The following is a 130814-nucleotide window of genomic DNA, read 5'->3' as shown; positions in this document are numbered from 1 at the left end:
TAAAAAAAAAATTGTATCATTCCATTTGGGCTGTGGGGGGTGCTTAATGTCTGAAGGAGTCAACTGAAGGCTTCTTGTCTTCTGCAAAAGCATGCAATTGGTCCACTGATGGATACATCTTGATATTTGTCTAGTCTAGTGTGTTCATTAGATGGGTGAAATCCTCTTTCAGTGCCTCTGTGCCTGTTTTCGTAGGCAGTTAGCTTCTGGTATGCTCGCCATTAGCGTTAGCCTTCTATGCCTCTTTTCTTTTGGAAAGAATGATACAAAATAAATAAATAAAAATTTTATACTTTTTTTTTTTATATTCGACTAAGAGGTTGGGTAGTCGACTACGGCTCCTTTCGCTCCGCGGAGAGGGTGATCGGCTGTCCCCTGCCCTCCCTCAGGTCCCTGCACGACTCCAGGGCGCTGAAGAGGGCGAGGAAGATCATGGCCGACACCTCCCACCCCGGTCACAGCCTCTTCACCCTGCTCCCCTCTGGGAGAAGGCTGAGGATCCCAAAGGCTGTGAAAGCTCGTCACAGACTGAGCTTCTTCCCCTCAGCCGCCAGGCTGATCAATTCCCCCCCCCCCCCCCCCTCTGCCCCCAAGTGACACTGGCACAATGACACTGACTGCACTAGTCCTTACTGGAACTCTGCACTATATATATATATATATATATATATATATATATATTTAATTGATTAATCCTCCACTGCACTGTTTTTTGTCCTGTGTCTGTGTTGGTGTTTGTCGTTTACTGTGAAAAAAGAAAGGAAAAAAATTAGGGATATTGGCTTTTTTACCGATACCGATATTCCGATATTGTCCAACTCTTAATTTCCGATACCGATATCAACCGATACCGATATATGCAGGGTTTCCCCCCCCAAAAAACTGAATAATTTCAGGTAACTAATAATTTCACTGGATATATATATATAACAAATAGTTATTGTTTTTCTTTTTTTTTTAAACCGATAACCGATATTTTCCGATATCACATTTTACTGCCGATATCGGCCGATAATATCGGTCGGCCGATAATATCGGACATCCCTAAAAAAAATGCATACACTGTATTGCTGCAACAATTACCAATGTGTTTTTACACAAATGGCTTAATAAAGGAATCTGAATCTGACCGATTAGTCGACTAATAGGGGTCAGCCCTAATATATATATATATATATATATATATATATATATATATATATATATATATATCACTCTCTCACACACAAACACACTACAGGTCACTTTAAACACAAAAGAAACGGTCACTTTAAAGAATAGTTACTTGTGTACAGTATAGTTAGTATAGCTAGTAGTAGTAGTTTATTGTCATGAATAAAGTACAGTACAGGTATAGTATAGGATAGTTATATAGTATAACTGTATATAGTAGTGTATATAGGACTCATTACCTTTCATTCATAAGCTTAGCATTGTATTTTTTATCTTAGTATCTTTTATCATGTCTATTTTATTATCTATTCTATGCCATTATTATTTGTATTCTTGCACAATCAAGGCGGCATGGCCACCTTCATTTCACTGTGTCTCGTGTATGTATGTGACAAATAAATCTCTTGAATCTTGAATATATCATGCCCGTTAGGGTACCTTATGTATACTACACCTGTGTATTACTGTATACTTTACTTACTCATAGTATATATTCAGTGTTTATTGACCATATTTCATATAATGTACAATATACTACAATACTGATAGGGCATACAGACTAGGGATGCACCGATCCGATATTGGTATCGGTATCGGCCGCCGATATCAGTAAAATAGCTGGATCGGGTATCGGTAAAAAAAAACTGATTATTATATATTTTTTTATATAATAAATAAAATAAGAAATAACCATTCAGTACATTTATATGTCACTAAGTTAGGAAAGTAATGTTTTAAGTCAAGCCTGATGTTGCCTTGCACAAAAGAATGATCCCAGTCTCTTCCACACAGTGACAGTGAGGCATAGTTTATTAATTGAATTGTTTACAACAAATCAAAAACACATTTGTGATCCTTTACAATTCTTAAAAAATATATATTTTAATATAAAAAAAAAATGGATTCATTATTATTTTTTTGGATAGAGAAAAAAATTTACAATGGGTATCGAATCGGTATTGGCCGATACCCAAACCCAGGTATCGGTATCGGGACTGAAAAAGTCGGATCGGTGCATCCCTAATACAGACCCTCATCTGCACCTTTGATTAACTTTGCTCATATCCTTATATTCAGAGTTAATTGTATTGTTTTACACTGCTTATTTGTATCTGTAATAAAATTGTATTGCCTATATTTATGTCTTCTATTATTACCATGTCGATACCTGTACCTCCCCTCCCCCATGCTGCCATGATGCCTAAATTTCCCCAAGGGGATCAATGAAGGAATATCTTATCTTAAAAGAGGGTGTAACCAGATACTAGGAATTAGGGATGCACCGATCTGACTTTTTCAGTCCTGATACCGATACCTGGAATTTGGGTATCGGCCGATACCAAGTACTGACCCATTGTTCAATTAATAAACTGTATGCCTCACTGTGTGGAGACTGGGATCATTCTTTTGTGCAAAGCAACATCAGGCTTGACATAAAACATTACTTTCCTAACTTAGTGAAACAAAATGTAACAAATTAACACATGTATATAAATGTACTGAATTGTTAATTATTTAATTTATTATTATAATAAATTATAAAAATCGATATATATATATTTTTTTACCGATACCCGATCCAGCTAGTTTAGTCATATCGGGGATTCGGGTCCGATATCCGATATCAATATCGGAGCATCCCTACTAGGAATATGTTACGTGGTGTAAATAGGTAGGCATCCCGCATCTCTGATGCATTTAAAATCAGAAAGGACTCAGTAAACTCCCCCCCCCAAATAATTTTTCATCCAATGCCACTTTCACTGCACATATTTAATTTCAACAAGGCTACTAAGTTGGTATTGGTAAATAAACCCTTTTACTGTCCAAGGGGCGTGCCGTGTTGAAATAAAACATTGACAGGAATCCACCATCAACTGAAATAACAATAACAAAAAAACACTGGCTACCGTCGACCATCTGAACATCTCACAAAGGTTGTTCTGTATCTCTGATACTTGGTCAGGTTTTAGGAACTGTGGACTACAGATTAGGGCTGCAGGATTTGATGAAAGAGTGCGATTGCAATTATTGTGGACAATATTGCGATTACGATATAATAAATAAATAAATGGTGTCATGAGTCTACTTGTTTGGTTATCAAGGAAAATGCAGAGATTGCTGATGTTTATTTCTCAACTCAAACATACAAATCTTACCCACATGCAATTTCTATATTTAAAAACGAAGGCTGCCTGCCTGTCAATAATAACACATTAATTTAAAAAGAAAAAAATCTTAACAATTAATCACGTTACCCTTTTTGACCCCAGCAGCCTCCCAGTTACTTTTTTTTCTTCCCAGGTGGCTGGTGACGTGTTTGTTTACATTCCTGAATCACATGCGCCACAGGGGGAATGTGAATGACAAGACATCCCCGAATGTCTTATTTCATAATACAAAGTTTCCAAATGGACTATTAAACCAAGTTGTAGGCACTAGGCAGTGATGAAGGGTCTTTCCCAACGGAACACCACACACAAGTCGCACTATGCACACACTATGCTTGCTAACTGAGATAGCAGTGTTGATAAGAAGCAACCATCTGCCAACAAAGATGTTTCAACAAACCACAAGTAAGTAGGTACTATGTACGTCTAACTCTTCCTAACCATTTTGTGACGTGATTTAATGTGAGAAGTCGCAGGCTTTCGCTTGCATGCATTCTGCACACACATTTATTTAACTCAATTGCAAATCGCAGCCTTCTTTACAGTTATATAATTGCACAGGCTGACGTTGCGATTAGATAAAACGTGCAGCACTACGATTGTGCATTTCAATATTTACAAGTTTATTAGGGATGCCCCGATCGATCGGCCACCGATCGTTATCGGCCGATACTCAGTATAAATATGCGATTGGTGATCGGTGATAATGCTTTATTTTCGCCGATCGTCAAACCCGATTTCACTCGCTGTCGCTGAGTTCTGTCTCAACACCGGGTGGTGCGGTGTCTGCTCATCCCTCCAGCACGCATGTAAACACGGGTCTAGTAGTGGTCTACTCTAGTGGGACGGGACACGGGAGGACAGCGTCTCCATGAGCTAACGTTAGCTTAGCTACCGTTACAAAATGACCCAGTCAACTATTCACTTTTAGTTTAATACATGATGAGGCATTGTCTAACCGAACGGTATCTAGCCGGCCAGCTACCGATAGCTCCTGACATAAACAAACACTCCACAAAGTCTAGTAGAGTGTATGATACCTGTTAGCTGTTAGCTCACGTTAGCGCAAGCTAGTTCACTGTTCAAAACGAAATGTCCCATTGAACTAAATAATTTACTGAGGCGTTGTATTAACATTATAAATCCGGCTAGCAGTAGCTACAGATAGCTCTTGATATCAATGTCTTATAACACTGATTCGATGCGTATTCGAGCTGAGGGCTTGTGAATGTGATTTAACGTTATACCAATACTAGGGTCCAGCTGCAGCGCCGGAGAATCCTTGTCGTAGCTCGAGGCTACTCGAGTATAGGGTCCAGGTGCAGCTCCGGAGAATCCTGGCCGTAGCTGGAGGCTACTAGAGTACACACAGACAGTGGAGCTTGTTGCGTGGTGGCGATGTCTTGCAGATAATACAAGTACAAGTCTAATTATATAATATATATATTTTATAAAAAAAAAAATTATATAAAATAAATTTTAATTTCTTTTAATCAAAAACGATCGGATCGGTATCGGCCGATATGGCTCATGACGATCGGTGATCGGTATCGGTGGCAAAAAACGTGATCAGGGCATCCCTAAAGTTTATAGTAGATTGTAGGAGTGTAACAGATTATTGATCTGCGATCCGTACGTGTCACTCCCCGCAGTTCAGCACACATGTGAACCACGGACTGATTGCAAAATGTAACCATCATAGTGAGCTATATCACATGACATTCTCTACATCGCTTGAGTGTGCCGTTTGGGCGCAATACAGATTTAGTTTAGTCTATAACAGCGATGGATTAAACAGCAACTGTATGCGAGAATTGTGCACCGCGGGGCGTATACAAGTGTCAATACATTTAACGTTATGTCTGGATAACGGTCCTTTACCCCAAAGTATTTACACAAAACAACCTCTGCATTTAGACACCGACAGGGCAAAATCAAAATCAAAGCCTTAATGTTGTTATTTATAGCAAATGATAAGCAGCTCTTTCCTCAACTCTTTCATTACACCGGAGTGAGGAAAAGAGTTCTTCAGACACGCCCCCTTATGAGAGCCACCTAGAATTTAAAAGTTCTTCAGACACACCCCCTTATTATGAGAGCCACTTAGAATTAAAAAAGAACATGCCAACATAATGGGAAATGTGCTTACCGTCTTCACCAGAGTCAGATAAGAAGATAGTTACCAATTTCCTCTCTGTGCGTTCGGTAGAAAGCTATCCGGCTGCAAGCTAGCCTAGCTTAACACCAGAATCAAGAGGTTTATTTGTCACATACATAGCAGGGCACACAGTGAAATGCACGAAAAACACGATTGAATGGAAGCGGATATGGACCACTAATCCAGCGTAAAACCTCAGGAGAGGTGTTTTTGGCCCACAGCCACAGGTTAGTGGTCCGTATCCGCTTCCATCCATTTGTGCTAAGCTAGGCTAGCTTGCAGCCGGATAGCTTTTGTACTGAACGCACAGAGAGGAATTGGTATCCATCTTCTTGTCTGACTCTGGAGAAGGTGGTAAGTGCATTTCATATAATGTCGGTGTGTTACTTCAAACTTCGGAATTTGAAAATAGATTATTAGTCTCACAGTTGAATCGTCAACTGACACCGAATAACCAGATAACTGCCTGTGTATTTGCAGTTGTAAAGTAAATCCGAATCACTTGGAGAGTGTGAATGTGATAATAGCCTATGGCAAGAAAGTACTCAACCTCTAACGTCTCTATGAACACAACACAACATTAGACAAAATAGAACGTTTGAAAACGTTGTTCCTCTGAAGACCTAAAAACGGCGTTAGCCTAGTATGCGGGTCTTCGTGTGAGGTACTCCATTGGTCTGTTGGATGCCTCTCAAAAAAGATTTAGATCTGTAGGTTGGTTGGTTTTGGAGCAGCCAGAGTCTACAGGGTACACACAGGCCCAGGGTCGGGGCCACAGCTGCCAGGCATGGTGACAGATTTTTAGGTCTCTGGACGTCTCCGCACTTCAGCCGGCACAGGATCAGATGATTCATCTAAAGTAGTTTACAGCTTCCATGAGACAGGGGGTATTAATAGCGCTGGCACAGCGGGGTTAAAGATGTGAGAAACAACATGGCAAAGCATCAAGAGGTCGTAAATTTATAAAAGACACCGGCCAAGGTCAATGAAGAGACCACCGGTCGCTCCCACTAAAGCTGGGCTAACCTAGATTATAACTTATTTATACAATTAGTCATCCATCTGCGTTATTGTAGCCTAAAGTGAGATTTCTTTGATTTTGTGGGTTGTGATAATGTTGTCTAAAATAATAAGAGTTCAGGCACCTCCATCTTATCAAAAGTAACAGGTAAGCTAGCTGAGACAGTGTAAAGCCCTTGTAATGATAAAGAATAACAGATTGACCTAAGGCTGGAAGAAGGTATACCGTTACCGAATATGAAAGTATACCGTCATGGATCCATGCAATGGCATGGATTTTTACTAGGGGTGTAACGGTACACAAAAACCACGGTATGGTACGACGTACCTCGGTTTTGAAGTCAAGGTTCGGTACGGGTTTTCGGTACAGTGGGGGAAAGTTTGGCTTTCCATGTTCCACTCAGGGGTGATGTAGTGTGCAGTTACTAATTGTACTTGTAGGGCTGTCAACAAATATTATATATTGAAATTAATAATCGACTTGTAATTTATTTTTTAAATAATAATAATTATATTAGATTGTGAAAAAAAAACAGCCCCCGGTGGGCGGTCGTTAGTGGTTAACATACCGTTGTATTTGTTCGGTACACTACACAGCCGTTCGGTAGGTTACACACTGAAACGGTTCGGTACGGATACGTGTACCTTTACACCCCTAATTTTTACTATACCGCCGTCCACGATACATACATATCGTAAAATAAATATATTTATATATAATGTATATTTTTAGGTTGCAGCAGTATTAACACTTTGAGTGCCACGGACGAGAATTTGCGTTATTTCATGCCGACCGTTGAGTGCCACGGAGCGAGAAATCTCGTTTTTAGTAGTTTTTTTTATTCGCGATTTCCATTCATATTTCATCAATCTAGCCTCCTGTTACCACTGGAACTCTCTCTGAGCTCCATTGGGGAAATACCGCCCCCTATCGTCTCTCCCTGTGGTACTGCACCCCATTGGATAAGACTGAATGAAAAGCATGGGGGGGGGGATCCCGCTTCCTCATTTTACTTCTCAGACAAGTCACCCGAGACGATCGGATTCATTCTGGACCATCAGAACAGCGTGGAATCTGTGTTTCGACCACCCAGCGTTGGATCAATAAACGCGATCGATATTTGGAATGGCGATCAGGAATTGGAATAATCTTTTTGGAGATCATCTGATCTGAGGTAAGGAATCTATTTTACCAGTCTTAGGATAATCAGAGCTTTTTTCACAGAGATATCAACGTGGGCCCTATGTGTGTGTGTGTGTGTGTGTGCGATCAGGAAATAAGAGATTCGATTTTCAGCCCGTTTCTATAGCGTGCATAAGTACACATATACTATCGATAATCTAGCGTTTATTTGGAAACGATTCATAAATAGGCCAAAAAATTACGTGTTTTGTGTATTACAGTAAAGGGCGTTTATCACAGAATCTTTTGAAATCTTCTGGAAGTTTCAAGAAACAAGCGTTTTTCAAAATGGTATAAAACGGAAATGAACCGATTAAAAAACAATCCGTTTCGACAATGTTGACTGCAAACAAGTCATTGATAAGCGACAGCCAGATTAGACACATAGCCATAATTTAAGATGTAGTTTATGCGTTTGCAAATATGAGAGCGCTATCATTGAAGTAGGTGGTGGCACGCAACAAGGTTTTGAGACGGGGAGGCGTGGCATCCAAAGTGTTAAAAGGTGAAATTAAATAGACGATTTTGAATAAAATAGGACCATGACACTTTATTTATTACAAGATAAATACATCATAGCACAGTGTCATTTGTACTGGAAAACTATACCGTCAAAGACTGTTATATTGTCAATAACGATACCTGGGATTTTGATAGGCTGTATCTTTATCTTTTTCGATACAATAGTATTGAAGCACTTCAAATTGATATCATAAAAGTATAGAATTGTATACCATTACCTAGGGGGCTGGGCGATACGGCCTCTAAATGATATCACGATATTTTTTTGCTCTATCACGATACACGATATATATTGCAATATTTTGACATTTCCTCTAAAGCACTTAAAAATGCTTGATTTAACCCTTTGATGGATACAGTCACGCCAATATGATGATTATATAAACCTCTGTTGTCAAGCCTCGTCAATATACCCGGCTTAGAAACTGACGTGAGGTTTTGTGCAAAACATCACAATGTCCACGATATGTTTAAAAAGTGTATCGTTAATGAACTGTACCCGATATTTATTTAATATAGTCATATTGCCCACCCCTACCATTACCTAGCTGTAGTAAACTCAAAACTAAATATTGATGATATTTTGGGCATAGCGCCCAACCATAGGGCAATATGGATAAGATGATAAGATCAATGTCTTCCACAGAGGCTCCCTGAGGAAAGTCTGCTGCTTCTTCTGGTCCAACAAAATATCAAATAAGGAGCTGTACCACAAAACTGGCTGCAATCGTGGTGAAATAAGATGCTGGCGGCTCAGATGGCTGTAGCTGTAGGCCACACACTCAGAATGGACCAGGACAGGATACCAAATAATGGGAGCATTAAGATGGACAAACTAGGTTTGGATACCGAACTCAGTACTTTTAAGGGTACCGACTGAATTACATCGATACGGAGTACTGATTCACACTAGATCAATCGGTAGCAAATTTCGGTACCTATACATGTTCAGTATAATAAGAGTGTAATATACTAGACAAGGGGGAGCCTTTTCCACAAATATTTTTCATTTAATTTCAACCTTTATTTAAAATCGTAAGCTTCTGAGGTTTCCCTCATTTACAGAAACGACAATTGTACAAAATGTAAACGGTACATAATACTCACAGAAAATTAAACACCAGAGTAAAAATAAAAAACTTTTAAAATTATTTAAAAAGATCAGCTAAAACAGTTACAGGTGTTACACAGTGGTCTGAAATCATACGTTTAAACATACCAAGGGAAGGGAGAAGTGGAGAACCTCCTATTTCAGAGAGAGTTGAAGGACATATTACTGTCCCATTTCTTGGGTCTTTGGAAAGACCAGACGAGGTCAGAGGAGTTTGATCATATTTACTGAGGATGGCAAGATGATATTTAAACATTTAAAAACATAATACATGATCATGCGATTTATTTTGTGTGGTGTGAAACAATAACAAAATCTAACAAACAAAACAAACTAAAACAAAACAATGAAATTGAGAAGTTTGGACTTATTTCTCCTTATTTTTTCGTTATTACAGAGAGTTAACCCGTTAACATACGGGCCGTCACGCACGCACACGTCACGGCACTTTGCCCTCGTCGGCTGGCTCCGGGCTGCGTTTTTGCCGATCAACCAATATACATCGTTGGAAAGTTGAATTTGTCGCCTTTCAATCGTCACCACACTCTACCTATTGCACGCTTCCAGTCTCGAGTTACAAGACAAAACATCTGACAAGCGTCATTTGACAAGCCATTCGGACAGTGACCACATCCGGTTTGTAACGATGGCAAAAATTATTGACCACCTTTGTAGCCAATGAAATTCTGGAGCCAATGGTATATTACATGAGGGCCGATTCCTACGGTAAACGGAGAAGAAGACGAAGAAGATGTTTGTTTGGACAAAAACATCTGTAAATCACTAATTTTCCGTGGGATTGTTATAAACTTTTGACCTGTACTGTAGACAGGGAGCGAAATAAACTTTGACTCACCGGCCAGTGGCGGGTAGATGGGAAGAATCTACCCGCCAAGCATATTTCTTACTGGCCAACCTTTTTTTGATTAAAAAAATTATTATTATTTTATATAAAGATTTTTTTTTATAAAATATATATATTATATAATCATACTTGTAGTTGTATTATCTGCGAGACATCGCCACCTCACTGTCTGCAAACAGCTCCACTGTCTGTGTGTATACTCGAGTGGCCTCCAGCTCCAGCAAGGATTCTCCGGCGCTGCAGCTGGGCCCTAAACTCTACATTCAGCATGAAAGGATTCTCCTGCGCTGCAGCTGGACCCTATTCAGCAGCCCTCATGCGATAAAGCCAGGGGCTCGAATACGCATGTTGTAGGACATTGATGTCAGGAGCTATCTGTAGCTACTGCTGGATGGCGTTGGGACAACGCCTCTGAACTATTTAGTTTACTGGGACATTTCGTAGTGACTAGTGAGCTAACGTGGGCTAACATGAGCTACCTAGCCAACGGAGGTATTATGCACTGGACACTTGCTGGAGCAGTTGTTGATGTCGGGAGCTATCAGTAGCTAGCCGGCTGGATAACGTTACACAATGCCTCATGTATTAAACTAAAAGTGAATAGTTGACTGGGTCATTTTGTAACAGTAGCTAACATTAGCTCACGGAGGTCCCTCTGACTAGACTAACGTCACGGTGACTGTCCGAGGCAATAGCCTCTGTTTACATGGAGCATACAGAAACAGGTGCGGGAGGGGTAGGAGTCTGTGCTGAGACAGCGAGTGAGAACTCCGCTCAAAATTGGATCATGATTTTCGGTTTTCACATGACTATTTGATTGCCCGCCACACGGCGGGCAGACCTCTCAGTGGGAGTTGCCAAACGTAAAAACTGACCGCCAATGGCGCTTGGCGGGCTCTAGTTTCACCCCCTGACTGTAGATCAGACTTCAGGCTATGGAACCGTTATGTTTCCCAGCTCCTACCTCTCAGCTGGAACTCAAACACAGGCATCTGGCAACAAGTAAACAAAACGGGAGTGACTTATTTTTATTCCAGTGTGTTCAAACATCTAACTCTTGTTACATTAGCACTCAGAGTGATTATTCTCCTGTTGTGGAAGAAAGTTCAGAATGTTTCCTTTCAAAAGAGACCAGACCCATGCATGTGCTATAAGTGGTTCAAGTAATAAATCGCAAATTACTTTGGGTATGCAATTGTCAGGTGTTTTATGCTAAATGTGCCCTCAGCATACAGGGTTAAGTACAGAAAAAGCTACTGTTGGGTACAGATCAGCGTTTCCGTTAGCCTGTAATTACCGGTATTTGACCGGCAAAATATGTTGAAGTCCGAATATTTAAATCTCTCCGGTCTTAATGTCCGGTGAAAATAATTCCTCTAAGCACAATTTTATTATTTGAATTGTATTAAAATCGGCTAAAATTAAATAGCCTATGCGATGAACGAAACAATAATTCCATTTTCAGTTTAATTGTTGCTTCACTCTGATAGGATGGCGCCGCTCAGATGTGAAACTTATTTTTCTTTTTTTTGAGCCTGCACGCTCTGGCCACCATAACGACAAACAGGTATACGAGGAAGAGAGAGATGGCGAAACAAGCTAAGCTTAGTAAATATTTCATGAAACCAAGCACAAGCAGGTCTAATAATGACAACGAAGATGAGTCTTCTGAACTTGAACTCACAGAGACCGCTGACGCTGATGCCGTGGTGGCTCCCGCGGAAAAGAAAAAAAATGTCGAGCGTACTTTTACTATTAATTTATTGATTGAACCACAAAGAGCATCCCCAGTCTGCTGCTACCGTTGCGAGCCTCGCCTGTTCCAATGGGGATCCATTAAAGTCGAACCAGCAACTAAAGTCGCTGTTCTCGCAGCCGTCGCAGGTACAAAACGGATAGGCACAACGAGAGACGGGGTGAGTGAGTGTTGACATTTTTAATCATATGCAACTGTTGGTTGACTGCCGTGTCACATAGTAATGCATATTATTGATTATAACTAAATGTAGGCTATAACCTATAATGAAATTAACAAATGCGTTACACGCATGTGGCTCGTCCTCTCTGCATGTGGCGACGAGCTAGCAAACGAGGCAATGTGATGATCAACTACAGTTTGCCGTGTGTGAAGTTGAACATTATGTGTGACGTGTCTGATACAACGAGGTGAAGCGATGTCTACTCGAGATTCATTTGGGGGTGCGTGTGACAGAGCTGCTGCAGCGCAAGCCTGCGGGGCGGGAGCTTGATGCTGGTAGCGTATCGCACTAACTTGAGAGGCGAGAGATAGTAATTTGATTCTGCAAATCAATTTCTCATTCTTCGCTTGATGTAATTAATACACATGTCCAATTATAACGGAATTCGTTAGCTCATAAAAATGTGATTATAATAGACTGCTGTTTAAAACTCTGACCGGAATATCTCGAATATGTCCGGTGATAGAAATCTTGCAGGACACCCAGACCGGCACGAATATGTTCTAACGGAAACGCTGGTACAGATTCCAGGAACCGGTACTGGTTTGGTACCCAACCCCTAATGGACACCACCTGGAAAGAGAAAGCCTGGATGGCCAAAGAACACCTGGCGGCTGGTGTAGAAGTGGCGATCAAAGTGGTTGCGAATGTTGCGGCGAACCTGCCGAGCCCCCGCAAGCCTACTGTGACGCCTACATGCAGCTGGCCAAAAATGTAACTGTGCGTCAAATCGACGCAAGTTGATGTGGACAGCGCAGAGCTGTGGCCACTGCCGTACGCATTCCTCTGATGTACTTCCTTAACACATTGAGTGCCAGCCACGAGAAATCTCGTGATTTCATGCCATGCGTTGAGTGCCAGGGACGAGAAATCTCGTTATTGCTTTTATTAGCAATATCCAATAATTTTTCATCAATCTAGCCTCACGTTATCATTGGGACTGTCTATGAGCTTGAACAGGGGAAATACCGCCCCCTATCGTCTCCTGGATGGTAATGCACCCATTGGATTGGACTCAATGGAAATGCATGGGGGGAAAAAAACGGAATCCACATTTTACTTCTCAGGCATGTAACCGGAGACGATTGGATTCATTGTGGACACTCAGAGAAGCTTGGATTATGCGTTTCGAGTACCTAACGTTGGATCAATAAACGCGATCGATATTTGGAATGGCGATCAGGAATTGGAATAATCTTTTTGCAGAACATCTGATGTGAGGTAAGGAATCTAATCTATGTTACCAGTCTTGGGGTAATCAGATGTATTTTTCACATATATCTCAACGTGTCTGTGTGTGTGTGCGCGTGTATGACGTTAGCGCTGCCGCTGACCAGGTCATAGATAATCGATTTTTCAGCCCGCTTCTCTAGCGCAGGGGTTCCCAAACTTTTCAGGCCGGGGCCCAGAAAATAAGGCGTCAGAGAGCCGCGGCCCAATGCACATCGTCTGGCTTTTTTTTTTTTTTTTTTTTTGCCAGGTGACCGATTTTTTAAGCCAAATATCACTTCAATCCTATTAAGTTAGTTCAAGTTAGTTATTCATTTATATGTGCTATTTATGAGAGGGCTAACTTGTTGCAAAATAATAATGATAATTATAATAGCCTCATTAAAATACTATTGTTGCTTCGGTTGTTTTCAGCGTTTTATGTGCATAATCTGTTATTTAGTTTGAAATGTTCGTTGAAATAAGTCGATTTTTCGTTTTTGTTTATTTATTAAGTTAATATAAAACCATATAGTCACATTTTAGAATACAATAGAAAATAATTTTAGAATACAACTAGAAACACTGTCCTGGCCTGCTTCTAAGTTCAGTGGCCTGACAAAATAAAAATAAAAATAAAAAATAAAAAAATAAAAAATAAAAAAAATGTTTTTTTTTTTTTTTTTTTTAATCATCTCGCGGCCCACCCGTGGCTGCTCGCGGCCCACCTTTGGGTCGCGACCCCGACTTTGGGAACCACTGCTCTAGCGTGCATAAGTACACATACTATCGATAATCTAGCGTTTATTTGAAAACTATTCATAAATCAGCCGGAAAATGACAACGGGTTGTGTGTATTCCAGTAACGAGCTATTATCACAAGATTTTTTTTATTTATTTTTTGTAATTTCCAAAAACTTACATTTTTCAAAGCGGTATAAAACGGAAATGTACTGATGAAAAAACAATCTGTTTCGTACATGTTGACTGCAAGCAAGTCATTGATAAGCGACGGGCGTATTAGACACATAGCCATAATATAGAAACATAGAAATAGCTCTGCGAAAATCATGAAATATCTGAAAATCAGTCCAAAAAGGCTGGCATTCAAGCGATAAATCGTGCGCCCCCTGTTGGCACTCAAAGTGTTAAGTTCCTTATTTACCATTTATCATCTCGGGAGCATTCCATTATCGATTGTGATGAACTACATTACAAACAGGGACCAAATCGAAAAAAGATGTCTAAAAATATATTTGTAGAACACAACCCAGCACAGCCACCTAGTGGTCCGGCGGAATTAGCAATACAGTCTTCTGCAGAGAGAGACAAGAAGATAGCAGTTTCCTCTCTGTGCATTCAGTAGAAAGCTATCTGGCTGCATGTTAGCCTAGCTTAGCACAATGAATGGTAGTGGACATGGCCGGTTAGCCTTCGGGAGAGGTGTTAGTTGGACAATGCCTAGGCTAACCGGCCATGTCCTCTTGACCTCTTCCATTCATTGTGCTAAGCTAGGCTAACGTGCAGCCAGATAGCTTTCTACTGAATGCACAGAGAGGAAACTGGTATCCATCTATCCATCTTCTTGTCTCTCTCTGGAGAAGACGATAAGCAAATTTCCCCAAATGTTGGCGTGTTCCTTAAGTAAGTAATCCCAGCCTTAGACTGACCATATTGTGGTTCATTTCTAAAATCATATCCTCCGGTTGCACAAATCTAGGGGTAAATGTTATAGACCCAAGACAAGAGTTTCTTTCAACATATCCACCATGTCACCCAGGGCTCGAGACTAACGATGTCCCGTCGTCCCGGGGACGATCAAATATTGATTTGGGATGAACAGAAATCTTTGCTGGGACGCAACCGGGACGGAGAGGATTTTTTTTTCACAGGAAATGTCAATTGGCCGACTGTCAGTGCTCGCATATATTGCTGTCAAATGGTGAATGTCTCGTGCTGACTAAGTTCACTGAAGTCTAAACGTAGCGTGATTTGCCAAATCCAATGACTATCTCCGCCTCCCAACGCAGCGATACGCTAATCCAGCATGAAGCTCCTACCCACCTCTCATCAGCCAGTCGCGCTGCAGAAGCGTCACACCCCAAATGAATCTTGCATCGAAAAAGAAAAACGTGTTAACAGGTGAGGGAAATCTCTCTTACCTAGGCTTTCTCCACTGGTATTTAACCCTGGTTGACAGTGAATGACAGCTGGTAATTGACAGTCGCACGGCACGAGACCACTGTACAAGAACCGCGGAAAGATCAGAATGTTATATAAAAAAATTTAAAAAACGTGCGCTATACTGTGGCATCCTCTCAGTGCTGCGCTATTTGAAGAGGATAAACACAGACCCAAAATGACCAACAGGGAACTGCATCCAGCCATGAAGTGCTTTGAGAAGCTAGTGAAGGGCTACATCTGTTCCTCCCTCCCCATCAACCTGGACCCCCTGCAATTTGCATATCGCCCCAACAGGTCCACGGAGGACGCCATAGCCCATGTGCTGCACACAGCAGCATCACACCTGGACAAGAGGCAGGGGAACTATGTGAGAATGCTGTTCATCGACTACAGCTCGTACACCTTACTGTAAATTGTACCTAAAATTGTACCTCATCCCATTTCTGCTTTGCACTAGATAGTACTGTACATTAGTACACTGCATAGTATTGTATATTATATGGTAACTCAGAACATTGTACATATGTCTATACCGAACACTGTGACCTAATTTTTCTTCTTCTAAATTACATGCTTATTATGTTATTTGATACTATCTTGTCTAGCACAGTCTCTGGAGCGTAACAGTAAGAAGCATTTTGTATGAAAGTATTCTGTACTTCTGTATGACAACTATTAAAGAACTTGAACTTGAACTTGAGCTCCGCATTCAATACCATAGTCCCCTCCAAACTCATAGCCAGGCTCAGGGACCTGGGCTTGAACTATGACCTCTGCCAGTGGGTCCTGGACTTCCTGACGGGCAGACCCCAGGTGGTAAGAGCAGGCAACTGCACCTCCTCATCCATCACGCTCAACATAGGGGCCCCCCAGGGCTGTGTTCTGAGCCCCCTCCTCTACTCCCTGTACACACATGACTGCGTGGCACAGCGGAACAACAACACAATCATCAAATTTGCTGATGACACAGTAGTGGTGGGCCTGATCTCTGCCAACGACGAGAGGGCCTACCTGGAAGAGGTAGAGAATCTGTCACAGTGGTGTCAGGAGAACTACCTCTCCCTGAACGTCAGCAAAACAAAAGAGATGATTGTGGACTTCAGGGGGTCGGGGGTCAAGGACTACAGCCCCCTCAGCATCGACGGGGCACCGGTTGAGAGAGTGAACAGTTTCAAGTACCTCGGAGCCCACATATCCGAGGACTTGACATGGACCACACACATTGACAGTGTTGTGAAGAAGGCACGACAACGCCTCTACTTCCTCAGGCGCCTAAGGAAGTTCCAAGTCAGTCAGAAGATCCTTAGGAACTTCTACTCATGTACAATAGAGAGCATCCTGACTGGCAACATCACCTCCTGGTTTGGGAATAGCACTGCACAAGACCGTAGCAGACTACAAAGAGTGACACGTTCAGCCGAACGCACAATTGGAGGGGGGCTTCCCACCCTCCAGAACATTTACAACAAGCGGTGCAGGGGGAAGGCTAAGAGAATTATTAAGGACTCAAGCCACCCGAACAACTGCCTCTTTGAACTGCTGCGGTCAGGCAAGCGATACCGGAGTCTTAAGGCGAGCACAGAAAGACTCAGAAGAAGCTTCTATCCCCAGGCCATCAGGCTGCTAAACGAACAATAAACACTATGCAACAACCATCAAATGCACACAGCACACACACCCAGACGCACACTCACTTAAACCACACAAACACACTTTATATTTATTGATAAAGGATTTGCACTACAACTCGTACACCCACTGTAAATTGTACCTAAATTGCACCTCATCCCATTTCTGCCTTGCACTATATAGTATTGTATTAGTACACTGCACAGTATTGTATATTATATGGTAACTCAGTTACGTCTATTCTGCATCGAACATTGTACATATGTCTATACTGAACACTGACCTCATTTTTTTTTACTTCTAATTTACATGCTATACTATGTTATTTTATTTCATACTTATCTTGTCTTGCACAGTCTCTGGAGCGTAACAGTAAGAAGCATTTTGTATAAAAGTATTCTGTACTTCTGTATGACAACTATTAAAGAAACTTGAAACTTGAGCAATACTACCCCTGAGTCTAAGGTGAGGACACATTTAAATCACAGAAGTGTAATGTTAGTCTATTGGAACTGTATACAGTTATCGACACGTTCTAGTTATAGTAGAGCCATATGGAATCCGCGATCACGGAATCGCGGACGGAATCGCGGAATTGAGCAATAAAAATGGAATCTACTATAAAAAAATAAAATAAAAAAATTTATAATTTTTTTTTTTTTAATGTTGTGGGACTTGTACAGCACTTTGTTCAACTTTTAAAATCTTAGACAAACAAAACACTTTGCTTTCATGAAATATTGTAAGCCGTCATTTGAGGCTTTATAAAAGCAGCACAATGAACACAAATCTGTCAGTGCCGAGTCCGACCTCATCTTAAATAACAAACGGCATTGCTTGTTGTAGTTAACAAAGAGAGGCAGAGTTGATTTTGCAAAAATATATATAATTTTTTTTTTTTTAATAATCAAATTTTTTTTTCATATTCGAATCCCATGCCCATCGAACGAAGCTTCAAAGTATTTAAGACAGCCCTATTAAATGGACTGTTATATCTTATTAAATTGTGGACATTTATTCATTCCCACTTATTAGACACTATTTCTGATGGTAAAATGAGCGTACAAAGCAAAATACAGAATTCTGAAATATTAAAACGGAAAAAACGGAATTTGGAAAAAAATTTAATGGAATTTGGAAAAAAATAAAACGGATTTCATATGGCTCTAGTTATAGCTGCTTATTGCTAGCTAACGTTACTGACCAACGTATCAGACTGCCACTGATTAATCCATAGTTCACACTATTTTATTCTCATTTTTAACATTATTATATTGTTATTCCTATTTTAGTCCTATTGACCTAAATGTTTATTGTTGTTCAATGTGAGCGATACATAGTCTGCTCTGTAGTGCCGAATTTCCCTCTGGATTATTAAAGGATTTCTATTCGACTCTATACTAACACGTAATGTTACTACCATTGTGAGTTAATTGGCATAACGTTACATTTATCTAAACGAACGCGGAGAAATAGACGACAGGCTATAGGCAAACTTCACTTCAGCTACACAATGAATCCATATTCAGTGAGGAGGGCCCGCTGGAATTTAGCAGCAATTATCAATATCGACCAGGAGGACAGCGCGATCTAAGGGACATGTTTCATTACTAGTCAAGTGTCATTACTTTAGTTATCAAAGGTGGAATCTCTGGACGCAATGACATTATATAGTTTAAAGCTAAACTACGTTTTTCTTTCTTGTTAGAAGAAGGATAACTTATTCAGTTAGATTTGATTTGATCTTTATTTATCTCTAACATTTTCAACCATAAACACACATTTGTAATAACAAAAAAAACTAAAACAAAATAAAATACATTTAAATATATTTTCCTATGGAAGGAATAATCAACATGGCTCCAATTGGTTGACTATAACAGCACCGTGACCAAATATCCCTATACTAGCACCTTGTTAAACACTTTTTTTATATTTATTTTTAATCATAATTATTCTTGTGAAATCTTTCCACCATGGGAGCCTTTTGACTAAATCAATTTATTCTCCCCTTCTCTGAATGGTGTTTCTTATGGCAATAACAACTATAGACGACAAAACCAAAGTAAAGAAACTACATTTGATTTTTGGGACGGTTAAAATTGTATTTCGGGACGGTTCTGGGACGGTGGTGAAAAAAGTTAGTCTGGAGCCCTGATGTCACCATGCTTCCGAAACACTGGTGTGATGCCTCAGAAGACAGTACCACCCACATCATGTTTGCCTCACTTATTTCATTGATCCTTGCTTCAAAGCTCAGACCATGTGTGCCAGTCCTCATTGGGTATGAAATGTTCCCCTTTCAGAAACATGGCTTCCTCTTGTGCGCAAATTAAATTATTTTATTCAACTCATGGATCATCTTAACTAAGGTTATCAAACATGGGAGTTTCCATACCGAAGCAGATAGTGACATTTTTATTTTAAAAAGTCCATATGAACATTGTGATAACGTTCCCCCCACCCCCCCATTAACCTGGCCCAAGTCTAACCACAACCAGTTAGGTCACTATGCTAATTCCACTGAGAAAGGCAGGCAAGTGAAGAGAGACCTCTCTTGAATCACCAGCCGCTGGTACCAAACACATCATACACATCCAGTCAGGCCATATCCCTTTAGACCAATGCCAGGACAGACCAGATCACGGGTCTCTCTATCCAAAACTCCAGTTTCAAACTAATTCCCCTGTTGCTTAAGCAGGGCCCACGTTTTGGCCACACAAGGAAATTACACATTCCTGTGTTATTGTTGAGGATGCTCCAGGTCTACTCTCCGACACAGGCGCCCGTATGTAACATGAATGTGGTCGGGTGTGTGTGTGTGTAATGCTTTCCAGAGTGTGGCTAACATGCTCTTCCTCCATCACAGATCCATAGAGGATCTGTGGTCAGAGCTTCCCCTGCTGTGGTGGGGCTCATTGGACGGCACTCTAGAACAGGGCCTTCCCAGATCCAACCGCCGCTGACACAGCCGTGGCGTCACCATGGAGACGAGGCGGACCCTGGTGAGTTGGCTTGGAAAAGAGCAGAGCCTAGCGGAACATTTTGCCTGATATCCAAGGGGGGAGGGGGGGGAGGGACGTCCGCCCCCAAAATCCAGCAGCCTGAGAGACGTCTGGCACTGGGGAAATGTGAGCTACTGCTAGGCCTATATTGTCAGATCTGGATTCACTCTCAATTATTCTACATAAATCCAGGTACTCCCCCCACCCACCCCCAAAGAACATCTACATTTTGCTATGAAAAGGTTATTTCGCCCAATCTAATGTAGCTCTATTGCTGGTAACAAATGTAATGATCTTTCTGAACTGAGGAAACTGAGTGATTTGTCCTCATCCCCACCGTATCTGCCACAGTTGGGATGTCAATTTGAAGACCCTACAGGCACACACACAGCTTGCAACACACACTCCACTGGTTTCAATTTAGCTCCCAGCAGCCAAAAGGTCATGTGTTTAGTGCAGGGGGACCCAGCAGGAGTTGGGGCAGCACAGAGCTAAATAAAGCCATGAGCTCAGCAAACACAGGCGGACAGACACACATTAGCGGCTGCTCTCTGTTCCAAAAGGTAAAATCACAGATATTTTACTGTGATGAAGCAGGCTCAGCTTTCATCTGAGGAGCATTTGCAGATTATCCCCTGACCCAATAAATTGGCATAGGCTGCATGTCGTAGACTTGTATCTATACAAGGAGATGGGCCAGCAGGGCTTGGGCACTTTGAAAAGTAAGATGGTATGATGACACACCATTGGGGATGAACACAGAAGAGCTATTCCTCTCCTCTGGCCTTTGTTGAACCTGTAAAACCAGTCCGAGATCTTGTCAAGAATGTTTCACAATCACAACAATTGAGTTAAGACCTGGTAGCCACACAGTATGACGTGTGACAGATTGAGATCAAGATATAAAAAAAAAGCAAGTAGAAAGTAACCTCGCCTTACTGTAAGTTGGTTTAACTCCACCAAAATCTCCCTTTGATCCCTGGGAAAAGTCTCCCACGTAGGCCTAGCAGCTGTTGGAAGCCGTTAAACCTGCACAATGGTCATTATATATATACCCTGTGTGCACATATTTGACATTTTATAGCGAGAAAGGATCATATCTACACTAGAAACGCACATCGGAGAAGACAAGTCAACCCGTTTAAAAAACGCTCGATTTGACTTAGCTTAGGCTAGCTCGGCAAGCTAGTAATAATACCTCTTACAAAGTCCAAAGTTAGCCCGACAGAACTCGTATTAAAAACTCACCGCCATTACAACAGCACGGGGTAGTGGAGTTAAGTTATTATGGAAGAGGTTCTTCCACCTAAACGTGAAGTTTCTGAATCAGCAAAGCGGCAGGAAAAAAATGCTAAATATGACAAATATCCAAAAACTTCAGGCGCGCCGCGCGCAGCAGCTGCATGAAAGTTGTTGCTCACAACAAAGAACTCTTCTTGGTGGAAAAGCGACGCTCACCTTACAATCTGCTGCTTCTCCTCCGCTGCCGCAGACACGAAATTCTCCCAGCTGGGTGCCAACTTCGTGATTATTTCCCCCAGAATAATTGTCTTGTTTGACAGAAAAGAGCGGAATGCGAAATATGAGTTTGGTATGAAATCAACGCACGGAGAGAAAAATACAGAGGCGTGGCTTTGAAACACGCGCACGACACAACAAAAGTTTGTGGGGCCAACAGGCAAACTCCTCCCATGACATCAGCCCTTTTTGCTTTTGGGGGGTTTGGAGCGATGAGCTTTCCATGGGCTTGAAGGTAGTAGTAGTTGTGTGTGTGTGTGTGTGTGTTGATTGAAAACTTTATTAACAGATTGCAGAATGGGTACAGTACAGCTCAATACATACAATTGTTAAGGGGATGCAGACCAGAGAAAGACTTTCGTCTTGTTTACATCAGGGTCCCCCATTTTCAATTCATTCACACATTCAATTGTGTGTGTGTGTGTGCGTGTGTGTGTGTGTGTGTGTGTGTGTGTGTGTAGGAGGGAGGGGGGGGCGAGGTTAGTAGTTAATCGAAGAAAGCAACGATATAGATTATGAAGACAATGACAATTCAATAGATAGAAAATTATTTTGTCTCAATTCTTTCTTTTTTTCTTACACATTGAACAAACTGAGTTGGTGGTACACACACACACATAAAACACATACTGTTTACAAAGTAGAACTAGACTACTATGTTATCCATCATTCAGATTCAGAGTTTTATCATATCGAGGTTTATTGCAAACATGATCCAAAACAACAATATTTGACTCTAGTAAAAATATATGTTTACAAAGTGTAACGAACCGAGTTGGTGGTACACACACACACATACACACATACACACACACACACACACACACACACACACACACACATATGCTGTTTACAAAGTAGAACTAGACTACTATCCATCATTCACATTTCAGATTCAGAGTTTTATCATATCGAGGTTTATTGCAAACATGATCCAAAACAACAATATCTGACTATAGTAAAAATATATGTTTACAAAGTGTATTTACAACATATAATGCTGATCTTGTTATCGGTGATGTGAACCCGATGAACCTTGTAACATACATTACAGTCACCTCCACAGAGTCTCCTGTCCCCTGGAGAGTGTGGAGCACAGTTGATTCACTATGCTCGAACGAGGAGCTAGGGCATGGAACGCCACGTGGTGTTTTGTTGATACATTAAGCATATAAATACAAGCATGGCCACGATAAAGGCTCCGGATGAGTTGTCAGAGCTGAAAGAATACAATGGAGCCGGCTGACACTGGTCCTACGGCAGACCCTGTATGAGTGGGTGAAATCTGGACAAAATCATCCTGTGTGTGAGCAAGCACTTCCAGGTCAGAGAAGTGGAGCAAGCACTTCCAGGTTAGAGAAGTGGAGCATCTCAGCCTGAACACTCACGCTGTCTTACTACTAAATGGGTAATTTTGAGTACACTATCTCAGAGAGCAGGTTAAAGTTTAATGCTGGCAAAAATTAGAGAAGAATGAGTCTACTGCAAAACACACCACACTTGACTGACTATAGATGTTGACGGTGCAAAATGAGTTGATTTAGGGAGGTGATACACTGGCCACCATTTTGGGCAACATTGTTCAGCAACAGTGGAGAAGTGGATGTCTCAAGAGTCAAGACCCGTACCTGTACCTCCCCTCCCCCATGCTGCTATGATGCCTGAATTTCCCCAAGGGGATCAATAAAGCAATATCTTATCTCTTATCTTAGTTTGTACTTATTGCATGGCAACCTCTTGTTGCCCAGATACATCCGATTGTATATTTCCCCCCTCTCACTTGCCTCACTTAAAGGTGCTGTAAGTGGTCTTTTTTTGTGAGAATAAGTGTTAAATAGCTCTACATTCCGACAGCCATCACTGATACAGAGTGTCTGGTCAGTAACACGGGTCTCCCAGTCCCTCCACTCTGCAGTAAACAGACATATGTTCTGTTCTGGTACCCCTTCCTACTTTATCCAATCAGGACTACCCTAGATATCTTTACTTATTTCAAGAAATCTTGCTAAGGCACAAATTCTTACTGCACTGGCAGATGACCTTACTTGTTAACTAGTTTTGATTTTTGTCAGACCACTTTTGCAATGTGAGAGTTCTCTCTCCTGATTGGATAAAGTGGGGACGTGATACCAGAACATTTATTTTCTGTTTACTGCAGAGCGGGAGGGACTGGGAGCCCCATGTTACTGACCAGACACTCGATATATCAGTGATGGCTGTAGGAGTGTAGAGCTATTATCTTAACACGTAGACCACTTATTTGAACAAACAAAGAAAATACCACTTACAGCACCTTTAATTTCCTGCCGGCGAGCACATTGCCCTATCATGTTGCCCAAAGGCCATTCACCACCTTGATGTGTTAACCCTTTCACTACCACACTACCAAAGGGTTAACCCTTTCACTGCGACAATACAGAAGGTTAACCCTTTCACAACCACACTACAGAAGGTTAACCCTTTCACTACAACACTACAGACGGTGTGGTAGTGAAAGGGTTAACCTTTCGGAACCGTCTGTAGTGTGGTAGTGAAAGGGTTAACCTTCTGTAGTGTGGTTGTGAAAGGGTTAAGAACCTTCTGCATATTTCTGCATGAGCAATAGCGGATAGCGGTGGCGGTGGATGCAGTGTGAGCTTTTAGACCCAGCACTGATGTTATTCACAAGCCAATTTGCCATCGAAGCTGGACAAGGCCAGAGCGAAGGCTTGGACGGCACACATGGGGTACTTGAAGTCCAGTGTGAACACGTCATCTGCCACCCGTCCAAACTGCATCACTATGTAATCGTCTGTGGAAACAGGGAGGCAAATGGAGACGGTTGAAATGATACATTTACATTTAGTAATTTTGCTGGCGCTTTTATCCAAAAAGTTCTGTACAATAGGTCAGCAGGAAGGGTACAACTCTGGCAGGTAAGGGTAAGTAACATTGTTCGTCAAACAGTGTCGAATTTGAGTGCTACAGACTTGAGTGCATATTAGAATAGTAGGTAATAATATAGGCACGGTAGATTCCTTAGTAGCAGAGTAGTGAAAGAGAGTAAAAAATAATAATAATTTCAGATATTGATTGAAGAAGTGTGTTTTTAGTCAACAAATGGAAAATTGGGCGGGTTTTGGCTGTCCTGACTGTTGTGGGAAATTCGTTCCACCATTGTGGAGTGAGGACCGAGAATAGCCTGCTTGTCTTTGATGATCCCCCCGGAGCTCGGATAGAGTTAGAGTTAAATTATCCGCATCAACCTCTCAGCATATTCATAACCAGGAGGGACCACATAAAACGCCAACGATACTAATACTTAATTAAAGGCCCCATGAAATCAAAATAGACGTTTAGGCCTATGTTCTTTTATCACATCTGTCTTGCACTGATTGTCACTCATACGCCAGTATCTGTCCCAACAATGCCAAAAAAGTTGTTTTGTAGGTGTCCTGGTATTTTAGTGTTTGTAATTTCCTAGAAAACCATTAAAAAAAGGTTGATGAGTCATCCTGCACATGGGGGCGTGTACTAATTTAGCATCCAATTAAATGGTTTCTAGAATGACATTTATAGCACATTGTTAATAAGCTAGCACTCGGCCTCTCACAAATGTTCAATGTTAGCTTGTTAGCTAACATGACTAATGTTGCATAACGTTGCTAACATTAGCTTACTAGCTAATGGGTGGACCGTAATGCAAATTCAGAGCCATTGGCTACTGTAAACAGCAATCAATATCCATGACCCTCCCTAGCTTCCTGTTTTTACAGGAAACGCATGTGGAATCAAATAGCATTCTGCTAGCCATTGCACGGGGTCTTTAAATGCATATATAATGAAAACATTGGTATGATTGAAGTACTGTTAAGGTTTTGACTAACATTAGGGTTGGGTTATAGGCTCAGTGGGCGGGGCTTACTGTAGCCTACTGTAACCCACCATCAACCAAGGTTGGGATCAATTCACATTCAATTCAATCAATTAAAATGTGATTTACATGTTGATGACAGAACATTTATTATAATTTCCTTGTCAATAGGCTGGGTAATACAACCTTCCCATGCCAAAGGTCTTCCAGTATTTGAATTTGAGAGAAAATGCACATCCTGGATTCATTGAATTGAAAGAGAATTGATCCCTGTAATCAACATAATTTGAATGGAACACAAAGACGCTCAACACTGCCAACTAATGGAACGCTGCCCACACAGCAAGCACAGGGCTACACTTGAAGATCCTTTACTACATGATATTAACACTTTGAATGCCCAGCAGGGGGCGCACATTTAGTGCTTGAATGCCCACCATCCGCTTCAATGTTAACGTTAATATCGCCTAATCTATGTTTTAAATTATGGTATGTGTCTAATCTGCCCGTCGCATTATCAATGACCCATTTCCAGTCAACATTGTCGAAGCGGATTGTTTTTTTATCGGTTCATTTCCGTTTTATAGCATTTTGAAAAGCCCTCGTTTTCACGGAAAAAATAAGAGATTCCATGATAATCGCCCTTTACTGGAATATTCTAGAATGTTGTCATTGTTCGGCCTATTTATGAATCGTTTTCAAATAAACGCTAGATTATCGATAGTATATGTGTACGTATGCACACTGGTGCCGCAAGCTGTAAATCGATTCTCTTATTTCCTGATCACTCGCACAGTCAAAACAGCCATATCACATATAGGGGGAAAGCTTATATCTCTGTGAAAAAAGGTCTGATTATCCTAATACTGGTAAAATAGATTCCTTACCTGAGATCAGATGGTATCCAAATGGATTATTCCAATTCCTGATCGACCATTCCAAAAATCGATCCTTTTATTGATCCACCGCGTATACTGTAAAACACATAATCCCCGCTGCTCTGAGGGTCCAGAATGAAGCTGATCGGCCCCGGTTACATGCGTGAGAAGTAAAATGTGGAGTCCGGGTTTTTTTCCCCCATGCATTTTCATTGAGTCCAATCCAAAAGGGTGAATTACCATCTGGGAGACGATAGAGGGCGCTTTTTTCACATCTGAGCGCCTGAGGTGGCTGATTTACCAACGGTAGACTCGGTTGATGAAATATGAATTCAGATCGCTAATAAAAAAATAAAAACGAGAAAAAACGAATATTCTCGTTATGGGCATTCAACCCGCGGGGGGTAAACCCGAGAAAACTCGGGTTGGGCATTCAAAGTGTTAAAGGAACACGCCAACATTTTGGGAAATTAGCTTACCGTCTTCTCCAGAGAGACAAGAAGATAGATACCAGTTTCCTCTCTGTGCGTTCAGTAGAAAGCTATCTGACTGCACGTTAGCCTAGCTTAGCACAATGAATGGAAGCGGACAGTGCCGATTGTCCAACTAACACCTCTCCTGAAGGCTAACCGGCACTGTCCGCTTCCATTCATTGTGCTAAGCTAGGCTAACATGCAGCCAGATAGCTTTCTACTGAACGCACCGAGAGGAAACTGGTATCTGTCTTCTTGTCTCTCTCTGGAGAAGACAATAAGCTAATTTCCCAAAATGTTGGCGTGTTCCTTTAAGCCTGGATCTGCACACTCTCTGTCTCTTACTGTCTTTGCTGTGGACAATCTGGAAGTTCTTGACGGAGGCCTGTGTGACGCGGCCGTTGAAGTTGAGCAGATATGAGGCTGACTCCTCGTTCCACACCGGCGTCTTGTTGTGCAGCTCGATGAGGCTCTCCATCTGTCTGTTCTGGTAGCGCGTCAGCAGACCATCAGTGTCCTAGAGACAGACACGTTTCATTTCATTTCATTTCAAACCTTTGTTTAAACTCTAAAGGCAACTGAGGTTTCCCTTGTTTACAGTCACGTCAAGTGTACATAGAAATGAGCAAGAAATAAATCACACGGCATATAAAATAATAACAATAAGACAACAAGGCGAGACAAAAGTAAGGATAACAAATCAATTAAAACATGTACAACCTGGTTGACAAAGGTTGGAGATCAAGGCTTTAAATTCTGCAACAGAGTGGAGAATCTCAAGCTTTAAAGACAGTTCATTTCATGAGCTAGAGGGGCATCATAGCAAAATGCAGATTTACCCTGTTCAGAACTAACTGAGAGGACCTTAAGGACCAGCCAGTCACTAGAACGGTTCCATACCAAAATTCCATTCCAATAATGATGTAGTATAAGGAGGTAGCTTACCAGTAATGATGTAGTATAAGAAGTTAGCTTACCAATAATGATGTAGTATAAGAAGTTAGCTTACCAATAATGATGTGTATAAGAAGTTAGCTTACCAATAAGGGCCTTAAAAATGAACAAATACCAGTGTTTGTTGCACCTCTCCATCAAAGAGGACCACATGACACACACACACACAAACACACAACAAATAATCTATAGGCAAACTCTCTTACTAAATATATATTTAATTTTTTTTATCCACTTTTTCTCCTTATTTTCTATTTTTCTCCCATCCCAATTTTGTGTATCCAATTCGCGTCTATACTTCCCACAAGCAAGTTGTCCTTCCGCGTTCCTGTTTTGCGCTCTGATTGGCCACGCACGTTCTGGTCATGTGACATGTGCGCCCAATCGCATGACGAGCAGTGTCTTAGCCCATTTCCGCGTCGAACAGCCTGCAAACGACCTAACGCCTAGTTTATCACTGGTTAAGCTCTTTCGCAGTTGGTTAAGGTTAGAGTTTGGAATCAGGGCTGGCGTTCTATTGCCATGCTCTAAGACAAACTCTAACCTTAACCAACTTCGAAAGAGCGCCTAAGCTTAACCGTCCAAAGAACTTGCCGTCACACGATTGGGCGCACATGTCACATGACCAGAAACGTCAGTGGCCAATCGCGCAAAAGGACAACTTGCTTGCGTAAAGTATTCACGCATCCAATTCTCCCCTCCCCTGTCTTGAACGTTGCTCGACTATGCCCCCCACTGGTCGGTTGTAGAGAGGATAGTAGCCTTGCATCACGTGTTCCCTCCGGCACACGAGGAGGCAGCCTGTCACATCTTTTCGCCTGCCAGTGCGGACTCTCATTGGCGAGGTGTAACGCATGGGAAGCTCACACTACCCTCGCCACTTCCTGTCTCTGCTGTGCAGGCGTCTCCCAACCGACCTGTAGGGGTCGCGGTCCACAACGTTCAATCCCCACCCATCGACTTCCACCCGCTGACTCTGCCAAATGAGCCAGTACGACGGCCGGCCCAAGCCGAAGGCAATGCTGAGACTGGGATTCGATACCAGAGTCTCTTGCATTGGTGACGAGTGCAATCTCCTCTACGCCACCCAGCCACCCTCTTACTAAATATATCTAAGCCATGCCAAATATATCTAAGCTAATGCTGGAGTTAAACTAATGATCTTTCCCACCTACTACTACCACCCGGTTGTGATATCCAAGATGATGATGGCGGTTATCAAAAGGAGGCTGGCACATGGTACAGTATATCATGCAACAATCATTCAACAATGATTCCACTATATACAGGAAATGTAATGATCCCAGAGCACAAAGTCACAAGACAGACAAAGAGACTTAAACCCTCTTAAGCTCTATATGCCTCTTGACCACAGACAATAAGCCCCTGTTTTAATTATGGTGCATCTCTTCTATGACCACACGGGGGCACTGATAGCTCACTAATTGAACCTTTGAGTCTTTTTTGGACAGCGCATGTATTTGCAATTATTAAATTAATGTTTGTGATTCACCTACAGCTACATTGTCTGAAAATACTCAACCTCTACTCTCTGTATCTATGAATGTACACAAGACTCCAACTTACCATCTTTAGATAATTAGGTTTGAAAACATTGTTAATTTGAAAACATAAAAGATAAAACAGACTTATACTTCTTCATATCGTACTTGTCTAATTGACTCAATCTCAAGCCCCGCCCTCTTCCATTGGTCCTCCAATCGCGACTGTCGATTCCCGTCGGACAAACAATGGTTGTGATTGGAGGATTGAGAAAAGAGGGCGGAGCTTGAGATAGGTATGTTCCCAGGTGTTAGGTGTTACCTACATTGCGAGCCCGGATGGGGACTCTCTCATCCTCCTCATCCATCCCAGGAATAACCACGGTCATCTTCCGAGGGCCTTTGAATCCCAGGACGTTGGTATCCTGGAATAATAGACTCGGAACATTTAGTTTTCTGTGATACAGCCCTATCCTATATATATATAATTTGTATTTGTATTATTATTATAATTTTTTTTTACTCCTACTTGCTTTGTAAGTGTTGATAGTGTTGTTAATGTTGATACACCAAATGACCAAAACAAATTCCTTGTATGTGCAAGCTTACTTGGCAATAAAGACTTTTCTGATTCTGATTCTGATTCTGATTCTGATTTGCATTTTTGACGCAAGACAAACAAGAGAACAATAAGTAGATGAAACAAGCAGAATGTGGAAGTGGTAGAACAAGTCAATCCAGAAGATGCTCATGGAGGCGTGCAGCCTATGACTCACGTATATGATGGCTGCCAGCTCCTGCCGGGCGTTGGACAGGTCTCTGAGCGCTCTGTCTGGGTTGAGACCGCTGTCAAACACGGTGAACTTGGTGCCCACCATGTTAGACCTGGGAAAGACATACGCACATGTAAGCGACATTTATACACACACACACACACACACACACACACACACACACACACACACACACACACACACACACACACACACACACACACACACACACACACGTATGCACGCATGCACGCACACACACACACACACAACCACAAACACACACACACACACACGCACGCAAGCACGCACGCACGCACGCACACACACACACACACACACACACACACACACACACACACACACACACACACACACACACACACACACCGTACCTACACATTCAGATTTCAGAAACGTGAGATGCTTATTTTTCCTGGCTCCTCAACCGTAGTAGACTTGTAAACACAATACACAATGTATATTCCATCTATACAAACTATAACTATAACTATAAATATCAACTATAACAATACAAATTTAATAAGCTATAAATAAACTATAGACTGTAAACTAAAACTATAAACTAAACAGAATACACAACGTATATTCTATCTATACAAACTATACTATACTAACTGTATGAATAAACTATAAACTAAATAAGCTATAAATAAACTAACTGTAAACTAAAACTATAAACTAAACTATAAACTAAACATAATACACAACATATATTCTATCTATACCCGAATTTCCCCAAGGGGATCAATAAAGGATTATCTTATCTTATCTTATACAAACTATACAATACAAGGTATATGTTAGCAGCAGTGTGTGCGTGTAATAAGTACAAACAGATATATCAGGGATACTATTTTTATTATTATCAATTTATTATTATATATTTTATCATTTATTATAAACCTGCGATGGGATATGAAAGCCTGAACAAGCCTGTACATGTCTTTACCTCAGCTTGCCTACAAAGTTCTCCCCTCCCCTGGAGAGGTCTGTGGCGTCGATGGAGATCAGATAGTTAGAAGTTGCGCTTTTCTTCCTTTTCCTCCCAGCCAATAGAAACGTCTGAGAGAAGCAGGTGACAAGAGAGGATTGCATTTATCTGCTTTAGATTGTAAACATTATTTTGTTTCCAAATCCCATTAGAAATGTTCATAACCACTGTAGCTTTAGTTTACGGCATTTTTATAATTTAGTTTATCTATTGAATCTATATTTTGGAAGGATTTAAAATGCATTATTCATGCATGGGGATTTATGGAGAATGGTGAAGTATTTGCACATTTGTATAGTGTGCAAATAGTTTTATAGTGTGTTCAGTGCCCCTTGGGTAATCTCTAACCCGCACTCTTTTCTTGATCCTCTAATCACAACTGTTGCTTTCCTTTGTCAGAGGAAAGCAAAAGGTGTGATTGGAGGATCAAGAAAAGAGGATGGAGCTTGAGAGAGGTCAATTTTGACAGAGTTCCGCCAGGACATTTGATGTTGAACTTTTAATTTGTGTGTGTGTGTGTGTGTGTGTGTGTGTGTGTGCACTCCGTCGATCTCCGTTATATATTCATACTGGCCAATCGCGTCTCGCTCTGCCATTATGAGATATCATCTCCAGCACCTACTGTGCGCGTGAAAAATTGCACATGCACCTCACTTGCATGTGACCACGCCTACTCCCGTGCGTGCCTCTACAAGACACAGGAAGTGGTCACGTCCACGCCCTTCCTTATTTCTTTTCCATCCGTGGATCTGCTATATGCACTTCAACCAGGTGGAACGTTGTTATGAAGCAAAGGGAGAGATTACGCAATGTTGGACTTTCGCCAGAGGTTCGCCAGCCCCCGGACCCTTCTCGGCACGTCCGGACGGAATGTCGGCCCTATACTGAACTTTCCTCGTCTCTTGGCAGTGGACCGATGGACTATGCGCAGTGTTTGGCAGTCGAGCGACGCCGCGCTCAGGTAGGACAGACAACGCCAGGCATTGGTACTAGCATAATTATTCAATACTACTCGTTGTCTTGTGAGACGACCGGGCGATGTTTTGGCGTGGGGGGCTGGGTATTTGGATGAATGTGGTCAACATGACTCGTTGTTGAATGTTTTTCCAATTATCCTGGCGCGCGCAGCTACTGCTAATGCTAATGTTTTTGGGGCGCCGTTCCCATGTGTCCCGCCGGGACTGTCTCCAGTTTTCCCTCCGCTTAACCATTTCATTGCTGACGGTCAATCGGTGTCTAATGATGGGGGTTTGGCTGAGGCTTATTTACCCTTTACACGGGTGGATGGTCTGACGACAGGGCCCAGGACAGGTGTGCCGTGCTTAGAGAAGCGGGTGGCATCGGTTCTTTGCCCTGGCATGGTAGAACGGTATCCCGCCCGGAAGCCGACGCCAGAGGGCGAGTCGGCCCGGCAGGTGGCTGAGTGGGCTGATGAAGCTTATACCGCCGCAGTACAGAATTTAGCAGCAACTAATAACATTGCTCAATTGGCTGCTTTTCTGTCAAAAATGGTGTCGGGTGGTGGGGCCTTCAAAACCATCGCACAAGGTTTTGATGTTATTCAGTTTTTGACCCAGCCGCAAGCTATAACCGCAGGGAGGGCTAGGATGCTGTCGACGCTTGTTCACAGGCATCTTTGGTTGGAGCAATCTCCCCTTGAGGAGGAGAGGAGAGGTCTCCTCCTCAGGGCTCCCCTCTCCGTGGATGGACTTTTTGGTCTGTCCACGGAGGCGTGGGCGGTATTTGACCGTGGCCCCATGCCGCCCCACACCACGCAGCCAGAGGTGAGAGCATGGCCTCGCCAGCGGCTGCGCGCGAGGCCCCCGACCGGTGCCCCTTGTGGTTCTCGGTCGGTCGGAAGGACAACCCCTCTCTGGGAGTGGATGCCTTCTCGATGTATCCGTGGCCGCCCGGGATTCTGTACACGTTCCCCCCCATACACCCGATAGCTCAGCTGTTGGAGCGGGTACGTCGGGAGCGCAGGACTTTGATCCTGGTCGCGCCGGACCGGGGCACAGCTGTGTGGTTCCCGGCCCTGATTCAGCTCTTGGTGGCCCCGCCGTGGCCTGTTCCGTGGTCACCGCGGGCCCTCTCACAGGAACGCGGAACGCTGTTTCTGCCTCCTGTTCTGGCGCAGCCTTTAATGGTTTGGCTGCTGAAAGGGTGAATCTGAAGGGAATGCGTCTTAACCCTACTGTGGTTAACACCATCCAGAACGCGCGCCCTCCGTCCACTACCGCGGTTTACGCAGGGAAGTGGCGTACGTTTCAAGAGTGGTGTGAGGTTGGGGGCCTGGACCCGGCGTCATGCCCCCTGGACTCGGTTCTTTCCCTCCTCCAGTCTATCCTGAATAGCCTGTCGGCCTCGACAGTGAAGGTGTATGCCGCAGCTATATCTTCTTGTCATGTGGGCTTTGAGGGCAGAACACTGTTCAGCCACCCTCTCGTGAGACGGTTCCTGCTTGGCGCACGGCGTCTCAAGCTTGTGGTACGTTCTCTGTCTCTGAGTTGGGACCTCCAACTGGTCCTGGGACGGTTGTTGAAGGCCCCGTTTGAGCCTCTTGAGCAGGCGCCATTGGATCGACTGTTCTTTAAGACCGCGTTCCTTTTGGCCATCACCTCCGCTAAGCGCGTGGGTGAGCTGTGTGCTCTCTCGATGAGGTCAGAGTGCCTGTCTATTCGGGCCGATAGCAGTGCGACTCTGAGGCCTAATCCGGTCTTCGTGCCAAAGAATATCCGGAGCTCTTATCGCTCCAGGGATATTGTGCTTCAGGCGTTTCACCCTCCTCCTCACGTTAGTGAGTTGGAGGCGAGCCTTCACCTGTCGTGTCCTGTCCGTGCGCTGAAGGTTTACCTTAGTCGCACGCGGGATCTCAGGGCTACCGATCAACTGTTTGTTTGTTACGGTGGCTCTCGTGCGGGTAAGGCGCTGTCCAAGCAACGCCTGTCACATTGGTTGTGCGAGGGCATTGCCCTTTGCTACACTTTGGCTGGACAGGTTCCCCCCGCGGGTGTCAGGGCACACTCCACTCGTGGACTGGCGGCCTCCGCTGCCCTGTTGGGGGCGGCCTCGGTGGAGGACATCTGCGCTGCGGCCTCCTGGTCCTCCCCGGGTCCTTTCGTTAGGTTTTACCTCATGGACATGACTGGGGGTTCTGTCTCCCAGGCAGTCCTGAGGTCCGGGACCTCTCCTGCATCCCGCCATCAGGTGGGCTAGCAGATGTGTGTGGGTGTGGACCGCGGAGTGCTGTGTCACACGTGGTCCCGCTTGCACTGTGCGTTCTGGGGTGCCTGGTTCCCTTTTTCGCACATTGGTTGTAGTTGACTGCAGTGCCTCCCCCCCTTCGTTAGGACGGGCGGGTGGACGGGACTCCCCTCCATACTGTCTTTACACTACACTACACTACACTACACTACACTACACTACACTACACATTCAATTTTCTTATTTACCATTTACACTCAGTACAGTAGTACTAATTTGTATATTTTTTACCCAGTTTAGTCAACTGTACATTGTATGTTGATTGCTGTTGCACTTTACTGTTACATTTGCACTCTGCAAACCTCTTTTTGTTGTACTGTACTTGTGCTGTATAATGACAATACATTTGAATCAAATCAAATCAAATCAAATCAAATAAAAATCAAATCAAATCAAATCAAATCAAATCAAATCTAATCTAATCTAATCTAATCAAATCTAATCTAATATACTATAATATAATAAGAGACGATCCGAGGGGTTCCTGGTATTCTGTCCCCTTCACCTTGTCCTCATTGTCCAGGTGCAGGAAGTACGTAGGGTACATGCCTCGGTCCATCCCTCGCTTGTCTCTCGTTACTTTACACCTCACTGTCACTCCTTCAGGAACCGGCAGGAGGACAAACGTCTCCAGGTCGTCAAACTCCACCTCTGGGGACGGAGGCCTCTCCTCCTGGAGGGAAGAACAGATTGAACTGTGACACACTGCCCCCTCTCGAAGATCTAAGCCATGACAACTGAGAAGAGCAGGGTGACTCATAGGATTATGACACGTGACCTTCTTGACCTTCTTGACCTTTTTTCCTTTTACTTTCTTCTTCTTCGTCACCTCCATGTTCTCCTCATCACTCTCCTCCTGTCCTGCTGTGACGCACAGGTAGAGGTGGAGAGAGAGAGAGGGGGAGAGAGAGAGGGGGAGAGAGAGAGAGAGAGAGAGAGAGAGAGAGAGAGAGAGAGAGAGAGAGAGGAGAGAGAGAGAGAGAGAGAGAGAGAGAGAGAGAGAGAGAGAGAGAGAGAGAGAGAGAGAGAGAGAGAGAGAGAGAGAGAGAGGGGGCAGGGAGGTGTGAAACATGGTGAGTAGATAATGCGATAGAGAGCCTTTTAAGCATTAGGTGAATATCACATCATACAGCGGTGTACGGAGTGAGGCTAGTTACTCTCTATTACCGTCGTCAGAGACAGAGTACCGTGCCAATCCATTGCCTTTACCAAATTATATAGAATTACACCGTATGGTTTGAGGTCACTGGACGAAAATAATTGAGATATCAACCCGTTTTCAGCCATTAGAGAGACCCAGCAGCCTCTCTAACAGCCTTCCACGTCAGAGATCCTGCATTCTCCTTGAGTGCATGTCAGACTATATGCATAGTATATCTGACACTTATACCCTATCTTAGCCTGGTATTGGTCCGATATCTGAATATATCAGTATATTAGCAGTCCTAGTTACTCGTCATATGGAATCAATGGCTTTCTAATAGTCCTTTATGGTTATAGTCTAATCGTCTTTTATAGTTAATGTCAGAAATCTATCATAATCAATAAGATTGAAACTGCACGATTGCCAATACAAGTGGGGCCTCACTCAGATCCTGGAGGTGGGTGGCACTTGTGCAGGAAACCCTCTTGGGGTTGGACATTTTAACACAGAAATCTATAAAAAATGGTTTTAATATCAATTATCTTCTCATTTTATGCTTCTATAATTATGCCAATTTTATGCAAATCTTATGCCTATGTCTACATGTCTACTATATTTTGTGTTTACATCACTGCTGCGAAGCACTTTGGGTTGAAATTCTTGAAAGTAATAAAGTGTATTATTATTATTATTATTATTATTATTATTATTATTATTATTATTATTATTATTATTATTATTATTATTATTATTATTATTATTATTATTATTATTATTATTATTATTATTATTATTATTATTATTATTATTATTATTATTATTATTATTATTATTATTATTATTATTAATAATAATAAACTGCTGCAAACTCGGTTGTCTATACACTATGTATACCTACCTACTGCTTTTCACTGTCTACAACTGCCCTACACTGTAATCATAGTAATCATAATAATCTTAACTACCAACCTCATACCCATACAGTATACTCTGTATGATAGCATGTACAACAATGCTGTATATACCGTTTATTTATACATTATTTATACATTTATTTTCTTATATTTACTGCATATATATATACATATTTGTCTGAATATACCTGCATATAACCCCTCTATATACTTACTTATACACCTTATACACCATAAATATATATTATTTATTCTCACCACATATCCCACACCTGTCTGTATTTACCTGCACATAGTCCTTTTACATATCTGTAGATACTATATCTATATCTGTACATATCCTACTCTTACTAGTTATGCTGCTGGCCAGTATGACTACTACCATACTGTCTTTACACCTGTATCACTGTACATATTATGCTACAACTCTTTACATACATCTGATTAGCACTACACTCAGTAGTACTCATTTATATATTTTGTACCCAGTTTAATCACCTGTAGGCCTACATTGTATATTGCTGTTGCACTTTACTGTTACATTTGCACTCTGGTTGGATGCCAAACTTTTCATTGTACTGTACTTGTACTGTATAATGACAATCAATTAGAATAGAATAGAATCCAATCCAATCCAATCTAATCTAATCAAATACGAATGTACCTTTTTTCTTCCCCTTCTTGCCTTTGCTCTTAGCCTTTTCTTCATCCCCGCTCTGGAACATGGAGGCAGGGCTAGAGCTGGAGCGTGCCTTCTTCTTGCCTTTACCAGCTTTAGACTCAGACTCACCCTCGCTGTCACTCTCAGATTTAGCCGCTATACAGGGGGAACAAAAATGTATCACGACAAAGTCATTGGGTGTCATTCCCGAACGGATTTACGACCAAAAATGTCCTCTTAGGCAGATTTCTGCCAATTTAAGACATATTAGGACTGGTAGCGCAATTCCCCAAATTTTCCTGAGATCAGATTTGAGCGTGGCTGAGAGGAGATTTAAGAGTGCTGAGAAGCACACTTATGATTGATTGACTAATTGAACATTTTATTAACTTGACAGACTGTGTTTCCATATGATTCCTTCATGTCAACGCTACAGGCCTCCTTGGAATTAATTACTTAATCATAATTAAAATAAATATGACAATATTTGTACGATAAGAAATTACGCATTTGATGTCGGAAAAATAAATAATATGTGAGGATTGGTTCTTTCCCCACCACAGGCTTCCTAAAGTACTGTGATGATTGGTCCGCTCCTCACCCACACGCTCCGTTCCTTTAAGGTACTTTGTTGATTAATTGCATTCCCCGCCACGCTCTGTTCCTTTAAGGTACTGTGAGGATTCTGTGATGATTGGTCCGTGGCCGAACGCACACTTCTAAGTCAAGTATCAATTACCATCACGCACCTGATGTGTGTTCTAATCAGCGCCCCAAGAGGCTTTATATACTCTGATTCCCCTAATATCGATGTTGGATCGTTTTGAGGATTCCCTGCATTTGCTTGTTCTTTCCCGTTCCTGTTGCTTCCCAGGACTTTCTTGAAGTATCCCTGTGGAGAAACCTGATTCCCCGTACTAAGCTACGCCTCGTTTATCTGCCCGCTTTACGCGTTGCGCTCTGGCTGGGGGGATCTGCAGAGCGGCTCAGACGTCACAAGCAAATTCCTCACCATCACCTTCTGGGAGAATCTGCAGAGCCGCAAACATTCTTCACATGCCAGATTCCCCGTTTGTTCTGTTGCTCAACCTAATTCTATCTTGTGACTCTAAGAATAAATACGCCCTTGCTTTGGCTAACTCTGAAACAACTCTCTCTGTGCCGTTGCGCTTGGGGTCGGTTACAAACCCTAACATTACGATCCAACCATGACGACCCCAGCCGACACAGAGAGAGTCAGAACAGCATTGGCAGTCCAGATTGAGTCAACCAAGGAACACAGCCTACAGCTAGATGCGGCTGCGGCTGCTGTACAGGAACTCCGAGAGCAGGTCCTGCTTATTCAGGGGTCCCTGGGGGCTCTGGCTAGCCAGCAGTCTAGTATTCTCCTCCACTTACAAGCGCTGAGTGAAACCGTTAACACCTTGCTTGTAACCCCACTTCCTTCAGGAGCCTCGGCCGGAGCATCACCCGCAGCCCTGGCAGGTCCCGCGCCTCCCGATCCCGCACCTCGGGAGCCCCGTCTCTCCGAACCACGGTTGTTCGACGGTAACTTCGAGGATTGTGCCACATTCATCATGCAATGTGAGTTGGTTTTTCGTCATCAACCCAGTCGTTTCACTTCAAGGGGAGCCCGAGTGGCTTACATGACTAACTTGCTCTCAGGCCGGGCAGCCCAGTGGGTCACTGCCTCCTGGGCAATGGGGGCAGACTTCTGTTTCTCCTACCCAGACTTCGTGGCTGAGCTCCGCAGGGTTTTTCACCACCCAGCCCGTGGCCAGGACCCAGGAGCTCGGTTGGGCACCTTCCGGCAGGACAGTGGCAGTGTCAGAGACTACGCGCTGGAGTTCAGACTGGCCGCAACGGAGAGCGGTTGGAACGATCAAACGCTTCGTCTCACCTTCCTGAGGGGGCTCAACGACGCAGTAAGGGACCAGCTCGCGACCCAAGAGGAGCCCGATTCTCTCGAGGGCCTGATCAGCCTCGCTATCCGCATCGACGGACGCCTCCGGGAGAGAAGGCGTGAGCGAGCACGACGGGGACCCCCAGACGTACCCCCCGAGTACCACGACCTCGAGGAGGTCTTCAGTACCCCAGACGTACCCCCCGAGGACCACGACCTCGAGGAGGTTTTCAGTACCCCAGATGTACCCCCAGAGTACCACGACCTCGAGGAGGTTTTCAGTGAGTCCAGGGCTCAGGTCTTTCCGCCTCACCGGCCTTACGACTGTGCCATCGACCTCCGCTCAGGGGCTCCCTTTCCCGGCGGCCGCCTCTACAGTGCTGACCGTCCTGCCCCCTCCGTGACTGGTGGGTTTGTTCCCTCCCGAGCTGTGACCGAGGAGGAACCCATGCAGCTGGGACGCAACCGCCTTAGCCCGGCCGAACGGGAGTCCAGGCTCAGGTCCGGCCGTTGCCTCTACTGTGGCCGGGATGGACACCGTGTCTCCAATTGCCCTACCCGGCCAAGAAGACCAGGCTCGCCGGGACCCCGGGAGATCCTGGTGAGCCGTTTTTCCTGTTCCCCCACCCGTGCACCACCTAACCGTCTGGCGGACGTCACCCTAGCCTGGGCGGACCAGCGGGCGACGGTGGGTGCACTCATGGACTCTGGTGCTGATGGGAGTTTCATGGATGTTGGGTTTGCCACCCGGGCCAACATTCCACTTGAGGACCTCGAGAGGCCCTTGGAGGTCTTCGCGTGGATCATCGCCGCCTGGCTGACGTCACTCAACGCACCTGTCCAGTCCTTCTCACCGTTGCTGGTAACCACGTTGAGAGACTCCAGTTTTTCGTCACCAGCTCTCCTCTTGTCCCTGTGGTCCTGGGCAGGCCCTGCTCGCGCTGCACGAGCCCCACATCGCCTGGTCCTCCGGTACCATCAAGGGGTGGAGCTCCTCCTGTCGTGCCCAGTGTCTTCAGGTGCCGTCCAGCCCCCTCACCGGGTCCCAGTCCCCGTCTCCGGCCTCCCTCGCCGGTCCTCTGTCCCCGTGCCCGGCCTCCGCTGTCGGGCCCCAGTCCCCGTCTCCGGCCTCCCTCGCCGGTCCTCTGTCCCCGTGCCCGGCCTCCGCTGTCGGGCCCCTGTCCCCGTCTCCGGCCTCCCTCGCCGGTCCTCTGTCCCCGTCTCCGGTCCCCCTCTCCGGGCCTCTGTCTTTGTCCCCCTCTCCAGTGCCCCTGATCGCCGGCTTCCTTCGGTCCCGTCCGGGCAGGCCGGGGCCGAGTGGGTCGCCGGGTGGCTCCCGTGGAGGGGGGGGTACTGTGAGGATTGGTTCTTTCCCCACCACAGGCTTCCTAAAGTACTGTGATGATTGGTCCGCTCCTCACCCACACGCTCCGTTCCTTTAAGGTACTTTGTTGATTAATTGCATTCCCCGCCACGCTCCGTTCCTTTAAGGTACTGTGAGGATTCTGTGATGATTGGTCCGTGGCCGAACGCACACTTCTAAGTCAAGTATCAATTACCATCACGCACCTGATGTGTGTTCTAATCAGCGCCCCAAGAGGCTTTATATACTCTGATTCCCCTAATATCGATGTTGGATCGTTTTGAGTATTCCCTGCATTTGCTTGTTCTTTCCCGTCGCTGTTCCCTGTCTGTTGCTTCCCAGGACTTTCGTGAAGTATCCCTGTGGAGAAACCTGATTCCCCGTACTAAGCTACGCCTCGTTTATCTGCCCGCTTTACGCGTTGCGCTCTGGCTGGGGGGATCTGCAGAGCGGCTCAGACGTCACAAGCAAATTCCTCACCATCACCTTCTGGGAGAATCTGCAGAGCCGCAAACATTCTTCACATGCCAGATTCCCCGTTTGTTCTGTTGCTCAACCTAATTCTATCTTGTGACTCTAAGAATAAATACGCCCTTGCTTTGGCTAACTCTGAAACAACTCTCTCTGTGCCGTTGCGCTTGGGGTCGGTTACAAACCCTAACATAATATGGATTCATCTGATCACAGGGCAGCTGGATTAACCATATCTGAACCAGCTATTTTGGACAAATGTATAATTACTTTAATTACTCAGATATTCAAACACAATTATGCAATTATTGTGAAATGATTGAAAATAATGATTATTTCTGTGGAATTTGTATTTCTTATTTGTTACATATCTGTTTTAATGGTATACAATGGGACAGGCCGTTGTTTGATATAAACCTGCATTCCTTCGAATATATCATTAATCAATTAAACTTATATTGAAATACACTATATAGCCTATACACCAACACTGAAATGACAATGGATAAATAAATAAATAAGAACTAAAGCTAATCGGTGGAAATAGACTGCATTAATATTCCATAACAAGTCTTGTGTGCGCCAGTAAGGCCTACGTGTCTGATGAGTGAACGGTATAGGCTTGATATATTCTGGTTACTTGTTTCATTGGGATTTGGTGGATGCTGTATGTGTGCTCTGCCCTACATGCAGTGTAGGTACAGTCTGTATGTATGCGGACTGTGCCTGTGCTGTGCGTGGGGCAGAGCATGTGTGGTGTCTACTAGATCCTAATGAAACAAGTCATTAATGGAATAGTGAGCCTATACTGCATTCATTCATTACGCCGTAGGCTATATATATATTATGTAAACAAGACAAACGTCTTTCTCTGGTCTGCATCCCTTTAACAATTGTGTGTATTGAGCCGTACTGTATTGTACCCATTCTGCAATCTGTTAAATAAAGTTTTCATTCATTCATTCATATACAGTACTGCGCGCGCGCGTGTGTGCGCGCGCGTGCTGCGGCAGGTGTACCACGAGCTGTACGATGCCAATACATTAATCTAATCTAATTTTGATGCGTCGCAAGACTCGCAAAGCGCTTCCGCCATTCCATTTTCACGCGGCTGCGTCATTAAGTTGCCTTATAAGGAGCTCTGGAGGCGTTGTTTTGTATGCAAATTGACCTAGACGGGAACGCGTGTTTGTGTTTAAGACATAGTGTCATTCCCCAAGCAGATGTCACAGGTGCGACCGTTTGAGCCACTTAAGACATATTACCAGCACGTTGGGGACTCAGAGTGAACTTGTCATTGATTCTGTCTCAGTCGGTTCCAAGATAAGTCTTCCAAGAGAACTCTTTGGACAATTTTGGGGAATGAGACCCATTGGTTTTAAAGGAACACATAAGCGTTATGGGAAATGCACTTAGCATCTTCTCCAGAGTCAGACAAGAAGATAGATACCAATTTCCTCTCTTTGTGTTCAGTAGAAAGCTATCCAGTTCCAAGCTAGCCTAGGCAACCAGCTAGGCTAGATGATCCACTTCCATTCATTTGTGCTAAGCTAGGCTAGCTTGCAGCCAGATAGCTTTCTACTGAACACACAGAGAGGAAATTCATCTTATTGCCTGACACTGGAGAAGACGGTAAGCACATTTCCCATAAGGTTGGCATGTTCCTTTAACAGACAATTATCTTTATGTAATATCACAATATAAAATACTAAAGCTATAAAATATTGTGAAATTAAAGTTTTCTTTTCTTTTGAGACATTAAAGGGGCACTGATCTATTTTGCACATAATCTCACACACATCCCAAACTGTTTTGCACATTTAGTTTGACAATTATTGAGAGTACATGTGTTTGAATAATGCCACCAGTGATGTCACCGGGGATATTGAAGGACATTGACAGCACCATGCAATGATGTAGATAAAATAGTAATATCTTGTCTTATAGGGACTGCTACTTTATCATTTAATTGAGCTGTAATTAACATGACAGTAGGATTCAATGTCCCTGATGATCACTGGTGGCCAGAATTAAAATAATTTACTCTCAACAACTGTCAAACTAAACTGGTGAAGTGCCCCTTTAAAGGCGCTGTAAGTGATATTTTTTGCTTGTTGAAATAAGTGGTCTATATGTTAAAATAATAGCTCTACATTCCAACAGCCATCATTGATATAAAGTGTTTGGTCAGTAACATGGGTCTCTCAGTCCCTCCACTCTGCAGTAACAGAGAATACATGTACTGGTATGCCGTTCCCACTTCATCGAATCAGGAGAGAGAACTTCACAGTACAACAATGGTCTGACAAAAATAAGGACTAATAACTAGTTTTAAGCACATACAAGTAAAATAATCTGCCAGTGCAGTAAGCTAATTTGGAGTGGCAAGATTTCTTGGAATAAGTGAAACTATCTAGGATTCTCTCCCCTAATTGGATAAAGAGGGAAAGGATACCAGGACATGCATTTGTGTTTACTGCAGAGCGGAGAGACTGGGAGACCCATGTTACTGACCAGACACTCTACATCAATGATGGCTATTTAACACTTGTTTTAACAATGAAATGTCACTTTGAGTATGCTGAATTGAGTATAATGGTATTTGATCATTTTCTCTCCCTCACCTTTCTTCTTGGTGACAGATTCTGGTTTATTGCTGTTGGTCAGGAACATGGTGGCTGGTTCCTTCTTTGAGGCCTTTTTCTTCTCTTTGGCATCACTGTCATTGTTATTTTCTGCAATAAGTACATAATAACATTCACACAATCCCAGACCAGAACGAAGGGTTGATTTGCAAGTAATCTGGATTACTGGGTGAGCCTTTGAGGCAAGGAGATGGATTTAACCACTCCCACCACCTATACATTTTAAATAAACATACAAAGGCCCTTTCCAGCTGTAGGATCTAGACACTAGACAGGATCTATCTTTGATCATGCCCTACATGCATCTATTTGTGTGTTCATGTATTTTCTGTTGCTCTCCGCCTGCCCACGCAGTGTGTGCTGCAGCCATTGTGCACTCCCTCTTATTTCAGATGTGAGAGCCGAGTACAAGCTATGCTTGGAAGCAGGAAATAACATAAACATAGCTGCCGCATGCTAACCATCTTAACTGGGTTCATACTGGAGTACAAACATGGAAGCATCTATTGTCACATCACTTTTGACTAACTGAGGAACACATTAAATAGCTATTCGTAGTTTATCTACATATTTTTGAGAAATGTTTGCATTCCCAACATCAAATACTGTAACGGTGCTTTTTATATTGATTTATCTTCTTTCTTTCTTTTCATGTTTTGTCTTTTTTTTGGTCCCAGTTCTCTTGCCGACCTACCCATTGTATGAGGTTAGGGTTAAAATAAGGGATGGATTAAGATACAACCTTTTAGGTCAAAATGATGATGAGTTACGGCTTTGCAGCTAGGTCAAAAAGTGACGATTTCCATGGAAACGCCATTCCGGGCTATGGGATCTAGACACTACCGTGATTAGTAGAATGGGCGTTATGACACTGGAGACTGACTGCAATGGCATTTCAACATATTAACATATTAAACTGAAAAAACAACAGTTGCTATGTGTTGATTTATGAGAAAGATATCAACACAAACACAATCATTTGGCTTTATTGGATCTTATAAACAAGTGACAGTAGAACAGTAAAATCATGCTTTTCCAGTGTTTTACCTGCTCTACCACTGCACGGAAATTACGCATTTTCTGTTGAAAGTGGTTACCAATGGTCACAGGCAGGAGGCAGCCATGTTGTAAGAAAGAGAACATTCTGTGCAAGGCCTCTACTGCAAAGCCTCTACTGCAAGGTCTCTACTGCAAGGCCTCTACTGCAAAGCATCTACTGCAAGGTCTCTACTGGCCTCTACTGCAAAGCCTCTACTGCAAGTCCTCTACTGAAAGGCCTCTACTGCAAAGCCTCTATTGCAAAGCCTCTACTGCACGGCCTCTACTGCAAAGCCTCTACTGCAAGGCCTCTACTGCAAAGCCTCTATTGCAAAGCCTCTACTGCACAGCCTCTACTGCAAAGCCTCTACTGCAAGGCCTCTACTGCAAAGCCTGTACTGCAAGGCCTCTACTGCAAGGCCTCTACTGCAAGGCCTCTACTGCAAGGCCTCTCCTGTGAGGCCTCTACTGCAAGGCCTCTACTGCAAAGCCTCTATTGCAAAGCCTCTACTGCACAGCCTCTACTGCAAAGCCTCTACTGCAAGGCCTCTACTGCAAAGCCTGTACTGCAAGGCCTCTACTGCAAGGCCTCTACTGCAAGGCCTCTACTGCAAGGCCTATACTGCAAGGCCTCTCCTGTGAGGCCTCTACTGCGAAGCCACTACTGCAAGGCCTCTAAGGCCTCTACTGGAAGGCCATTTCTGTTAAACCACAAAGTAATCAGTTACCCACTAACCTTTGGCTTTGGTTTTCTTGTCCTTGGTGACGTCACTTCCTTTTGAGGGTTTTGTCTTTGTCTTTTTTAGGGGAGCCTCCTCCGCGCTGTTCTCTTCACTACCTGACAGACAATTGACCATATTCACACGGCGGCCATGTTGCTTGTATGTCCTGCTCAGGTTGGGATGTGCATAAATATACAGATACCTCCACCGTGTGAATATGGTCAATGAGGAGAGGTTTCTGTATATTCATGCACATACTTTTCACATTCACTTTTTAATAGTCATATAAAAGATTGTACCTTCTTTCTTCTGGGGCTGACTCTTTTTCTTCTTCTTCACTTCTTTCTCGGTCGTCTCAGGTTTGTCCTTTTCCTTCTCGTTCTTCTTTTTCTTCACTGTTTTTCCATCTTAAAGGCCCCATGAAATCAAAATAGATGGTTATTTTAACATATGTCTTGCACTGCTTCTCACTTACAGTATACACCAGTAGGCCTATATGTCCAAACAATGACAAAAACGTTTTTTGTAAGTATTCTTAATTTTATTTGAGAGTTTGTCATTTCCTGGAAAACTAAAATAAAATGTTGATGAGTCATCCTGCACATGGGGGCGTATACAAATTTAGCATCCAATGAATGATATTTACAGCACATTGTAACTAAGCTAGCACTCGGCCTCTTTAACTAAATTGAACAAATGTTGCTAGCCAACATTACTAATGTTGTGTAACGTTGCTAACGTACATTGCTAACATTAGCTTGCTAGCTAATGAGTCAACTGTAATGCGCATTCAGCGATATTGGCTACTGTAAACACTAATCCATAATTATGACAAGTCCCTCCCTATCTTCCTGTTCTTACAGGAAACACATACAAATGTGGAATCAAATAGCATTCTGCTAGCCGTTTCATGGGGACTTTAATGCAATGAAGAGGGATACAGTGATGAACAATGTTGGTAAGATTTGGCTTAATAATGCCTTATAATTATGATTTAAAGGTCACATATTTGTAGCTTTTCAACAACTTTATATAATTCATACTGTAATTCAATAGAGGATGTGGAACATATTACAGTTTTTCTTTCCTCCAAATCTAATACAAATATATTTTCCAGTAGCTACCTTTCTTCCCTTGCATTCTGCAGACCATTTTCGGTGGGTGTAGCAAACAACAGATTTCAAATGTATTACCTGATTGGCTGCCCTATAGGCCCAGAAGTAAGCACGCCTTGCCATATACAAACTAGGCAGGAGATAGGTATTAATATTCCTGGCAGCAAATAGGGACTATCTTGTTCAGATTTTAGGATACCAGTGATTGGTTGTTTACCGGTTGTGGCACTAGTTCTGAATGGCTTTCTGAATCTAAAGAGTTTGTTTCAGACCGCTAAAGCTACTGTTTACACAAAGACTAGACAAAAACCCATAACATCGAACCATTGGTGTTTCATACTGTATATGGTATGGAAAGAGGCTGACCTTTCGATGACCTTTCGCCTTCTCCTCCTGACGCAGCTTCACTCTTCTTGGTTTTTGTCTTCTTGGCCTTCGTCTCATTAGCCCCGCCGGCCTGCGGGAGCTCTGACTCCGGCTTCTTCTTACTGGTTTTCTATATAGGAGACAGGACGAGCGTAACGCACCGGTGAGACTCGTACTCTTTGACGTCTGAAGATCATTTTGTTCAACATTTCAGAGTGAAGGAAGAGAAAGAATGAGAGGAGAGAGAGAGAGAGAGAGACTAATTGACAAACAAGATAATTATTAGGTATAGGATTTTCTCTAACAAGATTAACCACTCCCCCACTCCACTCCACTTCATGCAAGAGAGATGCAGAGAAATTGCAATGGATTTATGAGATCAGAAGAAACCATGCAAACTGAAATAGAGAGGTTTCTGGGACCGAGGGGATGGTTACAATTAATTCATATTATTTGATCTTATTTCTATCTAATCGTATCTTATCTTTATCATTATAATTTTTATCTTTACTATAGTTTTATTGCCTATATTTATGTCTTCTACTATTACCCTGCCCATACCTGTATGACGTCCAAATTTCAATACATTTGATCAATAAAGGAATATCTTATCTTATTTAATATCTAAATGCGTGGCACGCATCCAGGTGAGACACAAATGCCACTCATTGCTCTTTTACCCTTATATATAATAAATACTATAATATATATATATATATATTAATACAATCAGAGGGATGACAACAGATGTGAACTTAGCAACGAAAATATCAACAGACAGATCATAACAGGACGTGTATCATGTTTCCGGGTAACGATATGGGTCACAATAAGACAACAAGCCTAAACTCCTTCAAAATAGACCTATGATTCTTCTGGTTGTATCGCATTAGGCTTATATTGGACACGATAAATGTTTCTTAAAGAATCAATCAATGTAAAAGAGCAGATCATATTTACACCATCAGAAGTAAATTAGAAGTCAATGTATTGATCCATGTTACCAGACAGGGCCATAACAGTGTATTCTAGTGGCCATAATACATTCTAATGGACATTACTGAAGAAGACACAACTCTGCTACATCCACTTCCCATTTCTCTCCTCATTACGTTTCTCAAAAGACCTCTTATCGTCCTGTCTATTCTAAGGGTTGTAATCACGGTTCCAAACTACGAGGCCCGGTCAGGTCAGCCGGGCCGGCCAGCTGGTCCTCCAAACAGCCCCCAGAACAGTACCTTATCCGTAGACATAGCTGGATGCCACAGACCCTCGGGTTAGGGAGAAGAAGCCAAAAGAGAGCAGTTTAAAAGTGGACCGGAGTCTCTGGGTTTCTAGTTTACTGTGTTGCAGGGCTTACTTAGCCACTCTTCATGAGGACTAATAGGATTCCTGGCCAAGCCATCTGCCTCAGAGCAGGTCCTTAGTGCTGCGCTGACTGCACATGCTCAGACTAACATGAATGGATCACGCTCACACAAACGTAAACACTAAGAACACAGATCTGTAGCTCTGCCTTGAAAGTAAGCTGGGACATGGTAAGGAAAACAAACAAGAGAGTGAGTGAGTGAGTGAGTGAGTGAGTGAGTGAGTGAGTGAGTGAGTGAGTGAGTGAGTGAGTGAGTGAGTGAGTGAGTGAGTGAGTGAGTGACATCGAGTGAGTGACATCGAGTGAGTGAGTGACATTAATTGAGTGAGTGCATGAGTGAGTGAGTGACATTGAGTGAGTGACATCGAGTGAGTGAGTGACAGTGAGTGACATCGAGTGAGTGACATCGAGTGAGTGAGTGACATCGAGTGAGTGAATGACATTGAGTGAGTGAGTGACATCGAGTGAGTGAGTGACATCGAGTGAGTGAATGACATTGAGTGAGTGAATGACATTGAGTGAGTGAGTGACATTGAGTGAGTGAGTGACATTGAGTGAGTGAGTGACATTGAGTGCGTGAGTGACATTAAGTGAGTGACAATGATTGAGTGAGTGACATTGAGTGCGTGAGTGACATTAAGTGAGTGACAATGAGTGAGTGAATGAGTGAGTGACATTGAGTGACTGAGTATGTGAGTGAGTGACTTTGAGTGAGTGAGTGAGTGAGTGAGTGAGTGAGTGACATTGAGTGAGTGAGTGAGTGAGTGAGTGACTGCCAGTCAACAAGGTGCTAAACACAGCAAAAAAAAAAAAAAAGTAATAGTAGTAGTAGTTTAATGTAATATCAAGAATGTCATCTAACCCTGTAAGGCAAAATACAATAAAGTCATAATGATAAAGTAATAAAGAATTAGACATGACCAGATAATAACTGAAAACAGCTATGGAGACAGTGGGACACGTACTTGAATGAGGTCAAGACCTCTTTGACCATGTCTCTTTGGAGATGGTCCGTAGCTACAAACATACTGACTCCTCCGATCAGATGACAAAATACTATGTCCTTCACAGACCCGTCTCTACTGAGCCCTATTTATCTCCACATAGATACTATATAATCACCACAGATCCCTCCAAAAGCCACCCAACACAGCTGCTGTGAGCTGACTCAGTGGCGACCCCTCTTGTCCCAAGGGTGAATTACACAAGTGAACCTTGTGCTGCCGCTATACATCATACTGGTAGCTTTTCTCCTTCTAGGCCTATCCCAGGGTTTGGCCCAGGGTTTTAAGGGTTTATCTACTCTCATAAAATCAACTTGCTTTGCCTTCCCCGGTACGTCTAAGGGATTATATACACCCTGAGACCTTTGTTTTTACGGAGCCATAATAGGATTAGGAGGAGAGACTTTCAACTGCTGCCCCTATAGCTGCTACATGCAGGATTAAGGTTAGATCTACACATCACCTGGAAGAACCACAGGGTACCACGCATTACATCATGGTACAACAGGCATGAACATGCACACACACACACAAATATTAAACACACACACCTGTAGATTAAGATTAAAGATTCAACTGGATTTAAAGAAGTCTTTATTCGTAGCACACATACAACATAGTCATGCAGCAATGTGAGGATAATTTCCTCTCTGTGCGTTCAGTAGAAAGCTATCTGCCTGCAAGTTAGCCTAATTTATCAAAATATAAAATGGAAGCGGATATGGATCAACTATGTGGTCCACTAATGTGAGCACATTAGTACTTTGGCACAATACCAGTCACTTTAACACTTAGTTGGTACCTAAAGCACTTTAAACGTATAGTCTTTTCCCTGGTTTGTCTCACATCACATGTATTGTGTTGTCATTGTCTGTTTCATCTATTGTCTGTTTTTTTATGGTTGTGAAGTTTGTGTAGTAATTTGTCTGATAGTGTTAACATCAACCTGCAAAGGGACTACACGTGTAAATTAGCCTATTGGCTATAATCTGGCATATCTACATGAAAGTGTTCATCAATATGTACTGTCCCTATTTTTAAATAAAGAAATATTAGTTAATTCATTAGTATTTACCTTGAACATTTTGTCATTTAGCTGACGGTTCTGTACAACAAGTCATCAGGAAGGGCACAACATCAACTGAGTAACAATCAAAGTGTTGAGTGCTACAGTGTAGGTAGGTTAGTATATTAGGTGCTTGACAGTAAGGTTAGTTAGGGTTATTTTTTTTCATATATTTTTTTTTCATTTCAGATATTGATTCATTTATTGATAGTACTAAACTAGGCTATAGCTTGCAGCCGGATTGCTTTCTACTGAGCAAAGAGAGGACATCGGTATAATGTTCTTGTCTCTGACTCTGGAGATGATGAAAGTGTTTCTTTAATAAAACCAACGACTTTGTCGTGATACATTTTTGTCCCCCCTGTAAGTCTGAGAGTGACAGCAAGGGTGAGTCTGAGTCAAGCTGGTAAAGGAAGGCCAGCTCCAGCCCTGTCTCCATGTTTCAGAGCGGGGATTAAGAGAAGGCTATATTGGAATAAAGGAAATTGGTATTTATCTTCTCGTCTGACGCTGGAGAAGACGGTAAGCACATTTCCCCACAATGCTAGCTTGTTAGGGCTGCCAGCTATACGCCAATATTGGACTGCACTTGGAGGACCGACACTCACTTAACATAAACGTATTAACCTGAAGGCTGTTTTCCACTATAGCATCATTTATTATCCCGGCCCCAATTAGATTGTTGTAAAGCCTTTTTTCCTCCAACTGAACGGAAAGAAAAAATGATCTGAAGCAGTTGGAGCCAACTGGCAACGTGGTTCCAACCACCGCCTCTGATTCTTTACTTTTCTCCTCTTTCCCCTAAAAGGTTTTATACAGATCCCAGATGACGCGATAATGGAGAACAGCCTTCAGGTTATGTTGTTAGGTGAATTCTGGTGAGTAAATGGTCTGCATTTATATCGTGCTTTTACTATTTAGTTTTATCCAAAGCGATTTACAACTTGTGCGTGCCTCACATTCACCCATTCACTCACCGACGGCAGAGGTGACCCTGCAAGGTACCAACCTGCTCATCGGGAGCAGTTCGGAGTTAAGTGTCCAAACCCCCCACCCCCTCCCAATAGCAGTCTCCTCCCCACCGTATGTATATTCTTTCTCCCACCCACCCACCCCCTCCTAATGTACAGTCTCCTCCCCATCATATGTATATATTCTCTGTAAGGATCTATGGGTAACAGTACTGTATATTTGCATATCATATGTCACAAATGTAACTACTATATACCTGTATGTCATGTATGTCCCTAATGTCATGATGTCCTGTATGTTGTGTATGTCATAAATGTCACTATGAAATGAAAATGGGGGACCCTGACCTCTGGTCTGCATCCCCTTAACAATTGTGTGTATTGAGCCGTACTGTATTGTACCCATTCTGCAATCTGTTAAATAAAGTTTTCATTCATTCATTCATTCAGTGTCTTGCTCAAGGACACTTCGACACGCTGCCAGGAGGAGCCGAAGTCGAACCGGGAGCCTCCTGATTACCAGACGACTGCTCTGCCTCCTGAGCCCTACTGTCGCACTCCAAGAATGACATACCTGGTAATCTTTAGTTTGAAATAGATTAAGTTGTATACTGTTACAACCGATACAAGTAAATGTTTTAACTTCATATTTGGGAACATTTGTTTTATATCGTAATCTTTATTCGTTTTCCATTTGAACTAATACAGTACCCAATCTTCGACCAATCACAAGAGCACGACTACTTTTGACGCCTGTCATTCTGGGTCACATGACTCCCCAGGTCTATAGGACTGATGGTCACAACCATAGATATATATCACATATCTATGGTCACAACTATTAGGCACAGATAACTAGAGTGTAGAATACTTACTTACCATGACGTCTCAGTGTGCGTTCATACACAGAGCATTCCGGTTCCAATGGAAAATAATGCAAAGTAGGCTATGTAGGAAGGTATGGCTACTTTATTAATCCCACAAGGAGTTATATAACAACAGTTTTATAAATTAGGGATTAATGAATGGTTCAGAAAACTATACTAACAATACTATAGTCTAGTATCTACATATACTCTGTATGATAGCATGCAGTGTTGTAGTTCTCAAGTCCGAGTCTTGGACTTATTTTCGGGACTCGTAACGCGACTTGGACTTGAGCACTGATGACTCGGACTTGGACTCGAGCATTGACTGCATTCGGACTAAGGTGCAGACGAGGACTCAGACTTGTTAATTGATAAATACAGTTATGGGAAAAAAAAAAAAAATTGTAATAGGCCCTAATCATTTGGCATAATATATTGATGGCTAGTGCATTTGTTTGGCTATTGTGTCACAAAGTAAATAAACTCCATTTGAAATGGTGACCACTGTGTCATTTATGTTTAATGTAGACCTTTTTTTATTTGTATGTCAGCTCTTTGACTGCCTGAGTGGAGTGGACTCAACCTTGATGACTCGGACTCGGACTAGGGTAATGGGGACTCGACTCGGGCACTTCTTTCTGTTCTTTGGTGACTCAGACTTGGACTCAGACCCGAATACTGGGGACTCGAGACTTGACTTGGACTCGCGATTTAGTGACTCGACTACAACACTGATAGCATGTACAACAGTGCTGCATACCACATATTTACATTTATATTTTTATATTTAGAATCAGAATCAGAATCAGAGAGGTCTTTTCACAAACAAGGAATTTGCTTTGGTCGTTTTCGGTGCGACATTAGCGGACAGACATCAACAGATAGTTAGATAGACAGATAATACAATAAAGAGGTGGAGTAAAATGAAATGAAATATGAACTAAGTTAAGCACAATAGAATAGAATATAATTATGAAAGAAAAGAAAATATAGGCCAGGGCTGTACAACTGTAAATAAAGAGGTTGAATAAAATTAAATGGGATATAAACTAAATAAAATATAGTACAATTATAAGTAACAAATTAAATAGGAATAGGCCAGTGTTACGTTCTGGTTGCTGACTGCTGTCTGGAACCACCCACCATTCTGTCATCTGTCACTTGGCTACTGTCACCTGTCTCCCCTGTCACTTAGTGCTGTCACTTAGGGTATGGTTCCTGATTGGCTGTCACGGGGGTGTGTGTGGAATGTTAGAAAGTGGTGTCTATTTAACCTTCCTATCTTCTGCTTGATATCCGTCAGGTCTTCATTATAGCGTTCGGAGATAACGCAGGCGGTTCCGGTTCTGGACCACCACTAAGATCCATTATCTTATCCCCTCTTCTTCCTGCCACTCGGCATTGTATCCTAGTATTACTCTTTGTGTTCTTTACTATTAAAACGAACCTGCTTAAGAGTATACCCTCTCCGTCTCTGTGATTGCATACCACAATTGGAACTCACCTACCTCCATCCTGACAGGCCAGGGCTGTACAACTGGGCAAGATGTGGTCAAGTATATACACTAATTAGAATGAAATAACAATACAGTGGGATGGGATAATGAGCAGGGCTGTGCAATTGGGAAGTTATGTGCAAAGAGTATGAATTAGCGAAGTATGAACACGTATGTTTTGATTGATTATGCAAGTATATAGTCCAGTAGGGGTGTGTTAATGTAACACGGGTGGGGGGGGGTCCCGAGTGAGGGTCCCGAGCCTCAACAGTTCTGGTGAAAAATCAGAAAGTGGAGGTGGGGCTAGCTAGACCATGGAGGATTTTAAAGACTAGACTGGCATCAGTTAACTTCATGATGTTGTCCCAGCTTGAGAGGGCATATTGTCAAGCATATTGCAGTGGTGGTGACAGATAGGCTTCTGGTCCAGAACCTTCAGAGCCTGTTTGTACAAATATTGAATGAGCGCTAGAGTTGTTTTGCAGGCCTGGGTCCAGCTAGTAATAAAGTACATGGTGTGACATGATGATGGCATTGAAGTACAGTGTTGCTGCTTCAATGTTCAGACAGTTTCTGATGTATCTGAAGTTGGATAGATTGAATTTGACTGTTTGTTAGGGCTGGGCGATATGGCCAAAAATGTTATCATGATAAAAAATTTCATATCACTCGATATCGATAATTATCTCGATATACATGAAATAATTATTTCTGTCCAGTTTAAAGGCAATTTTTGCTGCTGAATCAAAGCTAAACAAACCAGAAGTTTAATTGTGGTTCAGAATATTCTTTATTGTCAGAACATGACAAACGGCCTACTTACCAAACCACAAATCTGAGGTAGAACATGAACACAAACTGTATAACAATACAACTTTTATAACTGGCATTAACAATGAAAATAAATAAATAAATAAAATCTCAATTCTGGTATTAATAATGAAAAATGTATTAAATTAATTAAATCTCAAGTCTGATTAGCACACATAGCCCACTGTGTACAGATGGTTTCAAACTGTATTTTAAATTAGAAAGCAAACTAAATAAATGGACAAGAGAAAAATAAATCTCAATTTGGTCAGTATTGTCATTTGGACAAGCAAAGCCATTACTTTTAAGTTGCGGGCAAGAAAGACAAGTCTGTCCACAAATCTGAGGTAGAACATGAACATGAACTGTATAACAATACAACTTTTATAACTGCCATTAATAATGAAAAAAAAGAAAAAGATGATTGACCACGTTTCATATTTATATCGAGGAAAGATATATCGCGATAATTATCGTTATTGTTTTTTCAAAGAACATACAGATGGTCTTCTCTGCATTCAGGTGGAGGCAGCTGTCAGTGAGCCATTGAACTACCTGCATCATGGTTGTGTTAAGTACTCTTGCTGCTTCTGCTTTGTTTTTGGCATGTACATAAACTATTGTGTCGTCCGTGTACATCTGGACTAGGGAGCCAGAGCAGACAGAAGGCAGGTAATTTATGTACAGACTTAACAGGAGGGGGCCCAGGATTGAACTCTGTGGCACACCCACATCGTATTCCATCGGGGGGGGGGGGGGTAGATCACCATTTATTCTGACACATTGTGTCCCACCCTCAAGATAAGATCTCATCCATTTCATCCATTTGGATAGCTTAGTGATGAGCACATTATGGCTGATGGTATCAAAGGCATTTTTCAGGTGTAAAAACACGGCTCCAATCACGCCTCCCTTGTCCATCTTCGCTTTTACTGTCTCTAAGAAGAAGCAGTTTCGGTGGAATGATAGGCTCTGAATGTTAAGAATTGTTGATTGTTTTGTTACTGGATTCTGCCTGTGTGTTTCCTCAAACACTGAAGAATTGTTGATGGTTTTGTTACTGGTTTTGTGAAAATAAATACGCCCTTCGGTTTTGGCTAACTCTGAACTACCTGTCTGTGTCGTGCTGTTGGGGTTGTTTACAAACCATAACATTACGACCCGACCATGTCGACCCCAGCTGACACAGACAGTGTTAGAGCAGCCATGGCAGGTCAGATCCAGCTGACCAACGCCCACACCCACCAGCTAGTGGCGGCTGCGGCTGCTGTGCAGGGCCTCCGGGCCCAGGTCCAGCCACTCCAGACTTCTCTGGCCATACTAACCACCCAGCAGACTGCGCAGGGTAATCAGCAGGCAGATATTCTACACCAGCTGCAGACTCTCAGTGCAGCATTTAACACCCTGCTTTTAAACCCACCATTGGCAGGAGTCCTAGCCGGACCACCTCCCGCCGCTGCAGCTGACCCTACACCTCCCAACCCCGCTCCCCGGGAGCCCCATCTCTCTAGCCCGCGACTGTTTGACGGTAACTTCGAGGACTGTGCCACGTTCATCATGCAGTGTGAGTTAGCTTTCATTCATCAACCCAGCAGATTCACGACGGAGGCAGCCCAGGTGGCTTACATGACTAACCTGCTCACAGGCCGAGCAGCACAGTGGGTTACTGCTTCCTGGTCCATGAGGGCTAACTTCTGTTTTTCCTACCCAGATTTTGTGGCAGAGCTCCGAAGGGTTTTCCACCACCCAGCATCGACGGTCGCCTCCGGGAGAGAAGGCGCGAGCGAGCCAGACTAGGACCCCCAACCGTCCCCCAGATCTCCCGCACTCGTGACTGGGCTGCTGCTTGTCCTGCCTCCTCCGCGACTGGTAGCCCCTTCACCTCCCGGCCTGTGACCAGGGAAAAACCCATGCAGCTGGGACGCACACACCTTAGCCCAGCCGAGTCCCGTATCAGGTCCGGCCTTTGCCTCTACTGCGGCCTTGTGGGACACGTGTCTCAAATTGTCCTACCCGGCCACAAGGACTAGGCTTGCTGGGACCCCGGGAGATCCTGGTGAGCCGTTTTTCCTGTTCCCACACCCCTGCACCACCTAACCATCTGACGAGCGTCACCCTGGCCTGGGCGGACCAGCGGGCGACGGTGGGTGCACTCGTTGACTCTGGGGCTGATGAGAGCTTCCTGGATTTTGAGTTTGCCACCCAGGCTAACATTCCGCTTGAGTACCTCGAGAGGCCCTTGGAGGTCTTCGCGTTGGATCAGCACTGCCTGGCCGACATCACTCAACGCACCTGTCCTCCTCACCATTGCTGGTAATCACATTGAGAGACTCCAGTTCTTTATTACCAGGTCTCCTTCAGTCCCAGTAGTTCTGGGTAGTCCCTGGCTTGCGCTGCATGAGTTCCTCCTGTCATGCCCAGTGTCTTCAGGCTGCGTCCAGTCCGTCACCCCGGAGTTCCCCTAGTGTGCCGCCCCCAGACCTCTCTACTATCCCCCCTGATTACCACGATCTCAGGGAGGTTTTCAGCAAGTCCCGGGCTCAGGCCCTTCCTCCTCATCGGCCTTACGACTGTGCAATCGACCTCCGCTCTGGGGCTCCCCTTCCCGGCAGCCGCCTTTACAGTCTGACCGTCCCAGAGAAGGCAGCGATGGAGGAGTACATCTCCGAGTCCTTGACAGCAGGCCTCATTCGGCCCTCGTCCTCCCCGGTGGCGGCCGGCTTCTTTTTTGTTAAGAAGAAGGACGGAGGTCTCCGGCCCTGCATTGACTATCGCCAACTCAACGAGATCACCATCAAGAACAAGTATCCTCTTCCACCCAGGCTACCATCTTCACTAAACTGGATCTCCGGAGTGCCTACCATCTGGTCCGGATCTGAGAGGGCGACGAGTGGAAGACCGCCTTCAAGACTCCCAGGGGTCATTACGAGTATCTGGTAATGCCGTTCGGCCTCACCAACGCTCCGGCGGTATTCCAGGCGCTCATGAACGACGTCCTTCGTGACATGCTCGATGAGTTTGTGGTGGTCTACCTTGACGACATCCTCATCTTCTCCAAGACTCTCGAGGAACATGTCCATCATGTCCGCCGAGCACTTGAGCGCCTTCTCCGCAACTGGCTCTTCGTTAAGGCAGAGAAGTGCCGTTTCCACTCCGACTCCGTCGATTACCTTGGCTTCATCGTGGAGAGTGGCCAGACCCGAGCCGACCCCCACAAGATCCAGGCCGTGGTAGAGTGGCCGGAGCCCTCTTCTCAGAAGGAGCTACAGAGCTTCCTCGGTTTTGCAAACTTTTACCGGAGGTTCATCCAGAACTACAGCCAAGTGGCGGAGCCACTTACCACGCTGACCTCTCCCTCCCTGCCATTTGACTGGTCTCCAGCGGCCTGCGCTGCGTTCCGTTCCCTCAAGAACAGATTCACCACCGCCCCGGTCTTGCTCCACCCAGACCCCAAGAGGCAGTTCATTGTGGAGGTGGACACCTCGGATACTGGACTAGGGGCTATCCTGTCTCAGCGGTCGGCGACGGACCAGAAGGTCCATCCATGCGCCTTCTACTCTCGTCGTTTCCTTCCTGCTGAGATTAACTACGACATAGGGAATCGGGAGCTGTTGGCAGTGGTAGCTGCCTTGGAGGAATGGCGTCATTGGCTGGAGGGGGCCGAGGAACCATTCACCATTTGGATGGACCATAAGAACTTGACCTACATCCGCGCATCCAATCGCCTCAACGGCCGGCAGGCAAGGTGGGCTAGCTTCCTCAGTCGGTTTGATTTTTCTTTGACTTTTCGCCCTGGGTCCCGCAACACAAAGGCTGACTCTCTGTCCTGGTTACACTCCAAGGGGGATCCAACTACTGAGGATCCGACTCCCATTCTCCCTGAGGTCAGGGTGGTGGGAGTGGTCACCTGGGGCATCGAGACCGTGGTCAAGCGTGCCTTACGTTTCCATCCCGCTCAGAGCAATGTACCTTTTCGTCGCCTCTTCGTCCCCGACTCTGTCCGGTCCCGGGTTCTCCAGTGGGGCCACACCAGCCGGTTTGCCTGCCACCCCGGCGTCCACTGCACCTTCTCCTTCCTGGCTCGTCGGTTCTGGTGGCCTGGCCCACCATGAGGAACGACGTCAGGGAGTTTGTGTTGGCCTGCACGGTCTGCGCCCACAGCAAGGCCTCTCACCAGGCACCCGCCGGTCTACTGCAGCCACTTCCCATTCCGTGCCGCCCTTGGTCCCATGTGGCGTTGGACTTCGTCTCTGGCCTTCCACCCTCCCAGGGAAACACAGTCATTCTGACAGTGGTGGATCGCTTCAGCAAAGGGGTCCATCTCGTGGCCCTTCCCAAGCTTCCATCTGCTCCCAAGACAGCGGACCTCCTGACGAGCCACGTGTTCCGCCTCCATGGTTTTCCCCAGGACATCGTCTCGGACCGAGGGCCCCAGTTCACTTCCCAGGTATGGCGGGCCTTTTGTAAGGGATTGGGGGCCACTGTTAGCCTTTCATCTGGTTACCATCCACAGACTAACGGGCAGACGGAGAGAATGAACCAGAGCGTGGAATCTGCTCTCCGGTGTGTTGCCGCCAAGAAGCCTGCATCTTGGAGCCGGTTCCTCCCCTGGGTCGAGTACGCCATCAACTCCCTGGTCAGCTCCGCCACCGGCCTCTCGCCGTTCGAGGCATCTCTGGGCTACCAACCCCCTCTTTTCTCTGTACAGGAGTCGGAAGTGGCAGTTCCCTCTGTGCAGGTTCATCTCGACCGGTGTCGTCGTGTCTGGGAGATCACCAGGACTGCGCTGCTCCGGGCATCGGAGCGCGCCAGTCGGGGAGCTAACCGACACCGGATCCCTGCGCCGACTTACCATCCAGGGCAGAGGGTATGGTTATCCTCCAAGGATCTTCCGCTTCAATCCACCGCCAAGAAGCTGAACCCCCGGTTCGTCGGCCCTTTCGAGATCCGGAAGGTGCTCAGTCCCACGGCGGTGAGTCTCAAGCTTCCAGCATCCATGCGCATTCATCCTGTGTTTCATGTGTCCCGAGTAAAGCCTGTCTCTCTCAGTCCCCTGATGCCTCCTGCCCCAGATTCGCCTCCTCCCGAGATGGTGGATGGACACCCCCAGTGGAGGGTCCGCCGGCTCATGGACATCCGACGCCGAGGACGGGGTTTTCAGTATCTGGTGGACTGGGATGGATACGGTCCTGAGGAACGGAGCTGGGTCTCCCGCCAGCTCATCATGGACCCCGCCCTGGTCACCGACTTCCATCGTTCCCATCCGGAGAAGCCGAGGCCGTGCAGGTCACCAGGTGGCTCCCGTGGAGGGGGGGGGGGTACTGTGAGGGCTGGCCCAGCACTGCGTGCCTCTCAGCGCCAATTACCATCACGCACCTGAGAGGAGTTTCCTCGGGAGGACTCTTATACACAGGTTTGCAGAACATTCAGTGTCGGGTCGTTTTGTCACCACGTACTCTACTGCTGTTCCCTCTCGTGTTCCTCCAGTGCGCCCTTGGAGGTTGTTGCTGTGTTCTCTCTCTGCCTCCGTGGACCCGTGCCTCGTTTTCCCACTTCGACCTTGCTTCTGGTGTGTCTTTTGGAGGACTATTTTTCTATGAATTGATATCCTCGTTTTTGCCCTGGACTCACGGCCTTCATCTGTTTTTTGTGTGTTTCTTCAAACACTGAAGATTTGTTGATTGTGTTGTTACTGGACTCTGCCTGTGTGTTTCCTCAAACACTGAAGAATTGTTGATTGTTTTGTTACTGGACTCTGCCTGTGTGTTTCCTCAAACACTGAAGAATTGTTGATTGTTTTGTTACTGGACTCTGCCTGTGTGTTTCATCAAACACTGAAGAATTGTTGATGGTTTTGTTACTGGACTCTGCCTGTTATTTTCTACGTTTTGGAACTAATGACATTCTCCGTTTCTATTTTCCCCGCAAGTGGGATAGCATGTAGCTGCAGAGCCGCAGAGTCAACTCTGCTAAGGGCAGTGCTGCAGAGCCGCAGAGTCAACTCTGCTTAGGGCAGTGCTGCAGAGCCGCAGAGCCCAACTTGGCTAAAGGACATTCCCCTCAAGAAGATTAACATTGTGGTTGCACATTTCTGTTTTGTGAAAATAAATACGCCCTTCGGTTTTGGCTAACTCTGAACTACCTGTCTGTGTCGTGCTGTTGGGGTTGTTTACAAACCATAACATCACATGTTTCTATTAATCTCAGAGAGAAAGGGAGGGCATTCCACAATTTGGGAGTAGCTATAAAGGCACGATCACCCCCCAGGTTGCAAGTCGGGTTCTCACATCACAAAACATCACAAAACAAATGGGTCAGACTACTGCTTGACCTTATTCCTAAAAAAGTAGACGACAGAGTACAGCAACTTGCAATGGGCCTGGTCTACAAGATACACTACACCACTAAGATACCCATGTACATGTCGAAATACTTCCCAAAGGTCAGTGAATTCCACGACAACAACACCAGAGGGAGTTCCACAAATCATGTTCAACCCAGATTCGGCTCAAACAAGGGACTAAACACATTTAGCAATTATGCCACAACAATGTGGAACGCCGTAAAATAATGTGAATCCCTACCCTCCTTCAAAACCGCTCTCAAAGAGCACCTACGGGTGGCTGCAATTCGAAACTGGCCCCGGTAAATGTCCAAACCCCCCGACACCCACCCACCCAACCCCCTCCAATGTACAGTTTCTTCCCCCTCGAATGTATACTGTATATCTTTTTATGATCTCTTTCTCTCAAACAGTACTGTATATTTGTATATCTTGTATGTCATAAATGTCTTGATGAAACAGTACTGTATATCTGTATGTCATGTATGTCATAAATGTCATGATGAATTGAAAATGGGGGACCCTGATGTAAACAAGACGAAAGTATTTTTCTGGTCTGCATCCCCTTAACAATTGTTTGTATTGTACCCATACCCAAGTAGCACCACTAAGTTGTTATGGGAGCCAGTGTAGGGAGGCCAACACAGGTGTGATATGAGACCTCTGATTGTTTCTGGTTAAAAGTTGCAGGCGGTCCAAAGCAGTCTTATTTAAACAGGTAAAAAGTATGTTACAATAGTCCAAACAGGTGGAAATAAAAGGGTGGATGGACCAGACAGATCTTAATTTAGCGATGTTATCATGTTCCTCAGTTGGAAGAAGCAGGAACGAGTGAGCCGATTAAGCCTACTGAAGTAACATATCAATTATATTTGAGGGTTGATTTACTTTTAAGCTATTAATTATCTCCAAGCAAGCAAGCAAGCAAGCAAGCAAGCAAGCATATAACGCTATCCTAAATATAATCTGTGGCAAGTTGTGATCTAATGGAGACTTTATTGTTCACTGATGTGGAGAGAGCTTGCTAGTGGCCCAGGAAAAGGTTTGCTAGTAGCGTTACACCTCACAATGGTTGGAAACATTCAAATGATTTATAGCCAGAGTACTCAGAAGTTTCAGAGAGGGTGATACTATGAATCAGGCCGCTCTGTACGTTGTACCATTATACAAACAAACCCCCTCTGTGTGTGTATGTCAGCCCTGGAAGGCAAGCTTGTGAAATGTAGCTTGCAAGCCTGCTGCCTTTTAAATGTGGTTTTTAAATCCTTATGGATGCTTTACAATGACAAAACAGAATAGTGGATGTTTCAAACCTGTTTTCTAGCAAGGGGTTTACTGTCATCGTGGGATTTCTGTAATGTGGACAAGGTATAAAGTTCATTATTAATGTTTCGTAAAGCCACACTTTTCTTTCTATTTTTTTTATCCACTTTTTCTCCTCCTGTTTTTCTGTGTTTTTCTACCATCCCAATTTAGTCGTCATGCCAATTCCCCCCCTCCCCTTCCTGGTCGTTGCTCGCATGTGCCCCCCACTGGTCGGTCTAGGGAGGGTTGATAGATACTATCACATGTCCCCTCCGATACATGCAGAGTCAGCCAGCAGCATCTTTTCACCTGCCAGCGCGGACTCTCATTGGTGAGGTGTAACGTGTGGGAGGTCACACTGCCTTCACCATCTCCCTTCCTCGCTGTGCAGGCGTCCCCAACCGACCTGTAGGAGTCGCTGTTTACAACGACCAGATTACCACCCACCGGCTTCCCCCCCGCTGACTCTGCCAATTGAGCCAGTATGACGGCCGGCCAAGCCGGAGGCAACGCTGACAGCCGGATTCGATACCAGTGTCTCTCGCGTTGGTGACGAGCGCTTAGTCCGCTGCGCCACCCAGCCGCCCGTAAAGCCACACTTTTCAATGATTTTAAATGAGGACCGTGTACCAGTTAACCACACGCAATTATGCGGATATAAGCACAATATTCAGTTAGTGGTTGAGTCTACAAGGTCTCCATTGCTGGGTCGAATAAGGACAGTGTAGACTCAGACGCTAAATTCCATGCTTATTAGGTCACCTAGAGTGAATGAATGAAAACTTTATTTAACAGATTGTAGAATGGGTACAATACAGTACGGCTCAATACACACAATTGTTAAGGGGATGCAGACCAGAGAAAGACGTTTGTCTTGTTTACATCAGGGTCCCCAGAGAGTAGCAACGCATCCTCTTGATGCAATGTAACATTCAATGTAACAAGTCAAGTTTCAAGTTTTGTTTTATTTGTCACATATAAGGTACATTATAGTGAAATGCTTGGTTCTGTATGAGCCTCCTAAGATTGTGCTTCATACAGTAAAAAAGTTTAAAAGGAATATACAATGTATACAAAATATATAATATACAAAACTAAAATGTACAAAATACAAAAGTGCACATTTGTAGGAATAAATAGATAGAAATATGGTGTAATGTTTAGAAAGTGTTTAAAGTGAGTGAATGTTTAACCCTTTCACTACCACACTACCAAATGGTTAACCCTTTCACTGTGACAATACAGAAGGTTAACCCTTTCCCTGCCACATGACAAAGGGTTAACCCTTTCACTACCATACTACATAAGGTTAACCCTTTCACTACCACACTACAGACTGTCTCTAGTGTGGTAGTGCAAGGTTAACCTTCTGTAGTGTGGTAGTGAAAGGGTTACGTGAGTGTTTAAAGTGAGTGTGTGCATGAGGGTGTTGTGTGCAGTGAATGTAGAATGGATGAGTTAGTGTTACAGTGAATGTAGAATGGATGAGTTAGTGTTACAGTGAGTGTAGAATGGATGAGTAGCCACAGGAGAGCTCCAGCAGGAACACATTCTCCATTTGAATGAAAAACAAACAATACAAATAAATAAACATTTAGATTGCTGGAACGTTTACAGGTATTTCTAGCAGTTCTAGCAGGAATCAACTAACGAGATAGAACAATACTACTAAAAATAAAATAAAAATACTAATTTACATGTACATTTAAATTTAGTCATTTAGCTGACGCTTTTATCCAAAGCGACTTACAAGTTCTGTACGACAAGTCATGTCTTGTGTCTATGCAGTATGCACTCAATACTGCAGCACCCAAGTTTCAGCACTGTTTGATCATTGTTACTCGCCTGAAAGAGTTGTACCCTGGGGGACCCTGATGGAAACAAGACAAACCTCTTTTTCAGGTCTGCATCCCCTGAGCCGTACTGTATTGTACCCATTCTGCAATCTGTTAAATAAAGTTTTCATTCATTCATTCATTCACCCTTCCTGCTCGCCTATTCTTTAATCACAGCCGAAGAGTGCTGCCGAGTGCTTCCGCGTTTTCCCTGATTGGCTGCGACACGCCCCGCGGCAGCGGCAGAGCTCGGAGCGGAGCGGCAGAGCTTGCGGCATTATGTAGCCGTAGTCCCTGCTGTTTTTCCATCAAAGCTTAGCTCAACTGGTACGCCACCGTGCTGTGGATCCTGCGGTGCATTGGTGATTTGATTCCCTTAAGTTTGATTCCCTTAAATTTTATTTTTTTTAATTTTTTTTTACGTGCATTCTTTCGCCGGTTAAGTTTAGGCATGTTAAGTTTAGGCATTGTTTCGGAGTTGGTTAAGGTTAGGGTTAAGGTTAGGCATTGTTTCGGAGTTGGTTAAGGTTAGAAGGGTTAAGTTTAGGCGCTGTTTCGGAGTTGGTTAAGGTTAGAGTTTGTGTTAGAGCATGGCAATATTCTTTCGGAGTTGGTTAAGGTTAGGGTTAAGGTTAGGCATTCTTTCGGAGTTGGTTAAGGTTAGGGTTAAGGTTAGGCATTATTTCGGAGTTGGTTAAGGTTAGGGTTTGTCGCAGAGAATGCCTGTCTGTCTTTCTTGACGTGGAGGATGCAGCCTATTTCCGCACTGCCACTCTCTCGCGCTGCCGCGGTCACATGGGCGTCATGGCCAATCAGAGAAACGCGACGCACTCTTCGGCTGTGATAAATATAGACGCTTCCTGCTCACTTGTCGTACAGAACTTGTAAGTCGCTTTGGATGAAAGCGTCAGCTAAATGACTAAATGTAAATTGAAATGTACGTAAATGTAATGGTATGCTTAATGTTTAATGGTATGCACCACTGACCAAAGCAAACTCACACAGCCACTTTACTGTAGCCTTTTCCTGATTGCTGCTGTTCACCATATTGGGTCATAGCAGGGTCAGGCTTAGTGTGTTTGCCTTAGATGGAAGATCTAGGTTATACTGGGCTTACTCCAGGATAGAGGAAGATTGCAAGATGGGAGATGTTCATGGAACACAGCAAACACACTATAATCTACCAACCAAATCAGTTTGGACCGGTGCTTTATGATTCATCTCAATTGTGAATTTCAGTCATGGTTAAGATTTTGCACCTGGAGGTTTCAATACAGTGTGGGTAAGAAGCATTTTGTATGAAAGTATTCTGTACTTCTGTATGACAACTATTAAAGAACTTGAACTTGGTTGCAGCAAGAATGGTCTTTGCTAGAAGCAACAGTGGATCAGGAGGTAGAGCGGTCTTCTGGTAATTGGAAGGTTCCCGGTTCGATTCCTGCTCCTCCTGGGCAGCGTGTCGAAGTGTCCTTGAGTGAGATGCTTAACCCCTAAATTGGTCCCGATGAGCATGTTGGCACCTTGCATGGTCGCCTCCGCCGTCGGTGTCTGAATGTGTGAGTGAATGTGAGAAACAAAATTATAAAGCGCTTTGAATAAAAGCGCTATATAAATGCACCATTTACCATTTAAAGTCAAACACACACACAAACAGAAGCCATAACCAGAGCACTTGTCAGCACAACAATACAATTTTATTTTTTTAATAAATGTATTACCATAACCTCCGCAATATCGTTTCCAGTTGATAAGAAGACTTTTTCCTAGCAAGCTTACATGTTTCTCAGGCCATTTCCATTATTCCAGTTGATATCTGCAATATCACAAAATGTCCACTAGATGGGGAGCCTCATCTTTCTATAGCAGGCCAACTGTAGTACTGTAGTACAGAGCAGACTGGAGCGAGGGTCAGGGTCAGTGTACTGTATGCTGCTAGGTCATAGGTCATGGTAGGCTACATCCAACAGTGCACACATGTAGAGGTACAAGTAGCCTGTGTAATCTAACACACACACACACGCACACACACACACACACACACACACACACACACACACACACACACACACACACACACACGCACACACACACAGACACTCTCTATCTCTCTCTTTCTCCCTCTCTTCCTCTTCTCTCTCTCTCTCTCTCTCTCTCTCTCTCTCTCTCTCTCTCTCTCTCTCTCTCTCTCTCTCTCTCTCTCTCTCTCTCTCTCTCTCTCTGCCGAAGACTTTGCGATCTTCTTTGAGGAAAAAGTGGAGAACATCTGCAGCTCCTTCTCCCAACCCCCACCCATTCCAAACACTGAATCGAGAACCTCATCCTTCACTCTGTCATCTTTCTCTCCCATTACAGAAGCCGAGACCCTGACACTGGTAACGTCAAACCGTCCGACTACATGCCAGCTGGACCAGCTACCCTCCCCACTCCTCCAGACCATAGCACCGGACATCCTCCCATTCCTAACTGCAACCATCAACTCCTCACTCAACTCGGGGGTGGTCCCCACCTCCCTAAAACAAGCCAGAGTCACGCCCCTCATAAAAAAACCAACCCTGAACCCCACCGTCATAGGCAACTATCGTCCTGTCTCTCTTCTCTCCTTCCTTTCTAAAACACTTGAACGTGCTGTATCCAACCAACTTACTGCTTATCTCTTACAGAATGACCTCCTAGACCCCAATCAGTCTGGCTTCCGGACTGGCCACTCCACAGAAACGGCCCTCATTGCGGTCACAGAGGCACTTCACTTAAAAAGGGAAAGGCCTGTCCTCTGTCCTGATTCTCCTAGATCTATCTGCAGCTTTCGACACAGTCAACCATCAGATCCTCCTCGCGGGCCTCGCAGGAATGGGAGTGGCTGGATCTGCGCTGACATGGCTGACATCATACCTCAACGACCGCTCCTACCAAGTGTCATGGAGAGGGACTCTGTCGGCCACCCACCCCCTGCGGACGGGTGTCCCCCAGGGCTCGGTCCTAGGACCCCATCTCTTCTCCCTCTACACTAAATCACTGGGTAACATTATCACGTCTCATGGCTTCTCATATCATTGTTATGCCGATGATACTCAACTCTTCCTCTCCTTCCCTCCCTCAGATATCCACGTCTCTGAGCGGATCTCGGCCTGTCTGTCCGACATCTCCGCCTGGATGATGACCAACCACCTCAAACTGAAGCTAAGCAAAACAGAATTGCTCCACCTGCCGGCCAAATCCTCCCCCCTGACCGACCTCTCCATCACAGTCGAGAATGCAGCTGTGACCGCGTCCCAGACCGCCAAGAACCTTGGTGTTGTCCTCGACGACCAGTTGAACTTCTCTGCTCACATCGCAGCGACAACCAGAACCTGCAGATTCCTCCTGAGCAACGTCAGAAGGATATGCCCCTTCCTGACAAAAGAAGCCACCCAACTCCTCGTCCAATCAACAGTCATCTCCCGCCTCGACTACTGCAACGCACTGCTAGCTGGCCTCCCGGCCACTGCCACCAAGCCTCTTCAACTCATTCAAAACGCAGCGGCCCGCCTGATCTCAAACCTACCGAAGTCGGCCCATGTCACCCCACTTCTTAGGGACCTGCACTGGCTCCCCATTGCTGCACGTATCCACTTCAAGGCCCTCGACCTAGCATACCGTGCGGCAAAGGGAACCGCTCCCGCCTACCTCCGGTCAATGGTCTCTAACTACACACCCTCAAGACCCCTATACGCTCTGCATCTTCTGGCCGCCTCAGACCTACTCCTATCCAAGCTCCCGGAGGGTCATCAAAGAGAAGCCGCCTATTCTCAGCCCTTGCCCCACAATGGTGGAATGAACTACCCATCATAGTTAGGACAGCCGAATCCCGTCCAATCTTTCGCCGTCGACTAAAGACTCACTTCTTCAACCATTATCTGAAATAAATAAAAAAATCTAACCGTGACTAACCTTACTGTCATGCACTTGTCCTAATAAACTAACCTACACTGTAACACGCAACACTTTGATAAACATTGTTACTCAGCTGATAGAGTTGTACCCTTCTTGCTGTCTTGTCGTACAGAACTTGTAAGTCGCTTTGGATAAAAGCGTCAGCTAAATGACTAAATGTAAATGTCTCTCTCTCTCTCTCTCTCTCTCTCTCTCTCTCTCTCTCTCTCTCTCTCTCTCTCTCTCTCTCTCTCTCTCTCTCTCTCTCTCTCTCTCTCTCTCTCTCTCTCTCTCTCTGGAGACAGGAGATATGTGCTGGTCCCCCACATGGAACGGCTTTGGAGACTTGTAGTATTTATTCTATGGGAATGTCATACGTCATAAACCTGGCTTTACATTTCTGTGAATGTGTCATATGTGTTAGGAGCGTCAATGAAACGGGTGGTGGCCCACGGAAGATGTGAAAAACGTAGTCTACATGGAATATATGTAATATAAAATATCTATAGGAAAACATATATGGAATATATGTCATATATAGTTACAAATAATATAGCATCTTCTCTAGACGATAAGAAATACTGTGCTGCCCTTTGTATGGATCTATCGAAAGCCTTTGATCATTCTTTGCTCTTACAAAGATTATATCATTTTGGTTTGGATGGAAAGGCTTGTGATGGGTTTGAGAATAATTCATTTGAGAAGCTTCAGTGTGTGAAGATGGGAAGTGCTCAGTCTGAGTTCTTGCCAGTAACAAAGGGTGTTCTACAAGGATCGATTTCGGGTCCTGTCCTCTTCACCATATTAATGATATTGTCTCTTCATTGAGTGGCTGTCAAGTCCATCTTTATGCTGATGACACTATTGTGTATTGTATTGCTGATTTTGTACAACTAGCCATTGAGGATCTGCAACCTCCCTTCAATGCTCTTCAGGAAGCTCATATGAATCTTAAACTGGTACTTAATCAGGGGTGTAAATGATAAATGGCTGTAAAGTACTTGAGTAATTGTACTTCGTTACAATACTTAAGTACTGTTTTGGGGGATTTGTACTTTACTCAAGTATTATTAGGTTTGTATACTTGTACTAAAAACATACTTTTTACTCCTTACATTTAAAATGCAGACCTACAAAGTACAAAGTACAAATCTCGCAGGTCCAACCATTTTAATTAGTATATTTGTTTCTCTGGCCGAACTAATGTTAACGTTATTAATCCTGCGGCCACACTTTATTTAAAAACAGCCAATCAAATCCCCATCAATGGAAAATTACCCTGCCCATACCCATGCTGATTGGTCCTTGTGCAAGACTAGAATGCGGGGATCTTTTAAACACCTGCTATCAGAAGACTAGACAGTCAGAGTGACAAGCTACAGAAGATGGCCACCATCGATAGTACGAGTGATGAAGAGGACGAAAAGGAACATTTCATTGCCCCGGAATAAAAAAAAAGTTTTTACTTTTAGTTTTTAGTACTTAAGTACATTTAAAAGTAGAAACTTTTTGACTTTTACTCAAGTGTGTTTTTAGCCAGATAGCCTACTCTGACTTTTACTTGAGTACGATTTTGAGACGGTACCCATACTTTCACTTAATTTCTGGGTACTTTTTACACCCCTGTACTTAATACAAATAAAACAAAATGCATGCTGTTTACTAGAACCAGACATTGATTTGAATAGCTTGCATGTATCCAACATTGAGAGAATCACTGAATATAAATATATTGGCATCTGGCTTGATGAGAAATACCAGCATATAGACAATCTTGTCAGCAAACTGCAACAAAGAATTTACAACTTTTTTACAGAAACAGAACCAGCTTCCCTATGATTAGTAGGACAATTATTGTTGAAGCAGTTTTTCTATCAGTGTTGGATTATCGGATGTGATTTATAGAAATGCTGCAGCGGAATAAGCGCTCGTCACCAACGCGAGAGACACTGGTATCGAATCCGGCTGTCAGCGTTGCCTCCGGCTTGGCCGGCCGTCATACTAGCTCAATTGGCAGAGTCAGCGGGAGGGAAGCCGGTGGGGTGGTATTCTCGTCGTTGTAAACAGCGACTCCTACAGGTCGGTCAGGGCGCCTGCACAGCGAGGGAGGGAGATGGTGAGGGTAGTGTGACCTCCCACACGTTACACCTCACCAATGAGAGTCCGCGCTGGCAGGTGAAAAGATGCTGCTGGCTGTCTCCTATGTCTCGGAGGAAGCATCTGATAGACTTCAAGGCTCCCTAGACCGACCAGTGGGGGGCACATGTGAGCAACGACCAGGAAGGGGAGGGGGGAATTGGAATAACGACTAAAATTGGGATGGGAGAAAAACACAGAAAAACAGGAGGAGAAAAAGTTGATACAAATAAAAAATAAATGCTGCTCCTTCCATTCTTAAAGCCCTAGTCACGGTCTATCAGTCTGCCCTCAGATGTATTACTGGTGGTAGCTACATGTATGGCAGGGGCGTTTTTAGGGTTAGAAAACATTGGGGGCTTCAGTCCCCCCCCCCTTTTTTTAACACCGAAATACGCAATTTTTGAGTAATTAGAGACGAATACTGAATAACTAGATTAGAGCTTCTCAAAGTGAGGTCCAGGTCCATGAGAGGGATCTGGGCAGACCCCATAGAAAATTCTAAGTTAACAGGACCAAATCATCAGTTTCTTATTTATTTATTTAACCTTTATTTAGCCAGATAAAACATTGATCTGGTCCAACAGGCCCCAACAGGAGTACAAATATACATATATATATACATATATATTTAATATATATACCTATACTGTACATACATACACACATATACACCAATAACAAAATAAAAACACAGTTAAGAATCATACATAAGCAAATAAACAAACAAACAAATATATGCACAGCCTATGTACAAAAGAAATAAACAGTTAATCTCTAGTCTTTACAGTTTTCTTAAACACTCAAATCAAAAGTATTACACAATTATCAAAACCTTACACTCAAGGAGCAAAACATAGGCCCAGATTTGCACCCCTATAAGCACAATGTCAGCCTCACACTTTTTGCAAAACAATACACACAGTGATTTGCAAAACACTAAACGCACTTGCATTACATTAGACACAGAATGTCAAATTACCACACATATGAGCCAATTGGTTAAACACAGCCATCAGATGCACAAACACATTGCTTAATTGTAGATAAGATACACCAATCAGGTTTAAGCACTATCTTCAACCAAAATGGAAGGAGAGTGAAGTACTGTACACAGAGAACGTGAAAATATACAATACATTCACCAAACACTACACAAGACAACCAATGATGCAGACTGATGAAAATATACATTTTCTCTCCATATACCCAAATCAGTCAACATGTCAACATGGAGAATCACAACAAAAAATTCTCTTGCCAGATCCAGCTAGGCAAATAGGTAATGTCTAGTATTTTCTGTACTCTATTTAAATTTTTTTAATTTTTGTTTTTGTTTTACTGTAATTTTAACCTGTACTGGATACAGTATTTTATGTTTGTCTGATATTTGCTGAGCTTACAGTGTTATGCACATAGTAGCATGACAACTGGGACATGTTTTGTTGTGATTCTCCATGTTGAAATGTAGACTGATTTGGTTGTATGGAGAGACATTTTATATTTTCATCAGTCTGCATCATTGATTTGGGTATATGGAGATAAATAAATTATATTTCCATCAGTCTACAGCATTGGTCTTGTGTAGTGTTTGGTGAATTTATTGTATATTTGCACATTCTCTGCGTACTTCACAGTACTCACTGATAAGTAGAATTGCTAAATGTAGTTTTTATAAATTAGTGTATGGTTTTGAGTGTTTAATTTAGCAAAGGATCTGAGGTGTTCTGATAATTGTGTGTGTGGTTGTGCTAATTGTGTGTTTTGAAACACCGGGCCCCGTTTTCAAAATCAAGCAATCGGAAAAAAACGGTATTGTGTGTTTCATTATATACATATGTTTCAGTCTTCTCATAAAAAAAATATTCGATTTTTGGGTCTTTTCCTGCCTTTGGTCCGCTTTGCATTCACATCTCAAATGAACCGCAGCAGGGTTCACTTGCAAGAGTGAATGAGCTTTCATACCACCCCAAACCAACCGGACATTTTGAGGAAATGAACCAGGGTTCTATTAAAACTTATTATAGTTTATCACAGTATCATGAGCATGTCTTTGTCAGTGGACACTGGACATGGGTATGGATGGCTCCAGGTGCTGCTGCGTTAAAGTGCACATCTTCAATACCTATCTGTACTATTTAAAAGCACAGTGCAGGACACACTCAAATGTTATCGCACCTCAGAGATGGCAGTGGACATGTATGACAGGACAAAGGCCATATGTAATGGCCTTGGGATTGATGAACATACTACCAGCAAAAGGAGGAAGCAGAAAAGGAGATCAGCTGAGACAGAGACTGTTCTATCCGTCCTCGACAGAATGCTGCAAGAGCTTGAGAGCAGGTTCTCATGAGTTGGATAACAACTTATGAGAGGCATACAGGCAATCAGGCATGTTATCCAGCCTCAGACCAGTTTCTCTCAGTGGAATTGCTGCAACCCCTCGCCACACATTACAATATCCAACTACTGCCAGAGGAGATCACAGTTGCAAAGTGTTTCCTGGTCAGGACAGGGAGAGATGCAGTCCCTACTATCCAAAGTGTCTTTTCCCTCCTGGATGATAATAATAATAATAATAATAATAATAATAATAATAATAATAATAATAATAATAATAATAATAATAATAATAATAATAATAATAATAATAATAATAATAATGCATTTTATTTATAAGGCGCCTTTCAGGACACTAAAAAAAAGGTCCACAAATCGGTGAATGAAAAAATTATAGGATCAAATGAAAACTACTTACTAAAAATGGATGTTTAAAAGTACTAAAAACCAACAAAAAATACCAACACTAAAAAAACATTTAGCACAGACAAGGGGATGCTGACATCTAAAAAATAAAAAAGTAAAAAAAAGATTTTTTTTTTTTTTTTATTTAGCTCCGGGGCTAGGAGAAAAACATCCGGGGCTGAAGCCCCGGAAGCCCAGGGCTAACAACGCCACTGATGTATGGTACTCAACATTGTATCCTCTTTGTATGGTTTTGTATGGTCTTCTCTGGAAGAGAGGGGTTGGTCTTCTCTAGAAGAGAGGGGGAATAAACATTGGTATCTGTACAAGGTCATTGTTGGAAAGCTACCACCTTATATCGCAATGATGCTGGACTGGAACTTTGGACCCTGTCTAACTTGCTCAAATGACTGACTTAAAGGAACACGCCAACATTTTGGGAAATTAGCTTATCTTCTTCTCCAGAGAGAGACAATAAGATAGATAGCAGTTTCCTCTCTGTGCGTTCAGTAGAAAGCTATCTGGCTGCATGTTAGCCTAGCTTAGCACAATGAATGGAAGCGGACATGACCGGTTAGCCTTCGGGAGAGGTGTTAGTTGGACAATGCCTAGGCTAACCGGTCATGTCCGCTTCCATTCATTGTGCTAAGCTAGGCTAACATGCAGCCAGATAGCTTTCTACTGAACCCAAAATGTTGGCGTGTTCCTTTAAGGATCAGAGCACAGTCTGAATTTGGAAAGTCAGCCTTTTAATTTAGTGCTCCAATGTCTTTGAATGATCTTCAACACACTAACAATCAATTCTCTACTAACTTATGAACAGTTTAAAACCATGATCACAAACCTCTCTGCCTCAATGTTGTAACTGTTTTAACTGATTTCATCTGTGTCTTTCTGTATTCTATTGTTTGTATTTTGTTTTATTTATTGCTGCGTAATGTAATGTCGGCATCATTGTAAATGCGGAACTCCCCTCAATTGTATTCCAGAGAATTAAATAATGGTCATCAATCAATCAATCAATCAATCAAATATTAAACATCTATAGGAAAACATATTGTTGACAGAATCCGGCTATGGGGCGACAATAATGTGGTCAAGAGACATGGTTTCTATCTTTAGCCTTTGGCATGGTTTATTATTATTCACATGGTAAGCAACAGTACAAAGTTCTCCTCTCTCTGAGAGGCAGGTGGGAAAAAAGATAGAGGGGGAGGAGACATCTCTTTATATACTCGCCACCTGGTGGTAGCATGAGTGGCTCCGCCTAGAGCGCCCTCTAGTGGAAACAGTTATATATGCAGTTAGACAGTTACTTGCAATCCTACATAGAACCTCTAACTTTAACACTCCCACTTAGGGTTGTATAGCACACTGTATAACTTCTCCAAAAACAATTTACAAAGAAAATAATACAATCCAGAACATCAAAAAGAATATGGCAGTCAATATTTACATACCAAACATGACCTCTGCAAATCTCTTCAATTTCAATTTGGAAGCAGGTTTCGTCATAGCGTCTGCTACCATGTCGTCCGTTGGACAATACATCAGTGTCATTCTTTCTTCTCTGATGACAGATCTGATGAAATGATATTTTATATCAACATGTTTACATCTCTGCCGGCACACAGGGTTTCTAGCAATCGCAATGGTTCCCTGGTTGTCCTCGTAAACAACAGTCTTCTTATATACATAGGTATCCATCCCTTCGAGCAGTTGTTCTAGATAAATACATTCCTGTATTGTCATAGCTAGAGCCATATATTCGGCTTCACAAGTTGATAGTGCCACTGTGGGGTGCTTCTTTGTTTTCCACGAAACCAGTGAGCTGTCTGTGTTCAAACTCACACAATATCCTGTGGTACTTCTTCTATCTGTGGTGTCAGCTGCCCAGTCTGCATCACTGTAGGCTTTAAGCCCTAAGCCCTCGCTGCTCTTTCTGAAACACAGCTGTTTATCTGCTGTACCTTTGAGATAACGAAAGACATGTTTTGCTGTAATCCAATGCTCCTCTGTGGGGTCAGCAAAATGTTGTGACAATTTACTCACTACAAAACATAGGTCAGGGCGGGTACATGTTGTCAAATAAATGAGGCTAACCACAGCTTCTCTGTACATTTTTACATCTGTCAGTTTCTGAGCATCCTCCTGGTGTTTCCCTTGATCTACATTCTTGCATGTCAAAACGTTTCAGGATCTTTTCCACATATCTCTTCTGGGATATTTTTACACAATTGGCAGACTGTTCAAAGTCCATGCCTAGAAAATGCTTTAACCTTCCAATGTCTTTCATTTTGAATCTGGTGGAGAGCATACCTTTCACCTGTTCTAGGTTTCTAGTGTTGTCTGCTGCGATGATCAAATCATCCACCCAAATGACGATGGTCACTTTTCCTGACTCTTTTGACTCCCTTGAGTAAACACAGGGGTCTACTGGGTTCTGTAGGAAGTGATCTTCAATGAGACATGTATGAAGCATCTCGTTCCAATTTCGCCCAGACTGTTTCAGGCCGTAAATGGATTTTTCTAGCTTACACACTAGCTTCTCTCCTTTCTTTTCGTAACCTTCAGGTTGTTCCATATATATCTCCCTATCTATGGGTGCATGCAGATAGGCTCATGGCCGCCTAGTTATAGTTGAAAGTGGGGGTGCAATTTTTTTTTTTTTTTCTATTTTTTAATATTTTTTTTTTATTTATTTTTTGACAGGCAAGGGGTGGTTTGGAGGGGGTCCGACCCCCTTCACGGCAGATATTTTTTTCATTTAATGAACCTGTACGTGCAATTTCCTGCAATATAGAGCCTTCAATCTTGACTAATAAAGCTGCTCTTTTCACTATAAAACTCAGTTTATATTGCAGTATGATAGCCAATTACTATAATAATAATAATATATTAATATATATATATATACTGTATATATACTGTATATTGATTTTTCGCTCTTTTATTTTCATTAAATCAATCTCCTTTCAAATAGGCCAAGTTTTTAATAAGAAAGAGAGAAAAAATACCAACAAGGAACAATAACAGGGTCTGCTGTAAATATAGCCTATTTTGTGTCTTAATTTGTTATGTTATCCTACACTTTAAGCTGTCTGATATTTCCATTACCTGTAACTCTTGGGTCTCTTTCTCTCCTTCTCTGCCTCCTCCCTGAGTCTGCACAGTCACCATATCATTCTACATTAAGGAGAGCAATACACTTATGAATACACTGAACCGGTTTGAATACACAATCTTTATGCTACTCTGTAAAGAAAGGGAGAGAGGGGGGGATATATAATCCAAGTATTTGTGTCTTAATTTGTTATGTTATCCTACACTTTAAGCTGACTGTCTGATATTTCCATTACCTGTAACTCTTGGGTCTCTTTCTCTCCTTCCTGAGTCTGTACAGTCACCATATCATTCTACATTAAGGAGAGCAATACACTTATGAATACACTGAACATCATTATGAAACATTTCTATTGCACCCTTACTTACAATTCATTATGAATTGAAAATGGGGAACCCTGATGTAAACAAGACGAAAGTCTTTCTCTGGTCTGGATCCCCTTAACAATTGTGTGTATTGAGCCGTACTGTACTGTACCCATTCTGCAATCTGTTATTGATTGATAAAAAATTTTATTAACATATTGCAGAATGGGTACAATATAGTACGGCTCAATACACACAATTGTTAAGGGGATGCAGACCAGAGAAATACTTTTGTTTTGTTTACATCAGGGTCCCCCATTTACAATTCATAATGAATTGTAAGTAAGGGTGCAATTAACACCGTGCAATCCATTATTTGTGGAGCCCGCCCTTTAAGTCTTTGAGCTATTAGGCTACTAGGGTTCTTACTTTGCGTTTTGGTGTACTGAAAAATGCTCCGATGTCTGTATTCTTTCTTTTTTCTGCCATGTTACCTGGTTGGCTGGACACACACACACACATTTTCATTTCAGGTATTGTACCTTAAGATAATTGAACATCTTGATTTACCGTAAATCCTCAAATATAGGACGGGTCTTCTATTTACCTCAGCTGCAAAGAGCACCAGGCCTTTATTAGAGGCTTATATAAGAGGCAGGCCTTAATTTCTAAAAATGACACTCATGGACATAATCCCTTCATTTTCAGACTTTTATTGCATTATTATTATTATAAAAAAAAAAAAAAAAAAAAATTTGGGGGGCCCTCGTCACTATAGGCCCACGGGCCGCGGCCGTCGTTAATCCGGCCCTGCTCGTCTGCCATAGCGAACGTTAAAATTTGCAAACGAAGTCAACGTTATCCAGCTGACGACACCACATATCTAGATATATGACAACGTTAGCTAGCGGCTAGCACTAAAGCTAACGCCAACCAGAGGGAAACTTTGTTATTATTATTATTATTATTATTATTGGTATGACCAGATGGCATTTCGGACCATGAAACAATTTTATTGTATTGCGTGGTAGAAGTTATACCACTCAATAGTAAAGATGATGTCTAACATAATAGTTTGTTCGAACAACTGAACTTACTTAGTGGAAGATCCTGCTGTTGTGACAAAGTGTTCACGCTGCCTGCCTGCCTGCCTACCAGCTTACACCTGGAGGCTGCAGCGCTGTGAGACTGGAGTGCGCCGGCCGGGCTCCGCTCTGTCTGTGGGAGGCACTGGATCAAACCATATCGGGCAGGGGGGTGTCGCAATCTTTGGAAACTTAAAAACTTGCTATTAAGTGTCATTGCGTATTATTAATTTGATTGAAATTACGTAGTTATGGTTAGATAATATTTATATATTGGGGGGGGATATATCATATGATCAAAAAGTGAGGGAGCAAAGAGACAAGTTTGCTCCCCCAAGTTCAATACTCCTGGAGCACGTGCTTCGGCTACTCTATTACGTAGGCGTCTATGGATAGGCTGTCTTCACATCCATCTGATGTAAAATCAAATTGTCCTCAGCTGCTTTCTGCATCACTACCCTTACACTGGTCAGATTGGCTGTGGGGGAGAATGTTTCACCGTAGTCTATCCCCTCCCTCTGACTGTAACCTTTAGCTACAAATCTCGCTTTGTACTTGTTGTGGCCTTCAATTCCCTCCTTGATTGAGTACACCCATTTCCCTCCCACTGTCTGTCTGCCCTCTGGTAACTTGGTTAGAGTAAAGGTGTGGTTGTCCTCTAGGGACCTCATCTCCTCATCCATTACTCTCTCCCATTTACTTGATTCAGGGGACACTATGGCCTCTTTAAAGGTCTGAGGTACCCCACTGACTACCCTGTAGCAGTAATCAATGGTGGTAAGTGTACTGTCATCCTTGTCACTTCCTCTCCGGGTATAGTCTGTCAGATACTTTGGGGGTTTGTGTTCCCTTGAGGGATACCTCCCACTGCTTGGGGCACGTGACGTCACCCTCGGGTGCTCCTCGTCATCGCCCTCTGGGGGTGGCTGACTGTCTGTCTGCACGACCATGCTAAGTACACTGGGCTGAGGTGCAGGCCCGGACTGGCCATCGGGAGCACCGGGAGCTTTCCCGGTGGCCTGGCCTGCACAGATAAAAAAAAAAATTATATAAAAAAAAAAAAAAAAAAATGAATTATTATTATTTTTTTAGTTTTTTTTGCCAGGCCATTGTTTCTAGTTGTGGCGGCGGTGCGGCGCGATAGTTAGATAACCTAGGTGGGTGGGGAACAACCAGGATTTCACTGTCTGCCACAGGAGAACTATCTGACTCTCTCCCTCACGCGGACACACACACACAATGGAGCCGTGCTGCCGCTTGTGATTGGTGGAGGCGGGATCAGACGATACAACTGATTGACAGCGGTGGCGGCGAATGGAATGGCAGACGGCACTCAGATGCAGAATAACAGCCAGGCAGTGAGCCAGGTAGTGAGGGACTCGGGAGAGATACAGTAGAGCGAAAGTCAATTAACGTTGATGTCAAGATGGACAGTGGAAGAAAGAGAAAGGGTGGAGGAGAGAGGGATAAAACAAAGAAAAAGAAAGGCCCTTACAGGAGAGAGTGGTTAACTGTATTATAATAGTAAATAGAAAAATATGTTGTGCTCTTGCTTTTTTCTTTTTGAAGGTGGAGAGAGTAGCATTGCTAGTGCCACAACAGTTTTATTTGAGGTCCATAACAGTACATTGTACTAAGCAATTGTTGGCTCATTAGTTTGTGATTCACATGCACTAAAATTCACCAGAATGCAGGAAATTAAGTCTTTGTAACAAAAAAAATCCTGGTGGGGGACCCCCAGACCCCCCGCTTAAAAAGTGGCCTGATTGGTGCTATATTTCGCGCTATATCTCCCGGTATGAATTATTTCCCCAGTCCGGCTCTGCTGAGGTGTCTCTGTTTCTTCACACCTTACTCTGGAGTCCAGCTCGGGCTCCTCTGTCTGTGTCTCGCTTTCACCTAGCCATTTCGAAAAGAGTGCGCCATTCCCTCTCTGCCACTCCGTTCTGGTGTGGGGAATATGGACATGACGTCTCGTGTCTTATCTTGTTCCTCCTCAACAGTGATTGGAACTCTCTGTTTGTGAACTCGGTTCCGTTGTCGGACCTCAAGCATCTTACGTTACCATAAGGGGCTATGTCTGCCAGGAATTTTTCCGTGGCCTCGAGTGTGTCACTCTTTGCTTTGAGAAAGTAAACAAACACTGCCCCTGTGCACACATCTGTAAAAGACTGTACATATCTAAAGCCTCCTATGGACTCGTTTCTTACTGGACCGGCAAGATCTGTGTTAACTAGCGCAAGTGGTACCTTTACTTTTTCTGTGGGATTTCTGTTTCTCGATTGAGTAAACTTCCCCTTTATGCACACTACACATTCTTTGTCAGGTCTACGCTTTTCACCTTCAATGTGCATGCCTTCTGTCACTGCTTGCAGTTTCAGTAAATCCTCGTAATTACAATGACCCATAATCTCATGCCATGTCTGAATATCGAATATATTCTCTGGTACACCTCTATGTTAAATCGCGTACCGTTGGGCTCTACAAGAACATTTTACCTTCAATGAAGAACACTCTGGCACCGTTCGCAGTAGCAGCTATTACAGAGAATAGTCCTTGTGGGAACGATGGTACGTAGAGAGCGTTCTTTAACGTCACTGTATGCCGGCGCCCCCCACTGTCCGTGAGGCATACCTGTGCGTCTCCTCTCTCTTGCGCCAACCCGTAGGTGTGCTTCCCGTCTGCTAGCTCCATGCTGTGTCTCTCCGGGTGGAAAGTGTTGTCAAAGTTCTTGAACCGACTCTTGTCGTTGATGACGTGGGACGACGCACCTGTGTCCATGATCAGTCCCTTCCTTTGGGCCCGCTGCAGCTGCGTTGGCCTGGTGACGTACGCTGTGTGCGCCTTAGGGATGAAGCCCTCTTGTCCCGCTACTCTCCGGGCGTCGCCTCGATTCGTCTCACCCCGACGTTGCCGCCATCTTGTCCATGGCCGCCATCTTGTCCATGCGCGTATCGCGCGCCCTGGTCGCGTTTCTTCATGCACGCTCTGTCTGTGTGCCTCGTGGATCTTCAGAAGCCACACCAGACAGTCCTTGTGCAGTTACCTCTCCGATGGCCTTTCTCTCCGCATCGCCAACACGCCAGCTCCGTCGTGGGCCTGGTCTTCTCCGTTGGCGTCGCTCGGGCCTTCAGCACCCTCTCTCCCGCCTCCGCGGCGGCTGGGTGGGTATCTTCTGAGGCCTTGAAGTTTCTTAACTTGGCCTTGAACTTTCCCAGCGTCATGTCCGCTGAACCGTGTGTTACCAGGAGTGTGAACGGTTTGTACAGCTCCGGTAGTCCTCTCATCACCATCGCCATCATTAGCCCATCGTTTGGTGCTTCTCCTGCACTCTTCAATGCCGTCATGACCTGCTCAGCTCTGATGACGTATTCGGTCACAGTCTCGGTGTGCCCCTTCTTCAGGGTTGTTAGTGCTATGTAGAGGGCCACGACTAGGGGTCTTTCTTGCCCGATATAATGCTCTCTCAACAACCCCAGGCTTTCTCGGCCTTTGTCTTTAGTGTCGCGGAATATCAGCCCCAAGCTTGTGTCGTTGAGCAGTGGTGCTAACTCACAGTATGCATCTGCGTTACGCTTGTCGTCCAGGGCTTGTGCTTCCGCCGCCAGGTCTCCCGTGGGGGCCGTCAAGATCGTCGTCTTCAGTCCCACACCGTGCATGCAGCATAACATGCGCTCTTCCCAGAGCTCATAGTCCTCTGCCCTTCCATTAAATGAGGGCCATTTGCTCCTTCCCTTGGTCGCCACGAGTTCTAAGACGGGGTTCTCCCCCTCGCCTCCATTGGGCTCAGCAGGCTCCGTCTCCCCCGGTGCTGCCTCCCCGGGGCTCTGCGCGCTGCTCTCCGGGCGGGTCCGCTTGCGCTCCAGCAGCAGCGCGTCGGTGGGGTCGGCGCCCCGCTTCCTCTTGACGCGCAGGATCGTCGTGTTGGATTCCATGTTGCTCTTTGATGGTGGGCGTAGCTTTAGCTCCCGTTGGCCTAGCGTCTAGCCACGCGGTACTCCCGGCGCTAACCTAGCCTATACTTCAGCTAAACTTGCTACCCTTATTATTTCGCCCCTGCGTGATCTGGGCCCATAACCTGTTGACAGAATCCAGCTATGGGGCAACAATAATGTGGTCAAGAGGCATGGTTTCTATCTTTAGCCTTTGGCGTGGTTTATTATTATTCACATGGTAAGCAACAGTACAAGAGGCAGGTGGGAAAAAAATAGAGGGGGAGGAGACATCTCTTTATATACTAGCCACCTGGTGGTAGCATGAGTGGCTCCGCCTAGAGCGCCCTCTAGTGGAAACAGTTATATATGCAGTTAGACAGTTACTTGCAATCCTACATAGAACCTCTAACTTTAACACATATGTCATATAAAACATCTATAGGAAGATATTATATGGAATACATGTCATATTACATCTATAGAAAAACATATATGGAATATATCATAAAACATCTATAGGAAAAATGTGTCCATATAAAACATCTATAGGAAAACATATTTATGTCATCTATAGGAAAGTGTGATAGATAGTTATGATATTTATGTGCTTGAAAACGTCCATATTCATTTAATATTATATAACTTTTTTTTTTACTCTGACCACTTTGCACCCAGGGTGCGGTCAGAGTTAATCAGTAACAAAGGTATCAGATCTGTGTGTGTGTGTGTGTCTGTCTGTGTGTGTGTGTGTGTGTATGCGTGTGTATGTGCGTGTGTATTTGAACAGAAGGCCTATTCAGTAGGCTTGGCTAAATATCTTAAATGTGTGTGTGTGTGTGTGTGTGTGTGAGAGTGTACTTGTGTACGTGTGTTTATGCAAGCAGCCTAGGCACTCTTGTCAGTGACTAGTGGAGAAAAAACCAGAGTGAGCGTGTCCTGGTATGACCTGGGTGTGACCACCATGAGACAGTGTTATCAGAATCTGCACTCAGATTAAACTCAGACAAACATCATAACAATTCTGTGGCACAGAACACCGGCACAGAACACGGTCGTAGGGGCACGCCATGGTCAAAACCCTGCTTACCGCCGCGGCCATTCGTAACATACGCTCATAGGTACCGACATATCACGCATATGGAGTCCGAATATGACGTTTACGAGCAGTACGTTGTTTGTTTTAGTCGTTATTCTTTAAGAAATGCAAAACATCTGCTGTCTTTATGTAGCTATCGGTCGGTAAGAAGCCTATTTGCAATACATCTGCCTTCTTTTCCTCTTTTTTCTCGAGTGTACAGTATGGTATAATGTGACTGTACTCGTCCTCCCCTCCCTCCCTCTCTCTCCCCCCCCCCCCTCTCTCTCTGGCCGAGGGGGTAGAGGGGGGGGGGGGGGTAGAGAGGAGAGTTGGACGTCTGCCAAAATAGGCGGGCCGTGCCGCGCAGCTGAAAGTTTTACAAGCCAAGCAGGAAGAGACACAGGGAGCGATAGGAGAAGAAAAGGGAGAAGAAAAGAAAGAGAGAGAGAGAAAATTCAGCCTTCAACTTTGCAGCAACTCTCCCCCTCCCTCCCTCTCTCTCCCTCCCACTGTCTGGCTCACTCGGTCGCTTTTCTCCTTCCTTGTTAAATCCATACTGTATTTGCCCGCCCTTCGTTGGCAGGGGGTAAGCGTAGGGCTGGAGGACGGGAGGGGAGGGGAGGGGACGAAGGGTTCAGAGGGTTCAGCTGAGGAGATATAAATTCATAAACAACAAAAGAGACATGACGTCAGCCCGAGGGGCTGTCCAAACTCACTGCCTGAGCTTCAGCCTCCATGGAAGAACCGGATTGCTCACAACACTGTGTGTGTGTGTATACAGTTTGTGTGTGTACAGTATGTGTGTGTGTGTGTGTCCCTTGCCCTGTCTTCAAGAAAAGAATCATGTGGAGTTTTGGCAGCGAACCCGGACTATCGTGGTCTGTTTTGTCTCCACGGTGAGTGCCTGAGTACCGGGGGAATCCTGTCTCAGATTTGTGGGTGTGCGTGTGTGTGTGCGTGTGCGTGTGTGTGTAGCTTTGCAGACTCACTAGACACAGGTACTGTATAATAGCGTATGTGTAACAAGGAGTTAACCCGACCGTCACGTTTGCCAAAGCCAGGCAACATGTCTCTCGGTCCGTTTCCTCAACAGGCGTATGTGCATTTGAAAGAGGAAGGAGTGATGATTTGTGTTAGCAACTCGACGGCAAAAAAAATAAATGTACTGCTTTGTTTAGAGTGAGATTTATACATTTTGAAGATGAACACTGCCGAAAGGCACACTCCGATTGGTCAGCGCGGCTCGGGATACCCGCCAAGACAGCTGTGGTTGGTCAGACCTCGGGTTGTACAGAAGAAGAGAGAAGTCTCTGCCTGCTGATTCACGGACAGTTTTCGGTTTTCCCTTCAGGTGGCTGAGGTTAGGCAGGCAGCGCGGCTCACTGATCTGAGATCTGCATTTTGGCGCACGACCCTCCTGGCGTGCAGAGGCGCATGGAGACCTGGGACGGATGCCAACGGCTGACAAAAACATTTGTGACATTCTCAAAGATACCAGTCTGACCCCCCCCTCGTTGATGCATTTAGCTGAAGCCCCCCACCAGACCCCTTCCCCTGAAGGGGGGCCGATATGGTCCCTGGTGGAGGGAGAGGGTGAATGAAGAGGAGGATGGAGAGAGACGGAGACAAGGAGGCAGAATAAAGATGTCCAAACAGCGCAAGTACCCCAGTGACTCCCCTTTCAGACGAACTTGGCCACAGAATGGCATCTGTTTTGGACTCCAAATCTCAAACCAATTTGGGCTCTTGTCTTGTTTGTGTATTGACTGATGTGTAGAGTATACGCAGACATGGTACAGTGTAGCGAAGATGTCTAGTTCCGGTCTCTCCATTGGCCATCTGTCTCTCTGCACACTGTGGTGCGTTATTGTGTAGCACAGCCGAGGAGGTGCAGTATGTATTAGCAGCATGTAGAATCAGGCTGTACAGTATATAGTACAGAGTCAGGCTGTACAGTATGTATAATACAGAGTCAGGCTGTACAGTATGTATAATACAGAATCAGGCTGTACAGTATGTATAGTACAGAGTCAGGCTGTACAGTATGTATAATACAGAATCAGGCTGTACAGTATGTATAATACAGAGTCAGGCTGTACAGTATGTATAGTACAGAGTCAGGCTGTACAGTATGTATAATACAGAGTCAGGCTGTACAGTATGTATAATACAGAGTCAGGCTGTACAGTATGTATAGTACAGAATCAGGCTGTACAGTATGTATAATACAGAGTCAGGCTGTACAGTATGTATAATACAGAGTCAGGCTGTACAGTATGTATAATACAGAGTCAGGCTGTACAGTATGTATAATACAGAGTCAGGCTGTACAGTATGTATAGTACAGAATCAGGCTGTACAGTATGTATAGTACAGAGTCAGGCTGTACAGTATGTATAGTACAGAATCAGGCTGTACAGTATGTATAGTACAGAATCAGGCTGTACAGTATGTATAATACAGAGTCAGGCTGTACAGTATGTATAGTACAGAATCAGGCTGTACAGTATGTATAGTACAGAGTCAGGCTGTACAGTATGTATAGTACAGAATCAGGCTGTACAGTATGTATAGTACAGAGTCAGGCTGTACAGTATGTATAATACAGAGTCAGGCTGTACAGTATGTATAATACATAATCAGGCTGTACAGTATGTATAGTACAGAGTCAGGCTGTACAGTATGTATAGTACAGAATCAGGCTGTACAGTATGTATAGTACAGAATCAGGCTGTACAGTATGTATAGTACAGAGTCAGGCTGTACAGTATGTATAATACATAATCAGGCTGTACAGTATGTATAGTACAGAGTCAGGCTGTACAGTATGTATAATACATAATCAGGCTGTACAGTATGTATAATACAGAGTCAGGCTGTACAGTATGCATAGTACATAATCAGGCTGTACAGTATGTATAGTACAGAATCAGGCTGTACAGTATGTATAGTACAGAGTCAGGCTGTACAGTATGTATAGTACAGAATCAGGCTGTACAGTATGTATAGTACAGAATCAGGCTGTACAGTATGTATAATACAGAGTCAGGCTGTACAGTATGTATAATACAGAGTCAGGCTGTACAGTATGTATAATACAGAATCAGGCTGTACAGTATGTATAATACAGAATCAGGCTGTACAGTATGTATAGTACAGAATCAGGCTGTACAGTATGTATAGTACAGAATCAGGCTGTACAGTATGTATAATACAGAGTCAGGCTGTACAGTATGTATAGTACAGAATCAGGCTGTACAGTATGTATAGTACAGAATCAGGCTGTACAGTATGTATAGTACAGAATCAGGCTGTACAGTATGTATAGTACAGAATCAGGCTGTACAGTATGTATAGTACAGAATCAGGCTGTACAGTATGTATAATACAGAATCAGGCTGTACAGTATGTATAGTACAGAATCAGGCTGTACAGTATGTATAGTACAGAATCAGGCTGTACAGTATGTATAATACAGAGTCAGGCTGTACAGTATGTATAATACAGAGTCAGGCTGTACAGTATGTATAGTACATAGTCAGGCTGTACAGTATGTATAGTACAGAGTCAGGCTGTACAGTATGTATAGTACAGAGTCAGTCTGTACAGTATGTATAATACAGAGTCAGGCTGTACAGTATGTATAGTACAGAATCAGGCTGTACAGTATGTATAGTACAGAGTCAGGCTGTACAGTATGTATAATACAGAGTCAGGCTGTACAGTATGTATAGTACAGAGTCAGGCTGTACAGTATGTATAGTACAGAGTCAGGCTGTACAGTATGTATAATACAGAGTCAGGCTGTACAGTATGTATAGTACAGAATCAGGCTGTACAGTATGTATAATACAGAGTCAGGCTGTACAGTATGTATAGTACAGAATCAGGCTGTACAGTATGTATAATACAGAATCAGGCTGTACAGTATGTATAATACAGAGTCAGGCTGTACAGTATGTATAGTACAGAGTCAGGCTGTACAGTATGTATAGTACATAATCAGGCTGTACAGTATGTATAATACAGAGTCAGGCTGTACAGTATGTATAATACAGAGTCAGGCTGTACAGTATGTATAATACAGAGTCAGGCTGTACAGTATGTATAATACAGAGTCAGGCTGTACAGTATGTATAGTACAGAGTCAGGCTGTACAGTATGTATAATACAGAGTCATGCTGTACAGTATGTATAGTACATAATCAGGCTGTACAGTATGTATAATACAGAGTCAGGCTGTACAGTATGTATAATACAGAGTCAGGCTGTACAGTATGTATAATACAGAGTCAGGCTGTACAGTATGTATAGTACAGAGTCAGGCTGTACAGTATGTATAATACAGAGTCAGGCTGTACAGTATGTATAATACAGAATCAGGCTGTACAGTATGTATAGTACAGAGTCAGGCTGTACAGTATGTATAATACAGAATCAGGCTGTACAGTATGTATAATACAGAGTCAGGCTGTACAGTATGTATAGTACAGAGTCAGGCTGTACAGTATGTATAGTACATAATCAGGCTGTACAGTATGTATAGTACAGAATCAGGCTGTACAGTATGTATAGTACAGAGTCAGGCTGTACAGTATGTATAGTACAGAGTCAGGCTGTACAGTATGTATAGTACAGAGTCAGGCTGTACAGTATGTATAGTACAGAATCAGGCTGTACAGTATGTATAATACATAATCAGGCTGTACAGTATGTATAATACAGAATCAGGCTGTACAGTATGTATAATACAGAGTCAGGCTGTACAGTATGTATAATACAGAGTCAGGCTGTACAGTATGTATAGTACAGAGTCAGTCTGTACAGTATGTATAGTACAGAGTCAGGCTGTACAGTATGTATATTACATAATCAGGCTGTACAGTATGTATAGTACAGAGTCAGGCTGTACAGTATGTATAGTACAGAGTCAGGCTGTACAGTATGTATAGTACAGAGTCAGGCTGTACAGTATGTATAATACAGAGTCAGGCTGTACAGTATGTATAGTACAGAGTCAGGCTGTACAGTATGTATAGTACAGAGTCAGGCTGTACAGTATGTATAGTACAGAATCAGGCTGTACAGTATGTATAATACAGAGTCAGGCTGTACAGTATGTATAATACAGAATCAGGCTGTACAGTATGTATAATACAGAATCAGGCTGTACAGTATGTATAATACAGAATCAGGCTGTACAGTATGTATAGTACAGAATCAGGCTGTACAGTATGTATAATACAGAGTCAGGCTGTACAGTATGTATAGTACAGAATCAGGCTGTACAGTATGTATAATACAGAATCAGGCTGTACAGTATGTATAGTACATAATCAGGCTGTACAGTATGTATAATACAGAGTCAGGCTGTACAGTATGTATAGTACAGAATCAGGCTGTACAGTATGTATAATACAGAATCAGGCTGTACAGTATGTATAGTACAGAATCAGGCTGTACAGTATGTATAGTACAGAATCAGGCTGTACAGTATGTATAATACAGAATCAGGCTGTACAGTATGTATAGTACAGAATCAGGCTGTACAGTATGTATAGTACAGAATCAGGCTGTACAGTATGTATAGTACAGAATCAGGCTGTACAGTATGTATAGTACAGAATCAGGCTGTACAGTATAGTACAGAATCAGGCTGTACAGTATGCATAGTACAACATGCAGAATCAGGCTGGACGTGTGTTTTGCATGTTAAATGATTAACATGCAAACTCACAGTGTTCCCAGCCGATGTCCGTCTGTTTATCACTAGTGTCTGTCCAGTTTACTTATGCTTTATCTCCTTTTTCCTTTCCTTCTCTCCTTCTTTCTTCCTCTTTTTGCTCTTTCTTTAGCCCTCTGACTCCTCCTCTTTCTCTCCCCTCTCTCTCTCTCTCTCTCTCTCTCTCTCTCTCTCTCTCTCTCTCTCTCTCTCTCTCTCCACACTCCCCCCTTCCCCTTTCTGTGTCTCTATGCCCCCCCTCCTCTCTCTCTCTCTCTCTCTCTCTCTCTCTCTCTCTCTCTCTCTCTCTCTCTCTCTCTCTCTCTCTCTCTCTCTCTCTCTCTCTCTCTACACTGTCCCTCCCTTCCACTTGCTGTGTCTCTTTGCCCCCCTTCCTCTCTCTCTTCCCCCCCCCTCTCTACACTGTCCCTCCCTTCCTCTTTCTGTGTCTATGCCCCCCCTTCCTCTCTTGCTCTCTCTCTCTCCCTCCCTCGTTCTCTCCCTCCCTCTTGGCAGCGATGCCAAAGTGGGCAGGCAGAGAGAGGCAAGCAGCACAGAGCAGGGCAGAGCCTTAGGCGATCCAATGGCTGGCAAATTGACTGTGCGTGTTTGTGTTTTGGCGTCTTCCGTGTGTGTGTGTGTGTGTGTGTGTTTGTAATCGCGAGCGGCGTTTATCTATTTCTGAGCTCATTTGTGCTCCATGTGGTTGACGCTGTGGCTTATGCGCGTGCGCCTCTGTCTCTATCTGTGTGTGTGTGTGTATGTGTGTGTGTGTGTGTGTGTGTGTTTTAGAGTGGCGTGTAGAGTGGCGTGTGAGTGCACGTCCCTCTGTCACCCTGTGTACGGACAGACGCAGTCACGCCAGTAGGAGGGGATTGTGGGAAGGGGGTGTAACTACCAGAGGGTGTGCTCTCTCCTCTTCTCTTCTCTCTTCTTCCCGCCATCGCGGGCCCTCTTCTCCTCCAGTCCTCCCCTGCTCCGGCCACCGCTCACACACACGGGCTCCAGGTATTTCCCTTTTTTATGCCGCGACACCTCTCCCTCTCTCTTCCACTTCTCCCTCTCTCTTCCACCGCTCCCTCTCTTCCACCGCTCTCGTAATCCTTCCACTCCTCCGTTCCCCTTCCTTCTTTCTTTCTTCCCCCCTCTCTCTTTTTCCTCTGTCCTTCACCACGGTCTTCCTCCTCCCGCCGCAAACGTGTCTGCCGGTCGGCAGGCTGCCACGCCGCGCTCTCCGTCCTCCGCCATTTTGAGCTCGATGGGGGAGACGGGGGAGACTGTGGGAGAAACTTTTCTCGGGCTACCGAAGAGTTCCCTCGGCTCCCTGTTGCTCATCTTCTCCCTCGCTCGTTCTCTCTCTCTCTCCCTCTCTCTCCCCCCCTATGCCTCTCTGTCCCTCCCTCCCTCTCTCTCTCTCTCTCTCTCTCTCTCTCTCTGTCTCTATCTCTCTCTCTATCTCTCTCTCTCTGTCTCTCTGCTTTAATGCAGACTCTTCTGACAGAGTAGGGTAAACAGACTTTCTCGTGACACGTCGAACAGAACAGGTGTCTCTTTGTCGACTGGAAGGAGAGAGAGGGGGACACAGGCCTTTCCCTGGGTTACTTTTAGATTGCGACCTCAAGAGGGTGACCCGAGGCCGCGGCGTTGCCGGTCTCGTCGCCCATGGGTCAACCAGCGGGCCGCTCGGCTAAAGTGGCAGTGGAAGGCCGCACCCACAGGTGCACCGAGACACGCCGGCGAGGGTTGATATGAGGGGAATGTTGACTCTTTTTCCTTCACCCTGTACATGGTGTTTGCACTTTCTGCCGGCCGCCGGAGGACAGGGTTAGTTGTTGTGTTGCGGTTGCTTCACAGGCGTACGTGTTGCACTCGTGCCTCTGTGTGTTCCCGCTGTTGCTGGGAGATGTCACTGTGTGTTCGCCTCGACACATTGTCTCTGTGCACGACTGTAGCCAATATCCTCTACGGTTGTCTCTGTGCACGACTGTAGCCAATATCCTCTACGGTTGTCTCTGTGCACGACTGTAGCCAATATCCTCTACGGTTGTCTCTATGCACGACTGTAGCCAATATCCTCTACGGTTGTCTCTGTGCACGACTGTAGCCAATATCCTCTACGGTTGTCTCTGTGCACGACTGTAGCCATTATCCTCTACGGTTGTCTCTGTGCACGACTGTAGCCAATATCCTCTACGGTTGTCTCTATGCACGACTGTAGCCAATATCCTCTACGGTTGTCTCTGTGCACGACTGTAGCCAATATCCTCTACGGTTGTCTCTGTGCACGACTGTAGCCAATATCCTCTACGGTTGTCTCTATGCACGACTGTAGCCAATATCCTCTACGGTTGACAGGAGACCAAAGCAGAAATGAAACCGAGGCGGACATGAGAAACGGGCGACACTCTAACATGTCGATGGACAGGGTGCGACAAAAAAAGAAAAAGTATAATATCAAACCGTAGTTGAACCGGATTGAGTAGACCGATATTTCCCGCATGATTGTACACGCAGAATTGTCGATAGATCATCGCCGGGGTGTGCCTTTGCCGTTGAAACCAAACAACGAACAATTAATGGTGTTTATCGGCGAATTGAGTGACTGACTTATCACCTATAACCTCACGAAAGCCACAGTCCGGTACGGCCTCTTTCATTTTTCGACCTCGGCAGTCAGAAACCGTGTGAATACAAGCGAGATATGAACGCTGTGCAACACTTTGTAGACAAAACAGGATATGTAAATAAAACACACAGCGATTAGATAGCTAAACATAGTTTTGCAGGGGGAAATTCGATGCAGATTGGATTATCTCAAGTGTGCGATTATAAATCCCATAACTAGATTGCCTATATTTAACCCTTTCACTGCCATACTACAGAATGGTTAACCCTTTCACTGTGACATTACAGAAGGTTAACCCTTTCACTGCCACACTACAAAAGGGTCATCCCTTTTACTACCACGGTTAACCGTCTGTAGTGTGCTAGTGAAAGGTTAACCTTCTGTAGTGTGCTAGTGAAAGGTTAACCTTCTGTAGTGTGGTAGTGAAAGGGTTAATAGCTCCACCGAAAAAGGGGGTCGGTGTAAAGATGGCGCCTGGGTGCCACGTCATTGTGAAGCGGTGAGGAAGGGCAGAGACCCTCCTCTTCTTCCCTTTTCCCTTTGCCCCTCTCACGATGCGTAAACACTTCACGAGGCGACATTCAAATCACCTATTATTATTTCTTTCAATTGTTCAGCTTCTGGCTGCGATGCGTTGTACATGAATTGGCAAAAAAATAAAGTCACAGAGGTCGGTGTGAGAAAGAGCGCAGAGAGGAAAATGTTATGAGACAGAGAGAGCAAGAAAGAAAGAGAGAGAGAGAGGGAGAGAAAGAGAGAGAGAGGAGTAGAGCTCTTTCCCCGCCCCTCTGTTATCCTCAGATGAACTTATCATATTGCCTCATAGTGTGTGCTTCTGTGTTTTTCTCGTGGAGGCAGCCAGGCTAACTTCCTGCATTCAGCCTCTACTCTGCTGATTGGCTGATACATCTCGGCTCTCCTCGGCCGGGGCTGCAGCACGGCAACAGGAAGTACCCCTGCTCTCGCAGGAAGCGGTGGCTGTTTCATCCTAACGCACACAAGTGCGCACAAACACGCGTGTGCTGTACAACCCCTACTGTATATATTCACGCTCCACAAGTATTTGGAACGAGGGACATTCCTTTCACACCATGTATGTACATGTTTGTTTATGGTCATGTGTGTGTGGGCGTGCAGTCATACCTGCATGTGTGTGTGTGTGTGTGTGTGTGTATGAGCATGCACACATATGTGAGCGACAGCCAAACATGTGTGCGGCACCACGGGATGCCATGATACACACAGTACTACAGCCCAAGTGGGCGAGCAGCAACACGTTCAGAGAGCACGCCAGGCATCGGAGCTAACAGAAACACGCGGAACCGTGGCAACCACAGATGTGATCAGCAGATCACAGAGAGAGAGAGAGAGAGAGAGAGAGAGAGAGAGAGAGAGAGAGAGAGAGAGAGAGAGAGAGAGAGAGAGAGAGAGAGAGAGAGAGAGAGAGAGAGAGAGAGAGAGAGAGAGAGAGAGAGAGAGAGAGAGAGAGAGAGAGAGAGAGAGAGAAATAACGTAGTTACCAGCCAATCTGAGGTATTGGTAAAATGATTGGTGAGCACAGGGAGAGCTAATACAATGTACTCCTCCTCTGTTTTAGCCTGGACAATATTTTCCTCTCATCTATCTTCAGACACTGATCCCAGCTCAGCTTAGCATGTATATGCATGTGAGCGCTTGTATCGGTGTGTACAGTACAGTACTTCCTGTCCCCTGGCCTATGAGACGGAGAAGCTGTATATATAATAAGCCAAGTCTAGTCATTTGGATATTTTTTTTTAACATTTAGACTATAGCAACTGTTCGTTGTTATTGTTCAAAGCTCCTTTCATGTGTAGAGAGACATGTGTAGTCTCTCTCTCTCTCTCTCTCTCTCTCTCTTTCTCTCTCTCTCTCTCTCTCTCTCTGTGTGTTTGTGTTTTTTGTGTGTGCATGTATGTCTGTGTGTGTGAGTGTATGTGTGTGTATGTGCTTTCCTTGGTAATGAGGATATACAGAACATCAGAGTGGGCACCGTGCCAAGTGGGTACGGAAGAGGCTCAGCCCCCCCCCCCCCCCCTCCTTCCTTCATCCTTTAATGTAGAAAGCATGCATTCCTTGGGGAACAGGGGCAACGATGAAAAAGCTGGCACGACATTATCACCAGAGTATTCTGTCTGAGGACGAGCCACCCGCCTCCGATCCGACAGACGCTATCTCCCACCGTCGAGGACGACTGGAGGAGATGCGACGTTAAAGAAAACGCCATTGTAACGATTCACTTTTTTAATTACTGCCTTTTCTCTATTGTGCCCATTCATTGTGTGGCATACTTCCTCTGCCAACTCTACCCCTCCCTCCATCCCTCCACCCCTCCCTCCTCTTTGCCCATTGCCACCAACCCCCCCCTCCCCCTCCTCTACCACCTCCTTCCTCCCTCATTGAAATTCTGCCTGGCACACAGACACTGCCCATTCTTGGCAGAGAGAGAGAGAGAGAGAGAGAGAGAGAGAGAGAGAGAGAGAGAGAGAAGAGAGAGAGAGAGAGACAGGGAGAGAGACAGGGACAGGGAGAGAGAGAGAAAGAAACCTACAAGAACCTGCACCAATCGTCTGGTGTCCCCGCCGTTGTGTCTGTGCCAGAGCGTACCTCCCGCGTCGTGGACCGAGGGACCCCGCCTCTGCTTCCGGTGAATATCTGCTCCGAAATTGTGAGGAGTGTTTTGTTGGCAACCCGGGCGCGCCGTGTGTGTTCGGGGATTCACTAATTAATTTGCGTGTGTGTTTACGTGGTCCGGATGGGACGCGAGGCGTGAACCGTCCAGCGTGGCAGAGAGGGAGCTAAGGCCTATTGTTTCACACGTTTAAAAAAAGAAATGCTTGCCTTTGTTTTAGAGTGCTTTTGATTCACAAAGAACAGCGAGATAGAGTGATCAGGTCTTTGTGTGTGTCTGTGTGCGTGCGTGTGTGTGTTTTGTAACAGCACAGCAGTTGTTTAAAGATGTTGGAGGATTATCACGGCTGCGTGCCGTGAACAGACGTTGACAATTCAGTGCGGCAGCCATCTTGTATCTGTGCATTCAACTTAGTCCAAGTAAGAGGGGAGAGTTAGTTGGAACACAACAACTAGTTTTTATTGTCTTTGGGTGTTGCTGTGAGTTGCAAGTTCCAAACGTGGGTTCAGGTTATCAGTGGAGAAAGTCACACATTTATTTAAAATTTTATAAAAAAAAATTATAATCTACCCCACATCTTTTCAGTTAAGTCTCCTAAAAAGTTGTCCCATTTCAAAATGGTGGCAGTGTTCTGAGCATGACCTTGTTATAACAAAAACATTTAATGTTGCATATCTGAAAGTGATGCAGTCCTATTTCTTTTTCTTTGAACCCACAGGCAAAAGCACTAAAAACTAATGCTCACAGTCTTCACAGGTGTTGCAAATATACAGTAATGTATAATGTATATACAGTCACAAACAAACAACAAAACAAAAAATAAATCCGTCCCGGCGGGGGACACCGTAGGCCGACTACTAGCCTACCACTAGAGCAGGAAATCAACTCCAGAAAAACATTTCCTGATTGGCCCCACACCAGAGGAGGGCAGAAGAAGACGGGGCACATATTTTGCGGGTTGCATAGAATGCCGCTACCCTAACGAGGACATACAGTAGAGTCATTCATCTGTGACTCTGCCCTGACGGGATGCGCAGACAGATCGTGTGATAAATGGATGAGATTAACTCAACGGGCTGCATTTCTTTCACGTTCCCCCCGTCTCTTCACCGCAAGGCTCGTCTCTAGACCGCCCCGCGGGGCTTACGTCACACTTTTTACCACTTCCGAACAGAGGAGCCGATTCGCACCATTAGAGCGTTGTGTGGGGGCCTCGTTGTATCTCGTAGACCGAGTCCACAGCCGCCGGGGTCGGGAGCCCGAAAGAACCCACATGACTGACCTTGAGGCCTTAAAGATCCAGTACAACATTGTGTTTTAATTCAAGTCATACATTGCTTATTGTGGCCCGTTAATGTCATGTGTATCATGTATTTCCAGCTTCAGTATGTATCTTTGATTTGTTCCAAGTGTTTTAATTCGCCCTCTCTGAGCACAGCCAACTCTCGGTATGTTGAGGAGGCGTGGCCTTCTGTTCACTAGACACTATAGATGCTTGACTATTAACTCATTCACGGCCAGCAGCTTTTGCCATCTGCACTGTTTGGCGCCAGCGTTAATGACTATTTTAGCTATGTTTGCAGACCCATCGTGTGTTCTGTATTATAGCTATGGAGACAATAGTATGGCTCATTTTACAGGAATTGTTCATAGTCCATTACTGACTAATCAGCTAATTTCTACACACTGTAGTTTGTTACACGCTAAACAGCGCCCGATTTCCGGAATAATCCAGTCTTTTTCCATAGATCGCGAGATAGGACTCATTATATGCAATAAGCCCGAATCGTTCTGGTTGATTCCCTGAAACCCCAAATACTCCCAAATCAGGTATACTGTATAACATGTACATATGTACCTTCACAAAATCATCAAGGGGGTGGGGGGTAGTCTTACCCCGAAAATCCGATCGTTAGAAAACGCTTGGTTTATGTCCGGTAAAAGTAAGCTACTGTGATCGTTACAGAAACTTGTTTCAGGTTCGGTAAAATAGACATAGGGGGTCCTTACCTTAGCCAGGAGGTACTCCAAAAAGAATAATTCCAATGATCCCATCGGTGATCGTGATTACTCGTTTATACGTAATTACACGTGTTTACGGGACACTATAGGTTTTGAGGCAAGCAGATCTGCTAGCGATTGCTTTGCAGGAGCTCCTCCCCCACAGAGCGAGTCTCGATAGTCCATTTCATTCATTGCCTCTCCTGTTCCCTTTCTATCAGAGTTCAAAAGGTAGGCGATACTGCCACCTGGTGATATTTAATCGTCATTGCAATTCCAACGTAGGTAGATGAATCATAGACAGCTAGATGGCTCCGGCTGACCGTATAGAACAGGGATCAAAGGAAAATATCAAAGGATCAAAACCCGAGTATACTCGGGTTTCTGGCACTCAACCGTTGGCGAGATAACCCGACTATACTCGGGTATGGCCGTGAAAGAGTTAAGGACTCTGTGGCTTCCCTGAGCGCCACTCGTGTGGCTGGTGGGCCAATCAGAGCGGCTAGAAGTATATAAAAATATATCGCAATATTCGCGATATATCGAGTATCGTGATACTATTGTATCACGGCTCAAGTATCGCGATAGTATCGTATCGTGAGGTCTCTGGCGATTCCCACCCCTGTGTAGTGGATGCAAAGCTATTAGCTTAGACTGTGATGTGTGATCAGATTTGTGGTGGTGTACGTAGAGAATGGGAAGGGCACAACAAGCGACACCACTGATTAGCGTTGCTATCTCAGCTAACGTTACATAAGTTACATAAATTACTACCATTAGCATTGATAGCTAGTTAACGCTAGCCAACGTTTGCAACATCGATAATATGTGCAACATGCTGCTCACAGCCCTCCAGGCGTTGCCGTTCATATCTCGGCCACGGTGAGACCTGTTAGACAGGTCGTACAAACAAGGTTTGTCTGAGAACTGACACATTTTCTTTTATTCTCCATTATTGATTGGTTTGTTTTGCTGTTGATTTCTCTTTAGATACCTCAGAATTGTAATCCCTCCATTTGATTGGTGCGTCGACAACAAGGTGACGTTGATGTTGGTGCGCTCTGCTGGCTAGAGTTGAAACCTTTTCAACGGAGAGCACCTGAAAAAGCGCAGCTTCAAAAACACGAGGCGCATTGTTTGTAGGAGATGTGCACCTGTTGCGACAAAACCATTGAAAACAATAGAAAAAATATGCAGACGCATTAAAAAATTACTCGAAGTTCTGGATGGTTTCTGAACAAACCGGAAAGCAAGCGGGGTCTTGAAACCAAAAAGTTTTAATCCACACCACAGAGTGTAGACCTGTCTCTATCATGGTGGTAGAGTGTAGACCTGTCTCTATCATGGTGGTAGAGTGTAGACCTGTCTCTATCATGGTGGTAGAGTGTAGATCTGTCTTTATCATGGTGGCAGAGTGTAGACCTGTCTCTATCATGGTGGTAGAGTGTAGACCTGTCTCTATCATGGTGGTAGAGTGTAGACCTGTCTCTATCATGGTGGTAGAGTGTAGAACTGTCTTTATCATGGTGGCAGAGTGTAGACCTGTCTCTATCATGGTGGTAGAGTGTAGACCTGTCTCTATCATGGTGGTAGAGTGTAGACCTGTCTCTATCATGGTGGTAGAGTGTAGACCTGTCTCTAGCATGGTGGTAGAGTGTAGACCTGTCTCAATCATGGTGGTAGAATGTAGACCTGTCTTTATCATGGTGGTAGAGTGTAGACCTGTCTCTATCATGGTGGTAGAGTGTAGACCTGTCTTTATCATGGTGGTAGAGTGTAGACCTGTCTCTATCATGGTGGTAGAGTGTAGACCTGCCTCTATCGTGGTGGTAGAGTGTAGACCTGTCTTTATCATGGTGGTAGAGTGTAGACCTGTCTCTATCATGGTAGTAGAGTGTAGACCTGTCTATCATGATGGCAGAGTGTAGACCTGTCTTTATCATGGTGGTAGAGTGTAGACCTGTCTCTATCATGGTAGTAGAGTGTAGACCTGTCTATCATGATGGCAGAGTGTAGACCTGTCTCTATCATGGTGGTAGAGTGTAGACCTGTCTCTATCATGGTGGTAGAGTGTAGACCTGTCTCTATCATGGTGGTAGAGTGTAGACCTGTCTCTAGCATGGTGGTAGAGTGTAGACCTGTCTTTAACATGGTGGTATAGTGTAGACCTGTCTCTATCATGGTGGTAGAGTGTAGACCTGTCTCTATCATGGTGGTAGAGTGTAGACCTGTCTCTAGCATGGTGGTAGAGTGTAGACCTGTCTTTATCATGGTGGTAGAGTGTAGACCTGTCTCTATCATGGTGGTAGAGTGTAGACCTGTCTCTATCATGGTGGTAGAGTGTAGACCTGTCTCTAGCATGGTAGTAGAGTGTAGACCTGTCTCTAGCATGGTGGTAGAGTGTAGACCTGTCTCTATCATGGTGGTAGAGTGTAGACCTGTCTATCATGGTGGCAGAGTGTAGACCTGTCTCTATCATGGTGGTAGAGTGCAAATCTGTCTCTATCATGGTGGCAGAGTGTAGACCTGTCTCTATCATGGTGGCAGAGTGTAGACCTGTCTCTATGGTGGTAGAGTGTAGACCTGTCTCTATCATGGTGGTAGAGTGTAGACCTGTCTCTATCATGGTGGTAGAGTGTAGACCTGTCTCTATCATGGTGGTAGAGTGTAGACCTGTCTCTAGCATGGTGGTAGAGTGTAGACCTGTCTCTATCATGGTAGTAGAGTGTAGACCTGTCTCTATCATGGTGGTAGAGTGTAGACCTGTCTATCATGGTGGTAGAGTGTAGATAGTCAAGTCAAGTCAAGTCAAGAGTTTTAATTGTCACGGCATACAGGTATACAATGAAATGCGGGTGGTCTTGCCCGCAACGATGTGCAATACAGTGGTACAACATATAATAGAATCAAAAATGAAAAAACAACATTGTGCAGTAAACAGGTAACAGGTAACATGGAGTGACATCTCGGTATCTGTACATAGTTATTTACAGAGCATATGGGACATGCTAGTTAGCTTTGGTAGTGCAATACACTGTTCCTGTTATTCTAATTTAAAGTGTCCTTTCCTTTGGCCATAAGTGTGCGTGTGTGCGACATGAGTGTGTGCCCGCTCATGTTAAAGTGTTAAGTGGCTGCTCGTGTGTGAGCGTGCACAGCGTGCGTGTCGTGTGTGTGTTCATGTGTGCTTGTGTGTGGACTCTACCACCATGATGTCTCTATCATCGTGGTAGAGTGTAGACCTGTCTCTATCATGGTGGTAGAGTGTAGACCTGTCTCTATCATGGTGGTAGAGTGTAGACCTGTCTCTAGCATGGTAGTAGAGTGCAAATCTGTCTCTATCATGGTGGTAGAGTGTAGACCTGTCTCTATCATGGTGGTAGAGTGTAGACCTGTCTATCATGGTAGTAGAGTGTAGACCTGTCTATCATGGTGGTAGAGTGTAGACCTGTCTCTATCATGGTGGTAGAGTGTAGACCTGCCTCTATCATGGTGGTAGAGTGTAGACCTGTCTCTATCATGGTGGTAGAGTGTAGACCTGTCTTTATCATGGTGGTAGAGTGTAGACCTGTCTATCATGGTGGCAGAGTGTAGACCTGTCTATCATGGTGGTAGAGTGTAGACCTGTCTCTATCATGGTGGTAGAGTGTAGACCTGTCTAGCATGGTGGTAGAGTGCAAATCTGTCTCTATCATGGTGGTAGAGTGCAAATCTGTCTCTATCATGGTAGTAGAGTGTAGACCTGTCTCTATCATGGTGGTAGAGTGTAGACCTGTCTCTATCATGGTGACAGAGTGTAGACCTATCTCTATCATGGTGGTAGAGTGTAGACCTGTCTATCATGGTGGCAGAGTGTAGACCTGTCTCTATCATGGTGGTAGAGTGTAGACCTGTCTCTATCATGGTGACAGAGTGTAGACCTGTCTCTATCATGGTGGTAGAGTGTAGACCTGTCTATCATGGTGGCAGAGTGTAGACCTGTCTCTATCATGGTGGTAGAGTGCAAATCTGTCTCTATCATGGTGGCAGAGTGTAGACCTGTCTCTATCATGGTGGCAGAGTGTAGACCTGTCTCTATCATGGTGGTAGAGTGTAGACCTGCCTCTATCATGGTGGTAGAGTGTAGACCTGTCTCTATCATGGTGGCAGAGTGCAAATCTGTCTCTATCATGGTGGTAGAGTGTAAACCTGTCTCTATCGTGGTGGTAGAGTGTAGACCTGTCTCTATCATGGTGGTAGAGTGTAGAGCTGTCTCTATCATGGTGGCAGATTGTAGACCTGTCTCTATCATGGTGGTAGATATGTCTCTATCATGGTGGCAGAGTGTAGATATGTCTCTATCATGGTGACAGAGTGTAGACCTGTCTCTATCATGGTGGTAGAGTGCAAATCTGTCTCTATCATGGTGGCAGAGTGTAGACCTGTCTCTATCATGGTGGCAGAGTGTAGACCTGTCTCTATCATGGTGGTAGAGTGTAGACCTGCCTCTATCATGGTGGTAGAGTGTAGACCTGTCTCTATCGTGTTGGTAGAGTGTAAACCTGTCTCTATCATGGTGGTAGAGTGTAGACCTGTCTCTATCATGGTGGTAGAGTGTAGACCTGTCTCTATCATGGTGGTAGAGTGTAGACCTGTCTCTATCATGGTGGTAGAGTGTAGACCTGTCTCTATCATGGTGGTAGAGTGTAGACCTGTCTCTATCATGGTGGTAGAGTGTAGACCTGTCTCTATCGTGGTGGTAGAGTGTAGACCTGTCTTTATCATGGTGGTAGAGTGTAGACCTGTCTCTATCATGGTGGTAGAGTGTAGACCTGTCTCTATCATGGTGGCAGAGTGCAAATCTGTCTCTATCATGGTGGTAGAGTGTAAACCTGTCTCTATCGTGGTGGTAGAGTGTAGACCTGTCTCTATCATCGTGGTAGAGTGTAGAGCTGTCTCTATCATGGTGGCAGATTGTAGACCTGTCTCTATCATGGTGGTAGATATGTCTCTATCATGGTGGCAGAGTGTAGATATGTCTCTATCATGGTGACAGAGTGTAGACCTGTCTCTATCATGGTGGCAGAGTGTAGACCTGTCTCTATCATGGTAACAGAGTGTAGACCTGTCTCTATCATGGTGGTAGAGTGTAGAACTGTCTCTATCATGGTGGCAGAGTGTGTAGAGCATGGTGGTAGAGTGTGGGAGGTTATAATCTGAGGGGAGAACTCAATTTAAAAGTTCTTAGTGTACGCACTACCATGAGAAGACACTGCATCTCAATATGTGGAGTGAAACTGTGGAACAGTCTGAATGTGGTGCTAAAGCAATGTCCAAATATGAGACAATTCAATCTGATTTATAAGGAAATTATGTTCACGAGGTACAGGGATGAGGAAGGGACTTGATATTCACGGGTGTTTACATTTTTATTTGATTTCTTTCATGTTTTACATATATAATTTTTTTTAGTTTTGTTTTGCATAATATATTTGTTTTGAAATGTTTTAAATTAGTACACTCAGTAGTGGAAAAGGAGTAGGATTAAATAAGTGTATACTTCTTCCTACTCCTTTTCGAACATGTAAATTGAGTTATGTTTTGATTTTGTTTAGTTATTTATTTTGTTTGAGTTATGTTTTGATTTTGTTTAGTTATTTATTTTGTTTGTATTAATTTACATGTTCGAAATAAAGATTTCAAATCAAAATCAAGTGTATGTCACTAGCATGGTTGTACACATTTATTTGTAAGGCCCGACAACACACGTTAATGTCCCCATGGGCCGGACACGTCTTATTTAAACAAGTCAAGAAGCAACATCACAATAAATCAAGAACAAAACAAAAACACCATAAAGTCAATTTCTTTTTAAATAAATCTTGTAGAGTGTAGATATGTCACTACTAGCATGGTGGTAGAGTGTAGACCTGCCTCTAGCATGGTGGTAGAGTGTGTATAGATCTGTCGCTAGCATGGTGGCAGAGTGTATACATCTGCCTCTAGCATGGTGGCAGAGTGTGTATAGATCTGTCTCTGGCATGGTGGCAGAGTTGGGCATCATGCCAACCTACCCCCACCCCCCCTGTCTGTCTGGTGTCCTGTAATCAGACTAGCAGGGTCTCTCGCATGCTAACGAGGGGATGGTCTGGACCACATCTCAGGGGCTGTGCCTGCATGCTAATTTATGCAAAGCAGTCCGCCCCCTCGCCCCTTTTCTCTGTCTACCCCCAGCCCAGGCCTGGCATTTAGTCTGGCACTTATTAACCCCTCCATCGCTGCCATGCCAAGGGATCTGTCGTGTGGCTGCTGCGCTACCCTCCCTCCCATCACAGTTTAGCCTGCACACTCCTGGAGATTAGCAAGGTTGTGGTAAGAGTAGGGAAGCATTTGAAAGAGTAGTTATTGGATGAGGTCATTTAATGTCCTTGGAATTTTTGTCGTCTACAATGAGGCCACATTAAGTACAGTACTTAGCCTACCCCGAAGATTTGTCCATATTTAACAGAACTAAAGCTCTTAACAATAGTAGCAACATTACATGAATATGGATTTGTTTCCTTAATGTAAGCTATTTTCCAGCTGTTTGGTCAATGTGCGGCTCAGGATAGAGGATATTATTTCTCTTTCAGTCAGTTCCTTTAATAGTGTTTTTCGGCCGGAGGCTTCATTGCGTTGATGCACCATCTCAGTCTCGCTCGCCACAAGCGTCATTCCCACTTCATCTCTAGAATATAATCTCAGTTCCTCCATCCAGTAGAGTGTTTAGAGTCCTATACAGCGGGGGGGGGGGGGGGGGGGGGGGACGACGACGACGACAACGACGGACGACTGAAAGGTACGTGTTACAATGTCTTAAAGCAGACCTAAAATGGCCGATGCGCGAGGCGCCATTTTGTGTTGCCTTGTTTTGTTTAGGGAGCAGAATCCCAGCTTTGTGTTCAATCGGAGGCAGCTGATGGCAGCCATATTTGCAGGCATCTGTGTGTGTACCTCCGTCTGAGGAGCGGCAGGCAGCCTACACAGGGCTAGCCCGCTGGAATGAGCTCAGTTTTTGGCAAAAACGGAAACAAATTCCTGGCAGAGTCGAGCTGCTTTTTTTTTTCTCTTTCGATCACATGCCAGAGTCTCAGGAAGCCAGTGAGTTATTTCTTGGGCTTTCACACATTAGCGCTCTCACTTTTCGATGCTTGCTCACCATTATTTGTTATTTTTGTGCGTTGTTTTTGTTTTTATTTATATTTTTCTTTGGGCGGGGGGAGAGTATTCAGAATCACATCAAAAGGCTTTGGCTATGCCAGGATTTGGAGATGTGCCAGTGAGTCCATGTCTCTCTCGGGGTCTTTCTCTTCTATCAAAGTGTTAAAACGTTTCTCAGCTTCTTGGCTCGTCTCGAAGACTGGAAGTCATTAGGCAGCTTTTCCTCCACAAGTCCTTATTTTGAACGTCTTCCAGAAGCTGATTCAAACAAATACAAAAAGGAAGATCAAGAAGGAGACGCCTCGACATTAAGACAGATGGTCTGGATCTGAGCACAGTTCCATCAGTTAAAGGAACACGCCAACATTTTGGGCAATTTGCTTACCGGTCTTCTCCAGAGAGAGACAAGAAGATAGATACCAGTTTCCTCTCTGTGCGTTCAGTAGAAAGCTATCTGGCTGCACGTTAGCCTAGCTTAGCACAATGAATGGAAGCGGACATGGCCGGTTAGCCTTCGGGAGAGGTGTTAGTTGGACAATGCCTAGGCTAACCGGCCATGTCCGCTTCCATTCATTGTGCTAAGCTAGGCTAACGTGCAGCCAGATAGCTTTCTACTGAACACACAGAGAGGAAACTGGTATCTATCATCTTGTCTCTCTCTGGAGAAGATGGTAAGCTAATTTCCCAAAATGTTGGCGTGTTCCTTTTAAAGATCCCAAATATATCAAAAATATCAAAAGATAGGACAGCAAAATTCATAACCTTATCATGCTCTTTTTTATACAGTACATGTTTGACGAAGATAACATTTGGCTAAAAGATCAACCTCTCTCTCTCTTTCTCTGTCTGTTATTGCAGGGCCGTTACCGGAGAGGATCTCTGACGTGGAAACACTGTGAAAATGCTGTTCTTGGGGCTGAGGTAGTAGATTGAATAGTTGTGGGGGTTTGTAACTTCCCTCTGAGATAACTATACAATCTACTGTCTTTCCTAAGAAGACAGCTGAGTCAGCCAACGGGGCAGCCGGTTCACCTCTGCATGAACAATCACGTTGTCCGATCAGAACTTCAAAATAAAAAAGCTTATCTTTCACCTGCAGCGTTCTTTACAACACATTGTGATACGTGATGTGATCTATATTTTTTGTAATAGAATGCCTGTACAGTGCGTATATATACCCACGTTGAATCCTTGCCCATTCCGACAGGGTTATACTATCTACCCCCGGGAAGGTGAATTGGCGAATGCATCGCAGAAGAAGAAGAAGAAGCCACACTTTGTGTACTTTGAGAAGTCATGTGAATGTGCTCCGAGTGTTTGTTTTGTTGTGTGTTCTGTTCGGGGTGAGGTAGTAGGTTGTATAGTTTAGTAGGAGGGATCACACCCTGCTCAGGCGATAACTATACAGTCTATTGCCTTCCCCGAGGAACTCGCCGACCTCTGACGACTATCGCCCCAACACAACACGCCTCTCATCACTCAACATCCTGTTTATTAACCCACGATGCCCCCCGGACAGTGGCACGAGTTGCACGTATACACACGTTGTTAAATGTGTCATTGAAAAAAATATACTAAAAACACTGTGTACATCTCAATAAAGGTTCTCCTGAAATAATGTGTCGAGTCAAATCAAGTGTGCAGAGACGTGAGGAGGAAGTGGCGTCTGGAAATGTTTTGTCAGCCATATCGTTGTGAAGCACGTGCTGAGTTTGTTAGTGAAGAGCGTCCTCTAGTGGCGCCACAAGAGACAGCCTTGGCAGGAACACCTTTGAGTGTGGATCCCGTGTCTCTTAATTAATACCTCCTCCTTTCCTCCACTACCTCCTTTCCTTCCACTATCTCTCCTTTCCTCAGTGACCTGGAGACTGATGTTCACCATCACCACCACGTTGCCTGCTGTCCCAACAGTAGAGGAGAATATATAGTTCATGATATGTCTTGTATTGTCATAAATAATAAAGTTGACCTTGATAAATGTCTTGATGAATTGAAAATGGAGGACCCTTATGTAAATAAGACAAAAGTATTTTTCTGGTCTGCATCCTCTTACCAGTTGTTAGTATTGAGCTGTACTGCATTGTACCCATTCTGCAATCTGGTAATACAGTTTTCAATCAATCATTCAGTGAGAGAAGCAGCTTAAAACATCTCCTTTGCACGACAAGCCAATCAAATGCCACACTTTATAGGTGTAAGATGACTGGACCGTCAAATAGAAGATACAACTTTCTGAAGGATAATGGGAAATATAAACATTTCAAAAGATCTTGAAAGTTCATGAGAATGAATACCTTACTACATTGACTAAAATGTCCAGTTGAGATTTACCCTACGACGTCGAAGCACAACATCCCCTCTCCTCCCTCTCTTCTCCTCTCCTCTCCGCTTCTCCATTCCTTTTCCTCACCTCCTCTGAGTTACTCTGTGGTAGGAGGCGTGCGGAGGGAGGGAAGGAGAGGAAAGGAGGGGTAATGAGGAGTAATGGAACGCACCCTCCGTCCTCAGAGGGAGCTAGTGGTGCAGGGGAGAGACACACCCTCTGGCAGAGCACCCCAAAACTCAAAGACATTTTTATTCTCGTGAACATTTGGACTCCCAAAAGGTCCCAGCAGAGTTCAGGGTGTGGCCTTTCCACCTGATCCACACGTCTCTGTGCGATTGGCCCTGAAGCCTGTTATTGATCGATCAACACCCTCGTCCCTGCGGCAACAGTCTGGCCCCATCAGGCAGCGCCTCCATATTTGAGCGTAGGCTTGCTGAATCTTTGGAATGCGGTAAGCGTAGACCACAGGGTTGACTGCTGAGTTGGCATGGGACAGCAGGATACCTGGAGATTGCACACACGTTACTCACGTTTGCATTTGGACATAATTCATTGAACATAGATTAGGATTTGTAATTACATGACTGTTGCGATAACATATATTCAGTGAATGATTAATTTGTCTATGCAATGCAGCACATACAGTATAGTGTATATGGATTGTATAGTGTAACCTAGATTGTATAGTGTCATCATTCTAGACTATAGATTGTATAGTGTCACCTAGACTATAGATTGTATAGTGTCACCTAGACTATAGATTGTATAGTGTCACCTAGACTATAGATTGTATAGTGTCACCTAGGCTATATAGATTGTATAGTGTCACATAGGCTATATAGATTGTATAGTGTCACATAGGCTAGATTGTATAGTGTCACATAGAAGACTGTACTGTATATAGGTTGTATAGTGACACCTAGGCTGTATATAGGTTGTATAGTGACACCTAGGCTGTATATAGGTTGTATAGTGACACCTAGGCTGTATATAGGTTGTATAGTGACACCTAGGCTGTATATAGGTTGTATCGTGTCACCTAGATTGTATATAGATTGTATTGTGTCACCTAGGCTGTATATAGGTTGTATAGTGTTGCCTATATTGTATAGTGTCACATAGACTGTACTGTATAGGTTGTATAGTGACACCTAGGCTGTATATAGGTTGTATAGTGTTGCCTATATTGTATCGTGTCACATAGACTGTACTGTATCGGTTATATAGTGTCACCTAGGCTAGACTACTGTATATAGGTTGTATCGTGTCACCTAGATTGTATATCGATTGTATAGTGTCACCTAGATTGTATAGTGTCACCTAGGTTGTATATAAACTGTATAGTGACACCTAGGCTGTATATAGGTTGTATCGTGTCACATAGACTGCACTGTATATCGGTTATATAGTGTCACCTAGGCTAGACTACTGTATATACACTGTATAGTGGCACCTGCCTGTATATAGACTATAGTGGCACCTGAGTGTATATAGACTATAGTGGCACCTGAGTGTATATAGACTATAGTGGCACCTGAGTGTATATAGACTATAGTGGCACCTGAGTGTATATATACTGTATAGTGGCACCTGAGTGTATATAGACTATAGTGGCACCTGAGTGTATATAGACTATAGTGGCACCTGAGTGTATATAGACTATAGTGGCACCTGAGTGTATATAGACTATAGTGGCACCTCCCTGTATATAGACTGTATAGTGGCACCTGAGTGTATATAGACTCTATAGTGGCACCTCCCTGTATATAGACTATACTGGCACCTCCCTGTATATAGACTGTATAGTGGCACCTCCCTGTATATAGACTGTATACTGGCACCTCCCTGTATATAGACTGTATACTGGCACCTCCCTGTATATAGACTCTATAGTAACACCTGAGTGTATATTGACTGTATAGTGGCACCTCCCTGTATATAGACTGTATACTGGCACCTCCCTGTATATAGACTCTATAGTGGCACCTCCCTGTATATAGACTCTATAGTGGCACCTCCCTGTATATAGACTCTATAGTAGCACCTGAGTGTATATTGACTGTATAGTGGCACCTGCCTGTATATCGATTGTATAGTGTCACCTAGATTGTATAGTGTCACCTAGGTTGTATAGTGTCACCTAGGTTGTATATAAACTGTATAGTGACACCTAGGCTGTATATAGGTTGTATCGTGTCACATAGACTGCACTGTATATCGGTTATATAGTGTCACCTAGGCTAGACTACTGTATATAGACTATAGTGGCACCTGAGTATATATAGACTATAGTGGCACCTGAGTGTATATAGACTATAGTGGCACCTGAGTGTATATAGACTATAGTGGCACCTGAGTGTATATATACTGTATAGTGGCACCTGAGTGTATATAGACTATAGTGGCACCTGAGTGTATATAGACTATAGTGGCACCTGAGTGTATATAGACTATAGTGGCACCTGAGTGTATATAGACTATAGTGGCACCTGAGTGTATATAGACTATAGTGGCACCTGAGTGTATATAGACTATAGTGGCACCTGAGTGTATATATACTGTATAGTGGCACCTGAGTGTATATAGACTATAGTGGCACCTGAGTGTATATAGACTATAGTGGCACCTGAGTGTATATAGACTATAGTGGCACCTGAGTGTATATAGACTATAGTGGCACCTGAGTGTATATAGACTATAGTGGCACCTGAGTGTATATAGACTATAGTGGCACCTGAGTGTATATAGACTATAGTGGCACCTGAGTGTATATAGACTATAGTGGCACCTGAGTGTATATAGACTCTATAGTGGCACCTGCCTGTATATAGACTCTATAGTGGCACCTCCCTGTATATAGACTGTATAGTGGCACCTCCCTGTATATAGACTGTATACTGGCACCTCCCTGTATATAGACTGTATACTGGCACCTCCCTGTATATAGACTCTATAGTAACACCTGAGTGTATATAGACTGTATAGTGGCACCTCCCTGTATATAGACTGTATAGTGGCACCTCCCTGTATATAGACTCTATAGTGGCACCTCCCTGTATATAGACTCTATAGTAGCACCTGAGTGTATATTGACTGTATAGTGGCACCTGCCTGTATATAGACTGTATACTGGCACCTCCCTGTATATAGACTGTATACTGGCACCTCCCTGTATATAGACTGTATAGTAGCACCTCCCTGTATATAGACTGTATACTGGCACCTCCCTGTATATAGACTGTATAGTAGCACCTGAGTGTATGTTAACTGTATACTGGCACCTCCCTGTATATAGACTGTATACTGGCACCTCCCTGTATATTAACTGTATACTGGCACCTCCCTGTATATAGACTGTATACTGGCACCTCCCTGTATATAGACTCTATAGTAGCACCTGAGTGTATGTTGACTGTATACTGGCACCTCCCTGTATATAGACTCTATAGTAGCACCTGAGTGTATATTAACTGTATACTGGCACCTCCCTGTATATAGACTCTATAGTAGCACCTGAGTGTATGTTGACTGTATAGTGGCACCTGCCTGTATATACGGCCCCTGGTGTTACAGCCTGGGGACCGTGGAGGAGCAGCAGACAGTTGATCAGGTGCAGGGGGATCCAGCAGCCGGCAAACAGAAAGAGCACCAGGGCAAGGGAGCAGGCCAGCCTCCTCTCCCTGAGCAGAGAGGCCCGAGCCTGGGGAAGGCTGTCCCGCAGACGCCCCTGTAGGCTCCAAAAGATCCGGACGTAGAGGAGGGTCATGACCAGCAGGGGCATCAGAACACAGCCCAGGAAGTTGAAGTACACCATGAAGGGAAGGGAGATGACGGAGAGGAAGGTGCACGGCGGCAGAGCCGAGGGAGGGGAGGCGGTGGTGTTGGTGGCAGACGCCAGGGTGGAGTAGTTACTCCAGCCGAACAGAGGCGTGAAACCCAACAGGCAGGACAGAGCCCAGCACACAGACACTGCCAGCCACGTGCGCTTCGGAGTGGCCAGCTTCTTGTATCTGAGAACAGCAGAGAGACGAGAACGAGAGCTTTATTAACACATTGTAACTCACTCAAGTGTAACAGAGTGGAATTGAACTTGGGACCATAGGATGCAGGCGGCCGCACTAACCAGCTGAGCTAAAGGGTCAGACCCGTTAGCAGGTTCTGGTTGACTGCGAATAACCTTAATTTATTCCCTACATTGAAACTCATTCTTTCCTTTACTTTCTTTTATAGCAAAAGTATACAATGGATTACAGAACTTGAAAATGACAGACACAGTATCAAGGAGAAGTGGGAAGGGGAAGCTAACTTTAGTATAACAATAGAAAACAACAACCAACTCCCAGGAGAGAATTTGAGTGGAAAAACATGGTCAAGTTCTTCATCACACCCTCACAAAAATATAGAGATGAAGGTGCAGACTTTTGGAGGGAACGCAGGAATAAAGACAATGGACAATAATCTTCCTTGCCTATATTACTACTTAGTACTTACTATGCTATTAGATTAGATTAGATTCAAATGTATTGTCATCAGTACAACTAAAATAAGTTTGCCATCCAACCAAATGTAGCAGTAAAGTGCAACAGCAATATACAGGTGATTCAATTTGGTATAAAATATATAAATGAGTACTACTGAGTGTAGTGCTAATCGGATGTATGTACAGAGTTGTAGTATAATATGTACAGTGATACAGGTATAAAGACAGTATGGTAGTAGTCATACTGGCCAGCAGTGTAACTAGTAAGAGTAGAATATGTACAGATATAGATATAGTAAAGTATATGTCTATACTATGTTTTTACTACTATGCACTCAAGACTGTAGCACTCAAGTTTCAACACTGTTTGACAAACAATGTTACTTAATAGCTGTCAGAGTTGTTATTTAGCTGTCAAGTGGCTTTGGATAAAAGCACCAGATAAATGACTAAATGTAAAGACACCAACCACTATCGAATCTTCTATTGCCCGTCCATTCTCCCACTATGGACACAAGTATACAGGTACATGGAAAGAATACTACAAGTATAGATACCTTTAAAATTTAAAGTGATGTATTTGGGGAAAATAGACTTTGATATAACGACAACAAATATATTTTTAACATATTAAGGGTGGCGACCAAAAAGGTGATTCTTGAGCAAGACACTTAACCCCTAACTGCTCCAGATGAGCAGGTTGGCACCTTGCATGGTAGCCTTCACCGTCGATGTGTGTATAAATGCAATCCATTTGACGATAGAAGGAAAGGCTTGAGGAAAGGTGGAGGAGATGGAGGTAATTGGTGAGGCTCATGAGGCCAGGATTTGTGTGACTGTGTGAAATACAGAGAGAAAATAATGTTGAAAGGACCCTTTTCACGAGTGTCATTTCTGTTCATCTGTTTTGTATTGAATTTTTTTTATAAAATTACAAAAAAAATAAACTCATCCTTTCCTCATACTTGCTATGTGAGTGTGTGTGTGTGTGTTTTTTTGTGTGTGTGTGCGTGTGCTTGTGTGTGTGTGCGTGCATGCGCTCATACCTCAGTGGCTTGTGCAGCCGCAGGTAACGGTCCACGGCGATGGCCAGCAGCGACAGCACGGACGCCTGCGTCAGAACCAGCACCACGCAGCTGAGCAGCAGGCAGAGGTCAGGGGTCACGCTCACCCAGCCGTCCAGCAGCACGGCCAGGGGCACGGCGGCCGCGCCTACCAGCAAGTCGGCGACCGCCAGCGACACCAGGAAGCAGAAGGTCGGCTCTCGGAGGGAGCCGCGGACGCCGACGCACACCGCGCACACTACCAACACGTTGCCCAGGCAACAGGCCACCGCGATCAGGACCTCCAGTGTGGTGTACACCGCCCAGCTCCATTCAGCCATCACGGAAAAGGAGATGAATAGGTAGAAAAGCAACAGGAAGAGCTGCTACAGAAATGTTATGGAAAGAGGTCCAGGGCCGTCCTAGGCCTTTGTCTCGCCTGGATGAAAGCCGTCTTCAATCCCAAGTCCAAGCTTTAGCGAACCGCGAACAATCAGACAAGTCATGAGCAGATGCTTTTTATACATGCATGTGTTCACGTGTGTGCGCCCACACACACACACGCACACACACACACACACACACACACACACACACACACACACACACACACACACACACACACACACACACACACACACACACACACACACGCTCCACTCCAAGGAGACAGCATCTGTATTCCATCAGTTGGGTCCTACCCAGACAAAAGACTGTGGGTGGCTCACTAAGCAGTGTAGTTATAATACTCTAGGTGAAGAATATTCAACATGGTTCATGCAACAGTATACAAAGAAAACAATAGGGTTTTTGTGCAGTATTGCACACAGGGGCTGTTGATGGTGAGCTGGGTGTGTGTGTGTGTGTGTGTGTGTGTGTGTGTGTGTGTGTGTGTGTGTGTGTGTGTGTGTGTGTGTGTGTGTGTGTGTGTGTGTGTGTCATGTCAGCACCACCATCTGTCTGTGAGTGGAACTTGGATTAGGCATGACATGTCTTCAAATGTATCATGCAGGTTCCATTAGGATTGGGTAATAAGTCCATTAGGACTGGGTAAAAAATCCATTAGGATTTTCAAAACAAAAACGTGCCGCTCTGCTGTTATTCAAACACACTATTACAGCTGGCATTCTCTGTGTCAAACTAAATATGTTTACGTTTACGGATGCACTATCTGTTCGTTTTTATTTGGCTTAAAAGATCAAAACAACCACGTGCGTGCAAGTGAACTCACATTATTTCTCCAGCCACTGTTTGCTCGCTCCTCATGGCCGCTCGAAACGACTCTCTCCCATGGTTGGCTGTCCTCGCTTGCCGGCTTGGCATTTTCTGTTGTTCTTATCTCTTGCAAATCCGGCTGTCATCGGCAACCAACTGTTAGATCCTGATCAATCTGGCCAGTATCACGTCTTCGTCTGTTTGGCTCTCCATCCAATTCCTCTGCGTTGTGTCATTTTAATGGTCCTGACGTCTCCGACACTGGCTGATAAGATCCTTATCTCTCCCCGTTAGTACAATCCGCAAACCATAATAATTCTCCACCTCCGTAAGAATTCGACACTTCGACAACGTGAAATACCTTACAAGGAGAAGCGTGGTTTATTCGATAAACAGAAACCTCAGCTCAGATGTTAACAGATTGTATTGTCCTTGAAGAGTCTATTCTAATGATCTTTCGGTGTGTTCAGTCTATCGTCCTTTTGCTATTCAATCCAATAGTGGTCAGGCCTGGTCGTCAGCCAAGACCATCCTCGTGGTAGCCGAAGCTAATGATGATGTGTCATTCTTCCTCCCCCCCCCCCCTCTGTGATGAGAGGAGAGAGAGTCTCTTCTGGTTTCTTCCCTCTTAGTCTCAGTCAGATTTTAGTCTGCCTTACACCCGGAAACACTGTTCGACTTATAGATCTTCGTCGTAGCAACGACGGCCCCCCGCCCCTCTCCTGGTTGTCATGCGATGCTCATGACAACTGCTAATAACCTTTCACACATTTCAAAACGTTTCTCTCTGTCAAAACCTCCATCGCGCTCTGCCTCTGTGGCCCCTTATCTTTGTTTTGTCTTCGATCGGAATTCAAAACAAACACCCTGCTCAGTGTGGTGCTCACTCGCTCTGAACCAACCTCTGCTAAGCCAAACACATTTCTGTCCTCTCTGACCTGGCACCGTTAGATGCTACCATCTTCCCCCAATCTATACATCACATACATTGAAAAAGCACCCCAAATCCCTCAATATGGATGACAGACTAAGAAGGATCGCTTCAGAAAGGAGGTCAGTATCTAAGATCTACAGGTTACTGTCACTTAGCTCATCAGATGGCCTGGCCTCCATTAAACAGCAGTGGGAGAGGGATTTGAAGGTTTCCTTGACTGCTCCACAATGGGAGACGGTTTTAAAAAATACAACAACATCATCCAAATGTGTAAGATATAAAATGATACAATTAAAGGTAGTTCATCGAGCCTATATTACACCATGTAAAATAAAAAAAAATTGATCAAGCCATCTCAGATTTGTGCTGGCATGGATGTGGGGAGGTAGGAACACTCATCCACATGTTGTGGCATTGCCCCACAGTGAAGAGTTTTTGGCACAAGGTCGTTTTAAGACTATCCTCTATTCTCAGTGTTAAAATACCCTTATGTCCAAAAGTCTGCCTCTTGGGCATAGGTGTAGTTGGTATACAATCAGCACTTACGCAACGCATCATTACACTAGCACATATGTCAGTTAAGCGTACAATCATAATGAACTGGAAGATCCAAAAGCCAAATTGTTTCTGCATGGACACCTGGATGAGGGATTTCATGGACCTATTGACAATGGAACGAGCAGCCTCAACGCTAGCTGAACATGACCATGGAGAGGACGGTCCCTGGATCTATATAAGGACATACTTGGAGAATAGTTATGACTGAAAGCAGGAGTGTTTGATCTGCACCCCCCCCCCATTTTGTTAGTGTGTTTTGTCTGTATTGTACTGTTTGTGAGTTTTGTTTTGTCTGTATTGTACTGTATTGTATTGTTTATTGTTTGTGAGTTTAGTTTTATTTGTATTGTACTGTTTGTGAGTATAGTTTTGTCTGTATTGTACTGTATTTATGTTGAGCTGTTTTGTGTTTCAAACTATTAACAAAAAAAACTAAAAAGAAACAACACTATAAGGTTGGAGTCCTTGAACTATGTATTTTTTATGTAGATAGGGCCATGGATGCTCGTCTTGTCCATCCACGCTGTCGCCGACCGTTTCGTCCTCTTCATCACTCATTGTGGCCATCTTCTATGGCTTGTCACTCTGACTCTATTCTTTTGATAGCAGGTGTTTAATCAAAGATCCCCGCTTTCTAGTCTTGCACAAGGACCAATCAGCATGGGACCCGGGTATGAGTGGGTTCATTTTCCATTGATTGGGTTTTGATTGGCTGTTTACCTGCGGTCGCAGGATTAATGACGTTAACGTTAGTTTGGCCAGATAAACAATTCAAAAATACTAATTAAAATGGTTGGACCTGCAAGATTTGTACTTTGTACTTTGTACAGTAGGTCTGCATTTTAACTCATTGGCTGCCAGCTATTAGCCTTATCCTGTGGTAGCTACTGCCACGCTGTAAACGATGGGAGTTAGTCACCTTGTTTGTAGAGCTAAATCTATATTCTATATTATAGCCATGGATACAATACTATAGTCATTTGACATTGAGTTTCTTCCGGTCAAGATGCAAAAAAGAGAAATTCTTTCCATCCATACGTTCCTGTGTTATACCGTGGTGAACATAAGTATGGTTTTAGAGCGGTCTAGGGTAATTCATGAAATACTTAGTTCTGTTTCGTTATGGCTTCGCTCAGCACCAGTTGCACTGTAATTCACTTCGTGCACGTGCACTGAATAAAAAATTCCACCATGTACCTTTACATCCCAACATTCGTCTGACCACACCCCCATCCGCTTACCTTCATAAGTGTGTGGTCACCTACTCGCCTCCTTCTTCACTTTCACCACAAGGAAGTGCCTTCGGTCAGATCCCCACTTGACGAGGTTGTTAGCTGAAGAAAGTTGAGACGTGTTTGTAATATCCTAGGGATATCTGTGTAGCCCATAGCCTACCACAGCACAGCAATGATGCGTGCGTGATGACGTGTTACGTATTCGAGTCATCTCATATGCAGGCGCTGTTCCTTGTGTTGTCATTGCTGCCCGGGACGTGTGAATAAACGGTAACCCAATAAGCAGTCGCCCGATTCTATCATTCCCTATAGACACTAAGAGTGACATTAAGCGGAATATTACATGGTGCCAGGAGCCGGGTCTTTTTCGAACCCATGCCAAGAAAGAGAAAGAAGGACAATATGGAGGCTGCAGCAGTACCAATGCCGACGATGCATTGGGAATCCTCAAATCTACCTGACGCATGGAAAAAATTCCGCCAGCACGTCGAGCTAATGTTTAGCGGACCGTTCAACGGCAAGACGGAGGAAATCAAATGCAGCTACCTCCTATTATGGATCGGGGAGAAGGGAAGAGACATCTTCAACACCTGGCAGTTGTCCGACGCCGACAGGAAGAAGCTTAAAAGCTACTACAACAAATATGAAGAGTATGTTATGCCAAAGGCGAACCCCATATTTGCAAGGTACAAATTTCAGGAGAAGGTCCAGGGGCCTAGCGAAAGTGTTGACCAGTTTGTTACAGAACTAAGACTGCTCGTGAATGACTGTAACTACCCCAATAGTGAGGAGTTGGTTAGAGATAGAATTGTTTTCGCTACAAACTCTGTAAGGGTCCGTGAGAAGCTATTGAGCCACGGGGCAGCGCTAACGTTCGAGAAGGCCATGGACATAGCACGCTCCCACGAGCTAGCCCAGGTACAGATGAAGCTAATGATTAGCCCAGGGGCTAACGCTAGCCAGGACGTGCACGCGGTCGGAAAGAAGCCGTACGGGGCACGTACACAGCGCCCAGCCATGGACAAATACAGAAGCAACAGAGAAGACTTGACAGATAACACATGTAGGAACTGTGGAAGAGAGCGCCACACGGAGTCAGAAGACTGCCCAGCTAAAGGTCGCAAATGCAATAAATGCCAGAAATCCAACCATTTTGCAAACGTGTGCAGAAGCCGCACAGACGTGCACGGCAAGAGGAAGGACATGCACGAGGTATCAGAGGAATGTGCATGTGCGCAACAGGATGACGAATGGTTTGTGGACTCCATCGTAACGGAGCACGCAGACACGAAGCGAGAACAGGCGTTCGCTGAGTTGGAGGTTGGTAAAGTCAACAAGCACAAAATAAAGTTTAAAATTGACACTGGTGCACAAGCGAACGTAATGCCAACAGCAACCTTCCACCAGATGTACGGTAAAGTAACACTAGGCCCACCATCCAGCCGACTCTCAGGATATGGTGGCCATGGTCTCAAGGTAGAGGGATCATGCAAACTCACATGCAAGCATAAAGAAAATGTGCAAATGTTGGATTTTGATGTTGTGACCACTAATTCCCCCCCTGTATTGAGTTTAAGAGCATGCCTAGATCTGAACTTAGTAAAAATGATACACGTTGTGGATGCACAGGTAGAGGACCCTGTTAACATGAGGCAGGGGTTTCCAGATGTGTTTCAGGGCATCGGGCTATTCCCAGGGGAATGCAGTATCAGCATAGACCCAGCGGCTACGCCAGTCATATACCCCCCCAGGCACATTCCATACGCTCTCCGTGGGCGTCTCAAAGAGGAACTGGACAACATGGAGAAGTCAAACGTCATAAAGAAGGTGACAGAACCCACAGAATGGGTCAGCGCCCTCGTCGTTGTGGAAAGACGCGACGGTAGGCTACAAGTGTGTTTGGACCCCCGAGACCTCAACAGGGCGATCCAGAGACCACACTACCCGCTCCCAACATTGGACGACATAACCCCAAGGCTCGCCGGAGCAAAGTACTTCAGTGTACTCGACGCAAGATCGGGCTACTGGGCGATCAAACTGACTGAACAATCATCAAAGTTAACTACTTTCAACACGGTGCACGGAAGATACAGGTTCCTACGGCTCCCATTTGGGATCATCTCAGCGCAGGATGAGTTCCAGAGGCGGATTGATGACACATATGAGGGACTGTCGGGTGTGTCCGCCATCGTGGACGACGTGTTGGTCTACGGCCACACCAGAGCCGAGCATGATGCCAACCTGCGCGCCATGCTACAAAGGACAACGGAAAGAGGGGTGAAACTCAACCCAGACAAGAGTGTCATCTGTGTGACCGAGGTAAGCTACTTCGGTCACAGACTGACACAGGAAGGCATTCGACCAGACCCAGACAAGGTCAAAGCGATCAGGGAGATGGAGCCGCCAAAGAACAAGGCTGAGCTGGAAACGATCTTAGGAATGGTCACATACCTTTCAAAGTTTGCTCCAGGACTGTCCGACGTGAACGCGCCACTGCGCCAACTCGTGAAGGAAAGCAGTGAATTCCAGTGGGACCCTGTGCACGACCAAGCGTTCCAACAGATGAAAGAGCTCATAACCCGTGAGCCGGGCCCCGTCCTCACATATTTCGACCACACCAAACCTGTGAGACTCCAGGTCGACGCCTCAAAAAGCGGACTAGGCGCAGTCTTACTGCAGGATGGTAAGCCAGTCGCGTACACATCTAAAGCTCTGAACAAGACCGAAGAGAACTATGCGCAAATAGAAAAGGAGTTGTACGCTGTCCTTTTCGGATGCAAGAGGTTCGACCAGTACCTGTATGGTCGACAGGTAGTGGTAGAGTCAGACCACAAGCCACTCGAAGCGATCCTCAGAAAATCGCTCGCCGCTGCGCCGCCGCGTTTGCAACGCATGATACTGCAGCTCCAAAGGTATGACATCGTCATTATGCACCGCCCAGGGAAAGACATTCCAGTGGCGGACACCCTGTCGAGAAAGTCTATCACCTACCACGACCGCACACTGAGTGAGGGTATGGACACACAAGTACACACAGTCCTGAGCACCCTGCCTGTGAGCGACAACAAAATTACTGAGATCAAAGCAGCCACCGCCCAAGACCAACAGCGCATCACCCTAAGACAGATCTGCGAGTCAGGATGGCCAGAGACACGAAAGACATGTCCACCCAGTGTTGCCGACTACTGGAACCACAGGGACGAGATCACGGTGATGGATGACGTCCTCTTTAAGGGTGAGAAGATTATCGTGCCACACACGCTGAGACAGGACATGTTAACACGCATACACACAGGCCACAAGGGTATAGAAAAGTCTAAAGAGAGGGCGAGGGATGTGCTATTTTGGCCTGGAATGGGTAGACAAATAGAGGAAATGGTCGGCTCATGCAGCACATGTCAACAGTATCGTAGCTCCAACCCCAAAGAGCCAATGATATCTCATCAGATACCTGACCGACCATGGCAGACCGTCGCCACAGACCTCTTTACATTACATGGAGAGGACTACATAGTCACAGTAGACTATTATAGCAGGTACATTGAGGTAGACAAACTACGCAGCACCACTACATCAGCCGTCGTGCGAATGCTCAAAGCCCAGTTCGCAAGGCTAGGCATACCAGAAATCGTAGTCAGTGATAACGGCCCATGCTATAGCTCCAGTGAATTTAAGACATTCGCACAGGACTGGGACTTTAGACATGTAACTAGCAGCCCTACTTACGCCCAGAGCAATGGCCTTGCAGAGAAGGGAGTCCAGATTGCAAAGTCACTGTTAGAGAAGGCTAGAGTAGACAACAAGGACCCATACTTGAGTCTGTTAGAATATAGAAATACACCAGTTGACAACCTCAAGTCACCCGCACAACTACTCATGAGCAGACGCCTGAGCTCTATCCTCCCCACCACCAGTCAGCAGTTACGACCACAGGTTGTAAACCAGAGCACAGTGCGCGCCAAGAGAGAACTATGCCAACAAAGACAGAAACATTACTATGATCGGACAGCAAGACCTTTGCCGACTCTGCAGGACGGAGAGGCCGTCCGTTTCCAACAGAGTAATGGACAATGGAAGCCCGCCACTGTCATTCAACCAGCAGGCGCTGAAAGGTCTTACCACGTTCGTACTGATGAAGGCCAGGAATACAGGCGCAACAGACGTCACCTGTTACAGACAAAAGAGACTGACCGAGGTACCCACCGAACAATGGCACAGGAGGCCAACACCCAGCCCCAGCAGCCTGAGATGGCATCACTGGAATGTCCACCACCTGAAGGTCCAGATGAACATTCCAGGTGCATCACTACCAGATCTGGTCGCATCGTTAAGCCAAGAGTAAAGCTTGACATTTAAGATCCTAAGACCCTACTTAGTGGACCCTGAATCATTACGGCCACGTGAAATTGAAATGCATGTAAAAAAAAAAAAAAAAAGGAGAGAAGAGGAAATATTGTAATTATTGTAATTATCATAATAATCGACATGTCTTGAGACCGTTTTCTACTTATATTGTTTAAGTATACCGTTTCTGCTTATATTGTTTAAATATAAATAATGGTCCACAGGTGTGTGAATATAGAACAAACGGTACCGTATATTGTAAAGTAATGTTTTCAGGATTCTAGGTTGCCACCGTGAGTTTCATCTTAGGAAGGGAGATGTAATATCCTAGGGATATCTGTGTAGCCCATAGCCTACCACAGCACAGCAATGATGCGTGCGTGATGACGTGTTACGTATTCGAGTCATCTCATATGCAGGCGCTGTTCCTTGTGTTGTCATTGCTGCCCGGGACGTGTGAATAAACGGTAACCCAATAAGCAGTCGCCCGATTCTATCATTCCCTATAGACACTAAGAGTGACATTAAGCGGAATATTACAGTGTTTACATTGTGCTTATTTTTTTCTTCTCTCATAATATATTCGATAGAAAAACCTAAGTCATAATGTCTACTCCGGAGAGTCGTGTTCGCGGCGCCACTCTCCACCAGCGGTTCTCCATTTCCGTCTCCGTCGTACGTCCTGGAGCGGGGCTGTTGCCTCTCTCGTGGTTGACAGCCTTGCCTGGTAGGCGTCCGATGGGTAGTTTGCCTCTCCAAGGAGCTGGTGCACCGGTGCCGTCGCCTATGGCTCTGGTTCCTCTGTTTCCGGGGAATCGTCCACTGTTGGGCGGCCGGTTCCTTTGGTTCCAGGGGATTTGAGACGCAAACTTTTTGCGTCGGCTCGCTCCCGTCGCAAGATGGTGGCTTGCAGACGCGAACGCCCCGGGTTTGGTGAGTTGCTGGAGCCCAGTGAGGATGCGTCGGTCTCTACATGCCCGATGGAAACAGAGGATTACATGGTAGAGGCGGACGGGTTCTTATTTGAAGGCCCGGTGGAGACAGGTATCCCGCCCGTCCAGGTAACACTGGAGGGGGGTGAGATGTCTCCTTGGGGCGCCTCGTTTGAAGACGTTGGAGAAGAACCTCTGACTCGTCGGTGGGATGCCCTGCTATCAGCCACATCGGAGTGTGGCTCCTTGACCAGTGGAAGCCTGCTGTATGTGAGGGATGCAGGCTCGGTGGAGGAAAGTCTGCAGGGGGAACTGCAGGCTTTGTTTCCCGAGCTCATGGCGGTGGCGGCAGTCGCAAACGGCGTGCCGCTGCCGCAGCCACTGCCTGTTCCTGTCCCTGATGATCTCATAGGTCATTTATGGCAGCATCGCCCGGTGAGAGGGGTGGACGTTGTCTACCCATTTTTCCCCTCAATGGGGGCCTATGTTCGTCAGGGCCAGGTGGTGTCCCACATCATAGGCCTCACCCCCGCCTACGTACAAGTTACGCGGGTGGCGGGTTTGGTCGACGGTATGAGGGAGGGCGTGCTGCGGCTTGATAGGCCGATGGCCGCACTCCTCTGTCCGGAGGTGGTGTGGGAGCCGTTACGGAAGCCGGTTCCTCAAGGGAAATCGGCGAGGCGATTGGCATACTGGAGCGACCAGTCATTTATCTCCGGAACACAATCTCTAGCTGCTGCGTCTAACATCGCGCAGCTGGCAAGATTCATGTCCGGGATATTGACGGGCGGCATGGAGCAGAGTGATGTACAACATGACCAGCTCTCCCAGGCGGCAGGAGCTATCCTGCATCTGACTCAGCTGCAGGCCATAGCCGCTGGGAAAGTGCGCGCCCTGGCAACTCTGAACCAGCGCCACCTTTGGCTGGAGCAGGCGCGTGTGCCGGAGAAGAAGAGGCTTCCACTTCTGACGGCACCCCTCTCCGATGCTGGACTGTTCGGGAAGGCCCTGCAGTTGATGACCTCGACGTGCAGAGAGATGCAGGAGGAGCGCTCCGTGCTCCAATCTCATTTTCCGCCTCCCGATGTCGCCGGTGGAGTCAGACGGCTGCCACGTCGTCGAGCGTCTTCCGCCGTGGACTTCTTCGAGGAAGAAGGCCAGGAGGAGAGAGGGCGCCTCCGCTACAGCCGGCCCATCTACGCCCGGAGGTGACGGTAGGGACCGTCGAGACCAGCCGCCGATTGCTTACCGTCCCTCCGGTGCTCCCCGGGGTGGCAAATCCCGAGCGGCTCGAGGCGGCAGGCGCCGCTAGACCCAGTGACTTTTTTCCCCTGTGGTCCCACCTGTTTTCCCTTCCCGGCCTTACCATATGATTTGTTCAGAAATAAAAAGTCCCCTCTAAAGGGGGACTGTATTTTTTGTTAACAAACTGTGTGTTTCTTCACCAAACATATGATGGGGTTGCAAAGTGTGAATCTTCACTAGTATGGGTTGATAGGAGGGTTACGTTCATGTTAAGAGCTTAAGCAAGGTCTGCAGCCTACACTCGGTTGAAAATGGGTTTTTTCTACCTCGGCCTGATTCTCCACATAAAGGTAGAGGTTACTTGTATGTTCTGTTGCTTACACAAGTAATGTTGAGCTACAACACTGTTGTGTTGGTTGCAGTAATGCTCGTATGAACACGTACCACGGCTCAGCCGTTCTCGCTCTCTCTATCAGTGTTTTTCTATGTTCAACATGGATGCGGGTGTAGGATTCACACACACACACACGACTTGGTTTTGTTGTAAACCCTGTTCACAGTTGTCTGTGGTTAGCATGCATTGTATTAGCTTGCGCTATTCATTAGCATTGCTACTAAAGGTATCGTGTGCTAAAGTTGTTGTTGTATGCAAGGGAAGGGCTTGTGAGGGGGTACCGAATAAACCCCTCCTTCCCTCTTCTGATTGGTCAGGGGGTTTATTCATCTCTTGTCAGTCCAGTCAGGGCCAAGCCGTTAGGCGACTTGGCAGGGAGGGGGGGGGGAGGGTTTCCCTGACTCTGCTCCTATTAAACAGGCGTTGAGTGTTGGGTTTCCCCCGTCATAGCACACGTCACTACGCACGTTGCTATTGACGATGGCTTCCGTGAGTTAGACCTGTATGTACGGTCTGTTTTTGTCAAAGTGTCGGGATAGAGCGTGGGTTCCACTACGCTCGATATATGTGTAACTTGAGTCGGTTGGTCACATGACTCAATATTACCATGGCTTTTTCACTCTATGACTCACGTGGGAAGTCTCTCTGGGGAGTTCCGTCTAATCCTCTGTGGTGGGGGTGACTGGATATAAAACTGTGAACAGTTTTTATCCTCAGCTGTGTCAAATGGGATTCATGTCAGTCGGTGCTTCTTTTTTTTTTAATAAAAGAGTGTGGAGTATAGGAAGCACCACACCCTTCTTGTCGTTCTCCCAGGCGCCTTGAGGATTCAATGAAGGGTCTAAATTAGCCTGTTCATTGATGTGGTTGTGTCCCGACGCATGCATGGTGCTAGCTCGGGGTGTTTCTGATAAGAATCATGCGGGTAGCTTGTACGCCTTGGTTGCTTGTTGTTAAAACAGCGTTTTTATAAAGCAACTGGGATGGAGGTTTTGTCCTCTTCCGAGAACCTGTTACTGGTTCTCGACGGATTCTCGTTCATATCTGGGGGATGTTAACGGAATAGATCAGAACATAGGTAGAGGGGTCTCACGCCCTTGGGGTGGGCCACCGAGCACGGTTCACACCGGCCCGTCTGGGTGGCGCCCTCTTTTCATGTTTTTTGATCGACACGCATATCTGCCCCTTCTCCCGGAGTAGGCATGTCGGCCTGGTTAGGGCACGGGACTGGTTCTGGTCACGCTGGTCCAGGTCAGTTAACCCGTTTGTCCACCGGGGATGCAGATCTGCTGTTCTGGTACCCTGAGGGACTTGGGCTTTTTTCAGGGGGAAAAATGCTGGGTCGGCCCGGGGTGTCACAAGGTTAGGCGTTATGGAGACCCTTGTTGGGTACTCTTTTGTACCTGGCACTATCATAAGGGGCTGGTTCTCTTTTCTTCGCTCCTCTCTCACGCATGGCGGGGAGAGGGCTGTTGGGGTGGTCTTCTGGACCTCCTCTGGTAACCCTGTGTGCTTCCCGAGCCGCCGGGCCCGGTCCGAAGTAAAGTTTCATTGATACCGTAGACCTGGGATAACCCTTTTTCTTGAGGGGTTATAGGGACAACCACCGCATATGGTACCAAGGGGGTGGTTGATTCCCTGGTGTGTTGGAGCAGAGTCAACTCCCGGGTTACCCGGTTGAGTGTGCCCCTGCACGTTCATGACGTCTGCCAATCATGTCAGCCTTCTCTGCCTCGACCCCTCTGGGTGGAATTTTTTTAATGGAGGCTTTGTCATGGTGATCAACAACGCCAGCATACGCCCCTTCCGCTGGGGGGGCTGTTTTCAGCTGACTCCTTTGGCACCTGTCTCGTCCGCAGTGCTCCAGGCTCAGGTTACAGCCTGCTGCCTGGTTTCCCCGGTGCGCTGCCTGCTTCCGTTGGTTAACCTTTTGAGTGCTTACGGCCATGCTGACTGCCTGTTCTGCAGGGTCAGTGTGCCAGGCGGTGTGCTATTGGGGGGAAAGGGCCCGCTCTTGGAGGGGCCTTATCCGAATACGCTGGCGATGTGGGGGGCGGTGTCACTTAGTGACCACCTGGTGGGGTCTTGATGCCTGGCGTCATTGACCTCTCCAGGCCCCCTTTTTTCCAGGGGATCCAGTCCCTTCAGTGGGACTGGGTCTTCCTTCGCGCTCTGCTGCTACGGCCTTGCCACGGGGTTGGGTTGCTCTTGACCCCGTGATTTTGGGGGCAGTAACGAGGTTGTTCCTTCCATTCGTTCCCTGGTGGCATGCGGGTTGTGCGTGTGTGTAGTTGTGGGGTCAAGCCACAGTCTGCTCACCCTGTGCGTTGAGTTGCTTGAGTTCCTCTTCGCACGGTCGGATCCGTCTCCCTCCCGTAAGCCTCCAATAGGGGGGGTATCCTCCATTAGGGAGGGTCGGGGGGGCTCGGTCCTCCCCGGTCTGATGGTTGTGGGGGGCCTCAGCGGGGTACATTTGTCGGGCTATGGCTCCCGCTCAGCTCCTGTTGTGCAAATGGTGCTGAGCGAAGCCATAACGAAACAGAACGCAAGGTTATGTATATAACCAAGTTCTGTGAGTTATGGTGCGCTCAGCACCAGGACGCCGCTGCGGCCCTTGATCTCGCCTTATGGTGAAAGTTTGGGAAGGAGGCGAGTAGGTGACCACACACCTGCTTATGAAGGTAAGCGGATGGGGGTGTGGTCAGACGAATGTTGGGATGTAAAGGTACATGGTGGAATTTTTTATTCAGTGCACATGCACAAAGTGAAGTACAGTGCAACTGGTGCTGAGCGCACCATAACTCACAGAACTTGGTTATATACATAACCTTACGTTATGGCAGCAGGGCACGAAATTAACTTTTTGGCTCACCGGCCAGTGGCGGGTAGATGGGCAAAATCTACCCGCCAAGCATATTTCTTACCAGCCAAAAGAAAAAAGGCATTTTTGTGTCACATATATATTAAAAAAAATCAGTACATTTCAAGTAGATAGGGTATTATGTTGAAGAATACACTTAAATAAGAGGCCAGAGTAAAATTTTAAGCAAATTATTTTAATATATTTATTGATGATTGATTAATCAATACATGTCAATTCAATCTTAAGCTTAAATTGTAACCTACTGTTAAACATCATCAGACTCCTCACTCTACCCTCTTTGCAGGATTTAACAGAACATAATAAAATGTGACGGTTTTATAAACCTAACTTAAACCTCCTGGCTCAATCATGTCCTCATCAGAGTCCTCTGGTTTTCTTTTTTACTTTGACTGTGAGAAAATAATATTCACACAAAGGGATAATGGCTTATAGCAGACTTAATGATTTTAGAATATTTCAGATAATGAAATGAACATCAACTATCCAGTTATAGTGTAACGTTTGGCTTTAAATCATATTGAACGTAGAGAGAGAGAGAGAGAGAGAGAGAGAGAGAGAGAGAGAGAGAGAGAGAGAGAGAGAGAGAGAGAGAGAGAGAGAGAGAGAGAGAGAGAGAGAGAGAGAGCGAGAGAGAGAGAGAGCAAGAGAGAGAGAGAGAGGGGAGAGAGAGAGAGCGAGAGAGAGGAGATGCATATAGGAGCCTCGTATGGGTTCTGCGGCCCTGCAGCTGGATACTATTGGGAGAGAGAGAGAGCCCCTGTCTGAGCAATAGTATGCAGCCTCGTATGGGTTCTGCGGTCCTGCAGCTGGATGCATCTCCGTCGCGTAGTTGATGATGTCACACACACTAGACTAATATGTAAACAGAACACACGGAGCCTGGTGGATGCATGAAGTGATATAAATAAACCAATAGCCAATAAATGTGAAGTTATCTTTGAACCCCTGTTGTCAAGCCTCGTTAATATAACCCCTTTCCTCACTAATGGAACTGGTTTTGTGGACTTGCTGACTGTGCTTTGAGCGTTTCCAGGATTAGCAGCTAACGCTAATTAGCTTAGCTTAGTTAGCTCCCTACAGTGCAAGCAGGCGCCACGGGCAGTCAGGACAGAAGAGTAGTGGATGTGACATCGGTAAACAAGTCACAAATTAGGCCTGTCGTAAGACCAAAACACATGCAGTTTTAATTATTTTACATGACTATTTTGTGACCCGGCACATGGCGGACAGACCTCTCAGTGGCAGTCGCCAAACCTAAAATCTGGTCGCCAATGGCGGGTGGCGGGCTTTAATTTCGGGCCCTGTATGGCAGTATACGTCGATTCCATTGTAGACGTTGCCGTTTCTTGCCTGAACCCGCTATTGTTCCGAAATCTATTATGTTCCATCATGAATGCATGAAAGGGGGGGGGTTCTGATTATTTGATTGTCAGTAACGGCATTCGCATTGAACACTAAAAACGGTTATCAAACCGATCGGTGTAAAAGCATTGCAGGATCAAGCAAAAATGTACGGAAAAATCGCCCTTACCTGTGGCCGGGAGTAATCCAAAAAGAATATTCCAATTGTTTGATCGCCATCTGGTATATCCAATGTTCATTTGCTCGACGGCATAATTTACCACAACATATGGATCGGAGATATTTGACGCACTTCAATGTAACCGGCAGAACCATTCGTCTTGGTCGACAAGGGAAAATGAAACCCGAGACCTGGGGCCGACTCAGAGAGAAAGATACAAGCGTAGAAAGGGTGCTCGATACCGCCGTCTAGTGTGATGCGGCCGGTATTGCACTTTTACATTGGCATGAGGATTCCCCATGTTAACCCCGAGTCAGTGGGCCTGTAATGAATAGAAATATTGAATAAAAGAAATAACGATCAAATAATGAGTATACTCGTTGTTGGCGATGAATGAGTTAAATGTAAGGAGTAAAAAGTATGTATTTTTTCTCTGAAATGTAATGGAGTAAAGTACAAATCCCACAAAACAGTATGTAAGTATTGTAACGAAGTACAATTACTCAAGTACTTTACACCCCAATAAGTCCATTAGGACTGTCCTTGACTAAAGGAATTCTTAGTTGACTAATAATCATAGGACTTTATTTGTCACATCATCCATGCGTACAGAACAGAGGAGTGCATTCTGTTTGGTTCTTGTCTCTGCTGCCTGTAATAAAATAGCAGCATAACCAATGCTAAAATAGCACTGATTTACAATATAAAAATCACAGCGTAATAATCACATTGTGGACGTAGTGAGTGCAAAGTGGAAGCAGAATCATTGGTAAAATAGCACTAGACTATGACATAACAGACACCGCATGGGTGTAGTGTGTGCAAATCAGCTGGCGAAACAGCGATAGAAATAGCACTAGGTTACAAAACTAAGGTTATTCTATAACCCTAGTTATATGAGTATAGCGAGCGCTCTGCTCTATTGGAACTATCCCTTTAATTATACTATCAATGAAAAAACTTTCTCCACATGTACGCTCCCGTCCTATGAACACCTGTTCGATGCGACCCATTTTCCACATATGTTTTGGCTGCTTGTCTTCGTACAGCAAAGCCAGGTCGCCCACCTTGAATGTGCTGGGCTTGGTCACAGATGCTGTGTGTGCTGATCTCAGCTCCATTAAATAATCTTTCTTCCAGCGAATGATCAGTCTCTGACGGTATTGTAACCGTTTGTTAAGCTTAGCTGCGTCAGTGTTAGCGGGGTAACTCGGGGGAGTGGGCAGTGGAGGTAGGGTCGTGAGTCTCTGTCCCACCAAGAAGTGGGCTGGGGTTAGAGGAGCAGGCTCTCCGCAATCTGCGTGTGTGAAGGTGAGGGGTCTTGAGTTGACAACCTCCAGCTCAGTGAGCAACGTTTGTAGCTCTTCAAATGTTAAAAACGCTTTTCCTAACACTTTTCTCAAGCACACCTTCACTGACCTCACCATGCGCTCCCACATCCCACCCCACCAAGCAGCCCGTTCTACTATGAATCTCCAGGTGATGGTTTTCTCTGCAAAGAACTCCTGTATCTTCTTATGTGTTATTAAATTATACATAGCTCTCAGATCTTTGTCTGCACGCTTGAATGTTTTTGCGCTATCTGAATATATCGTGGTACAGATTCCTCGTCGGGCTACAAATCGGCTAAAGGCTAAAAGAAATTAATCTGTGCTGAGGTCTGATACTATTTCTAAATGCACAGCTCTTGTCACTGCACAAGTGAACAAAGCTACATATGCCTTTTTATTCTGGGGCTTTACATATAATGGCCCTGCGAAATCTACACCTGTTACTTCGAATGGCTGGGCCTCTGTCACCCTATCTTTGGGCAAAGGCGCAGTACATTGTTGGCCTGCTTTTAATTAACTTTTTCGACAGATGAGACACTGTTTTATAATTTTCTTCACCAACTGGCATCCTCTTATGATCCCAAACTGTTCTCTCACCTGTGTCAAGGTGTCTTGTAAACCGGAGTGGAATACATCGTTGTGCGCTCTCTTTATGGCCAGCAGGGAAAAGGGGTTAGTCCCGGAAAGTATGAGAGGGTGTTTTTGAGCGTAAGCCCAGTTGGTTTCCTGAAGCCGTCCTCCGATGCGCAGAAGCCCTTCATTGTCTATGATAGCGGGCCCAAACACATACTTGTTTTCTCCTCTTTCACTATGGCTTTGCACCACACACTCCTCCAAATTCACTCCTTCATCAATATCTTCTTTTGGCGTACTTTTTCCGGTCGGCTCTCTTAACCACTGTGGTCCGTGCCACCACAGAGAGCCCTGTGTGCCGCGATCGGCCGGGTTCTCTGCTCCATGGCAGTGCCCCCAGTTCTCTGGGAGGGTCAGATTCTGAATTTCTATCACTCGGTTCTGAACGAATGGCTTCCATTGTTTAGCCGTGCCTTTGATCCAATGGAGAGTGATCATTGAGTCTGTCCAATAGTGTGTCTTGATTTCAGGATTCTTTTATTTTTCACATACAAACTTTCCTAGTCTAGACCCTATCAAAGCTCCCATCAGTTCCAGTCTAGGTAGGGTGATTTTCTTTAATGGAGCAACTTTAGTTTGGGCCGTTATTAGACTAGTGGCGCATTTTCCATCTATATCTGTCGTGCGCAAATAGGCTACTGCGCAATAAGCATTTTCACTCGCATCACAGAATATGTGGACCTCTTTGTCTAAAAGCGTGTCGTCACTATTCTGCACTTCTGAAGTGTAACTTCTGCTTATGGCTATGGAGTCTAAATCAGGAACAATCCCTTATATACCCTCTTACCTGACGTCAGCTACAATAGCTACGTCTCCTTGCGCCTATAGCGCCCTCTTGTGGAAACAGTTAAGCAGTTACATGCAATCATATATAACACATAAACTCAACAGAGCAGAGGCCCCATGTCTGCCCGACTTGGAGGAAAGCAAGGAATTATTAGCCATCAAGGAGACGACTCTAAATGGACATGATCGGGACATTGCAGCAGCAATGGACGAGAAGGACCTAGTTGAAGAAGTGACCATGGCTCTGGACTATATGGACCGAATAATCAAAAGGAAAACTCGGATCAACAGGCTGGTGCGTGACTCGCGCGTAAAGACAGAAGAGGAGCGACAGAGAAGAGAGAGCGAAGGGAGCTCACACTCAGGTAGATCGGATCATATCAGACTTCCAAAAACGCCCCACCCCACTGGTGACACCACTATGGGGGTAGATTTCTATCAAAAATAAACAAACGCAAAAGTAGAATCCACAATCGTAAAAACGAATTTGTGTTTCATAAATCATAAAAACACGCTTGATCTGCTTAGATTTACGTCCGGAATTCTAAAAACACGCTTGATCTGCTTAGATTTACGTACGGAATTCTAAAAACGCGCTTGATCTGCTTAGATTTACGGACGGAATTTTAAGGACACGCTTGATCTGCTTGGAGTTACGTACAGAATTTTGAGACAAATATTTTGCTGTTTTCCCTGTGTGGATTCGTGTGTGAAGCTTCTTCTTCTTCGGCGCTACCGAACACGGCCCGAGGTCTATCAAAAATAAACAAACGCAAAAGTAGAATCCACAATCGTAAAAACTATCCACACACACACACCTCTCAATTTGTGTTTCATAAATCATAAAAACACCTGCAGCTGAGTCAGGTGCAGAATGGCTCCAGCCGCCTGGGTGTGGAGGTACCGTTGACGGTCGTCCAGTACTGCCCCGCCCGCCATCAGCCCCGACATGTAGCGCGCCAGCTGCGCAATGTTGGAGGTTGCAGCCAGGCTCTGTGTCGAGGCGATGTACACCTGGTCACTCCAAATAGCCAACTGCCTAGCCGATTTCCCCTGGGGAAATGGCTTTTGTAATGGCTCCCACACCATCTCGGGGCAAAGGATGGATGCCATCGGGCTATCAAGTCGAGGCACCCCTTCCTTCAGCCCCTGGACCAAACCCTATCGGCCGACTGCCCTCCGGCGGGGGAACCAGAGCCGGAACTCTGCCACCTCACAGGAGATGGGAGCTCAACGGCCCCTCGGCGAAGCACATTCCCCTCCGGGCGCCGCTCAGACGCACCTGCCTGCCACAACCGTGGAGCCAGGAACGCCCCACAATGCACGGAAGACGCCGCGACAGTGAAGCGCTGGTGGAGGGTAGAACTGTAGTCGTCTAGGCCCTCCGGTGGTGAAGACGTTATCGCTTTATTTTCTCGAAAATTAGTGAGAGAGAAAAAACAAAGATACAATGTCAACGCAGCTCCTTTACCAACGAACTCCTTTTAGCACTAAACTAAAGCGCTGCTATACACGGACTTCACATGGTGAATGTAGGGAAGGAGCTGATTGTGTGGCCACGACCCCGCTTATATCATAATCGCAGTATAGTAATCACAATATGGATGTATTATGTACAAAGTGGCAGCTGAGACACGATCAAATGGCACTAAATTTAATACAATAATCACAATATTGGGACTCAGTACAGTGAGGAGATAGCGGGCTGACGGGCAGCATTTAATCTACACATCTAAACAATTATTTACCCACATGCAATCACGCAGAAGGAGCTCTGTAAATGTAGTGCTTACCAGACATGTGCTTATAATCTAAACTCAAAAAGCGGGAAAAATCTACTAACAAAGTACTGGTCGAGTAAGACCAACCTGACTACTTAATCAACTGACAAAGTACTGGTCGAGTAAGACCAACCTGACTAATTAATCAACTAACAAAGTACTGGCAGAGTAAGACCAAACTGATTAATTAATCAACTGACAAAGTACTGGTCGAGTAAACCAACCTGACTAATTAATCAACTGACAAAGTACTGGTCGAGTAAGACCAACCTGACTAATTAATCAACTAACAAAGTACTGGTCGAGTAAGACCAACCTGACTGATTAAGGGACTAAGAGGAGGCAGCCATGAAGTCAATACAGATTATTATGCATCAGTGTGATTGGTGCATTGTCAGTGTTTTTAGTTGCGACCAGCAGCTCTATATAGGTCACCCTGTCAGTTGGTCCACAAAAATGTCCCCACCTTTTAGTGGCCACAGGTGTTTCCCTAGGAGGTTGAAATTTCGCATGGAGGTCAAGTGTGTGTGTGTGTGTGTGTGTGTGTGTGTGTGTGTGTGTGTGTGTGTGCACGCGTGCATGCGTGCGTAGCACAGTGTATTTATTCAGTTGCTCTTTGTGTTCATGTGAATTGTTAGATGTTACTGATTAACAGGACTGTTTTGGTGTCCGTTTCTTTTTGATGCACACTTACTTTGCATACAGCCTTGGGTGAAAGAGGTGTGTGTGTGTGTGTGTGTGTGTGTGTGTGTGTGTGTGTGTGTGTGTGTGTGTGTGTGTGTGTGTGTGTGTGTGTGTGTGTGTGTGTGTGTGTGTGTGTGTGTGTG

The 130814-nt window shown here is 44.7% G+C and overlaps 2 protein-coding genes across 2 annotated transcripts; both read right to left on the bottom strand.

Annotated features, from left to right (window-relative positions):
• Positions 1 to 24290: 24290 nt before the first annotated feature.
• LOC311244108 (uncharacterized protein) lies at positions 24291 to 89223 on the bottom strand (the record flags this gene model as incomplete). Its single annotated transcript, XM_084333518.1, has 14 exons — positions 24291 to 24518; positions 27277 to 27448; positions 29714 to 29812; positions 30164 to 30272; positions 31134 to 31246; positions 34945 to 35112; positions 35218 to 35303; positions 37162 to 37314; positions 43520 to 43630; positions 45315 to 45416; positions 45600 to 45707; positions 46782 to 46911; positions 88787 to 88910; positions 89087 to 89223. The coding sequence occupies 14 exons, from the start codon at positions 89221 to 89223 to the stop codon at positions 24385 to 24387; spliced, it is 1746 nt and encodes a 581-aa protein (XP_084189644.1). The 3' UTR covers positions 24291 to 24384.
• Positions 89224 to 104962: 15739 nt separating this feature from the next.
• On the bottom strand, positions 104963 to 110601 carry LOC311244350 (adenosine receptor A1; the record flags this gene model as incomplete). The annotated part of the gene is made up of 3 exons (XM_084333814.1): positions 110197 to 110601; positions 108217 to 108680; positions 104963 to 105174 (listed from the first exon to the last, which is right to left on the bottom strand). The coding sequence occupies exons 1-3, from the start codon at positions 110532 to 110534 to the stop codon at positions 104963 to 104965; spliced, it is 1014 nt and encodes a 337-aa protein (XP_084189940.1). The 5' UTR covers positions 110535 to 110601.
• Between the last annotated feature and the right edge of the window lie 20213 nt (positions 110602 to 130814).

Source organism: Notolepis coatsorum (genome assembly GCF_963971535.1).
Source record: "Notolepis coatsorum genome assembly, chromosome: 17".
NCBI lineage: Eukaryota > Metazoa > Chordata > Actinopteri > Aulopiformes > Paralepididae > Notolepis > Notolepis coatsorum.
This window is presented reverse-complemented; position numbering and strand designations above follow the sequence as displayed.